Source organism: Schistocerca gregaria, chromosome 3, assembly GCF_023897955.1.
Source record: "Schistocerca gregaria isolate iqSchGreg1 chromosome 3, iqSchGreg1.2, whole genome shotgun sequence".
In the NCBI taxonomy this organism is placed as follows: Eukaryota; Metazoa; Arthropoda; class Insecta; order Orthoptera; family Acrididae; genus Schistocerca; species Schistocerca gregaria.
Window position 1 is genome coordinate 357,429,447 of NC_064922.1, and position 115,131 is coordinate 357,544,577.

Consider the following 115,131-nt stretch of genomic DNA (forward strand, 5'->3'; position numbering starts at 1 on the left):
CCGCCGGGATCAGCCGCACAGCCCATGACTGCAGCGCCTGAGACCGCTCTGCTAATCCTGCGCGGCGGCAGTGAGAAACCTTCATCCACCATTGCTGCAGAAATGCCATAAAAACACCCAAACGAACGTCGGCCCCAGATCCCAAGAAATAAGCCAACAGACGACAGGAGAACAAGTGGACATGAAAGCGTCTACAATTTTGTATGTTGGGTATGTTTGATGATACCGAAAATGATTTTATCCCTTCATTATTTTCGATCTGCCTATGTTTGTTTCAATAAAAATTCGTGATTACTCTTTACTTCGTTGACACTCCTGATTATGTGCTTACCCTAGCTTATCATCAGAAAAATGCTGTCAGTATGGCAATAACACTTGTCTCACAGAGACTTAAGCGTTTTTGTAGCAAAGACTCGCTGCAGAAATCTTCTAAGACACGATAGAAAACTGGCTGTCATAATGAAATAAATAGAGAGCAAAACCTGACATTTATTTAAGTTTTAACATGTGATTTCAGTAACATGACAAATTTAGCATCAGCATCACCTGTCAGCGCAAGATAGGCGGTGAAATTACAATAAATAAGAATATCTAAGATCGAGGCAGATGGGCTGTGAAGTATGCTGATGTAGTAGACCTTCAACTGTTGCGTTGAGAGTCATCCCCGTGAAAGCTGGTATTTACGATGCCCTTGTCGTTTTTCAATGAGAATCCGTTTTCTGGAACAGTAATAGGAAGGTATCTCAGTAAAGAAATTACTGTCTGTTGTTAAGTAAAAGATGATCGCAGTTAATTGGAGATATAGTGTTACAAGTGCGTTGCAACAGTGTTGTGGCATCCAACCTTTAAAGGAATAAATTAAATATACCCCTTAATCAATATCTTAGAGCCATCCTCTACATCTATTTATCTGGTTATTGATTTACTGTGCTAATCCACTTCATAAGTTAATTTATTTTAATTACGTTAATTGGCTGTCAAAGTTGCACTTAGAGCGACATTTGTAGTTACTATAAAATAAAAGATAAGATGCATGAGCTGTAGAAATACAATGAAAATATAATTCCTCTAATAATTATAAGTTGTATACGTGGAAGAACCCTGGAGATACTAAAGGTACCAGATAGATTATATAATGGTAAGACAGAGATTTAGGAACCAGGTTTTAAGTTGTAAGACATTTCCAGGGGCAGATGTGGACTCTGACCACAATCTATTGGTTATGACCTGTAGATTAAAACTGAAGAAACTGCAAAAATGTGAGAAATTAAGGAGATGGGACCTGGATAAACTGAAAGAACCAGAGGTTGTACAGAGTTTCAGAGAGAGCATAAGGGAACAATTGACAGGAATAGGGGAAAGAAATACAGTAGAAGAAGAATGGGTAGCTTTGAGGGATGTAGTAGTGAAGGCAGCAGAGGATAAAGTAGGTACAAAGACGAGGGCTGCTAGAAATCCTTGGGTAACAGAAGAAATATTGAATTTAATTGATGAAAGGAGAAAATATAAAAATGCAGTAAATGAAGCAGGCAAAAAGGAATACAAACGTCTCAAAAATGAGATCGACAGGAAGTGCAAAATGGCTAAACAGGGATGGCTAGAGGACAAATGTAAGGATGTAGAAGCTTATCTCACTAGGGGTAAGATAGATACTGCCTACAGGAAAATTAAAGAGACCTTTGGAGAGAAGAGAACCACGTGTATGAATATCAAGAGCTCAGATGGCAGCCCAGTTCTAAGCAAAGAAGGGAAGGCAGAAAGGTGGAAGGAGTATATAGAAGGCTTATACAAGGGCGATGTACTTGAGGACAATATTATGGAAATAGAAGAGGATGTAGATGAAGACGAAATGGGAGATACGATACTGCGCGAAGAGTTTGACAGAGCACTGAAAGACCTGAGTCGAAACAAGGCCCCGGGAGTAGACAACATTCCATTAGAACTAGTGACGGCCTTGGGAGAGCCAGTCATGACAAAACTCTACCAGCTGGTGAGCAAGATGTATGAGACAGGCGAAATACCCTCAGACTTCAAGAAGAATATAATAATTCCAATCCCAAAGAAAGCAGGTGCTGACAGATGTGAAAATTACCGATCTATCAGTTTAATAAGCCACGGCTGCAAAATACTAACGCGAATTCTTTACAGACGAATGGAAAAACTGGTAGATGCAGACCTCGGGGAGGATCAGTTTGGATTCCGTCGAAATGTTGGAACACGTGAGGCAATACTGACCTTACGACTTATCTTAGAAGAAAGATTAAGAAAAGGCAAACCTACGTTTCTAGCATTTGTAGACTTAGAGAAAGCTTTTGACAATGTTGACTGGAATACTCTTTTTCAAATTCTAAAGGTGGCAGGGGTAAAATACAGGGAGCGAAAGGCTATTTATAATTTGTACAGAAACCAGATGGCAGTCATAAGAGTCGAGGGGCATGAAAGGGAAGCAGTGGTTGGGAAAGGAGTGAGACAGGGTTGTAGCCTCTCCCCGATGTTATTCAATCTGTATATTGAGCAAGCAGTAAAGGAAACAAAAGAAAAATTTGGAGTAGGTATTAAAATTCATGGAGCCGAAGTCAAAACTTTGAGGTTCGCCGATGACATTGTAATTCTGTCAGAGACGGCAAAGGACTTGGAAGAGCAGTTGAACGGAATGGACAGTGTCTTGAAAGGAGGATATAAGATGAACATTAACAAAAGCAAAACGAGGATAATGGAATGCAGTCAAATTAAATCGGGTGACGCTGAGGGAATTAGATTAGGAAATGAGACACTTAAAGTAGTAAAGGAGTTTTGCTATTTAGGAAGTAAAATAACTGACGATGGTCGAAGTAGAGAGGATATAAAATGTAGACTGGCAATGGCAAGGAAAGCGTTTCTGAAGAAGAGAAATTTGTTAACATCGAATATAGATTTATGTATCAGGAAGTCGTTTCTGAAAGTATTTGTTTGGAGTGTAGCCATGTATGGAAGTGAAACATGGACGATAACTAGTTTGGACAAGAAGAGAATAGAAGCTTTCGAAATGTGGTGCTACAGAAGAATACTGAAGATAAGGTGGATAGATCACGTAACTAATGAGGAGGTATTGAATAGAATTGGGGAGAAGAGACGTTTGTGGCACAACTTGACTAGAAGAAGGGATCGGTTGGTAGGACATGTTTTGAGGCATCAAGGGATCACAAATTTAGCATTGGAGGGCAGCGTGGAGGGTAAAAATCGTAGAGGGAGACCGAGAGATGAGTACACTAAGCAGATTCAGAAGGATGTAGGTTGCAGTAGGTACTGGGAGATGAAGCAGCTTGCACAGGATAGAGTAGCATGGAGAGCTGCATCAAACCAGTCTCAGGACTGAAGACAACAACAACAACAATAATTATAAAATTTATCTTATTCTCGAGCACAGCTAAGTCGATTGTATAAATCCTTTACACAACATGCACAAAATAATTAATGTATTTTCATAACGCTTTAAGTTCGACAAGCAACAATCAGTATCATACAATGAAGGCTTTCACGACCGTGTGGTTCTAGGCGCTATAGTCTGGAACGGAGCGACCGCTACTGTCGCAGGTTCGAATCCTGCCTCGGGCATGGATGTGTGTGCTGTCCTTAGGTTAGTTAGGTTTAATTAGATCTAAGTTCTAGGCGGCTGATGACCTCAGAAGTCGCATAGTGCTCAGAGCCATTTGAACCATTTGAGCTTTCACGACCGGATGGTACTGTTGTTGATAATTATTCTGGGATATATGGCCGTGGTCCATGGAATACTTCTGTTCCTAACGTTTCGTCCAATACTACGTTCGATATCTTCGATTATGTGGATGACACGTTCGTTGTGTGGGAACGTAGCAGAGGGCCCTGAATGGGTTCCTGAACCACCTGAACAGCGCCCATCAAAGCATACAGTTCATGTTACAGCTACAACAGAATGGACGCATTCTGATAAAAAGAAAAGCAGATGATACTCTAGGTGATGCAGTCTACAGAAAGAAGACTCACACCGCCCTACATGCAAGGAACTGTCATCATCTGGGGAGCAGTACACTGTTCTAATAAGTGTAGTTCACAATGCACGTGCCATTTGTGACAAAAGACAGCCCCCAGCTGAGCTTCAATACCTTAAAGATGTGTTTCGCCGAAATGAGAACAGCTAATCGCAGGTTAGACGTATATTGAAGAAGACAAGTGGTACAGCCGTCAACAAAGAAAATAAAGAGAAAGATTAACACACCTCCTTTATATTGGGCCTCTACCAACCAAAATGATCTTGTCGGATCTGCAGTCAGATAATACAGACATTTGCGGTCCACATGGTCGCGTGTCTACTAATTTCGCTGGAACTGATTCGTACCGTGAACGGTGGTATCTTTTTGCGCCGTAGAAGAGCAGGAGGGCCTGAGCCAGAATTCGTTTTTGCTGACCCCTAACGCAAGTGAAGATACAGCGCTACAGTGGTGAAAACCGGACAAAAGCGATGAATCGCCATCGGGTACCCCTGTCAATACATTCTATAGTCCGGGTCAATGACTACCATGGAGCACTTTAGTCTTGGATAGCGGACGAAATACAGTAATAATATTGTATCTTTTTAAAATCCTTCCTATTTTTTACGATATGCACCCTGCCTATGGTAGGAAAGCCACAAATCTACATGTGTCATCTACTAGTTGCGACAAAGATCCAGACTCCAAAGCACAACAGATCTGTTTGTCTCTAGCCATTCTGCTTGAACGCTCTTTTGTCAAACTTCCTGCGCCTGGGATGGAATAGGTCCTTTTTACCACTGTGCGTTGGTACAATGGATGACAGCTTGTTTCACATAGATACTGATGCGAGTGCATAGGTTTTCGATAAACACTGTGTCACAGAGTACCATCTCCCTTTCTGTTGACCAATACGCCTGAAAACGAATATTTCCATCCGTTTCGAACTCAATGGCGAACTTGTTGCTGGGATGAACACAATTAAAATGATTCAGGCAATTTTTCAGACCGTCTGTTCCATATGGCCACACTATAAACGCATAATCGGCATACCTCCAGAAACATTTAGGATTCTGGTGGAAGTGCTGTTGGTCTTCTACGGCGTATAAAATGGTCGCCGTTCGTGGTATGAATCACTTCCGGCGAGATTAGCAAACACGCTTCTCACCTGAAGATGGTGACCAGATGGACCGAGGAAATATTGTGTCTAGATGATCGTATGATCAGGTTGCACACCCGACAAGAATGTCATCAAGTAATATGTCGGGGGCGTCTAGGTACTTACTGTTTTTTACCATCCTCCGGATATTCGTAGGCTGTTATGTGTCTAATGGAGACAACTGGGAGGCCTGTAACGATCGAAAATACGCAGCCGTTTCTACACAATTAATTTGGGCTCTAGATATCCATAACTAAATGAATTTCCCTGTTATCGTAGAACACGAAGAAGAAAACACCTATAAATGAAACTACCAGTGGAACTGTATTCTGTTCGCCGGCGAATGCACGATTTATCTGGCGCCTGATGATCGCCGTAGACGAGTGAGGCGGCGGGCAGGTGCCGTTGCAGGTCTCAGGCTTACAGACCCACATGTTCAGCAAGTAGATGGATCGGTTGTGTATTAGGTCAGTATAGTATACACACGTCAGACGCCTCTCCTCACTGTAGAGGATAATTATAAGTATGTGAGGTGTTGTGACATTCGACAATTCGGTGCCTGGTTTGTCTTCCAAGATGACAATGCACGAGCGCTCCTCGACCACCATGTGAACATATTCTTCTATGCCACAGGAATCCACCGAATAGAAGTGGTCGGCAAATGATCCCTAGTGAAGCTTTCAGCATGTAGTCATAGGAGCTCTCCTATACATGGAAAAACCTCAGGGGGCCAGCCAGCAAAGAGTGGAACAGAGCAGTAAGAAGGCCAGCACAGTTGTGCTCTGTCGGAGGCAGCAGAAAGCTGCCGCAGCCCTCACCTGTGGGTGGCACGTTCCAAGGCTGTTCCTCAGAGGTGGTGAAGACGGCGTAGAGGACGTAGCCCGCTACCAACACCGCCGCCGCCATGTAGAACACCATGTTCCACGTCGCCCGTGTCGGCTGTTGACATACGAGAAGAACGTAAACACGGGTCCCCAGTAGCGACCAATCATCAATGTCAGGATTGCAAAACAAATTTGTCATGCTTCTAATTAAACATATAGAAATGCTGATATAAAAATTAGCGTATTTCATAAGCTTCGAAAATTTGATGTTATGCACTTTCTTCACAGCAAAAGATTTCGACTTCATTCCGTTACTAAAGCTTGTCCACTTTGGACATGTCCGACAAAGCAGACATGAGTCAAGATGATGTGGCCGCTGTATAAATTGCATATGCAGGAGAGGAATGGAAAGTAAAGGGAAAAGGTGGGTGGGAAACTAGTGGTATTCAGTCACACAGGATATTGTGGAAATGCAGTGGCGAAAGTCGAAAATTTGTGCCCAACAGTGACTCGAACCCGGATATATTGCTTTCATGAGCAGTTGCCTTAACTGGTTCGGTCATCCAGACACGGTCCCTGATCGAACCAAATTTCCAACTTATCCCAAGCTTGCAATTCAGTGTCCCTATTCGCAAATTATTGATTCCCGTAGGAATTTGGGAAGGGGACGGTGGGAAATGTGACTTTCAGTCATACAGAGTATCGCGGAAATGCAATGATAAAAACTTGCATAGACCAAGTGCAGAAGTAAAAAAGTAAATAATTACATTCTTTCAGTAGCTAGCAGTAATTGAGACTGCCTATTTGTTCTTGTGCTTACCTGCTTAGCGTATTATATTAGCCAACAAGTATTTTCTGCAGTTATAAGCTTGGTCAGGTTATGTGACGTCTCCTGGCAAGTCATTTACAAAATCGGTAGAATATAAAAAAATACTAAAAATGAACATTTTTCTGTATTATTATTATTATTATTATTTCATTACTGTATGAATGGTTGTAGATTATGTATAAAAGGAAATAATTTTTTCATTGTTTATGTTTGTGCAATATTTATGTATCTATATTTCACAAATAACGTCTGTGGTCGGCGAATGTATGTATAAAAGCAGATAATGAAAAATAATTACAAAGATGCTTATTAAATTGCCTATAAATAGTGCAGGTTAAAACATTACTCTCTCTGTCTTCTTGTAGCCGTTAAGGTTGTCAGAGCCTGTGACGCTCGCTTGAATGCTTAGATAGCCTTCGTTTGTCATTTGATCGAGAAAGATGTCATTCGAGGTTGATATTTGTAAAAGGTGTGTACTTTCAATTTATGTTGATTTTATGAATATAGAAACTGTTAAAATTATTACCTGTAATAATTTATTGCTAGCTTGCCCAAGATTTCGTTCCACATTCTTAGCCGTTTTCAGTATATTAGGAATTTTTTATGACACAGAGCCGTGCGGTGATTGTGGAACCGCTGCCGCGGCAAATTCAAATTAAATTGAATGAAAGCAGTTTTCCCGCAATATAGCGGGTAGGTAACTGTACATTAAAATTATCTCTTTCAGGTTCCTGGAGACTTCAGAGGGGAACTGTGGTTTTATTATGTCATTTTCAGGTTGACATGGGCAGCTGCTATTATGTTATCAGTTTCGTAAATAATTCATGAGTGATAAAGCTTTACTTGTGTGTGATCAAAGACTGCTGTGCAAAACCTGTTCTGGCTGATAACATAATAATTAAATTTCATTTTTTTTTGTTTCATGCTTTCATGTTAGTCGCGGCAGTTAGTAGTCTTCATATATTTAAAAAAATCCACTGCAGAGTTTACATTTAGTGAATATAACATAGTGTAACTTCCGTACAGGCAATAAGAGTAATCTTCTGTGCATTCAAGAGATGAAAGTAGCGAAGGGCATTTTTTTTCATAATTAGTTACAGTAATGATACCGTGTTCCATATCTAACAAGCCAGATCAGTGTTATGTAAAAATAGTTTGAAAATTAAAGAGCGTACGTCTACAGCAGGAAATCTTTCAGTGTTGTGCGTATCTCCTCATAATAGGTCAAGGTGCATAAAGTTAAAATATTTTCAACTGCAAAAACTAATAGTGAAAATCGTCGTGCTCACAACAATAAACAATATAAAATTATTTAAAATATTATGCCATATAAACTGCATATAAAGTAAAAAGGGTATGCGGTGGGGATTACGCGACAGTTGTATTGCTACATCACCAAATTTAGGCCTAAACAGGAAGCTAAATTGCCTGTTTTGGATGTTATTTTTTAACCGCATATGCTTAGCCATGTAAAGAGCATTAGGGCACTTAATTCTAGAGTTCACAGTTCCGCTAATTTTGATGGATATATATGTGTGTGTTCGTGTGTGAAAAATATCATTCCGATACTTGACGTAAATGTTGCTTTGTTTGTGATGACGCCGTATTATTTTAGACATTTTAGACTTCGAAAGAAGATTGTGTCACTTGACAAGCATCACTGAACAATTTAGAAGTAGAAAATATTTAATCAGCCCTTTCAAGCACATAATTGAAGAGCTAGTCATTGAAATTTATGAATTTCTGTGATAACCGGAAGTTTTATAAACGAAATATATTATTGTTTCAGTCATTTTTGTTTGTACTTCTAAAAAGAATTCTGGGACATATTTGTATACATATAAGAACTGCATAACCCGTGTATGTGTTGTTGTCTAATTGATATGAAAGTCCACAAAAACAGCTTCTGTTTGAAGCAAAGCATAAATTAACAGCACACTGCTCACTCATATATATAGTAAGTGCGATTTTCAAGATGCTTTGAAGCGCAATGAACGCATTCACACATTTTTTCCTCACTACTGATTTTATCATTCAGTTGTCTGGACTCTTTGTATTACACGTTTGTGATCTTTTAAGGTTTTTACAGCTGTCGATAAATTCCTTTCACGACTTGAATAATTATCAGTTAGACTTCTTTGCAACGTATTGTCTAAACTCTAAAGATGATAATGTTATTTCAATCCTTCTTCTGCTGCCAATTTTGGTCGTATTACATACGCATTTTTTCCCACTGATATCAAGAAGAGCGAAGAATTCTCAGATAATACTTAATTTTTGCCTTTCTGTCAATCTCGTAAGTCACTTTCTTCCGATCCATAAGATTCACCCCACCAATTCACTTGTTGTACTTTCTTATCATGAAGGGAGACTGATCTTTTCAGAAGACCCAGACTTGAGAATTACAATTAGTCAGTAGATAAACTGGCTTGTTATATATCCTCTTCAAGCTTGTCAGTCCAATGCTACTAAAACAGTATGGACTACATATTTTCATTTAAATGTTAAAAAATACCTACATAAACACCACATCCAAGTTCGGGTATAAATTTTGTCCTTTGTAGAACTGCTGACTCACTGAGGCCTACTTCAGAGCCTCACATTTTTTCTGCCAGTGTATAAATCAAACTCACGCAGATTGTTCCTGAATCTCATCTGCACCATACTTCGAAATTCCATTTGATTGGCTTTTTCAGGATTATCTATGACAGCAGGTTCACTTGTATTTTCCTTACATCCTTCTAGAAACATTTTATCGTCTACATCTAGTAACAGATTATCTTCATCACCACATAGATAATCCGTTCCTAAATCACACCTGCAGCAACTTTGAAACACCATTTGATTGGCTTTTTCAGGACCTTGTATGACATGATCATCACTTCCACATTCTATATCTCCTTCCAGAAAAATTTTATCCTATTCATCCAATAACAGTTTATTATCGCCATCACTATTGAAAACTTCCAAAATTTACATAACACTGTCATCAAAGATAAAGAAACCTCTTTTCCTGGAGCACATGAACTAAAAGAAGCTCGAAATTATACATGGTTTTTTTGCTTATATAAATAAAAGTGAAGGTAATATATTAACACACAGAAAATATTCCCTTTTTATGTTTGTATGCTGTGGTTTTCATAACATCCGGCGAAATTTTTAACTTAAAATTTAAATCTACATCCAAATCATCTAGTTCCTTCTCCCACCAGTAACCTGATAAATGCAAGGAAATTTTGTTCTGAAATTCTAATACATATTTTTTTTTTCCTTTAACCTATCACTTGCATGGCCTTCACAGTTAACTCAGTTCCTTATTGCAATTCTTATATGTAAAAGCATTTGTGAATTTTAAGTTTCCTCTTGATTTCCCGCATACACTGTTGTTAGTGCAGTACACGTCTTCTTGGATGTAAGTCACCAAATATTCTGTCCAAAGTTTTTACAGAATTTCTTTATAGAAGTTTACAATTTTAGTAAATGAGTGGTTGTTAACCGTTTTTAATCCGCCAATTTTAAACTCTGCCAACCACTTTTCTATTGCTAGATGCACAGTATTCAGTCCACCACATTTAGCTTCAATGAAACCCTCTTTTTAAGCAGATCCAAATGGGTCAGGCGCTTTATAAACAGAGTGTTTGTGTTACCTTTAATTAAATAAACTTTCCTAAATCTATCATTTTTTCCAGTACTCCACTGCTATTTATAGCAAATGATAATATCGTAAGTGCTCCTCTTGTCAGCAGATTTTGGCATACACTGTGTTTAAAGAAAATTATATACCTTGACTGCACCTCTGCAATGGCTTCTCTTACTTTCCAATAACAGATCTTGTTTTTCCACTGTGGTAACTGTCTTCGCCACGTACTCCAGTTTTCGTTATTCCAGGTAGACCTCTCCATACACATAACAAACAAACTGTACCTGAAGGTATAATTTCTGTAATAGGCCATGGCTTAAGTTTCTGTGATACATTTTTTCCTTTTCTTAAGCTCTGTGGATAATCGTTATTCACAGGAACCAGTCCTAATTCGGCAAAATCTATATTTGATGGTATTTTGCAGAACAATGACCTAGACTGAGAAAAGTATGTTTCTCTAGCCTTAATGTAGCACTTTTGTATAACAAAAAAACAATCGCTCAATAGGTGACGTTAGAGTCGATGTATGGAGCTGCTGTACCTGCTAAGAGCCACCTGTCAATATACACACATCAGAAAAAAGGTTTGCATCACCTCGGTTCCGAGAGTTCCGGGACCTGTACAGAAAACTGGAACAGAGATCAACATAAACATCATTTTCGCTCTTTCTATTGCTCATGAAAACCACACATTGCATATTGTACCACCATACAGTGAGACCTTCAGAGGTGGTGGCACAGATTGCTGAACACATCGGTACCTCTAATATCCAGTAGCAAGTCCTCTTGCATTGATGCATGCCTGTGTTCGTCGTGGCATACTATTCACAAGTTCATCAAGGCACTGTTGGTCTAGGATGTTCCACTCCTCATGGCGATTCGCTGTAGATCCCACAGAGTCGTTGGTGGGTAACGTCGTCCATAAACAGCCGTTTTCAATCTATCTTAGGCATGTACGATAAGGGTTCATGCTGGCCACTCTAGTTGAGCGATGTCGTTATCCTGAAGGAAGTTATTCACAAGATGTGCACCATGGGGGTGCGAACTGTCGTCCATGAAGACGAATGCCTTGCCAATATACTGCCGATATGGTTGCACTATCGGTCAGAGGATGGTATTCACGTATCGTACAGCCGTTACGGCGCCTTCCATGACCACCAACGGCGTACGTCGGCCCCACATAATGCCACCCCAAAACGGCAGGGAACCTCTACCTTGCTGTACTCTCTGGACAGTGTGACTAAGGCGTTCAGCCTCACCGGGTTGCCTCCAAACACGTCTCCGACGATTGTCTGGTTGAAGGCATAACCGACACTCATCGGTGAAGAACACGTGATGCCAATCCTGAGCGGTCCATTCGGCATGTTGTTGGGCTCGTCTCTACCGCTCTGCATGGTGTCGTGGTTGCAAAGATGGACCTCGCCATGGACGTCTGGGGTGAAATTGCGCATCATGGAGCCTAATGCGCACTGTTTGAATCGTTACACGACGTCCTGACGCTGCACGAAAAGCATTATTCAACATGGTGGTGTTGCTGTCAGGGTTCCTTCGAGCCACAATCCATAAATAATGGTCATCCACTGCAGTAGTAGCCCTTGGGCGGCCTGAGCGAGGCATGTCTTCGACGTTCCTGTCTCTCTCGATCTCCTCCATATCCAAACAACATCGCTTTGGTTCACTCCGATACACCTGGACACTTAGCTTGTTGAAAGCCCTTCCTGGCACAAAGTGACAATGCGGACGTGATCGAACCGCGGAATTGACCGTCTATGCATGGTTGAAGTACAGACAACACGAGCCGTTTACCTCCTTCCTGGTGGAATGACTGGAACCGATCGGCTGTCTGACCCCCTCCGTGTAACAGGTGCTGCTTATGCATGGTTGTTTACATCTTTGGGCCGGTTTAGTGACTGTGTCTGTGATAAAATATCCACAGTCAACGTCTATCTACAGAAGTTCTGGAAACCGGGGTTTTGCAAAACTTTTTATGATGTGTGTATGATCACTGTTATTCCAGATATGATTTCAGAAATTATTAACTCATTTTTAATACTTTTATCGTCCCTGTTGGAACAAACTGCAGAGCACTGTAAAATAGAACACAACATTTATTCTGTAAGCTGTTCAATAATTTATACCACATAGAAGTGATTGGGATAGAGTACAGTGAAGCACATTGTAAATACTGCCTGTTAGCATTTCATACACTGAAACAGACGACTACAGGTTCAGACACACCACCGATTCTGTAGCTGTTAGCTGTAGCTTCCAGTCTTGTAATACCACGTTCGTTGCCAAAGGGAAATGTAAGACTTCTTCATAGTCGCATACCTGGACACTTTATAAAATCAAGAAGGTGATTACCGATGTCTTTGTTTATGCCTGGGCTTGTGAATTGACAAATAATTTTCTTATTTTTCTTCACTCTAGAACTGGAGCTCATGCATGTTAAACAGTGTATTCCAACTGTCTTATCCGAGGTGGCGCAGTGGTTAGCACACTGGACTCGCATTCGGGAGGACGACGGTTCAATCCCGTCTCCGGCCATCCTGATTTAGGTTTTCCGTGATTTCCCTAAATCGCTTCAGGCAAATGCCGGGATGGTTCCTTTGAAAGGGCACGGCCGATTTCCTTCCCAATCCTTCCCTAACCCGAGCTTACGCTCCGTCTCTAATGACCTCGTTGTCGACGGGACGTTGAACACTAACCACCACCACCACCACCAACTGTCTTATCATTATTTGTAACCACTTTATTTCCTTGGTAATCTTCTTGAACCCAGAAGTCATGGTTTGAGGTTAAGTAGTTAAGCTAAACTCAGCCCAAACAGGCCATGAAGGCCTAATGGTACCGACCGGCCGCTGTGTCATCCTCATCCCACAGGGGTCACTGGATCGGATAGGGAGGGGCACGTGTTCAGCACACTGCTCTCCCGGCCATATATCAGTTTACGTGACCACAGCCGCTACTTCTCAATCAAGTAGCTCCTCAGTTTGCCTGACAAGGGTCGAGTGCTTCCCACTGCAGAGCAGACGATCACCATTCCAAGAGCTAGCCCAGTCTGACAGCACTAAACTTTGGTGATCTGACGGGAACTGGCGTTACCACTGCGGCAAGGCCGTTGGCTGATGTTACGTAGTTGCATATCTTTATTAAATCGTGTTACATGACTGAATGGTTGTCGCAGAAGTGCGAAGTAGCTGAAACAATATATATGATCCAGTGGACAACACCGGAAGTTCCTTGAAGCGTGTGGTTGACTTGCAGTTTTCTATAAAGAGATAACAATGTCACACTGAATGTAAGTAAATGTAGTGTAATCTTCATAAGTAGGCCAAGAAATCCAGTACTGTATGATTAAATGGCGATGAAAAATCTATATAAACACTATCAACCGTAAAATACCAGGAAGTACCATCTGTACTGATCTAAAGTGAAATCCCCACATAAAACACAAACTGGGGAAAAGCTGATGACAGGTTAAGCTGCATTGGAGGAATCTTAAAGAAATGTAATCAGTCCACGAAAGAAGGGGCTTGCAAAACATTTGCCTGACAGTTTTTTGAGGTTTGTTCGTGAGTCTTGGGCCCTTACCAAGTTATATTAATAGAAGAGCTAGACCAGATCCAAGACGGTGAAGCACGCACTTGGTAAACAAACTCCAGTGGTAGATGCTACAAGAGGGGTCGTGTGCCCCACGGAGAGGTTTATTGTGGTAAATAAGAGGAAATATGTTCTAGAAAGAGTCAGGCGACATTTACTTCCTCCCAAACATATCTTGCAAAATGGCCACAACAAGAAAATCTGAAGAATTAGAGCTAATGTGAGGGTTTACCGACAATCCACTTCCCTCACACCGTTTTTGAATGGAAATGGGGCAGAAATTAAATGACAGAGGTAGAAGAAGTTCCAACTTTGCAACAAGATGTAAGTAATGTATTTGTTTATAAAATAAAAATTTTCCCTACTGGAAGTCACGATTTTGTTTTTAAACTATGGACTGCATAGCACAGACAGGTGCACGATGTTTCTCTACTGCCGATCACGATTTTATTTTGTAAATATGAACTATGCAGCAATGGCAAATGCATTATTTCTTTTTAATAATACGTCAGTGTAATCATCTTTCCTTGCAAAGGGTAACTATTAGGTGTCCAGACAGTATACGCATAATGTTGCTCGCACATCCCATTACAAGAAGCTAAGACCGAAGCAAGTTTGTACATGTGCACCGCCCAAGTGAGAGAGACATATGCAACCTCTAGCCAAAACCTGATGTCAAAGTCAGCCATATCCACTATTTCACTCTCGAATGGCAGATGGAAAAAATGAACAATTCAAGAATTAAACACCGAGCCTTTCTGTGTTCTTATAGTAGCTCTGCACTGTGTGCTGCCACCTCCTTAGAAGACGTTGTTATACAAAATCCTGCTGCTCTGTGTGTGTACTACTAGGCAATGTATAATTATTATTAACTTATGTTACTATAAAATTCACTGTTGGCAAAAGGATATGCTCTTAATGGAACTGAAGATATCCGAGTTACACATCTTATCTCATCTGGAAAGTCGCTGCTGGTGTCAGCCAGTGGATACAATAAAAATTATAATATTATTACAGCTGAATAATCTGTCTGCATCTGTGCATAAAAAAACTGGACAAGTGCGGGTAGGACTAGCACTGTGAGTGATCTACACAAACTTAATTATGTATATAGATAACAATAACCATCATTTCTTGTGGCTCAATGGCCTAGTGCAAGTCTTTTCTATTAGGCGCCGCTTCAGCGACTTACGTGTTCCTAAACTATCACAGTTTCCCAATCGGGGAAACGGAACCTACAGTTTAGCGTAGAACCCGAACCACATGTTGTTCCTGGCGAGTCATCACATCGTTGATAGGTGAAGGCTAGGCTTAAACGATCCAAAAATCTGTGATCCGAACGGGACTCTATCTCGTAACCTATCAATTTCAAGGCACATACTTTTGTGGTAGACCATCAGGTCCAACATTTATAATTTCTGATGAGAGAGTTTGCAAGTCTCAAAATATGTGACATATATGGCGGTATCTTTGGATTTCATTGACTTACAAGTGTAAATTTTTCACACCACCAGGGGACTGTAGATCCCAGTACACAACATAAGTTTTAACTTGTTACCTATATACGTTACTGGAAAAAAGTGGTCTTAACAGAAAGACAGACAGATGGACAGCAAAGTGAGACTATAAGGATTCCTTATTTATTTTGTCTACTGCAGCGTACTGGAAAACAAACTGTGTAGTTAAGAAATTGTTTCTGTCCGCAAATTATGCGGAATGCATAGAAAAAAATGTGATAATAAGGTAAGAGCAATCCAAGGGACCTCACTCTGAAAAGGATTTTCCATATAATCACAGATAGAAATGTCCCATTGCGGAAGGGCGGCTATTAAGTGGCCAACAATCATTTATGGCAAACCTAGGACTTTTCCAGACATGCACCAATAATTTCTTTAACAATATCAACTTTGTGGCAATTAATGGCACTGCAGTACTTGTACCATGATTTGACAGTAAATAATGTATGACGTCGCTTCTAATTGAACCAACTGTGGATAGTAATGTATAGGTTTCTAGGTTTTACTGTTCATCTTAAATAAGGACCTTGAGCCAATTTAACTACTAACTGCACTCTTCAGTATAACAGGAGAAAGGTAGATTAAATGCCTGCATTTTCGTACGTTCGTCACTGACTGACTGCCATACCGTAGCCAGAACGTTGCATTTTCGAACTACGGCAATTTGGCAAATATTGCTCAAATGCACATTCCTTAAACTGCCCTAACATAATTTTCAGTTTCTTTCCCGAAGGCAGTACACTGTGAGCCAGGTGCTACGCCATTTCTACGAGGGACGGTCAAAAAGTAATGCCTCCCATTTTTTTTCTACTTAAAAAAATTAAGTTAAGTGAAAAATTTGAATTTGGCGCCATTCCTCAAACCTTCTTCTGCAATCCACTGCAGTAGTAACTTTCTGTGTCAACAGGTGGCAGCACAGCAGAAGTTTGTAAGCTGGCCGACATCGATGTTCGTTTGAGACAGCGTTGTGTGATTGAATTCTTGAATGCAGAAGGTGAAACGCCCATACGCATTCATGAAAGACTGAAGAAGGTGTATGGTGTTGTGACAGTGGATGTCAGCACTGTTAGACGATGGGTTCGTCGTTGTAAGGAAGCTGAAGGGCAAACACCGTTGACTTACGAAAAGCGGAGCGGCAGGCCGGTGAGTGGAGTGACTCCACACAACATTCAGCAAGTTGATGACATCATTCGTGGTGACCGTCGGGTGACTGCAGATGAAGTGTGTCGCATTATTTCTCTTAGTAAAGGCAGTGTGATCACGATTATTAAACAATTGGGGTACTCAAAAGTTTGTGCACGGTGGGTTCCAAGAATGTTAACCGATCAGATTTTTTGGAGCAGGGATGCACAATAAATTCTGTTCAATTCGTCACAGCCCTCAAAAAACTTAAAGCACGTCTTCAGCGAGTTCGCCCAACAAAATCAATGGCAGATGTTCTTCTTTTGCATGACAATGCAAGACCACACACCAGTCGTCACACCTCTGACGAGATTGTCAAAATTGGATGTGAAGTTTTGCCTCATCCCCCATACAGCCCTGACCTGGCACCATCAGACTTCCATCTGTTCGGGCCACTAAAAGAAGCTCATCGTGGGATTCATTTTGAAGATGAGGAGGCCGTCAAAACATCCGTGCGTCAATGGCTTAGGAAGCAGAGCTGTGATTTTTACCGTGCTGGGATACATGCCCTTGTTCAAAGATGGACCAAAACTGTAGAGATGGGCGGAGATTACATTGAAAAATGACAAAATGATCCTCAATGTTGTGGTTTTCAACCTATGTAATTGCATTTAAATTTCCTGACAATTAAACGTAAAAAAAAATAGGAGGCATTACTTTTTGACTGACCCTCGTACTTAACACAAGTGATGGTGACGTGACATACATTTGCATTTGTGACGGCTCCAACGATGTATGGGACGATGATGCCCGACATGTTGGCGAAGGTGTTGACGAAGCCGACAATGGTGCCAGCGTAGTTGGGCGCTATGGCCTGCATGTTCATGTAGACGCCGGTGCAGTGGGAGGCCATGCAGAAGCCGCTCAGCGCCAGCATCGCCACGATGGCGGCCGAGTCGCAGCCAACCAGCGCCACCACCACCAGCGCCACCGCGGGAACCAACAGACCTGCGTGCAAGAGGGCGCTGTAGCCGGCTCCGCTCTTCTGCCAGCTGTGAGACACAGCATGCAGCGTCGCAGTACAAGTGAACTGGCTGTAAGAATGATTACTTAATTTTACACTGTAGATGGTCCCTTCATAGTTACTTCCTTCACCGCTTCCAACTGCTAAATTATAAACTTTTCTACCCAAAAAATGTAGCCTTCGATGTAAAAAGGTACAAGCCTATCCTGACATAGCCAGTGCACAGTAGAACTGTCATACTAAATCTTCTTTCGCCAAACACAACGTTTGTTTTTCTTTACCCAAGCAAGTTTCGACACCTATGCATCATCTTGATTGATGATGATGAAGTTCCATACTCCGTGACAGAGTGTAGGGGAACGATGCGGGAGACCCGAACCGCCGTACTAGGCAAGGTCCTAGTGGAGGTGGTTTGCCATTGCCTTCCTCCAACTGTAATGTGGATGAATTGTGATGATGAATACGGCACAACACCACCCAGTCATCTCGAGGCAAGGGGAAATCCCTGACCCCGCCGGGAATCGAACCCAGGACCCCGTGCTCGGAAAGCGAGAACACTACCGCGAGACCACAAGCAGCGGACCATCTTGATTAGAGCCTGTTTTATTTCTGTAAGATACTAGATTGTTACGTAAGTTCGCAGCGTTTCTCCATAAGTTTAATAACCCGCAGACCAGTACTGTAAAATAGCTCAGTACGTTACCCCAGTATCTGTTTGTCCATCACTCGTTTTAAGAACTTAGGAAAACGATTAGATATTCATCAACCGTTAAGCTAAGTGTAAAAGCTAATCAACAGCGTATTTAATCACTCTGAAGATACTTCCTAAAGCTTCTGCAACCTAGACTCTGTAGGAATAAATCCGAATGAAGATCTTACTCTGAGGCTAAAACATTCTGTACTACTGGAAGAATTTCACACATCTTACGCCCTAGAAGGCCAGCGACGCATTTTTCGCCTGCTGCGGCAGCAAATACCCTTCGTACCTAACAATATTCCTGATTCTTTTAATACACTGGTTTTGTATCACTGGAAAGAAGATCTGAGAAGAACAGTATCAAGAACTGACATACTTGTAAAAAAATTTCTGGTTATTTCCAAAGAACTATTACTGGTGAAACCGACATTTCGGCAGCGGTTACAGTTGCCTTCTTCTGGGTCTCCCAGTAGCAGAAAAAAACTGTTACTGGTGAAACCAACGTTCTGGCCACACTTTCTATGATCTTCTTCTAGGTCTGCCGGTAGACACTGATGGGTACTGTAACCGTGACCGAAACGTAATAGGTTTTTAACAATTGACGTGGTACCATACCCATAATACTGTTATGTCAGCTGTCTCGGGCCTATGCAATTAGAGTATCAAGTGAGTCTACGAAGTGCACGTGTTAGACAACATTAGAAAGAGCACGGAGAAATGGTCTCACCTCAGCAACCAGAAGGTATCTTTTCTATGCCCCACAACTTGCAGACAAAGGACAGATAGGAAAGTGTTAAATGGTGCATTGTTTTCGACGGACCTTCACACGAAGAGAATGACCCCTCATTCAGTGATGTATTTGAGATTGACGTTAATCTCCCAACAGAAATACAATACTAATGAGATTTCGTCTACACTCTAAAGTATTTCTCTGGTATCGTATCATTAATACTGGCAGAGAATAATTTATCATTACTACAGAAAGTACCATTTATCGAGTCCAGCTATTTCCTTTTGGACGCATCTGTAGCCCTTTCTTCTCTCTGCCACTCAGGGAAACCCGTCATATGCCGCTCAGAGTTTCCGAAAGATTGAAACACTTGGCTGCAAAAAGTGAAGGCGTGAATACTGTTGTTATTTACTGCTACCTCACGCCCTTTCTGTCTATGGCGAAATAGGTAACAAGTTCTTCGAAGGTCACGGGAATATAAACAGGAGAAGTTTGAGACGGGGTTCCCGGACGGTGATCCTCGCCACTGCTGTTGGACGAGCTATCACCAGGTCTGTGCAGATGGTCATATCTTGATAAATCAGGGAGGGAAGGAAAATTATATCTGATCCATGTTTGCATTCTTTCACATGCATTAAGGTTAGTGTTGGTGGAGAAAGTGGCGCATGTTACGTATTCCTCTGTGTTATATTCCAACATATACTATGATGTGAAACATATATATGAGTAATTGCCGGCCAGTGTGGTCGAGCGGTTCTTGGCGCTTCAGTCTGGAACCGCGCGACCGCTACGGTCGCAGGTTCGAATCCTGCCTCGTGTATGGATGTGTGTGATATCCTTAAGTTCGTTAGGTTTAAGTAGTTGTAAGTTCTAGTGGACTGATGACCTCAGATGTTAAGTCCCATAGTGATCAGAGCCATTTGAACCTTTTTTTGTGCTACACAATGCTCTTTACCATTGATTTGTTATTAACAAGACACATACCAGGGCAAACTGAAAGGATCATTGATTGGCTTCGGTGTAATAACGTCGATATAAGTGATGATCTTAAAGAGGTGGAGCTTATGGAAAAAATATCTCTCCACAAGGCACAATCGACGAACTGGCATGCAGTCGTTAGGCTACAGCCTTACACTGCCATTTCAACCCAACAGAGTTGACATAGGCCCAAATTAAAGGTTGCTTTCCCAGGAATAATAATAAATCTACCCTTTCTGCAGTCTAAGCACTCACAAGAGAAGCTGACAGGAGCGTCGCCACTGATAACTGGAAGACAGCCGTCAAGCGTACGCAGAAAATCATGGAAAGAGCATGGCAGAACGGAGCTCTTATGGAAATTTCACGGGAGGAGATGATTATTTAAGTAAATGACATCAGTGATAGTGACAGCTATAGCGACACTTCAAGAATCCTTCATAGCGATGAAAGTGATATCAGTGGAGATTTTCCATTATCCTAGTAGAAATGGAGCACAGGCGGATCCAGTTACATGTCTGGCGTGCGCAGTTATCTAAGCACATACGTATTAAAATCATGTCTTCGTTAGTTTTGAAATTTTAATAAGAAGGCCTTAACAGCAACTAATTCCAGAGGAAGTTCATATCAGGAGCTTAGTATTTATAACACAAAATAAATGTTACTGTTTACAATATAACTGCTGCAATACAGATACCCTGTTATTTGTATCGCTTTTCATCGTACTATACAATAGAGGTTGGCCTGTTCAAAGCACGTTTTCCCACCGTCATAAATAAACTTAATCTTATTTTCCGTTATGTTAGAATTAAGTAGGCGAATCAGAAAAAATAATAACAGTTACATTACAAACCTGCAACGATGATTTTCCCTTGTCGAAACGGTACAGGCGCCCGATTGGTAATTGACGCGAGAGCGGACCGTTGTGCGTCACTTTTAAGTCAAATTATTTCGCATTAGAGATCTCCGACGGAGTTCTGGTTTCGAATTTATGATTATATGATGTATTCTTAAGAGTTCATTCGCATAAAGTGTTCGCCTAATTTCAATAAAGAAAAGATTTCCGCATGTCTTGAGAAAACTGTCCTTATATCGCCTTTGTTGCGCAATTAAACTAAAATCAAAACTATTGTAACGTTTCCAGAACATATTGATGCAGTTTCCATACTCATAAAGTGAACAGTTTGCCTGACAGCCCGAGTGAATGAAATGTAAGACTACGCATGTGTTCCGTGCGGTACGTGGCAAATCTGTTCGGCGTCTCCACGTGCTCTTGCCGAAGTGTCAATCCTAAAGCAATTTTGGACAGACTATAGCCGTAAGGGGAACACTTTTCAGACTTTCGCATTACAATAGAAGGTTCATTAAATTTTCTTATTCCGTTTTTAATTATAGAACTCAATTGATGTTCGTTGCGGTCTTTTCCTGAAACTTCAAAAATTACTCTGAAAAAGTAAGGTTTTTCAAAACGTGAAAAACTGTTCCAAAATACATCATAGTGATGTGTCTAGGAACAAATACTCTCGATAAAAATTAATAGTGTTGCATTTAAGAAAACCTTGTAAATACTGCACTTAATAGCCTATGTTTTCGTCAATAGTGTACTACACAGAAATAACTAGTAAGTTAAATCGGATTAATAAGAAGTATTCCCATCAAGCTAATAAGGAGTGTTATAAAAAGCCATTTACAGGTTAGAAACATTTTGAAATAGAAGCTATTGGAAACTAACACAAATTTCAATCTTCAAGACAGTGAAAGCTGTTAACACTACAATAACAGTTTATTTGCAAATGTCGCGTGTTCCATAGTGGAGCACTTTATGCAACTAGTTTTAAAAATATACAGAATTGTACGCACCATAAAACTCTGTAACAAATAGCTTTAATTTATTATATAGCACTTAAATATGTGGAACTAGTAATATTTACAAATACTACATGTCCCACAACAAAATAAAACAAAAAAAAACGTAGAAAATGCCGGGTACTGCTTATGTGTCCAGTGCGCATTTCTTCATGTTATAGTAAAAATCAGTCACTAGAGCGAAACACCGACAAGGAAGCATCATGTGTTCCTAGGTATAATATCCTCAAGGTGCAAAACTCTGTCCTACTGTTATTCCAAGTGGTCATGTACGCAGATCATCCTTCCGCTTCTATTGTTATTATTTTTATCTTTCCTGTCTCAGACGTTATGTTTGGTTAAAAATGGAAAGTGACGCGGACCTTGATCAAGCGTGACTTCCTTTTAACTGTAGGGTATATGTTACATTGCGTTTAGGAACTTTCGGGTAACTGAACATGTATCAATAATTACAGATTTCTGTAATTAAATAAATAAGTTTGGATGTAGCTGTTTTGCGTTAATGTACTGGAGGATATTGTGTGGTATGATTCCTGTAGTTGATAGTATAATCGGTATGATGTCAACTTTATTCTGATGCCACATGTCCTTGACTTCCTCAGCCAGTTGGATGAATTTTTCAATTTTTTCTCGTGTTTTCTTCTGTATATTTGTTGTATTGGGTATGGATATTTCGATTAGTTGTGTTAATTTCTTCTTTTTATTGGTGAGTATGATGTCAGGTTTGTTATGTGGTGTTGTTTTATCTGTTATAATGGTTCTGTTCCAGTATAATTTGTATTCATCATTCTCCAGTACAGTTGTGGTGCATACTTGTATGTGGGAACATGTTGTTTTATTGGTTCAAAAATGGTTCAAATGGCTCTGAGCACTACGGGTCTCAACGTCTTAGGTCATAAGTCCCCTAGAACTTAGAACTACTTAAACCTAATTAACCGAAGGACATCACACACACCCATGCCCGAGGCAGGATTCGAACCTGCGACCGTAGCAGCCCCGCGGTTCCGGACTGCAGCGCCAGAACCGCACGGCCACCGCGGCCGGCCGTGTTGTTTTATTAGTTTATGTTATATGGCAAGTTGTTGATGTATTATTTTTGCTACATTGTCATGTCTTCTGGGGTATTCTGTATTTGCTAGTATTGTACATCCGCTTGTGATGTGATCTACTGTTTCTATTTGTTGCTTGCAAAGTCTGCATTGATCTGTTGTGGTATTGGGATCTTTAATAAAATGCTTGCTGTAATATCTGGTGTTTATTGTTTGATCCTGTATTGCAACCATAAATCCTTCCGGCTCACTGTATATATTGCCTTTTCTTAGCCATTGTAGCATTGTTATTGTTATTTTTATTATTATTAATAGTATTATAATCATAAACATAGTTAATTAAAAATGGGATGCAAAAGGATTTCTTTCTTTAGAGCCGTAATCCAATGTAAGAAACGCCCTAAGGCCTTAATCTAACGAAATTAAGTAAATCAGTAGCCACTATGTGCCCTCAGTCGGTTACCGAAAGACAGTTTGAAACCCAGGAATTCCCGAGAGCATTGTGGACAGTAAAATAATGAATAAAAATATAATTATTCAGGGGTGCTCCACTACACAGCGTCACTTTCGGTAAAAAGGGAAATTAGATAAAAAATTCCAGTAAAAAGGCTCTAAGCACAAAGATACAATTCATAAACTTACCTATTCCGTTTATGATACGGAATCCACACATTTTTGACACGTAGTCCTTCCGGAAAATAAGGTCAATCAACCAGCCAAACAGCAAATTACCAGCTGCGCCAGTGATGTGAGGAACAGAAGACAGGATACCATTCTGTGCGAAATATAAGGACCATTTTTACAATGCGCTAGGGGCTATAAACAATTAGATTAGTCCCAATGGTTGTCGCATCTATGAGTATTTATCTACAATACAGACACTCCACGACTTTAATGGAAGCTAAGTCTGAAAATGAGCTACCAGAGGTCGAAATACTTCGTTAACTAATAAAATTGTCAGTGGATGATATATGACATTAAAATACTTAAATGAAATTTCTTTACTCCAAAATATCACGTACATTATTGACAGTTTCATTCTGGATATAAAATCATATATTTTCTGTGAAATCTAAGAGACTGTTTTATATAAGAAGTGAGTAAATTACTCAAAATTAGGGACTTAATCTTGGCGACGAAGTGTTGTATATCTGCAGATCAATAAATTTTGATGTATAGAAAATCTGTTTTCCAAACAGTTATCATCATTATCTCCTCTTCTATAGTACAAAAGGATCAGAAACTATAGCTCCGTATTAAATCCATGAAATCAGGTTTAATTGTCCGAAAAAAGCTACAGTCCTATGGGTAAGATTGTAACATTTTTTCTTTTGGCTGCATTAAGTCCTATGGTAAGCACGTGATAATGGACTGTATGTTCTGAAACCAGTTACTTAACATCATATGAAACAATAAAAACAGCTGTCTGGAAAACAGGTTTTCAACATATTCATATTTAACATTTGTTCATGTTGTGGGCTTCCTGGAAGCGGATACAGACAAAATAAAGCGACTGACGGAAAGCATATTGAAGCAAGCAGACCTAAACTTTACATTATATTCCCGAATTTCAGACCCGATGTGTGCATATTATGTTATCTTTGTCTGAGCAATGCGGTACAGTAGTAAGCACCTTGAATTTGTGTTCTAGACTGAAATCTCCAGCTGACTTTCCTGATTTCAGTTTTCAACTCTACGCGAGGGCTCTGCTTCTAAATAACGCCAATGTTGCTTCCCTCACACGAATGCAATAACGGAGAAAACGTTGTTCTTCGCGACGTAGGGGCAGCGCTGATTTCAATAAAATTTATGTAACGGATACTCTACAACCAGCTTAGGCCTTGACACATCAGGAATTCACAAGCTTTAATACAAGACACCATGAACACTTGTAAGACTTTAGACTAAAAAACTCAAGTGAATCTGCAGTCATCACTTGCGTGAATCAACATGGATACTCTGTTTCTAACGATAGTTTACAGATATTACGTACCAGTACCGAAGCCAGGAGACCTCCTAGACGAAAAAGGAACACACATTCACACCCTCAGCTCGCCGCCATACATTCTAAATGAGCAGCTGGAGCGAACTAATTCCTTTGGCTGTTCGCACAAATTAAAGACAAATTGGGCCCCTCCCCCCCCCCCCCCTCCAGCTAAAAATCTGAACAGGAGTATCTTTATAGCAATAGAAGAACGCGTGCAAAACGTAATATCCTAACAACTACTACAGAAGATAAGGAACAGAGATCAAAATCAATCCACTAAGCGCTAAATAGACACTCAGATTAACCTAATAACAACTTTTTTAATTTTTAGCTTTTCTTAAAACATGCTATAAATATAAGAGCTGCGTTTACACAGCTACTAATCGAAAATATGAAATGGTCCACCTTAAAGGCGATACTTAAGGAATGTATTTCACGAACACTGGAGCGTGATTCGTGTACCGGTATTACACAAGACAATCGCAGGGGGATGCATCGATTATGAGCTGACGTTGTGAGTCGGTATTTCCGGACAGCTGGCCGTTTTTTAAGTGGAGCTGCGTCCGAGTGAGACAGGACCAAATTTCTACCAGGGGTGGTCGGCATTGCTTATGTTCAGAATTAAAGTAATTAAAATCTTCAGCGATCTTTGAGCAGTAGATGGAGTGCCCCAAATAATGCCTGACAACAAAGTGTTCCACAGCAGGGGAATCTCCAAATCGCCTCGCTCCAACAGCGCCCTGAGAAATTTTTTGTGGTATCTTCTCATGTTTGATAGGACAGATTAGAACTGTTCGTCCTGCTGCTTCGATTATTTATTAATGAATACAGTTACACTTATTTCAGGCCATCTGTTCGCACGCTCATTGAGACGTTCAGATGCAAAACAAAGGTTTCTTCTTTAAATATTGCAGAATAATACTTACACTGAACAGCCAAGACATCGTTACCAGTGCCCCCCGCGACGTTGTGTGCTGCCTGGTGACGATGCGGGCACGTGACGCAGTAGCAAAAGTACACTACTGGCCATTAAAATTGCTACACCACGAAGATGACGTGCTACCTCCGCGAAATTTAACCAACAGGAATAAGATGCTGAGATATGCAAATGATTAGCTTTTCAGAGTATTCACACAAGGTTGGCGCCGGTGGCGACACCTACGACGTGCTGACATGAGGAAAGTTTACATGAGGAAAGTTTCCAAAAGATTACTCATACACAGACAGCAGTTGAAGGGCGTTGCCTGGTGAAACGTTGTTGCGATGCCTCGTGTAAGGAGGAGAAATGCGTACCATCACGTTTCCGATTGTAGCCTATCGCGATTGCGGTTTATCGTATCACGACATTGCTGCTCGCGTTGGTCGAGATCCAATGACTGTTAGCAGAATATGCAATCGGTGCGTTCAGGAGAGAAATACGAAACGCCGTGCTGGATCCCAACGGCCTCGTATCACTAGCAGTCGAGACGACAGGCATCTTATCTGCATGGCTGTAACGGATCGTGCAGCCACGTCTCGATCCCTGAGTCAACAGATGGGGACATTTGCAAGACAACAACCATCTGCACGAACAGTTCGACGACGTTTGCAGCAGCATGGACTATCAGCTCGGAGACCATGGCTGCGGTTATCCTTGACACTGCATCACACAGGAGCGCCTGCGATGGTATACTCAACGACGAACCTTGGTGCACGAATGGCGAAACGTTATTTTTTCGGATGAATCCAGGTTCTGTTTACAGCATCATGATGGTCGCATCCGTGTTTGGCGACATCGCGGTGAACGCACATTGGAAGCCTGTATTCGTCATTGCCATACCAGCGTATCAACCGGCGTGATGGTATGGGGTGCCATTGGTTACACGTGTCGGTCACCTCTTGTTCGCATTCACGGCACTTTGAACAGTGGAAGTTACATTTCAGACGTGTTACGACCCGTGGCTCCACCCTTCATTCGATACCCGCGAAAGCCTACATTTCAGCAAGATAATGCACGTCCGCATGTTGCAGGTCCTGTACGGGCTTTTCTGGATACAGAAAATGTTCGACTGCTGCCCTGGACAGCACATTCTCCAGATCTCTCACCAACTGAAAACGTCTGGTCAATGGCGCCCGAGCAACTGGCTCGTCACAATACGCCAGTCACTACCCCTGATGAACTGCATGGGCAGCTGCATGTGCAGCTGTACACGCCATCCAAGCTCTGTTTGACTCAATGCCCAGGCGTATCAAGGCCGTTATTACGGCCAGAGGTGGTTGTTCTGGGTACTGATTTCTCAGGATCAATGCACCGAAATCGCGTGAAAATGTAATCACATGTCAGTTCCAGTATAACATTTTTTTCCAATGAATACCCGTTTATCACCTGCATTTCTTCTTGGTGTAGCAATTTTAATGGCCAGTAGTGTATGTAAGCGGAGCAGACACGGACGGGGGATCACCCTAGCGAAGATTAGGTGCTGCAGATGGGTATATCCGTTGAGATAAGCGACTGAGACAAGGGGCAGATTTTAAGCAGAGACTGTGAATGAGCATCTCGAAAACGACGAATCTGGTCTAATGTTCACGCTCTTCTGTCGTCAGCATCCACGGAAACGGGTAGAAGAATAGTGAAACTACTGCTACTCGATAATTGTTGGACATCCACAAGTCTTCATAGAATGTTGGGTTCGGAGGCTTGTCTGCTCTGTAAAGTTGGATAGATGGTCATCTTTGGCATCTCTGCAGGAAGAGCACAACTCTGGTGCACGCACAAGTGTTTTGGAGCACACCGTTCATCGTACATTGTTGAAAATGGGGTTCCGCAGCAGACCACCTCTACGTGTTCACGCGTTAACCCAACAACATCGTGAATTACGATTGCATTCGGCACGGACCATCGGGATACGACCGTCGATGGTCGTCTCTGCAAACACCGTCATCGAAGTGAACGGTGGCTCTAAACGTGCAGTCCGCCATCATGGACGCAGGATGATGGGAGCGGACTTATGCTATGGGAGACATTCTCCTGCATGGGACCGGTGGAAGTAATCGAAGACACGCTGACAGTTGCGAACCATTTTCATGCTTGATATCTTTCCCCACGGCGATGTAATTTGTCACGGAGCCAGAACAGTGCTATAGTGGTTTGAGCAGTATTATAGCGAACTTCGACGACCAAATTCGCCTGATGTAAATGCCAAGGAAATCACCTGGGTCGCTAGCGGGCACCATCGCCGCTTACGCAAATCAGCGGCCTGTTATTTACGCGAATTACATTACCAGTGCATAGACGTCTAATGCCACATACGTCCAAAAATCGGCCGCAGCTCGTGGTCGTGCGGTAGCGTTCTCGTTTCTCACGCCCGGGTTCCCGGGTTCGATTCCCGGCGTGGTCAGGGATTTTCTTTGCCTCGTGATGACTGGGTGTTGTGTGATGTCCTTAGGTTAGTTAGGTTTAGGTAGTTCTAAGTTCTCGGAGACTGATGACCATAGATGTTAAGTCCCATAATGCTCAGAACCATTTGAACCTGCAAAAAACAGCCAACAAAAAGTCGGATTCCTGATACGCAGAACCTGCGGCGTTTTTCGTTTCGAAGACGGACAAACAAGCTGTTAAGCAGGTGGTCATAATGTTTTCGCTCGTCTATGTATTTTGACGATATCTCTTTCAGAATCTGCAAACCCCATGTCGTGCTGGTCTGTGACTCTTGTCAGACACTTTTGACTGTCTTCTCCATTGTGCATCACCGTCCTGCTCTACAGGCGGGACTAGCTGAAGTTTCTTCTGCACACAAAACTGTTTCGGAAGGCTCAGCGACAACGCCCTCTCTAGTAATGTGATGCAAACTGTCTCCAGCGCTGCTACATGCATACAAACCACGAAGTGTAGAATTTACGATACTTAGACCCGATTTGGCCCCCCTGACTTCCAGCCGTTTGAACATGTAAGGCAACTGGTACCTTAAAAAGTTTTGTAATCTTTCGGAACCCCATTCGTGGATTGAATATATTCATTGAAGTATCTTTGAACAGTGTACATTGATTTATAAACTGACAACGTCTAAAAATGTCACTGTCAAGAAGAGATCATTCGCTGTCCAATGACTGATCATAGTTTCGCTAGAGATGTAAGAAGAGAAACTAATGAATTCGACAAGGACAGAATGTTAACAAAAAAGAATCGGTCACCAGCAGCTGTAATATGAACCAATGTGGATGTATAGTGAGGTGACAAAAGTCATGGGAAACCTCCTAATATCAAGTCGGACCTCCTTTTCCCGGAGTAGTGCAGCAGCTCGACGTGACTTGGATTCAAAAAGAAGCAGGAATTCCTCTGCAGAAATACTGAGCCATGTTGCGATTAGAGCCGTCTATAATTGCAAAAGTGCTGCCGGTGCGGGATTTTGTGCACGAACTGAACTCCTGATTACGTCTCATAAGTTTTCGATGGGATTCACGTCGGGCTATCTGGGTGGGCAAACCATTCGCTCGAACTATCCGGAATGTTCTTCAAACCAGTCGACAACAACTGTGACCCTGTGACAATGCGCACTGTCATCTATAAAATGCCATCACGAAGTCCATGAACGGAGGAAAATGGTCTCCAAGCAGCCGAACATAACCGTTTCCAGTGATCGGTTCAGTTGGACCAGACGACCCAGTCCATTCCAAGTAAACACAGCGCACAACATTATGAAACCACCATTGGCCCGTAGTGTGCCTTATTGTCAACCTGGGTTCATACCTTCGTTGGCTCGGCGCCGCACTCGAACTCTGCCATCAGCTCTTACCAACTGATATCTGGACTCATCTGACCAGGTCACAGTTTTCCTGCCGTCAAGAGTCCAAGAGAGGTGTTGCAGGCGATTCTGTGCTGTTAGCGAAGGCACTCGCGTCGGTCATCTGCTGCCAGAGCCCATTAACACCAAATTTCACTGTGCTGTCCTAGTCCACCCCCGGTAGCTGAGTGCCGCCGGCACGGTAGCTCAGCGTGTTCGGTCAGAGACCAGGCTGGTCTCTGTAATAAAAAAAAAACTGAGTGAAAGGATAAACAACGAACTTCATTGGATGCGTTGTGACGTCCGCTACGACCAAATACACCGAACAACAACGGAAAAAAAGGTGGTCAGCGCGACAGAATGTCAATCCTAAGGACCCAGGTTAGATTCCTGGCTGGCTCGGAGGTGTTGTGTTCTCCTAATCATTATCATTTCATCCCCATCGACGCGCAAGTCGCCGAAGTGGCGTCAAATCGTAAGACTTGCACCCGGCGAACGGTCTACCCGATAGGATTCCCTAGTCACACGACATTTACATTTTACCCCACTATCCCAATGGATACGTTCACCCTAGGTCTCACATTGATTTCTACGGTTATTTCAAGCAGTGTGGCTTGTCTGTTAACACTGACAACTCTAAGCAAACGCCATTGCTCTAGGTCGTTAAGTGAAGGCCATGGACCACAGCGTTGCCTGCGGTGAAAGGTAGTGCCTGAAATTTGGTATTCTCACCGCTCTTTTGACGTGGATTTCGGAATACGTAATTTCCGCAATCACTGCCTTTTTATACCTAGTGTCCTCACTATACCGCCGCTATCTGTGTACGTTCATATCGCTACCCCACAACTATTGTTACCTCAGCGTATGTGTCACTGAGAGTGTGTTTACGCTAAGAACATTGGTAGAAGTTTCCCATACTTACACTTTCCACATCAAAGTGCAAGATGTCGGCGATATAGAGCGGCAGCGAAGAGAGAAATAGGTAGAAGGTACAGTCGTAAGTTACGAAGTACGCTACCACCGCCCAGATAGCTGGCGTCGACAGCAAGCTTCTCCAGGGCACGGGCAGCTTTTGCTGCAACATCAGAAACATAGTGCACACGTTACTCCTCCTGACCATACTACATTGCTCAAGCACTACTGCACGAACAGCTTGCTAAACCAAACGAGCAGTGAAATGATAATCAAGAGAGAAATTATGACCCTGTCTCTATGAACTGGTGCAAGGCAGTGATATTGTGGAATTAAGTGTCCAGTAATCACCTAATGATCATCATTATAAAGCAGTTCAAATCACATATGCAGCGCGAAAGGAATCAAACTATCACGCAGGCAACAAATAAAACAGTATACTACTAAAAGGAAAAATGTGTTTTTGATTAACGTTTTCTTTTTTATTATTTGTGTGCTGAACCACCCGCTTTGCCGATACAATGTTTTTGTTGTTGTTTAGTTAGATTCACAAGCTATACGGCCGGAGGTATAGCCTGTGGAACTTTGCATTCCTTGTCGATTTTTGACAGTGATAATTCTGTAAAATTGACGCTAAGTTGATGGCACAGAAGTCCAAAGACAGTCAACGATACTACTGAATGGAACAGGATCCCAAATTAGTACCAATGAGCGAAGCCAGAATCGTCTTACAGAATAAACCCATTTTTAAATCATTTTCAGATACACTAAAACGCGATAACAGTTGCATTCTAGCAACGATGTTATGAAGGGTTCAGTGCCGAGACACGAACTGCCGACGCTACCAGCGGAGGGCCAGTTTACTCCTCGTCACTGTGGTCTAGGGATAATTTCATTAACTCCGACACGGGTAACGAGTTGGATCCCAGCGCTGTTTAATTTTGAAGGAAACACCCTCGTTCTTTCAATGGCCTTGTCAAAGACAGTGGATGAAAGGACAAAGATTCATGGGACGTTCTAGACCTTGGGATGGGAAACTGCCTTAAAAGAACAACGGCATCAGGATGAAGAAGACAGTGGAAATCACTGCGATAAAGGTACTTCATGTGTATCCGCTGGACATGTGGCGTGTAATTGATGATTTCTCCTTTGGTAAATGATTCTGGACTAGTACTCCATCCGAATTTCCTAGAGAGGACTGCAAAGGGAGAGAAAAAGAATAAACAACCAACGAAAGAGTAACATACTACGAGAGAGAGTGTGCAATGTTAGAAGTTTCGATGTGGAAGATAAGTTACAAAATCTACAAATGGAAATGCAAGGGTTCAACCTACATACAGTGTGGTCAATAATGTGAAACGAAAAAATGATCAGAATTTTTGTTCAGACGAATGTAGCATAGTCTCAACAGCAACAGAAAATGGTATAATACGAATAGGATGCGTTATGGATAGGATGGTGGCGCAGAGAATGAGTTACTGTAAACATTTCAGTTTTTGGATTCAGAATCGACAGCAAATCACTGCCAATACCAATAGTTCAGATATACATGCCGACGCCACAAGCAGGAAATGAAGATGTAGAGAAAACATATGAGGACACTTAAAGGCTAATTCAGCGTACAAAGAGAGATAAAAATCTAATAATCATGAGCGACTGGCGTACTGTGGTAAGGAGAGGAATAGGAGACAGATATATGGAAATATGGGCTCAGTAGTAATTTTACGGAATAGATTTTTCCTAAAACTGCTCAATAACCAAAATAATAACCCATTATTCGTATTAGATTGCCAAATCAACCCAAATTACTAGCGATGCATGAAAATGTGGATGTAACTGAAACTAACGCCAGTTATCGCCAATCTAATAAGTACTTATCCATTTCACTTCTTTATAGTGAAATATATGTATAATGTCTCTCTGTAAGCTGCTTCCGGCTGCTGACTGTGAGGGCCTGAGAAGTGTAGGTGAGTCACGAAACAGATCCTCTCTGAAAAGCAGAGTCCTGGTGCCAGAGACGGTGCCTCGCGTTTCGGTAAGTACCTTACGGAGTGCTGGAGGCGGCTTTCGGAAAGCTATAAACTTCCATTTTCAGAAGCAGCGTAAAGAATGGTTCCAATGGCTCTGAACACTATGGGACTTAACGTCTGAGGTCATCAGTCCCCCACTTAAACCTAACTAACCTAAGGACATCACACACACCCATGCCCGAGGCAGGATTCGAACCTCCGACCGTAGCGGTCGCGCGGTTCCAGACTGTAGCGCCTAGAACCACTCGGCCACCCCGGCCGACCGTAAAAAATGCTTTCCAAAAAAAAATAGAGATCTGCAGGAGGATGGGAAAACACGAGGCACTCAGAGCAACAAAAACATGTTGGACTCAAAGGAGACCGGCAGTAGTCGATGGTTAAATTTTGTAAGCGGGTTCATTTCCGGACTGGTTCACCAAAAGTATTCTCGTAGTGGGGATGAAGGCTCTCGAGTGCATATGTGCAGCACTATCCTCGTAGTGGGAGAGATTTCCTGCTCTCTACCCACTCTAAAAGGGAAATGTGAATCACTGGTTAATCACAGCCGATTATTTATGAGAAGGGAGATGGTTGCTATTGTCATAAATTTTTCATTGGTCGGTACTTGCAAGGTCCACAGCAACTGGTGCTGGCAGAACCAATCTCATTTTGAGGAGAGTTGATATTCGTACAAACTTCATCTTGGATCTCTGGAGGGGAACTTCATCTTGGACTGTCAGAGGAAGAGATGTCTTCGCGTTAGAACTGCAGAGAGGGGAGGGTTCATCCTAGAGCTGATCATAGATGCCGGAGCTGGACTTATAATCTCAACTACCACAGCAACCGTTCTCTGCATCTGAGTTTGAGAACTATGGTATGGATGAACTGCATGTCTATGCTTTGTAGCGAGGGAACCGCGAAGTCGTTTGATTCGAGTTAGTCTTGTTTTTCTAAATTAATTCATGCAGTCAGTTAGTTGAACTCAACATGCAGTCAGGCAAGGGATCAGGGGCTTATACGTATTTTGCTGAGACCTTTCCTTGCTCTGTTTACTAATTCAGCATTCATTGGGTGTTTATGTGAACATAGCTGATTGTAACAGTTCCTTTCCAATCCCACCTCCCTGTGCCAAGGGATAACCGTGTATATAATTCTTTTCTCATTATATCTATCTGAGCTGGGTTACCCACATTTCATGTCTATTTGGGCCACCCCTGTTTAAATTCCGATGTTCATTAGTTTCCATTGCGAGACTTTTTTCGTAGTATTCCACATGATGTTACGGAGAGTGGACTTTTCTTTGTAATTTTCACTGGGTTCAGATCTAGTTAATATTTCAAGAGTATGCTAAATGCTCAACAGTAGTCTGACAGCAGTACTTAGAGAGGAGGCAGATTTATTGAATAAGCAATAAACTTCAGATGGTAATGGCAAGCACACCATTAAATAAGTGGTCGAATAGTTGGAAAAGGCCAAAGGACATGAAAATATTCCAGCTGGATTACCTCACGGTCAGACAAACATTCTGAAATCTGATATCGTAATGTATACTAAGACAAGATATAAACTCGGATCAAAATTTAAAATTGATGAAGAGTATCCTGAGGTTTAATAGAATCGTCCCGAAGAATTAGTGCGAAAAAAGGTATTGGAACTACTGAAGAATTAAGATATGCGTCTGAGGTTCCTTAAGGTGGTAGATACTGGGATAATGAAACAACAATACGCAGTTGAAGAAGAATGGGCATAATTAAAAAGGACAGTCACAGAAGTTGAACAAACAACTGTAGGTATGAGGCAGGGAACTGGGAAGAAACCTTGGCTAACCGAATAATCGCCGGCCTCTGTGGCCGAGCGGTTCTAGGCGCTTCAGTCCGAAACACGCTGCTGCTACAGTCGCAGGTTCGAATCCTGCCTCGGGCATGGATGTGTGTGATGTCCTTAGGTTAGTTAGGTTTAAGTAGTTCTAAGTCCCATAGTGTTAAGAACCATTTGAACCAACAGAAAAATTTCAGTTGACCGATGAGAGACGGGGTACAAAAATGTTCAGGAAGGACATAAACACAAGATATAACACACGTAGGAATTAAATCACTGAAGAGCCAAAGAAACTGGTACACTTGCCTAACATCGAGCAGGGCCCCCACAAGCATGCAGAAGTGCCACAACATGACGTGCCGTGGTCTCAACTAATGTCTGAAGTAGTGCCGGATCGAATTAACATCATGAATCCTGCAGGACTGTTCGTAAATCCGTAAGAGTATGAGGGGGTTAAGATCTCTTCTGAACAGCACGTTGCAAGGCGTCCCACGTATGCTCAATAATGTTCCTGTGTAGGGAGTTTGGTGGCCAGCGGAATTGTTTTAACTAAGAAGAGTGTTCCTGCAGCCACTCTGTAGCAATTCTGGACGTGTGAGGTGCCGCATTCTGCTGCTGGAATTTCCCAAGGACAATGGACATGAATGGATACAAGTGATCAGATAGGATGCTTACGTACGTGTCACCTGTCAGAGCCGTATCTAAACCTATCAGGAGCCCATATCAATCCAACTGCACACGCTCCACACCATTACAGAGCCTCCACCAGCTTGATCAGTTCCCTGCTGACGTGGTGGGTCCATGGATTCATGAGGCTGTCTTCATATCCGTACACTCCCATCCGCTCGATACAATTTGAAACGAAACTCGTCAGACCGGGCAACATGTCTCCAGTCATCAACAGTCCAATGTCCGGTTTGACGGGCCCAGGCGAGACGTGAAACTTTGTGTTGTGCAGTCATATAAGGTACACGAGTGGGCCTCCGGCTCCGAAGAATGAAGTCAACGTTTTGCTCAATATCACCTTCCTGAATTAGAAGGTGATTTACACGGATGGATCTAGGGCGAAAAGTAGGATGTGCAATACACAACCTTGGAGAAAATTATCAAGACCCATATTCCCCACCTAAGAAGGCAACAATCTCAATTAGGAAAGCAGTAAAATATGGTAGATCTTACGCAAGGAGCAATATGGCGTTGTTAACTGTTTCCCAAATCATTCTGAAGTACCTCAAATAACCAAACTGGAATAAAAGTATGTCGCCCATAATTATAGACATTATCAAACAAGTCGGTACAAGTAGGCAAGCAGGACTAGTAGCAAATTTATTTTGCATTCTTGGAAACAGTGACAATTATCATAGTGAAATAGTAGACATCTTAGCGAAGCGAGCACTGAACTTAGGCGAACTCTTAAATGATGGTCTTCCTTACCAAGTTTAATCAACGAAAAGAGATAAACAACTGGCAGACCCAATCAGATTCGCCCAATATTTCAAAATGAATTCGTTATGGCCAGCTGCAACCTGAAGGAGCATTGTCTCCACGGATTACCGAGTAGAATAGAATCAAACGATTCATAACAGTAATTTTGCGCACGCTTTTAAATTGTGTCAAATTTCCATCCCACCTGTTACGAATAGGACTGAAGGAATCTCCATTATGTGGTTTATGCAGTGAAGAAGGAGACATGTACCATCTACGATTCTCGTGTACCAGACACAAGACACAGAAAAAAAATCTTTTAACCGAGCATTAGTTAAAGCAAAGGTTCCCCTTCCGACACCGGTTGTAGTGTTGCTGTCGATTCAAAAGTGTGAACTGTTATTAAATGTAATGTTCAGCCAGTTAAATATGTATGACTCAATATATAGATATACCGTGTACATGATATTTTGTATGATGCTACAATATGTGTTTCTGTATTGTTAACGTATAATTACTTTGTAAGTAGTTTCTAGTGGTGTCAGGTATCAATCATTTATTCGTACCCTAATTTCTTTTTATATACCAGTTAAGGAAGTGCAGAGTAGAATACCATTAATAATGATACAGTACAATGTAAATATGATGAACAGCTATTTGTCGATGTCCAAACGCCAATAAAGAAAGAAATGCTAGATCAAACATAGTTTTTAATTTAGGGAAGAAATTTTGAGAATTACGTTTGGAGCATAACATGGACTTGAGAAAACCGGAAACAATAAAAGCGTTTGATTTGTAATGCTACAGGATACTGAAAACTATGTGAACTGTTCAGAAATGGTAAGGTTGTCGCCAGCGTCACAGAGGCAAGGAATGTATAGAAAACATCGAGCAGAAGAAGGTACAAGATAACTGGACATGTATTAAGTCCTCAGGGAATAATTTTCGTTCTGATAGAAGCAGCCGTAAAGGCCAAACCTTGTAGGGGACGACCGAAATTGGAACATTTCCATCAAATAATTGAGAATGTTTGGTGTAAGTGTTACCCTGAGATGAAGAGGTTGACACGGGAGAGGAAGTCAGGATGGGTAGCGTGCAACCACTCGGGAGGCTGATGAAATACAAAAAAAAAAGAGGGAACTGTACCTTTGCACTCGATTGTATAGTGGCCTCGATGTATCGACGCTCATCCGGGTCGATGTTCTTGTGCTGTGCTGGCGAATCGGAAGCCAGCAGCCACCATGGCAGACACCATAGTAGTCCGACACCGCCAAACACATAGAAGGTCAGAGGCCATCGTAACGACGTCGCGCATAGAGCGCCTGTTGCTGCCATTGATAACACCGTACCGACGTACTGCCCTGCAGGAAGATCAAGTAAACCTAGCATGCTTTTAATTACAATCTCGTGCAGGAGAAAATCGAGCATTCATGTATCGCTATTATGTTCACAGAGTGTACTGCAATGTATACAGTCGATTCTAGTGGCCAATATGTCATATTCCAAACATCCTTTTTTATTCGGTATTCTATGAAACGCGTCTGACATGACTGCAATTACGAAAAGTCTTTCATAGAGTTTTTTATAGAATGTGTCTTCCACGAATCATGAATCTCGTAGAGGTGGGGTGACTTTGGTGCCTCAACGATACAGATACGTGTACAGAGGTGTAACTACAACCGAGGATTATCTATGGAGGGGATGGACTAACATATCATTCCTGAAGAGGGCAAGTAGCCTTTTCGGTAGCTACAGAGGCAACTGTCTGGATGATTGACTGAGATGACCTTCTAACATCAGATACAATGGCCTTGATACGCTGTAGCAAATGGGTGAAAGCAAGGGGAAACTACAGCTGTTATTTTTTCCGAGGGCATAAAGTTGTACTAAAGTGAAATGCTTGTGGAATCCTCTTGGGTAAAATGTACCGGAGATAAAATAACCCCCATTTGAATCTCTGAGCTTGGACTACTAAGGTGGATGTCATCAGGAACAACATAACTGGCACTCTATGGGTCAGAGCGTGGAATGTCAGATCCCTTAATCACTTAGGTAGGCTAGAGAATTTAAAAAGAGAAATGGATAGACTGAATTTGGATATAGTGAGAATTAGGGAGGTTCGATGGCAGGATGAGCAGAACTTCTGGTAGGTTGAGTACATGATTATAAATACAAAGCCACATCAGGTTAATGCAGTAGTAGGTTTTACAGTAATAAAGAAAATAGGAAAGCTGATAAACTACTAAGAACAGCATAATGAACGCATTTTCCTAGCCACGATAGACACAAAGTCAACTCTTATCATAGAGGATGAAGAGACTGAAAGAACATACGAAGAGATGGAAGTAATTATTTAGATAGTTAAGGGAGAGGGACACTGAACTGTGTTGGGGGACTGGAGTTCGTTAGCAAGAAAAGGAAGAAAAAGAAAAATATTAGGAGAACATGGACTGGAAGAAAGTGATGATAGAGGACTCCACCTGGAATAATTTTTCACAGCGCATAATTTAATCTTTGTCAGTGCTTGATATAGAAATAGTGGAAAAGACGTGGACGAACAAGAAAGTTTCCAGTAGATCGCTTAATGGTAAGACAGAGATTTCGAGACCAGATTTTAAACTGCAGAACTTATGCAAAGGTATATGAGGACACCCCTAACAATTTATTTGGTATGATTTGCACATTAAAACTGAAGGTATTGCGGAATGATAGAAAATTAAGGAAATGGGACTCAGATGAGTCAAAAGAACCAGAGGTTGCTGAAAGTTTCAAAGGGAGAATTAGGCACCGACTGACTGAATGAGAAGTAAGGAATACAATGGAAGACAAATAAGTAATAAGAGATGCAATAGAAAACAAGTGGGTGGCTTTGAGAGGTGAGCTCAAGGCAGCAGAGGTTCAACAGGCAAAAATACAGAGCCCAAAGGAAATTCTTGATTAACGCACGAATTATGAGATCAAAATGACTAAAGGATAAAGTATAAAAGTACAGCAAATGAAGCAATCAAAATGGAATACAGACGTCTAAAAACTGAGACTGGCAGGAAGTGCAAAATCGAAAAACCATAATTGCTAGACTTGATATGAAAGAATGGTAGAAGCATCCATCACTAGAGGAAAGATAGATGCCTCCAGCAGGAAAATTAAAGGGACATTCGGAGAAAAAAAGACGCAGCTGAATGAGTATCAGAGGGTGAGATGACAAGGCAGTGTTAAGCAAAGAAGGGAAAGCTGAAAGGTGGAAGGAATATATTGAACCGCTATATGGAACATAAAGGCAACATCATAGAAACGAAAGAGGAAGTAAATGAAGATGAGTTGGGAGATAAGATACTTTGAGAAGAATTTGACCGAACACTGACAGTCACGTCCAAATAAGTCCCTTGGATTAGACAATACTCATCAGAATTAATGAGATTCTTGGGAGAGCTAGCCTTGAGAAAACTGTTCCACCCAATGTGCAAGAAATATGACATATGCAAAATTCCCACAGACTTCAACAAGAAAGTAGTAATTCCAGTACTAAAAAAAGATAGGAAAAGGTAGGTATGAATATTACAGAACTATCAATATAATAAGGTATGGCTGCAAAATATTAGAGAAGAACTTGTATAGAAAGCAGACTGCATTTGTATGAGTCCAGGGGCACTAAAGGCAGCGCTTATTTTATAATCAAGTAGCTTTACATTACATTTTAATTTCTTTTATTTATTTCGTGTCTTAATACAAGTGGATTGTGATGCAATGAGTTGTACGAATTTGTTATTTTCCTTTGAATGTAATTGTATGTAACTTTTGTGTACTCTGACGCTTTGGTCCAGTAGGGAAAATTTACTCTGTTATAAATTTAGTAATGCGGTGGTAACAACTGATATGAAGTAGTCGAAGTTTGCGCTAAGAAGTGTTGAGGTGTACGGAAGTCCTTTGTCGAGATTACACTGTACTAGCATAAAAATCTGCCATATTTCCTAAGAAGAAGTGTTTTCCTTGGCGAATTGACTGGTTGGAGTAATGTGAAAAAGAGAACGTTACGTTTTGAAAAATAGAGAGCCTTGGTCGAGACTCAGAAGCGAATGGTCAGACGGACTTAGTTACAGAATTAACTGGTGATGATTTTTGTGTCCAGGAAGATTACACGGCCTTCGTTGAGATGGAAATAGCGGAAGCAGTAGTAACGTACGCAAGCGAGTAGAACGTAGAACTTTCAAGAAAAAGATTGCTACAACGTTGTTACATTAGCCCATCAAAATCTTCGAGAAGAATCCTGGTAGTGACAATCGAAGCAGAAGGGGTATAGCGAGATGGGAAGGTTTAGAAGAGAGAAGAAAGGCAAGAACCAAGATTTACGAGACTGGAGGTTTTTCAAGATTCAGTACCGTAGGCAATGGGATGCCAAAGCTAACAATACACCGAGAGTCGTAGAACTAGCAGCAGTTTCCTCAAGAGAAAGCACTATACCGAACAGTTTTCCATATTATTTTGGATAGAAGAGAGACTCTGAATTTCGCCCGATCTGTGGGCTGTGTTATGAGAAGTGACTGTTAACAATCTGTGTATGTACTGAAGTGTATGAAAAAGAAGGCGTCGATCAAGAACAATGAACGTTATTAAGGTAACTTGAGTGGTGGTGGAAAGAATTCAGTCTGACCAAATAAGGATAAGGACACACCAGTGACGAATTTTTCAGAATGCGAGAGGAGAGGGGGAGGGAGGGGGGGTGGCGAAGACTTCTGCTGCTACATTTGATGTGAGGCATTTATGCTGCAAGGTCGCCCAAAATTCAGGTAGTGAGCGTAAGAAAACGATAATACGGTCACTGCTAAAAGACTCCTGAGGTCCACTAAGCTGTATTTAGCCTTCCGACAAACATTGGCCACTCTAAGGTATGGTGTTGCCCATGTACACAGTATGAAAGCCACAAATCACTCAGTACAAGAACATTGACTGTGAACTTCCTCACAATGAATTTGTCTAACATAGCCAAGTAAAGGTCTCTCTACCAACGCTCCCTTTGTCTCAAAATTATAACTAAGACCTAGGAAAGACACCCTGATATTACTATTAATAGATTATACATAATTGTGTTTCTAGTCTTAGAATTTGTGTGTGGTGTAAAATGTCAACGGTTTGGGTGGAAACACTTCATGGAAAGAGAAAATTTCCAAAGAATAAGCGTGATAAATCTAGCTATGGCCTAACTAGATACGTTTTATGAAAACAAAAAGGTTATATCTGATCTAAATTCATGCATCTACTAAAATTATATGGTTATTTTCAATGATTGTAAATTTAGTAATGTATTACATTTATGAATCACAAAAATTGTATTTAACGTAAATTAGATTCTCAACATGAGCTGTATGACAAATCCATCACCATATAAATAAGCTTCCCAAAACAGACGTTAAAAAATGTATCACTATATAATTATAGTAAGATAGTATTAAGCCAACTAAAGCATTACATCAACTTGGGGCAAACATTAACTGGTCCTTCCTAATCGTGTGTCAGAAAGCAGCGCAAATGTACACAAATGTTCTAAGCACTTGTTACTTATTGTGGCGCTGTGAAAAATGTGGTATAAATCGAAAACGCAATTATGGACTGTCATCTTTGATGAAAACTCGCCTAAAATGCGATGTCCGAATGGTGTAACAAGAACCTGAAAAAGTGTTTCATATAACCACAGCCTTACGAGCCTAAACGTTCTTTTGAAGAACATCATCTCCATCAGGCAGTTACTTCAAAATGGTACTTTTTTAAGCACTTCTAGCTAGTTTCGTGCATTCCCCATTCTCAAATGCGTAGTAAATACGGATACACCACCCTAGTAAGGATTAAAAATCAGATATCACAAGTCAAGAAAAGTTACTCATAGCATGGTCGTCAATGTATGTACACGACCTCGGAACATATTTCAACAAACCATACTTACACCAGTTGTTTGCAGTTCCGCCATATGTCTGCAATCAAATACAATTAATGCCATCTACACATACGCTTCTGTGGTTTTTGAGGCGTAACTCTTACGTTTTGACCAAGGGCTAAGGGCAAAGGAAACTGAAAATTTCATGCTATTTGACTAACTGCCGTGAGTCCCATATACATAAAAAATACTAAGGAAGTCTAAGTTACTAAGCAAAGTTTATTTCTCCACTGCAAAGGAAAATAACCTCCTTAAAAGTGGAGGCTGTAAGTATATAAGCTTAATGCAAATCTAATTAATTTATGGTTCTGACAAGCAAACGTAATACACAATTGCAGCGACTACACGCAAACGTTGTCTGTAAAATAATGCCCGGAAGAAAAACTGAGCAAATTTAGTGCGTAGCGCTATAATGTTTAATCAGTATAATTAAAATAACAATAGGACAACGAGTTCAGTATAATTATCGGTTCTACCGACAAACAGTGTTGTCTTTACGGAACAGAAGAGTCGATACCATTTAGAGCAACTAAGTCACAAGGCTTACAAATTTCGCAGCTTACCTAGAAAAATTATAGAGAACTTGCTTCTTTCGTGGTCTGGCGCCCACCTGCAGATAAGAGTTTGTATCGTTGGTATTATTCCACCCTAGAACAGAGAGAAACTATTAACTTCACTTGTAAGTCATAATGCTAATTCTGGATTATACGTCACTGATTCCCGGCTGTAACTGAACTCTCTGTTGCTTTATGTAAGGTCGCTTACGAAACATCTCTTCTGAAACTTACTGTGCGCACCAGTGCATCTAATCAAATTACAATTTAGAGAAAAAAATTAAACATATTGAAGCTTACAAAAGTAACTATAAATTATGGCGTCGCATTTGGACGGGAATTACCTTTTGCTGAAGGTGTGCAGTTGTGGACTTTTAATCAGTATTTTTTTTGTTGAGCCACAATTTACAGTAACAGAGCAGACATGAATAAACCAAACACTTGCGCTTAACCTCTTGCAGTAATTTACTTCAGATAACTAATAACATAACTAAAAACCAAACAATTATTCGCTCCATGGTAATTAAATAATCTGATCTCCACATTGGGCAACAACAATATACAAAAAAACCTTATCATAACATGCAGGTACACATTCTACAAACAGCTGTAAAATAACATTACTTCTGCACATAACTGGCTTTACAAGAGGACGCCAAAACAAAACAGCAACAAGTGGTATATCTGTGGAGATTCTGGAACATTATCACTGACATTGACCGTGAAGATATCAAGTCATCAACATGGAGGATTGCGGAAAATTTAAAATTCCAAGATGTCAGATGCCGGGAAACATAAAAATGAAAGATGGAGAATGGCGAGAAACTTAAAAATCAGAGATACTGCTGACAGAAAAGTTAGAAATGTGTTAGATGTTGAATGGTAAGAAATTTAAAAAACAAAGGTAGTGTGGAACATTTTTTATTGAAATGAAATAGCAAATGGCACCAGAGAATATTTTTTGCCAAAATCTTCCATTTTCAAAACTATCTAATTCTTTATTTTTGCCTCATTTTTAAAAGTATCCAGACATACTACAGTAATTCCACAATCATCTCCAAATGGCATGTTCAAAAGCACTAGATTATTTATCAGTCAAGTTTCGTAAATACAAAGACATTGTATTCCACCTGTGTATTTCAGCTTTCTCTGTTCTCATACTCCACTTTACTATCTCATCATCAGTAAAGCTCATGTCTCCCCTTCAATGCTCCACTAATATTTATGTTAAATGCTATACCACCTCATCGGCAGTAGATTACACCTCTCTGTTTAGATTCAATATTGTTGGTCTAATCTTCTGTAAATTGCATCTCTAGACATAAAATTTATTGTAAAAAAAGATTACACTAAGGTTGAGTGTGCAAATTAACGTACACTGTAGCTATGACATGGAAGAATCAGAGTTTAAATAGTACAATTATTTTACTTTCATATTTTTACATTTTTCACACACATCTTTACATACAACATTCAGCTGAGCCTATTGCACACACTTTAACTATGACACGTCATATTCAGAGTTTAAATTGTTGAATCCTTTACGTTTTTCTCACACATTCACTTTCTGTGAAATTAAAATGCGTTTTTCTGGCTTACTTATATTTGCAAATATTTTAAGTTACATAAATTTTAGATTTATCAAAAAGTATACATCATACTTGAACTCAAGGTAACAAGAACATATTCTCCTGGCAATTGCGAGTTCAGTCAACATGTAGTAGATCAGAAAGAAATTCATGTCAGTTACAAAGACGAAATATAGCTAAAATTTGCAAAAATAATTTGCAATAAATCTGCAATTTACATTTTTATACACAGTAAAATCTATCATTATCATATCATTTTTCATGCGATTGTCTGACCTCAAGCAAATGCATTCACCTAATCAGATGTATGAAATTCTTACCATCTTTTGCCAAAATTTTGAATTTATAGTGTGTTATGGTCGAAACTGAGTGTAAACTTGAATTATATACTGCACAATGGATGCTCCTTGATCATTTAACATACATCCCTCACAGTCATCAGTGCTAAGATCTTTTGATAAAGAGTGTTTCACACTTTCACTCTACACATGTTGTGTGTAAGTACTGAGAATGTTCATCTTTGCTCTCAGTCCTATGAAGTCAGCAATACTCTGTTCTGTCAATCCATCTTTCAGTAAACTCATTTTCATTTTATTGACACATGGAATGCTATAAACGTTATATCAGAATAAGCCAAAATGCCGAACAACCTATGCACATCACTTTTAATACAGTCGTAAGTATTTCAAACCGTTACAGACTATATAAGGCTACAACCACCTGTGTAAGACATTTTTGCATGTTTTGGCTCAAGGTTTTTCAGAATATAACCAGGACGATAAGCTACATGTAGCGTCTTGGAAATATCTAAAATATCCATTCCTTGAGCTACAGGTTTATCACAAACAGTGTTAAACCCACTTAATTCAATTTTTATTAAAAACAAATCTCCACTTGAATTCGGCTTTGCAGTCAGAGTAGTTACTCTATATCTACCATCCCAGCTCATTACTAGCTTCAGACCACACATTTTTCTCGCGTTTGTTTAGTTCTGCCAAAAATACAATTATTTATGAGGCTGAAGAATTTTTTCGAAACCGTTCTTTGCGTTATGCATTTCTCAGCACTAATACCCACATACGTTTTCATCCAAGTAGCATGACAGAATTACAATAACTGGTAAATGTAGCTTGGAATAATATCACTTTCCAGTCACTACTTTGAATTCTAAATTGAATCACATAATTTTTCTTATCGTTTAATATAGAAATGAGCTTCTTGGGAACGCCTGATTGTTGAAGCTAGGTGATGATAAAATTTTCTCTGTACATAATGACAGATCAGAATCAAGTTCATGTAAACTTTCTGTATATTCAACATTCTCTTCTAAAAATGTAGCCCATATCTGAATCATCAGATGTGTTCACAACATTAAAACCGTCAATAGGCATCAGTGCAAATTCAGGGATTGGTGGGTATAACTATATGGGTAAGCTATACAAACTGTTACATTGAGGTGTATAATATAAAACATACACTCCTGGAAATTGAAATAAGAACACCGTGAATTCATTGTCCCAGGAAGGGGAAACTTTATTGACACATTCCTGGGGTCAGATACATCACATGATCACACTGACAGAACCACAGGCACATAGACACAGGCAACAGAGCATGCACAATGTCGGCACTAGTACAGTGTATTTCCACCTTTCGCAGCAATGCAGGCTGCTATTCTCCCATGGAGACGATCGTAGAGATGCTGTATGTAGTCCTGTGGAACGGCATGCCATGCCATTTCCACCTGGCGCCTCAGTTGGACCAGCGTTCGTGCTGGAAGTGCAGACCGCGTGAGACGACGCTTCATCCAGTCCCAAGAATGCTCAAAGGGGGACAGATCCGGAGATCTTGCTGGCCAGGGTAGTTGGCTTACACCTTCTAGAGCACGTTGGGTGGCACGTGATACATGGGGACGTGCATTGTCCTGTTGGAACAGCAAGTTCCCTTGCCGGTCTAGGAATGGTAGAACGATGGGTTCGATGACGGTTTGGATGTACCGTGCACTATTCAGTGTCCCCTCGACGATCACCAGAGGTGTACGGCCAGTGTAGGAGATCGCTCCCCACACCACGATGTCGGGTGTTGGCCCTGTGTGCCTCGGTCGTATGCAGTCCTGATTGTGGCGCTCACCTGCAAGGCGCCAAACACGCATATGGCCATCATTGGCACCAAGGCAGAAGCGACTCTCGTCGCTGAAGACGACACGTCTCCATTCGTCCCTCCATTCACGCCTGTCGCGACACCACTGGAGGCGGGCTGCACGATGTTGGGGCGTGAGCGGAAGACGGCCTAACGGTGTGCGGGACCGTAGCCTAACTTCATGGAGACGGTTTCGAATGGTCCTCGCCGATACCCCAGGAGCAACAGTGTCCCTAATTTGCTGGGAAGTGGCGGTGCGGTCCCCTACGGCACTGCGTAGGATCCTACGGTCTTGGCGTGCATCCGTGCGTCGCTGCGGTCCTGTCCCAGGTCGACGGGCACGTGCACCTTCCGCCGACCACTGGCGACAACATCGATGTACTGTGGAGACCTCACGCCCCACGTGTTGAGCAATTCGGCGGTACGTCCACCCGGCCTCCCGCATGCCCACTATACGCCCTCGCTCAAAGTCCGTCAACTGCACATACAGTTCATGTCCACGCTGTCGCAGCATGCTACCAGTGTTAAAGACTGCGATGGAGCTCCGTATGCCACGGCAAACTGGCTGACACTGACGGCGGCGGTGCACAAATGCTGCGCAGCTAGCGCCATTCGACGGCCAACACCGCGGTTCCTGGTGTGTCCACTGTGCCGTGCGTGTGATCATTGCTTGTACAGCCCTCTCGCAGTGTCCGGAGCAAGTATGGTGGGTCTGACACACCGGTATCAATGTGTTCTTTTTTCCATTTCCAGGAGTGTATCTATACTTTCATTATAGTAAGCTATAAACCTATTGTGTTGAGCTGTATGTCGAAGTGCTAAGTGTGCAGTGAGAGTGAGCAATACCATCTCTGATACCACACTCAACAGATTGCAATTACACAGTGTCAACGATACACTGAGGTGACAAAAGTCATTTGATAATACCCAGTAACTGGTTACAGTTTCACTGTAACATGTAGGGGAAAATGTTACAGTTTTGGTGTAAGGTGGTTGGTAAATTTGTTTCAGCTTTGTTGTAACATGGATCAATTTGTTAATTTCACTGTAACATGCGATATTTGTCACAGTTTTGCTGTGACATGTAGGTCAATCTTTTACTGGTTTGCTGTAAAATGTGTGGATATTTATTATAATTTTGCTGTAACATGGGTCTGTTTGTTACATTTTTGCTGCACCATGGAGGAAAATTTGTTACAATTTTGCTGTAGTATGTTGACACTTTATTACAATTTTGCTATAATATGTTAACAGTTTGTTACAATTCTGCTGTAAAATATGTTGTTTGTTACAATTTTTGCTATAAAAGAATAACTTGTTACAATTTTGACGTGATACAGTGATGCATAGAGGAATTTGTTAAAATTTTGCAATATAACGGTGACGTATGGAAGTGAAGTGACATGTGGCTGCACTCTGTGACAGCATAAGTTAATATAATCAGCAGATGACAGGCCTTTAGTACCGCAAGTTAAAATCTCAGCATTATGCCTCTTGATTTTAGAATGCTGCTGAAGTTTCATTTGCCATTGCAAATACTATGGAAATGTGTGGATGAAGCCGGAATAACTGATCGATTCTATAAGATTTTTTCCGTGTTTGTATATCGACTAAATGCTTGTTCATAGAACTGACAGTAGAAATCTATACGCTTGAGGTGGAGTGAGGCCACATGAAGCAAAGAGCAAGGGATGTAAAACAATCTTCTGTGAAGGATTTCAGTACTGGTGATTACAGGCTATGTGAATTTGGAAGTTAGAGTAACTGCGCAGAATGTAATTCAATCAAAGCAGTGTGTAGTTCCTACAGTTAAACAGCACAAGTTAGCTTTACCTGCACAAGATGATAAATGGTATATACTTCTGGATAAGGTGAATATATTAGACATCTGAAAAATGATGGTGACTGGTTTTATTGTGAGGCTGAGTGAATCCCATTCCAGACAGCCCTACCTCAGATCAATGTGAGGATGTATCAGGAATCGAACTCAGATCCTTCCACACCAAAATCAGTGCCACTAACCGTTTTACTATTATGGTGGTTGATTTTATTGTGAATATGTTAAAATGAAACTGAAACGCGATGATGACTGATTTTATTATGCATTTTTGGCAAAATGTAAAAACATTAGATGTGATTATATTTTACATGTGTTGAAAATGCAAAAATATTGAATATAGGAACTCTGTACAGTTTAAGCTCCGAATATGCCGCATTCTTGCTACAGAGTAAGCAATAAGCTGTCCTGAATGGTGTATGTAAATACACACCTACAACCAAGCGTGCATCTAACTGTCTTCGGATTGTAATCTTCTTTGCCTCTAGAATACTTTTGTATTGTGTATGTGAGAAAAATGTGAAACATTTAATGTTAAAAACATTGAACATTTTAAAGTTTGAATACTTCTTGTCATCGCCAGATTGTAAGTAAATGCGTCCATCTAGCTTTCTGTGGAATGTTAACCTTTTAATATCAAATTTTACATCAAGAGTATTATTGTTTGAGCTTTTCTCCTTCTCATAAACTCTGTAATACATTACAAAGAAGCAGACTAAGTTCACTGATGAGTTGGTACATTATTTGGCAGATGTGCAACGTATGTATGTGTGTATGTGTGTATGTATGTGTGTGTGTGTGTGTGTGTGTGTGTGTGTGTGTACTTACGTAATTTACGATAAATAATCTTATACTTTTGAACATAGTGCCCAGTTCAGGTGAAAACAAGAAAAAGCTTTTGGATACATTGTAATATAATTGGATACTTTTTAATATGGTGTAAATATTGAAAACGATAATATTTTTGAACATGGCGGACTTCGACAAAAAAAAAATGCTTTGCTGTCACTGGCTGTTTCATTCTGATTTTTAAATTTCTTGTTCCCACCATTTCGAATATTTTTAAATTTCCTAGTGGAACTTTCCTTAACTTTTCTTCTCATTTCTAAAATATTGCCATCTGTCACTATAACGATGTTATTTATAGAAGGCCAGTGACTCCACATGATGTCATCAAGGTTCAGTGTTGGTCAAAGCTGTTCAGATGCCCCATAGATATACTACTGCCAACTTAAGCACGTGAAGACTTCTTGTAAATATTCAATATGCTCCTCACAACTCTTCCTTCAGTCACTAAATCGTGAAGATATAATGATATACAAATGTAAACCTGATATCGGAAAATATTATATCCACTAGTGGAGACAACATTGCCACATGCATTGTGAGCCTGAAGGGCAAGCAATTAATTTCCAAAAGGTACCAGTCCTTAGCAAATGCCTAACCCCTCAGCTGAAATAATCTGACTGTACAGCTAATTGAGATCTAAGATTGTCTATATTTGGGCACATGCAAACGATCTAAAATACGTTTGCAAATCCAGCAGTGTTATGGATAAGGGAACTACCTTCTTATTTAGTTCTCTACAATCCACTATCATGCTGGGTTTACCTGACAGTTTTGACACTGAGAACATGGGTGGAGAATGTAGTGACTTAGACTGACGAATGACCCCTTGCTCTAACATTTCCTCCACTAGCCCATTTTAATTCATTCAAAAGGAACAGCAGCAAACGATATGGCATCATATCAGACAACTCAGTTCGATATTTAATCAGACTGGTGGGTCTCAGCTTGTTCACCAGAACATCCTTAAATTGTGCACACAACTGATTTATCTCTTTTCTCTCGCTCAAGTGCAAGTGTTCCAAATGAACTATGACATCCTAACCTCGCTTCTGTTGTATTGTGACTATAGAAACGTAAGAGTGCTGACAGAAGGAGATTCTCACAGAATTGGAAGGTGAAATAGTCAGGACCCAAATTAGGAACAATTTCCATCGCCCTAAGGATATCTGACCCCAAAATCAAGTCTGTGGAAAGTTCTTCCGCCATCCTCAACTTCATTTTCCGCGTAAATCACGAATCCTCAGTTCCTCATATATCTGTCCTAGCATATGCACTGAACTCGAAATATCAGTAACTTAAGACATATCCTAACTAAACCTGGTGATCTGTATGCTGCACTTTAGGGTAAGGAACCAACTTTCTCCCAACATAATAACTTAGTTATCTGTATCTAGAAGGACACACGATGGCTCACTGTTAATCTTACAAGATATAAATGTGGTCACATTTCACTGTCAGAAAAACGTCGCCCTAATACCACACTGTGCAACGATAGAACTAACACCACCAACTGTAAACCTGGGAATCTGTCATCTGCTCATGGTAGAATCTTTATTTCCTTGTGTGCAGTCGCATCTAAAATGGCCTGTAGTGCCGCATTGGAAACACTCATTCGACCTTGTCTCTTAATTCCGTGGAACATTCCCTCCATATTTAGCGGCTTCCTCTCTTCTACATCCATTGGAAGACATGTCTGAAACCGTCAATATTGCATGCTAATTTCTCTAAATCATTGAATGTTTGACGGGACGAGGCAAGCATTATGCACTACCGACCTGTAGGTTCGATTCTTTTTACTATATTTGCTACGATTTCCGCCTTAGTATCTAGAAGACAAAACGCATGAATGGCTGTCCCTACTGCATTCATTAGTTGTCGAACTGTTCCCTTATCCCCTGTTCGCCCCCGTAATGAAGTCGACTAATTTTCTTATGGCTCTAAATGGCATTACTCCCTTACACAACTCTTCATGGAAGCTTGCCACCATTTCCTTTCCAATAATATCAGCCGCTACTCTTTGCTCTAAACAGCCCATGGTATGTGGTTACAACATTTGCAGCATTTCAACAAAAAAATGGCTCTAAGCACTATGGGACTTAACATCTGAGGTCATCAGTCCCCTAGACTTAGAACTACTTAAACCTAACTAGCCTAGGGACATCACACACATCTGTGCCCGATGCAGGATTCGAACCTGAGACCATAGAAGCAGCACGGTTCCGGACTGAAGCGCCTAGAAACGATGGGCCACAGCGGCCGGCAGCATTTCAATATCAATCAACCCCCAACTCCTGTTTTTGCTCATTTAAGGCTATCAAGTTATATATAAACTTCACTATTCTCGGTATCGAATCTACAAATAATTCACAGTTGTTCATTATACCTACTAGTTGTTGTGACATTCTACCCAACTGTTTACTCCTCCTGTTTCTAACTCTGGTACGTCTAGCTCCTCTGCCTGATAAATATCGTTCCCCTGTATTATATTCATTCTACTGCTCTGCAAGGCTGTAATTGACAACGTACCACTTGTAATAACATCTACCTACGCCACTTTACCTTTCATTTTATCTATGACGTCCTTGCTTACTGCCCCTTTAGTTAAAAATATTAAATAATTTACCCTGCGTAGTCTTAACCTATAATCTACATAAGTAAAAACAAGAGGGCGCCTCGCACACGAAAAATTTCAGCAGCAACTCTGCTTCGGTCAACGCCAACCGAGCACTCGTATTTATTTCATTAGTCATGTCTAGGTGCTCCCCCCATGACAACTGTAACGACCTTCCTCATTACCTAGCGAAGCTGTTGGTTTGACTGGGCCACAGTGCTCGCATGGGGCCTCTCTAGAATGACTGCCTCATAGGCCATCCCATCTTTACGCAGCCAAAAGGCACTTGCCACATCCCTAACGACCACAGCTGAAACATGACAAAGGAGTGAAAGACACAGTTTCCAGAGATTACTGTACTAAGGCACCATGCCAGCAAAATACATTACTTCGCTTGGCAATCAAATTATTGCTCAGGATTTGGAGTTTGGCTGGAGATTGTGCAAGTTGCTTTTTTTAAACAACAGTTTACAATACTATAGCACACGTGAATACAGGAAACACTTGTGCTCAACGTCTTGCAATAATTAACTCAGGTAACAAATGGGTAACAAAAAAAATTATGCCCGACAGTAATACAATAATCAGAGTGGACAACAATGATGTAAAGTATAAATCTATCAAAAGATACAGGTACACATTACATACATAATACAATATTGCTTCTGTCCGCAGATGACTTTGCAAAAGAGAGCCAAAATAAAATAGCAACATCTACATCTACACCATTACTGTGCAATTCATAATTAAGTGGCTGGCAGCGGATTCATCGAACCACCTTCAAGCTATTTCTCAAACGTTTCACTCTCGGTCGGCAGCGGGGAAAAAAGAACACTTAACATCTGTCTGGGTGAGCTCTGATTTCTCTTGTTTTATTACGATGATCATTTCTCCCTATGTATCTGGGTGCCAACAAAATATTCTCGCAACCGGAGGAGAAAGTTGGTGATTTAAATTTCACAAGAAGAACTAAGAGTGCTACTGAAATTGTCTCCTAAGTCACTTAAGCAGAACATCAGAGGGCCTATAACACTTCCCTGTGAAACGTCATATATTACTTCTTTTGTACTCGTTACTATCCGTCAATTGCTAGGGACTGTGACCACTCACGAATCCAGTCGCACAACTGAGGCGATACTCCATTAGAAGTCACTTGCTGTGGAACGATATCAAAAGTCTTCTAGGACAGTAAAAATATGGAATCAATCTGACATCCCCTGTCGACAGCACTCATTACTCCGTGAGATTAAAGAGCAATGTGCGTTTCACAAGAGCGATATTTTCTGAATCTGTGTTGGCTGTTCGTCAACAAATCGTTTTCTTCGAAGTAATTTACGATGTTCGAATAGAGTATGGGTTGCAAAATCCTACTGCAAATCGTCGATAGTGATATGGGTCTGTAATACAGCGTATTACGTCTGTTTCCTTCCTACATCCTTCCGCAGTAAGCAGAATGGCTCATTAGAATGATCTACAGTCCACTACTAACTCCACCTGCACCGATCCCAGACAGACAAAGACAGAGTAACACAATCTACACTGATACACAACTTATTACAAAATCTACTTGAACAATGGATAAACAGGTAAAAGGCATCATGGCTTATCGCTAATACAGAATGATCTCACAATGGCCTTCCCTGTTTTCCAATTCAAAATAATAATCGTACGCTCAGATAGCACCACGGCCAGGTCACATAAATACACTTAAATACAGGCATGGCACTATGAAATTATCCATGTCCTTGCTGTACTACTTCACAACAACAGACAATACCAGGCTGATTTCATCGATCCAGCCACAAACCACCGCACTCTATTTTGGTGGGTCAGAACTCTAACAACTACCGGTGCTCACCAACTGCAATTAAGACACACCCTAGAACACACGGCACTTCAAGCTCAGCACTTTACTGTCAAGCGAAAACTCTCCACCCTCTTTCCTCCCTGTCTGTGAGTTCCCATCTGCAATCTGGACTCTGAAACAAACACGCCATCTGTTATGATAGCTCGCCATATCCTCATTACATTTGACCTCACCTCGTGCTGACAGTTGCAGTCCACTGATGTTGCTTGCACACTGCCATTGGAACTACAGCACTACATTCTACATCTACATTTATACTCCGCGAGCCACCCAACGGTGTGTGGCGGAGGGCACTTTACGTGCCACTGTCATTACCTCCCTTTCCTGTTCCAGTCGCGTATGGTTCGCGAGAAGAACGACTGTCTGAAAGCCTCCGGGCGCGCTCTAATCTCTCTAATTTTACATTCTTGATCTCCTCGGGAGGTATAAGTAGGGGGAAGCAATATATTCGATACCTCATCCAGAAACGCACCCTCTCGAAACCTGGCGAGCAAGCTACACCGCGATGCAGAGCGCCTCTCTTGCAGAGTCTGCCACTTGAGTTTGTTAAACATCTCCGTAACGCTATCACGGTTACCTGTGACGAAACGCGCCGCTCTTCTTTGGATCTTCTCTATCTCCCCCGTCAACCCGATCTGGTACAGATCCCACACTGATAAGCAACTTAACTTCCCTCCAGACATTTACACACTATGGCCGAAAAAAAAAACTCTGATCAAGAAGGAATTATCTGAATGGGATGGAAATCGGCAGATGTGATGTACAGGCACAGAAAAAAAAATATGATTAAAATTTCGGAAACATTGATGATTTATTCAGGAGAAAGAGCTTCACAAATTGAGCAAGTCAGTAACGCTTTGGTCCACCTCTGGCCCTTTTGGAAGCAATTATTCGTCTTGGTATTGATTGACAGAGTTTTTGGATGTCCTCGCCGGCCGCGGTGGTCTCGCTGTTCTCGGCGCGCAGTCCGGAACCGTGCGACTGCTACGGTCGCAGGTTCGAATCCTGCCTCGGGCATGGATGTGTGTGATGTCCTTAGGTTAGTTAGGTCTAAGTAGTTCTAAGTTCTAGGGGACTAATGACCACAGCAGTTGAGTCGCATAGTGCTCAAAGCCATTTGAACCATTTTTATTTTATTTTATTTTTTTTTTTTTCCTCCTTAGAGACATCGTGCCAAATTCTGTGCGGTCTGGGGCGCCATTCTTTTACATAGCAGGACCCGTTTGGATGTAATCCGCTAGACCCTTCCAGCACAGCGGTACGTCGACGATATTCTACGGTCGTTTTGTTTCCCTCCATGGCAAACCATCCTTGGCTTATATTTGAGCAAGGTAATGTCTGCCAGCAAACGGAGAGGATTTCTACAGCTTGTCTTCGTGCTTGCTAGACCCTACCTTGGCCAACAAGGTTATCGGATCTAAATTGAATTAAATTGAATTGAACTGAATTTTATTTGATCCTGTAAGATTACATTGTGTACAGTAAATGTACGTGTAATATGGAACATGGCAAAGTAATAATATTCATTATCACTTATTTTTCTACCTCTTTAACTTACATTTTTACATCATTGAAAATGAATAACAATATATACAAATTTAATTGCACAAGTATTCTGAACACTGTAAAACTCTTTTTCAAAGAGATAGTCTTTAAGTTTCTTTGGAAAGTCATTGTCAAGTACACTATCTTGCAGGTTTTTAGGCAGACTTCTTAGCAGTCTGACACCAGAGTACTGGGCTTCTTTTTCTAGCTTTGCCAATCGGTGGGGTATGCTTTGTACTTCATCCTTCATTATTGTATTGTGGGTGTGTACACTAGCATTTATAATCCAGTCATGACTACCTTTTGTGATGTACATTATTGTTTTGTGTATATACAACGATGAAAAGTTTAGATACCTAACTTCTTGAAACCGTTTTTGCTTTTTTTTGTAATTTGAACACTCGTTTTGTCTCTTGTTTGTTTGCGTTGCCCCACACAGTCACTCCATAGTGTAAGTATGGTTCGAAAAGTCTATGATACGCTGTACACACAATGTTCTTATCTGAATACTGTGATAGCTGCATCATTAAGAATATGAGAGAGGTCAGTTTCTCACATTATTAATATGGGTTTTTTTTCCATTTCAGTTCATTATCCAAAAAAAATACCTCAGAATCTAGCAGATTCTACTTCTTCTAGCCTTGTTCCATCAATATCTAAATCCATGTCTACAGCCTTCTCCTTCTTTTTAAACACTGTATATATAGTCTTTTGTAGATTTACAACCAGTTCATTTTCCAACAGGCATTGAGCTGTTACATTTGCAGATATGTATGCTCTTCTCTCAAGCTGTTGCATATTTTGGTCACTATTTAGTATTGTCGTATCATCAGCATACAATATTCTCTTTTCTTCCTCCTCAACACCTATATCATTAACAAACACATTAAATAACAATGGCCCCATTACCGAGCCCTGCAGTACTCCATATTTGATGGGTTTGGTTTCTGATTGGTATGAGTTCCCTAATGATACATACTGCTTGCGGTTGCACAAGTATGATTTTATCCATTCATCTGGTTGCCCTCGAATGCCATAGTTGCCTAATTTTTGTATCAGCATTTCATGGCCAATGATGTCTCCCCAACTATGAACGTTTGGAACATTAGGGGCAGAGCCGTCCTATGACCTCGGAATTTTGAATTTCTAATGCACCAGTTGGACAGAAATTGGCACGATATCCTACAGTATCAGTCAGTGCGAAGGCGAATAACTACTTGTATAACGTCCAGAGGTGGAGCCACATGTTATTGACTTGCGAAGCTTTTTCTGTTGAATAAGTCATCCAATTTTTCTGAAACTGAAATCATTTATTTGTACGTTTACGACACATCTACTTATTTCCATCCCATCCGGATAATTCCTTCACGGAACCCAAGTAGGTTTTTTTTCTTAGAATGTATTTCGCTTATTTACAGCATAGGAATATAATGTAACGAAAAAAAATATTACAACGCTTTAGCTGTATAGACGGAACAGATCATTACGATTAAATTATGTGAAATGAAAGAGTTTGCAACTAACCTATGGTTTTACATGGGGAAGGAGGGTGTTGTTTAGTGTATGAAAATGCCTGAATGAGATTTTTACTCTGCAGCAGAGTGTGCGCTGATATGAAACTTCCTGGCAGATTAAAACTGTGTGCCGTACCGAGACTCGAACAGCCAAGAAGTTCCACATCAGTGCACACTCCGCTGCACAATGAAAAATCTCATTCTGGAAACATCCCCCAGGCTGTGGCTACGCCATGTCTCCGCAATATCCTTTCTTTCAGGAGTGCTAGGTCTGCAAAGTTCGTAGGAGAGCTTCTGTAAAGTTTGGAAGGTAGGAGACGAGGTACTGGCAGAAGTATAGCTGTGAGGACGGGGCGTGAGTTGTGCTTGGGTAGCTCAGTTGGTAGAGCACTTGCCCGCGAAAGGCTAAGGTCCCGAGTTCGAGTCTCAGTCCGGCACACAGTTTTAATCTGCCAGAGAGTTTTATGAAAGTGCCAGTTGCTGCTCGTTGTGTCATGAGTAGCCTGGGGTGCTTTCATAAAAGCACATGACGATGTAAAAAAGTACCTGCACCAGTCCCTGTGCGACTCTGTTGGCAAACAGGACGTAGTCACCAGCCCACGCTGAAGCCGGAGAGAGAACGGAGAGCAGAGACGAAACGAAGACGCTGACTGCGAACACTACCTTTCCTCCAAAGTAATCGGCTAGCATGCCGCCAGGAACGTGTCCGATAACGTAGCCGTAGTAGAAGGCAGCCAAGAGCTCGCCCTGCTTCTGCTTGTCCCACGTGAAGTCGCCATCCTGCAAACAAACCAACACGGTTAAAAAGTTACGTTTGTAACACTCGCCTCCTCTTCCCTTTAGCTATACCTTCCAACTTGACAAGCATATGATGAATGGGTGGAGAGGGTGTGTGAGAGCACTGGATGCGAAACTCAATATGTAAAGGGAGGTGACAATATAAAACCATGGGGGATTCGAACGAGAGAGTTGAAATACATAACGAGTTCTGCAATAAATAACAGTTGGTAATAGTGAATAGACTGTCCAAGATTCAAAAGAGGAGGAGGCACACTTGGGGAAGACCTAGAAGCGTGGGAAAATACCAGCTTAATCATGTCATGACGGAACAGAGATTCCTAAACCAGATGCTGGATTGTAAGGTATACTATAAGCAGGTAATACTCAGATTACAATTCAGATGTGACAGAGACGAGACGGAGGTTTGAGAGAATCGCCAAGAAGTATATCACTGCGCGAGGAGGTGGGATAATGAATTGTTGCGAGATGAAGATGAACGTTTGAATTTTTTCTGTATACCAGGCGCGGCTCGTATTCTCCACATGATTTTAAATTATGACAGTCACCTTTTTTTAGAGCTGTTGATACACTCTTAGAGTGATGTTTTTCAATAATATAGCAGCTAGCGTTAAGGATGCGCGTTGAAACGTCAGTTAGCTCCACGGAGCCGAGGTATGGGGAATGGCTTCTGTAAAGTACAGTTCCTACTTACTTAAAAAAAAAAAATCAACCATCTGAACCTAAGGAGTGCTACGAATCTGCACATGATTTTCTCATTCCACTGCTTACAACGAAGGGAAATCAACAGAATGGCTGAATCATTACTCACGTATCCCCATATCTTTATCTCACTATGCTTTGATGCATTCATAGACATTTAACAACTTAACAGCTCACTCGACCAAATTTCTGACAACAATGATATGAATAAGGATGGAAAAGATGACACTCAGTTTGGTTTTAGGAAAGGCAAAGGCACCAGAGAGGTAGCTCTGACATTGCCAGAATGGAGCCGAGACACCTCAGCGTAATAAGATTTGTCGACTAAGAAAAAGCAGCGTTATTGAAAAGTAACACCTCTCTAAATTTACTAGCTTATATTTGCCTGGCATAAACACAAATATTATCAAGCAGATTTTTAATGCTTTCTAAAGGTCTAATTAGTGCACATTCTCCATCCAAGAAGTTCCGAGACCGATTTTCTTCCTGGCGTATGAGCGACGTCAGCGCAATATCTAAACAACGTCGTTTTACTTAGCCCCTCTGTGATCGGTAGAAGTCTTCAAATAGTTCAAATGGTTCTATGCACTATGGGACTTAACTGCTGTGGCCATCAGTCCCCTAGAACTTAGAACTACTTAAGCCTAACTAACCTAAGGACATCACGCGACGCGACCGATTTCAGCACAAATACATAAGCCGGATACGGATCGCATCCACTCGGCGGGTTAACGAGGGGTCGGTGTCCCAGTTAGCCTGCATGTAGCTTTCCGACGCTTCCCCACATTCCCCTAACTGAATACTGCGGCGTTTCGTATGATCTGCCTCGGATACACGCCACACAAATATTCCAAGCACTTTCTCATAGTTGTGCACAGAAGATTAGACACACTGCTTCTGTCCTGGGAGGTGAAAAGGAAATTGACGACTTTAGCTGTTGAGTCTACTCAAACATTTACTCAACATCAGCGGGCCAGCGTAGTGTGATCAGTGTTGTTGTATTACAAAAAGCAATGGAGCATCAAGTGTTCAAGATAATCTTTTGAGGAGGAAAAAATGTTTGGAAAGTTTTTCCCAGACACCTTAATTCCGAGCAAAAATAATGACGGCCGGCCGCGGTGGCCGAGCGTTTCTAGGCGCTTCAGTTTGGAGCCGCGCGACTGCTACCGTTGCAGATTCGAATCCAGCCTCGGGCATGGATGTGTGTGATGTCCTTAGGTTAGTTAGGTTTAAGTAGTTCTAAGTTCTAGGGGAGTGATGACCTCAGATGTTAAATCCCGTAGTGCTCAAAGTCATTTCAACCATTTGTTGAAAAATATTGACGCCTGCCGTGACATGTTCGAAATTCAAAACGCGGGCAGTTCTTCTTTAGAAAAAAAGCATCACTGGTGATGAGCCTTTTTAGTCAGCAATGTGCTGCAATGAAACAACAAAGTACAGAAATCCAGGTGAAGGGTCAACACTTTGACCATACAACAAACATTCAAGCCAACGTCATGCACAAATTGAACAAAATCCCAAAGAATGATTTATAGCAGCATTCATGAACAATGTCAGGACCATGTTTGAAAACTGTTTTCCTCTACAAGTTACTCAAATTAAACAGAAGTCTGTAATAAAAACATTGATCGTACAAGGAATAAAGATTTCCTGTAAGACAAAAAGGAAAATGTATCTGTCGACCAAGAATAGCTCCAATACTGATGATTTAGCTAAATACAAGGAATACTGTAATATATTTAAAAAAAGTAATTCAGATATCTAAACAAATGCACTACGAGAAGAAGATAGCAATGTCAGGGAACATAATAAAAACAATATGGGATATGGTGAAAGAGGAGACTGGTAGAACCAGAAAGGAACAGGAGCAAAGAGCACTAAGGGTAGATGACACATTAGTAACCGATGGGCATATGTGAGAATCTATTTAACAAGTACTTTACATCCATTACTGATAGAATGGGATTGTCAGGATCAGAAAATAATACCCTTGAATATCTGAAAGTAGGCTTTAAAAATAGCTTCAGGTACATGAATATGTCACTCACTTCACCAAAAGAAATAACTTCCATAATAAAATCTTTAAAACAAAGCCTTTTAGTGGTTACGATGAAATATCAACAAAGTCAATTAAGGCATGTTCTTGTGAGTTTAGTACAATTCTAAGTTACTTGTGTAACCAGTCAATTATAACTGGGACATTTCCTGACTGGCTAAAATACGTAGATGTTAAGCATCTGTTCAAGAAAGGGGATAAAGAAATACCATCAAACTACAGACCGATTTCTCTTTTGCCAGCATTCTAAAAATTTTTTTAGAAAAAGTAATGTAAAGGCAGCTTCTCAACCATCTGACCACAAATAACATATTATCAAGAACACAGTTTGGATTTCTAAAGGGTTCTGATATCGAAAAGGCTTTTTATACCTACAGTGAAAATGTACTTAATTTATTAAATAACAAGTTACAAGCAGCAGGTATTTTCTGTGATTTGTCAAAGGCATTCGATTGTGTGAACCACAACATCCTTTTAAATAAATTAGAATTCTATGGTGTCACGGGCAGTGCTGCAAAATGGTTCAAGTCATACCTCGCTAACAGGAAACAAAGGGTGTCAGTGCAAGGGACTAATGAATTAAGTAATTAGTCGTCATCAGAATTGGAAGTAATTACATGTGGTGCCCCACAAGGATCCATCTTAGGGCCATTGCTTTTTCTTGTGTACATTAATGATCTCTAATCAGTTACACTGCCAGAAGCAGAGTTCGTTTTGTTTGCAGATGACACAAGTATTGCAATAAATAGTATGTCGAGTGTAGTTCTAAAAGATCTGCTAATGATATTTTCATGGATATTAATAAATGGTTTAAAGCCAACTCACTGACATTAAACTTCGAAAAGACTCATATATGCAGTTCAGAACCTATAAGAGGTTTCCTCCCAGCACATGCATAAAGTATGAAGAAGAACAGATAGAAGAGATTGACAGTCTTAAATTCCTGGGATTGCGACTTGATAATGAATTCGGTTGGGAGAAGCACACCACAGAACTGCAGAAACGCTTTAACAAATCTGTATTTGCAATTTGAGTGTTAGCAGACGTAGGCGACATAAAAATGAAAAAGTTTGCATACGTGGCCAACTTTCATTCCATAATGTCATATGGTATAATATTTTGGGATAACTCTTCAAGTCAAACAAAAGTTTTCAGAGTCTAAAAGCGTGTGATACGTATTATTTGTGGAGTAAATTCACGAACGTCCTGTAGAAACCTCTTCAAAGAACTGGATATACTATACTGGATTTACTCCTTAATGAAATTTGTCCTAAATAATTTATCTCTTTTTCCAACAAACAGCTCAGTTCGTAAATACAATACCAGGAAAAAAAATGATCTGCACAAGGACTTAAAAGCACTTACTTTAGTTAATTAGGGTCCACTACTCAGGAACACTCATCTTCAATAGTTTGCCACCAAACATAAAAAATTTAGCTACAAATAAAGATCAGTTTAAAAGGAGCCTGAAAGAGTTACTAGTGGCCAACTCCTTCTACTCCATTGACGAATTTCTTAATACACTCCTGGAAATGGAAAAAAGAACACATTGACACCGGTGTGTCAGACCCACCATACTTGCTCCGGACACTGCGAGAGGGCTGTACAAGCAATGATCACACCCACGGCACAGCGGACACACCGGGAACCGCGGTGTTGGCCGTCGAATGGCGCTAGCTGCGCAGCATTAGTGCACCGCCGCCGTCAGTGTCAGCCAGTTTGCCGTGGCATACGGGGCTCCATTGAAGTCTTTAACACTGGTAGCATGCCGCGACAGCGTGAACGTGAACCGTATGTGCAGTTGACGGACTTTGAGCGAGGGCGTATAGTAGGCATGCGGGAGGCCGGGTGGACTTACCGCCCAATTGCTCAACACGTGGGGCGTGAGGTCTCCACAGTACATCGATGTTGTCGCCAGTGGTCGGCGGAAGGTGCACGTGCCCGTCGACCTGGGACCGGACCGCAGCGACGCACGGATGCACGCCAAGACCGTAGGATCCTACGCAGTGCCATAGGGGACCGCACCGCCACTTCCCAGTAAATTAGGGACACTGTTGCTCCTGGGGTATCGGCGAGGACCATTCGCAACCGTCTCCATGAAGCTGGGCTACGGTCCCGCACACGGTTAGGCCGTCTTCCGCTCACGCCCCAACATCGTGCAGCCCGCCTCCAGTGGTGTCGCGACAGGCGTGAATGGAGGGACGAATGGAGACGTGTCGTCTTCAGCGATGAGAGTCGCTTCTGCCTTGGTGCCAATGATGGTCGTATGCGTGTTTGGCGCCGTGCAGGTGAGCGCCACAATCAGGACTGCATACGACCGAGGCACACAGGGCCAACACCCGGCATCATGGTGTGGGGAGCGATCTCCTACACTGGCCGTACACCTCTGGTGATCGTCGAGGGGACACTGAATAGTGCACGGTACATCCAAACCGTCATCGAACCCATCGTTCTACCATTCCTAGACCGGCAAGGGAACTTGCTGTTCCAACAGGACAATGCACGTCCGCATGTATCCCGTGCCACCCAACGTGCTCTAGAAGGTGTAAGTCAACTACCCTGGCCAGCAAGATCTCCGGATCTGTCCCCCATTGAGCATGTTTGGGACTGGATGAAGCGTCGTCTCACGCGGTCTGCACGTCCAGCACGAACGCTGCTCCAACTGAGGCGCCAGGTGGAAATGGCATGGCAAGCCGTTCCACAGGACTACATCGAGCATCTCTACGATCGTCTCTATGGGAGAATAGCAGCCTGCATTGCTGCGAAAGGTGGATATACACTGTACTAGTGCCGACATTGTGCATGCTCTGTTGCCTGTGTCTATGTGCCTGTGGTTCTGTCAGTGTGATCATGTGATGTATCTGACCCCAGGAATGTGTCAATAAAGTTTCCCCTTCCTGGGACAATGAATTCACGGTGTTCTTATTTCAATTTCCAGGAGTGTAGAAACAAATGATGTTTTGTATATATTCATACTATTAGTATTGTTATTTCATCTTTAAAAAAAAAAAAAAAAAAGACATGTTCCACATCCACGAGGATCTCCTCAACACGGATCTATGAAACGAAAAACTAATCTAATATGCGTTGTTCTCAAGTGGGTTATTCGGAGGTCCTATAAGTCGCGAACTGGAAAAGACAATGAAAATCTGACGACGCACAGATGTGTTACGCATTGCGTCTAGTATGCCCATCGGTCGCGTCACGTCGCTCTTTTCATTTCTCAGCGCACAGTGAGCACGTAAGGATACCTAGAACAATAGTGTCTCCGGTCATGTATGGGTTCCTTGGCGTGAGATTTCACCTGATTTCGTTCATGCAGCCCACATAACGTAACTATTATTCATTTCTTCCTTCACAATGATTCTTGTCTGCACACTACATAGGCAATGAGGATGCCCCTGCAGCGTTTTCGATGGGAAGGTTTTGATCACCCACCATACAGCCGGATTTGGCTCTCTCTGACGTTCATCTCTGCTCATACGAACCGATGGCTGTGAAGTCAACGTTTTGGCACAGCCAACGAATTGCAGATGAAAGTAGGGAATTGGCGGACAGCACAGGTGGCTGCCTTCTATGACGATGGTACTGGAAAGTTGGTACAACGCTAAGACAAATGTCTAAGTCGGAGCGGCGACCATATCGAGAAGTAGCTGGAAGATGTAGTAAATTGTTGCAAATAAAACATTTTGGATTTTCACTGTGGTTCCTATTTCGCAACCGATCGACCTTACTTTCCGAACAGGCCTCGGAGAACACCTCAAGCGTTTGAAGCTACCATCTTATCTTTTCTCTGGTTTTTTATTAATCCAGTCTCGAAACTTATTGGACTGATGAAGTATACCTCGGCTCGTTCCACACCCCTGCAGGTTCTTCCACATATGATCGACAGAACATGATGACTGAATTAATTGCTTAAGGGACAATAATGAAGTTGCCGAGATCTTATCAAATAAAGCAAGTAAATTAGTAGAAGACAGTAACTTGTTAAATACTTGTGTGCCAGTACCAAGGCTCCTACAACCAGTATTAGGAAAACTTCTAAAATCATTTCATAAGGCTACTTACATTCGCAGCCTCTGACGGTAAAACAAGACAAAGTTTTCACTGTAGGAGAGACTCACTCACTTTGCGACCACCTGGACCCCTGACCGCCAGCTCCCCCGGACAGGCGTCAGGGTCGAAGAAGAGGAGGGCGCTGCCGTTGGATTCCCGCTCTCGCACGGCCGTCCCGTTGACCATGTCCACGATGGCCACCGACAGGTTGACGCGCGTTGTCAGGCTGGAGGTCAACCCCAGCAGGCACAGCAGCGCCATCGTGTAGCGCGTCTTCCACAGGCCTGGGCACACAGGCACGCCGTCGCCCAAATCACCTCTGTCGATTGTTCAAACATCACATGACTCTCTCGTCAAAAGGGCAAGAATTTAATAACTGTGTAATAGAGTTTTACTGAAGTCAAGGTGTCCCATACGTCTACGAAAAACAATAAAAATTATAACAACACAATCATGTGACACCATCCACTTTACATGACACCAATCACATTCAATCTCCTCCCTGTTTGTTGTCACTGGAGGCCAACCTTCTGTTTCCTACTTTCCAGCTGTGAAGTGAATCATTGTTGAACTTTCCTCTAATCACATAACGATCCAAATTAAGCAAAAATCAGCATTAATGACATTGGCTGCCAATGGGCATTGATTTAAATCAACGGGGAAAGTTGAACATTTGAGCTGGACCGGATTCGAAGAAAGATCTCCTGCTTACTAGGCAGATGCGCCGACCACTGCACCATCCCGAAACAGTTGTCATCGCAACTGCATGGATTACCCTAGCACGCCTCATATCGACTTATCCACAAACTGCTGATGTATTGCCCCGTGCCCACAACTCGGTGGGGACGATCAACTGAGTGAGGATGCACACCCCACACTAACTCTTACATGGATCATCGAGATGTTGCGAGTAATGAGAGTAATGGGCAAACGGCACTACATCAATTGTGTGTGTGTAAGTTGACAATTTGGGTCTGCCGGGAGGCGTACTAGGGTAGACAGTGCGTTTACAATGACTAATGTGTCCAGATGGTATAGTGGTAGCACAGCTACGTAATAAACAGAAGACCCGCGTTTTAAACGACATCATCATCATCATTTAAGACTGATTATGCCTTTCAGCGTTCAGTCTGGATCATAGCTCCCTTATAAAATTCCTCCATGATCCCCTATTCAGTGCTAACATTAGTGCCTCTTCTGATGTTAAACCTATTACTTCAAAATCATTCTTACCCGAATCCAGGTACCTTCTCCTTGGTCTGCCCCGACTCCTCCTACCCTCTACTGCTGAACCCACGAGTCTCTTGGGTAACCTTGCTTCTCCCGTGCGTGTAACATGACCCCACCATCTAAGCCTGTTCGCCCTGACTGCTACATCTATAGAGTTCATTCCCAGTTTTTCTTTGATTTCCTCATTGTGGACACCCTCCTGCCATTGTTCCCATCTGCTAGTACCTGCAATCATCCTAGATACTTTCATATCCGTAACCTCAACCTTGTTGATAAGGTAACCTGAATCCACCCAGCTTTCGCTCCCATACAACAAAGTTGGTCGAAAGATTGAACGGTGCACAGATAACTTAGTCTTGGTACTGACTTCCCTCTTGCAGAAGAGAGTAGATCGTAGCTGAGCGCTCACTGCATTTTAAACGAAGTTTGGCAAAAATTTCCAACTTTTCTCATTGATTTAAATCATTGCCCACTGGCAGCTAATGTCATTAATTCCTTTGTGTTTTGTTCCATAATAGCTGCAGGATCAAAGTGGCCCCTGATCTTTCGGACATGTTCAGAAAAAAAGACATATTATATATACATTCCTGGAAATGGAAAAAAGAACACATTGACACCGGTGTCTCAGACCCACCATACTTGCTCCGGACACTGCGAGAGGGCTGTACAAGCAATGATCACACGCACGGCACAGCGGACACACCAGGAACCGCGGTGTTGGCCGTCGAATGGCGCTAGCTGCGCAGCATTTGTGCACCGCCGCCGTCAGTGTCAGCCAGTTTGCCGTGGCATACGGAGCTCCATCGCAGTCTTTAACACTGGTAGCATGCCGCGACAGCGTGGACGTGAACCGTATGTGCAGTTGACGGACTTTGAGCGAGGGCGTATAGTGGGCATGCGGGAGGCCGGGTGGACGTACCGCCGAATTGCTCAACACGTGGGGCGTGAGGTCTCCACAGAACATCGATGTTGTCGCCAGTGGTCGGCGGAAGGTGCACGTGCCCGTCGACCTGGAACCGGACCGCAGCGACGCACAGATGCACGCCAAGACCGTAGGATCCTACGCAGTGCCGTAGGGGACCGCACCGCCACTTCCCAGCAAATTAGGGACACTGTTGCTCCTGGGGTATCGGCGAGGACCATTCGCAACCGTCTCCATGAAGCTGGGCTACGGTCCCGCACACCGTTAGGCCGTCTTCCGCTCACGCCCCAACATCGTGCAGCCCGCCTCCAGTGGTGTCGCGACAGGCGTGAATGGAGGAACGAATGGAGACGTGTCGTCTTCAGCGATGAGAGTAGCTTCTGCCTTGGTGCCAATGATGGTCGTATGCGTGTTTGGCGCCGTGCAGATGAGCGCCACAATCAGGACTGCATACGACCGAGGCACACAGGGCCAACACCCGGCATCATGGTGTGGGGAGCGATCTCCTACACTGACCGCACACCTCTGGTGATCGTCGAGGGGACACTGAATAGTGCACGTTACATCCAAACCGTCATCGAACCCATCGTTCTATCATTCCTAGACCGGCAAGGGAACTTGCTGTTCCAACAGGACAATGCACGTCCGCATGAATCCCGTGCCACCCAACGTGCTCTAGAAGGTGTAAGTCAACTACCCTGGCCAGCAAGATCTCCGGATCTGTCCCCCATTGAGCATGTTTGGGACTGGATGAAGCGTCGTCTCACGCGGTCTGCACGTCCAGCACGAACGCTGCTCCAACTGAGGCGCCAGGTGGAAATGGCATGGCAAGCCGTTCCACAGGACTACATCGAGCATCTCTACGATCGTCTCTATGGGAGAATAGCAGCCTGCATTGCTGCGAAAGGTGGACATACACTGTACTAGTGCTGACATTATGCATGCTCTGTTGCCTGTGTCTGTGTGCCTGTGGTTCTGTCAGTGTGATCATGTGATGTATCTGACCCCAGGAATATGTCAATAAAGTTTCCCCTTCCTGGGACAATGAATTCACGGTGTTCTTATTTCAATTTCCAGGAGTGTAATATTAAGGAAAAGCACTACATATTCCACACAATCATTTTGTTTTCAGAAAGTTCAGGAGAAGGAAAAAAGATTAGTTAAAAACGACTGAACACAAGAGATGTAAGAACACTATGTATTTGACGACGCTTACTGCCAGTTCTCATTGATCTGAGATGGTTACACGCATCATTTCTCTCTGATAGTAAATAATGGCTGATTTGCTGGAAACAAACACATCACTCAGATGTCACCAAAGAGTGCCTAATAACTTTACGCCATGTAAAGACACATTCTAATATCTATACATAAAAAGCCATCTCCCGACTGACTGACTCAGCCACCGACTCATCATCGCCCAGCCGAAACCACTAAGCACAGAAGTTTGAAATTTGGAGAGGTCTTGATCTTATACTGCAGACGTTGTTTAAGAAGAGATTTTTCGAAATTCCACCCCTAATGGGGTGAAATAGAGGATGAAAGTTTTTTGAAGACACACCACCATTAAGACAATTTTGAAGGTATACCTACGAGAATCGATATTTGGGCTCTCGGCCAGAAATAGATAAATACGAGGCTCAGCATTTTTTTGAAATTTGTCCCCTATGGGGTAAAATAGTGGATGAAATTTTTCTGAAAATAAATCGTTATCAAAGAACTATTAAAGTGCTATTAAAGATAGATCTTTTAAAATCGGTATTTGACGTCTCACTTAGAAATAAAAAAATACGTGTTTCACAGTTTTAGGAAATTCAGCCCCTATGGGGTGAAATAGGGGATGAAAATATTTACAGAATTATTTCATGAAGCAAACATTTTTGAAGATAAATCTATCAAAATTTGTATTCGGATTTTCTGTTAGAAGTAAAAAATACATATTACACTGTTTTGGATACTCAACCGCTTAGGGGTGAAGTAAGGGGAGGGGTATTACATTTTTTATGAAAATTTTTCATTGTGAAAGCATTGCTAGAGCTATGTCTATGACAACCAGTATTTGGCTTCTCTCTCTTTTTTTCATTTTTTTAATTCAATCTCTAAGGGACTGAAAAGGACTGATTCACTGAATCATCATCGCCCAGACCAAACTGCTAAGGATAGAAACTTGAAATTTGGAAAGGCTATGTATCTTATATTGTAAGCATCGTAAGAAGGGACCGTTCGTAACTTGACATTCGGCTTTCGGTATTTAGCATGAAAAGTTTAGAAAGTCTGCAATTTGTGAACAACTTAAAATTTCGAATAAAGAAAAACATAAAAAAAATCTGTGCAGACCATACTGGCTACACGAGCTAAACAGAGAGCACTAAGCTATTAAAGTTATAAAAAGGCAACACGTGTCGATCAAGCAGTAAAAAAAAAAAAAAATATTTATGCAGCATCAACAGGTTGCCGCATTTGAATTTTGAAGAGTTTGCATAAAATGACATGGCAAGTGTCGTTGGTATCTCTTTATTACAAGGGCTATTGTCGTCAAATAGATACCATAGAAAAAATCAAAACTGTGTTTTATTTGCAACATTTAGCTACATCTTCCAACTATGTCCCTACCAAGTGGTGTGTAAGACTTTGTACACAACGCTAAGCGGAGGTGGGCTACAGAGTATTGCGGCAACTGTTGTTGTAGGAAAGCTGGGCAGAAGCAGAAATGCTTAGCGAACAAGTTAACGCACTAAACAGAAGATTTACTTAACTTGTAATTTTCTAAGCGTACGAAAACTCATTTCAAAAAACTCAGTAAGAAATAGAGTCCAGGTCTCAATGTGAACAAGGATGTGGCTCTCTATATTGAAGCACTATTAATGGTGTCAGAGCCCCGACCAGGCGGCGCCTGCGTAGTATAAAGTAGCGAAGAGGTTCCAAGTGCGAGTGTCCATGTGGTTGTCACCGGCCACCTATATTGCGGCGGCAGGCGGCGCTCATGGTATATACCTGCTGAAGGCGCGGTTCAGCGGGTGCACGCCGTTGGGTCCGCCAGATCTGTACAACTGCTAGCGGCATCTGACTGAAACTTCCAATTCCGTTGCCAACTTTATGATGCCCGTGGGTGGTGTCGATTCGTTATACCGCACATGGTCGTCACTCCGGCTTAGACTTTTGGTGACAGCATGGTATCAACTTTCCAAAACCCTCGTCACAGAAGGCTGCTGCCTGTTCCCTAGACTGGTCTGCAACTTGTTGTCTGTGCAAGAATGTTGTCCACATTGCCAACGGTTCATGTGTAAATCTTCAAATGTGTGTGAATTTCTAAGGGATTAAACTGCTGAGGTCATCGGACCCTGGCTTACACACTACTTAAACGAACTTATGCTAAGAACAACACTCACAGCCCTGTCCGAGAAAGGACTCGAATGTCTGGCGGGAAGGTCCGCGCAATCCGTGACATGGCGCCCTAAACCGCGAGGCCACTCCGCGCGCCGGTTCATGTGAGTGAAGAAATGAGAATCAGAAGCAGCCAAGTCCGGACTGTATGGTGGATGGTAAAACCCGTCCCAGCGAAAATGCCGCAGGAAGGTCTTCGTTGCACCTGCGCTATTTGGCTGAAAGTGTCATGAAGAATTTGAATGTAGACCGAGGTGTTACATTTTCTGCGAATTCTATTATTTACATAAAGTTATGACTTATAAATTGGGTTTTACCGTTACTTACTGTTACTGCCTTTTATACTATCTATTACACTTTATATTCTATTTTGCTGTAAATATTGCGTAGAGGCTTTAAGAAAGTGGACATATTTATGGAATCTGCTACAAAAAAAAAGGATCTGAGCACTATGGGACTTCACTTCTGAAGTCATCAGTACTCTAGAACTTAAAACTACTTAAACCTAACTAACCTAAGGACATCACACACATCCACGCCTGAGGCAGGATTCGAACGTGCGACCTTAGCGGTCGCGCGGTTCCAGATTGTAGCGCCTAGAACCGCTCGGCCACCCCGGCCGGAGGAATCTGCTACAATTATTATATACAGGAGGAATGTTTGAAAAAATTAACTGCTCACTATTTAGTTTGTAAATCAGAAGGTTTCCCTTTTTTGTGGTGTACAAAAATTTTCGTCTCCCCTTTAAATCCATTGTATACATGGTGGTTCATTGATCGTGACCGGGCCAAATACCTCACGAAGAAACTATAAAGAACGAAACTTGTCGAGCTTGAATGGGGAAATCAGATGGCATTATGGTTGTCCCGCTGGATGGTGCTGCCATAGGTCAAACGGATATCAACTGCGTTTCTTTTTTTTTTTAAGTAGGAACCCCCATTTTTATTACATATTCGTGTAGTACGTAAATAAATACGAATGTTTTAGTTGGATCACTTTTTCGCCTTGTGATAGATGGCGCTCTAATAGTCACAAACATATGGCTCACAATTTTAGACGAACAGTTGGTAACACGTACGTTTTTTAAATTAAAATACAGAACGTAGGTACCTTTGAGCATTTTATTTCGGTTGTTCCAATGTGATACATGTACCTTCGTGAACTTATCACTTCTGAGAACGCATGCTGTTACAGCGTGATTACCTTTAAATACCACATTAATGCAATAAATGCCCAAAATGGTGTCCGTCAACCTCAATGCATTTGGCAATACGTGTAACGACATTCCTCTCAACAGTGAGTAGTTCACCTTCCGTAATGTTCGCACAAGCATTGAAAATGCGCTGACGCATGTTGTCAGGCGTTGTCGGTGGATCACGATAGGAAATATCCTTCAACTCTCCCCACAGAAAGAAATCCGGTGACGTCAGATCCGGTGAACGTGCGGGCCATGGTATGGTGCTTCGACGACCAATCCACCTGTCATGAAATATGCTATTCAATACCGCTTCAACGGCACGCGGGCTATTTGCTGGACATCCATCATGTTGGAAGTACATCGCAATTCTGTCATGCAGTGAAACATCTTGTAGCAAGACCGGTAGAGAATTACGAAGGAAATCAGCATACATTGCACCATTTAGATTTCCGTGGATAAAATGGGGACCAATCATCCGTTCTCCCATAACGCCACACCATTCAGTAACCCGCCAACGTCGCTGATGTGCCACTTGTCGCAGCCATCGTGGATTTTCCGTTACCGCTGTTGGTGAATGACGCTTCGTCGCTAAATAGAACGCGTGCAAAAAATCTGTCATCGTCCCGTAATTTCTCTTGTGCCCAGTGGAAGAACTGTACATGAAGTTCAAAATCGTCGTCATGAAATTGCTGGTCCATAGAAATACGGTACGGATGCAATCGATGTTGATTTAGCATTCCCAACACCGACGTTCTTGAGGTTCCAGATTCTCGCGCAATTTATCTGTTGCTGATGTGCGGATTAGCCGCGACAGCAGCTAAAACACCTACTTGGGCATCATCATTTGTTGCAGGTCGTGGTTGACGTTTCACATGTGGCTGAACACTTCCTGTTACCTTAAATAATGTAACTATCCGGCGAACAGTCCGAACACTTGGAAGATGTCGCCCAGGATTTCGAGCAGCATACATAGCACACGCCCGTTGGGCATTTTGATCACAATAGCCATACATCACACGATGTCGACCTTTTCCGCAATTGGTAGACGGTCCATTTTAACACGGGTAATGTATCACGAAGCAAATACCGCCCGCACTGGCAGACTGTTCGTGATATCACGTACTTATACGTTTGTGACTATTACAGAGCCATCAATCACAAAGCGAAAAAGTGGTCCAATTAAATCATTCATATTTCTTTACGTACTACACGAATATGTAATTAAAAATGGGGGCTCCTATTTTAAAAAAACGATATCCGTTTGACCTATGGCAGCGCCATCTAGCGGGCCAATCATAGCCCATCTGGTGTCCCCCTTCAAGCTAAACGAGTTTCGTTCTTCGAAGTTTTTTCGTTTGATACTTATTTCGTAAGATATTTGGCCCGGTCACTATCAATGGACCACCCTGCATATATGAAAATAGTAACTGTTCTCGAAAGAACAAGTACCACTGATGACCGTGCAACTTCTCTAGAATAAGTGATAATTAATTGCAACCCTCAGATGCCGACAGGTGGGATCTCCTGCTTACATGGCAAACGCTCTGTCCATCTCAGCCACCGAGGACCCACTTTCTCAACCGTCCGGAATCTACATACGTAATGCACCTAATAGATATTTGCCCATCCACTCATTACTCGCGCACACTGCGGTTAATGGTCAACCAGCCGTTGACCTTCGTCTGTGCGAACGCGGACAGGTTTCCCGAACTCTTACTGGAATAGTCACACATTTAGTTACGGTATTTCTTCTGCAAAGCCAAGATCTTTCTTTTTTTGCACTTTATTTCTGCATCATTGAGTTGGGGAAATCATTAGCTACTGTAAGTCCCTTAATGATGCCTAATTTCTTCTCCGTGCCTATTTTATTCAACGGAATTTTGTTTGCTCTGTGTACCGTACAACTTTCTTGTATATGTCTTGGTGATATGATGTGGCAGAAATTGTGGTGCTGGAAGTTATCTCTTTCTATAAATCTTGAAACTGTACCTTTCGTATTTAATTAGGTAAGCAATAATATCAGCGAAAGTGTTAAGCGTAGAACAGATGATAACTTTCAACTAAAAATTACAAGTTTTTAAACCACCATAGAATGTCAAAACTCTTTTCAGAAATCCTGTAACTGCTGCAGAAAGAAAAACACTGCCTCACAAAATCTACGAAGCACCCAGATGATATGGTCAGATGCCAGCGTAACTTCGTACACGTGCAGACCACTGGCGGGTATACAAAAGATTAGAGTTACAATTTCTGTGACAGGCAGAACGGCCACCAGGGTGCATTAATGTTTTCGTGTTTAGTGTCGTTAATAGGCTTCATGGAATACACATTGAAGTGATAAAAGTCATGGAGTGGCAATGCGCACAGATAAAGATGGCTGCAGCATAGTGAACGCAAGGTATAATAGGGCAGCACATTGGCGGAGCTGTCATTTCAACTCAGGTGATTCATATGAGCAGGTTCCCGACGTGATTCTCGCCACTCTACGGCGATTAAAAGACTCTGAACGCGGAAATCGTTAGGGAATTCAGTATTCTGATATCCACAGTGTCAAGAGTATGCCGAAAATACCATACGTCAGGCCATACCTCTCACAACGGTCAAAGCAGTTGCCGACGTCCTTCACCTAACGACAGACAGCAGCGGCGTTTGCGTAGAGATGTCAGTGCTAACACGCAAGTAACACTGCTTGACATAACAGCAGAGATCAGTGTGGGACGTACGATGAACGTATCCTTTAGGACAGTGCAGCGAAGTTTAGCGTTAATGGATTATGGCAGCAGACGACCGACGCGGATGCCTTTTCTAACAAAACGACACCGCCTACAGCGCCTTTACTGGTCTCGTGACTACACTCCTGGAAATTGAAATAAGAACACCGTGAATTCATTGTCCCAGCAAGGGGAAACTTTATTGACACATTCCTGGGGTCAGATACATCACATGATCACACTGACAGAACCACAGGCACACAGACACAGGCAACAGAGCATGCACAATGTCCGCACTAGTACAGTGTATATCCACCTTTCGCAGCAATGCAGGCTGCTATTCTCCCATGGAGGCGATCGTAGAGATGCTGGATGTAGTCCTGTGGAACGGCTTGCCATGCCATTTCCACCTGGCGCCTCAGTTGGACCAGCGTTCGTGCTGGACGTGCAGACCGCGTGAGACGACGCTTCATCAAGTCCCAAACATGCTCAATGGGGGACAGATCCGGAGATCTTGCTGGCCAGGGTAGTTGACTTACACCTTCTAGAGCACGTTGGGTGGCACGGGATACATGCGGACGTGCATTGTCCTGTTGGAACAGCAAGTTCCCTTGCCGGTCTAGGAATGGTAGAACGATGGGTTCGATGACGGTTTGGATGTACCGTGCACTATTCAGTGTCCCCTCGACGATCACCAGAGGTGTACGGCCAGTGTAGGAGATCGCTCCCCACACCATGATGCCGGGTGTTGGCCCTGTGTGCCTCGGTCGTATGCAGTCCTGATTGTGGCGCTCACCTGCACGGCGCCAAACACGCATACGACCATCATTGGCACCAAGGCAGAAGCGACTCTCATCGCTGAAGACGACACGTCTCCGTTCGTCCCTCCATTCACGCCTGTCGCGACACCACTGGAGGCGGGCTGCACGATGTTGGGGCGTGAGCGGAAGACGGCCTAACGGTGTGCGGGACCGTAGCCCAGCTTCATGGAGACGGTTGCGAATGGTCCTCGCCGATACCCCAGGAGCAACAGTGTCCCTAATTTGCTGGGAAGTGGCGGTGCGGTCCCCTACGGCACTGCGTAGGATCCTACGGTCTTGGCGTGCATCCGTGCGTCTCTGCGGTCCGGTCCCAGGTCGACGGGCACGTGCACCTTCCGCCGACCACTGGCGACAACATCGATGTACTGTGGAGACCTCACGCCCCACGTGTTGAGCAATTCGGCGGTACATCCACCCGGCCTCCCGCATGCCCACTATACGCCCTCGCTCAAAGTCCGTCAACTGCACATACGGTTCACGTCCACGCTGTCGCGGCATGCTACCAGTGTTAAAGACTGCGATGGAGCTCCGTATGCCACGGCAAACTGGCTGACACTTACGGCGGCGGTGCACAAATGCTGCGCAGCTAGCGCCATTCGACGGGCAACACCGCGGTTCCTGGTGTGCCCGCTGTGCCGTGCGTGTGATCATTGCTTGTACAGCCCTCTCGCAGTGTCCGGAGCAAGTATGGTGGTTCTGACACACCGATGTCAATGTGTTCTTTTTCCATTTCCAGGAGTGTATATCGATTAGACCCTAGACGACCTGAAAACCGATTTCAGTTGGTAAGAGGTGATGATAGGGTTCAAGTGTGGCGCAGACCGCATGACGCCATGGACCCAAATTGTCAACAAGGCATTGTGCAAGCTGGTGGTAGCGCCATGATGGTGTGGGCTGTGCTTACAGGGGTGCACCGGCTCCTGGTTATGTTCGGCTACGTGGAGACCATTTGCAGCCATTCATGTACTTCACGTTCCCAAATAACGATTTTTGATAACATTGGCCACGTCACCAGCCCACAATTGCTCACGATTGCTCTGGAGAACATCCTGGACAGTTCGAGCGTATGATTTGGCCACCGAGATCGCCCGACATTAATCCCATCGAAAATTTATGGGACATAATCTGGAGGTCAGTTCGTGCACAAAATCTGCACCCATAAGACTTCGCAATTATGGACGGCTGTAGGGGCAGCTGAGTTCAGTATTTCTGCAGGAGACTTCCAATGACCTGTTGAGTCCATGTGGCGTCGAGCTGGTGCACTGTTCCCGGGAAAAATGGGTCCGACACGAGATTAGCAGGTATACTTTTATCACCTCAATGTATAAGGGCTATGAACAGCATCAAACGTTGAATGGCCCTGTGAAGGCTATGGATATGCCGTGTGCTCGTGTGAGATAGCATTATCATCAAATGAAACATTTTAAAAGGGGCTTCATTGTGAGTCTCCGCTTCTCAGTCGAATCGTTCAATATCCAGTTCCATGGGGCATTCGGTTGTGAAAGTGGCCCGATGATATACTGCGCAGGAATGTTAGGGAAGGCATACCTGTAGCCAAGGTTCCGAGCAACCACGTCTGATCCATTAGGGACGATCGCCTTACTCTGCACCAAGCACATCACACTCATTCACATCTACACCTGTCGCCCGAGAAAAAGTAGTGGACTCCCTGCAACGTTCTGCGTCATCCCGGACCACTGATTGAAGATAGCAGCAGCGGGACCAGTCAATTTTTATGCCGTGAGAGTCTGCCATTAGCGCCCTAATACAAGTGGCTGTGTTTGCAGAGGTGCTGTCACTGGGAAGCAAGGACTGCTCACGCATGACGTCGCATTGTGTCCAGCGATAAAACACAGGTTTCCACTATCGCAGATGATCATCATCGGCGACTATGACAGCGTCCTGGAGAGACGCCTCAGTCTTCCAGTGTTTTGGAAATGTGCAGCGGTGTTACTCTTGGAGTCATGGTGTTGGGAGCCGTTGGGTATGACTTGAGGTCACGACCGGCAGCAACTGAGAGAACTATAAAGGCACAACGGTACATTGCGGACATTCTGCACTCTTATGCGATAGCATCATGGTGCCATTCCTCAACAGGATAGTGCTCATCTACACACGGAACGTTTCTCTATGAACTGAGTTGTGTTGAGATACTTCTTTCACCAGCAAGATCCCCAGATCTTTTCGCGAAGAGAAACGTATGTGTCTACGTCAGACATGAACTGCGTCCCAATGCCAGCATCTTTAATGTGAATCATCAGTTCGAACAGATGTGGGCTAGCTTGGCTCAGGCAAGTATACAACGGCTTTATGACACTCTTTGCAACAGAATTAGTGCATGCATCCAGGCCAGAGAGGGTATAACGCCATAATAAGTGGTCTCATACTGCCAAGTTCATTGTAAACTTGACTCGATTTTGTTATCACCGAAACAACATAACGTACCTTCGCAGTCCATGAAGTTTCATCTCCTTCCCCCCTTTTAGGCGCTTTAATGCAGTAGCCGATGTACTCGGGTTGGAACTTTAATAGTGGCAACTATTTATTTACGGCTTGTACAAAATAGACACGTGTTTCAAAGTTTTACTGACCACCAGCATTGTGTATAACCCGTTGCCAGCTATGTGGAAGTCGTAGGATACTCTCAGCAGCGCCAGTTGTGTTGACAGTTCCAGTAGCGCGGTTTATTGCCCGGCGAATTTGTAGCAGCTCTGAAGCGAACGCCGTGAAGTGTTTCCTTCAGTTTAGAAATCGAGTTGAACTCACGAGGGGTTAAGTCAGGGGAGTGCAGTAGGTGGTACAGCACTTAGCAGCCCCATCAGTGAAACAACCCCCATCAGTATCAGCTTGCACTCGCCGGTCGATGTGGCCGAGCGGTTCTAGGCGCTACAGTCCGGAACCGCGCGACCGCTACGGTTCAGGTTCGAATCCTGCCTCGGGCATGGATGTGTGTGATGTCCTTAGGTTAGTTTGGTTTAAGTAGTCTAAGTTCTAGGGGACTGATGACCTCAGAAGTTACGTCCCACAGTGCTCAGAGCCGTTTGAACCATTTTTTCAGCTTGCACTGTACGTGCTTGATGGTTCAAATGGCTCTGAGCACTATGGGACTCAACTGCTGTGGTCATCAGTCCCCTAGAACTTAGAACTACTTAAACCTAACTAACCTAAGGACATCACACAAATCCATGCCCAAGGCATGTACGTGCTTGAGCATTGTCCTGCAAAATGATGGTCAGGTCCTGCAGAAAGTGTCATAACTTCTGTCTCTAGGCTGGTCGTATGTTGTGTTCCAAAAATGAACAGCATAGAGAGAGAAGTGATGACACTTTCTGCAGGACCTGACCATCATTTTGCAGGACAATGCTCGAGCACGAAGAGTGCAAGCTGTTCCTGATTTGTTTCACTGATGGGGCTGCTAAGTGCTATACCACCTACTGCACTCCCCTGACTTAAGCCCTCGTGACTTCAGCTCGGTTTCAAAACTGAAGGAAACACTTCACGGCATTCGCTTCAGAGCTGCTACAAATTCGCCGGGCACTAAACCGCGGCGCTGAACTGTCAACACAACTGGCGCTGCTGAGAGTATCCTACGACTTCCACATAGCTGGCAACGGGTTATACACAATGCTGGTGGTCAGTAAAACATTGAAACACGTGTCTATTTTGTACGAGCTGTAAATAAATAGTTGCTACTACTAAAGTTCCAACCCTCGTGTACGGGATGCGCTGATAGGGTCAGTATCTTCTTCTTGCTCTTAAACCTCAAGTGAACATCTTTTATGGGAAGAAGCGCTCGTAATTTCAGAAAACGGTGCATTTCTCGCAACTTTTGTAAAAATGTTGACATTCCGGAGAACAAATGTATCTAGTTGACTAGGCAAGCGTTTTTGCGTTTTAAAATTTTGTATCAAGTTCAATACTCTCACTTGAAACTGATGAATGCATCCTCCCAGAACTCCTTCGTTCAAGACTTAATGCTTCTTAAAATGGCATGTATAGATTATCATCTGATTCCTTTTTTAGATATTCTAGATTTACACAGTAACACTGTAGACAATACGGTTAAGTAAGAAAGACGATTTCTTCCTACCTTCTTGCATTTTTCATGTAACACTAGACTAACTGTATTGGAGATTATTGTAACGAAAAGCAATGCCTATCACAATTTGACGAAAACAGAAGCTTTCAAAAGAATATTATTGAGTCTGAATGATGAAAAGGCGACAGAGCTTTATATGGTACACTGAACCTAATCATTAGACGATGTTAATAAATATGCAGCTAAGCAATGTGTCCTTTTTCCCGTGCCTATGAACTCAGATTCTTCGTTTAAGAGCTGTACGTACTTGAGCTGTACATACCTCTCTCTAAGCATTCGTTGTTGCATTGCTATCTTCGTGTATGTCTGTAGTCTTGCCCCACAGCACACGCCTTTACTGCGTCGCAGTAATTCATCTGTGTTGTTTTCAACGTCCAACTTTCCACAAAAGCACTGTACACATTAAGAGAACTCAAATAGTGGCTCAGTGAGTTACCCGACAGTTGCCAGCCGTCTGGCTTTCGCCGCATTGTTTGAAGTTCTCCACTGCCTCACATAAGCCTATTACACTACACCGTGACACGGCAGTTCTGCCTAACGGCGCCCGTCTCTAAAGTGGCAATGCACAGCGAAGTAATTACGATATCCAGGCGGCAGTTGCTCTGTTCCGGATCTTGCCGTAAGGGAACCCACGACAAAGCTGTAGGCTACCTATAAAACACTGTCCGAACAGGCGTTGAAGGCCCAATGGTATCGACCGGCCGCCGTGTCATCCTCAGCCCGTGGGCGTCACCGATTGCGGATACGGAGGGGCATGTGGTCAATATCCAAGTGCAGCCAAGTGGCTACCTACAAGTCGGCCACTTCCCAGGCGGCGGCAACCGGGTCATGTACCTCCCCATATGTGTCTTCATAACCATTTGTAGCTATAATTCGCTTAAAATAAGTTGCGACTTTTGACAGTTGAGAACGGGGCGAGTGGAGGGAAGCGTATTTGCCAGCGTGTTCTGAGCGCGTCAGCAGGTGGCCACAGTATAATGCCAGAGCTACTCGGCGTGGAACCTGGCAGGCTCGCTTGACTGCGTAAACAGTAAGCCGGTCGATCTGCGATCTTTCTCAGACGATTAAAAAAAAAACTGGTAATACATTCTCGTTCTCGGCCATCTTACAGTTTAATTCGTCAGCTTCATGATGATCCGCCTTTCACTTCGTTAACGATCCTAGTTATTGTGGTATTAAGCTACTGCACGAAATTCTTTGCTTGCAACGAAAAATAGATGTCCCTATGAATTTGTGTTTGGTGCGTGTTAAGTTACATGTTGTCTCGTTAAATGCAGACAGTATATTGAATTATTCTTTAAACTTGGAATAACTTCGCTGTCTGTTTCCAATATCGAGAAAATGGAATATATTAAAGCTCTCCCATCATGAACTCATGCGTTAATAATAATGAAAAACTGGAATGAAACGTTCATAAATTCCTCGTATCTCATAATTGGTTTGATATACCGAAGGAAGGTTTTGGCAAATGATAGCGTCCAAAGACGAGAGTGTTGTGCCATATGATTAATACGCGAAACTTCCATATCTGCCGCTGTTTTCAAGCGACTACAGAAGAGAAACGAGAACTGCTGTGGGTTTTGTAACAATGTAAATGAAGAAGTTACACGTCTATTTTTATACTGAGAAAGGGTCATTTCATAAACTACCGACTTGAATTGCGTGTGTGTGTGTGTGAGTTTGAGGTTTAAAGGCGCTAAATAGCATGGTCATCAGCGCCCAAACTTCAATTGCACTCCCTAATTAGTTTAGTTACACACTATTTCAGGACTCTCCGGAATTTCAGCTGCATTAGAATATTAGTGAGATGACTATTTCCAAACAAAAGAAGCAGATTTTAACATGGCAACAAGACAAGTTACGCACTTCTCAAAACTCGTCACAGTACTTCAGGAATCAATGTCTCCTCAACTACCTTATTGGTATGGCTGACAATCCAAGACCAGACCTGTCGTGCAACATTTGGAGTGGCTTCTTTTGTCAGCATTTCAGTCTCGGTGACCGTAAACTTCTTGTTGTATTTTGCCACATTACTTTTCACTTAGACCCGTATATTGTCAGTCGGATTTAAACGAACGTGATACGAAGAAAGCGTGATTAAACTATGGCCGTTACCATTAGCCAGTTCGTCGACCTGGGAGCATGAAGTTTCGGCTTGTACTACAACACTACAAGTTTCATTAAATTCGCCTTATACCTGCTAGGTTCAACTTTATACCACGGAACATTTTTTGCATCCAGAGGAAACTGACCACTTTTCTCCACTGCATTTTTGGAGCTTTATGCGTCCACTACTATTGTTGAATTCCGAGGAATGTTTTGCTGCAGAACGTTCTCTTCCCAGTCGGTGAACATTTTCTTGGACGACACCTTTATTGCAAATCTCGTATTCAGGTACTGCACTGTTATTATTAATTCAAGTCCAACACAAAACATTTGTTCACAATACCGAGGACTACAGAACACTTCAAAGCCAGAAGAAACGGCTTTAAACGAGAGCTGACGATGGATCTGATGCGTGAAACCACGTGGTACTGTTTACTCATAATGTGGCAACTTGGGCACTTTACCAGCCGAACCGCTGGTGGCGTAGTAGGGAAAGCCGGCTCGCCATTGGTTTACCTGGGCAATGGCGTCACGCCCCCCTCTATTCAGCCAAACGTCAAAAGCCGCAACTAATTTTAAACACACTGTATTTGCAGTTCATAGCTGTTGTCCTGCTTCCTTCTGAATACGTGTTTCAAGTTCGGAGCCACATGGTATCATTCTTACTTCACGAAATATCGTTACAGAAACTCTACGGTCTTTTTTTCCACAAGAACCGCAAATGAAAAACTTCTCGTATAAAGAAACAATATCGAGACTCGAGGCCAGAAATGAAAACACAGCTACGTTCGCCCCAAGATACTTAACAATTTCTGCCTTTTCAGGGGTGTTAAGTCTGATGAAGGATTTAGTGGCGCACTTTCGTTATCAGTGTGATAAGATACCACCTCCTGCTGGGACGCAAGATGTACTACTGTGTTGTCTTCCAGAAAATTCACGCTGCTTACAGCCCAGATATTCAGCAGTCTTCCTTCTATTCGCTCAACGCCTTAGTCCTGGCTCTGTGACACCCTTTAAGGTCAGTGTACCACATTTCTGAGAGTGGCGTCTCCGTGCTCGCCATTTAGAAGAAAGCAAGGTGATACACTGAGTGAAATACTGACACATGTTCAGGAGGTGGGTGTAACCACCGTCCGATCATCTGATTTAGACGTTCCGTATTTCGCTTAATAGCTAGAGCTGAATGCTGGGTTGGTTTCTTCAACAAGGTCACGGCCGATTCTCTGTCTCTGACGATGACGCTATTAATCAAACGTGAAACGCTAAGATTCCTCCCCGCTTAACGGCTGCATGAGAACTTACCACTGCTGTCCTGAGGTGTCGCCATGGCTGCTGTTCCCTTGTGCCCTTGCGCTGCTCCTCTGCAGGGAGCTGATGTGCTGGAGCCGACGGCGCCGTTGACTCAACAAGACAGCGACCTCCTGAAGGCTGTTTTTATCTGCACACTCACCTGATCCTGCGGTGCAAGCAAGTAGGGTGGGGAGGTGCACATGCATTCTGACACCAACGTCACTTATCTCGAAAACCACACGTCATTCTGAGCGAGGGTAAAATCTGAACCCTGCTGTTTGCTATGTCGGTCTGTTCAGTTCAGAACCACGCAGGAAACGACATTCGTTTTGCTGCTAAAAAGACTGACTCTTTATCCGTATGACGCTTTTCAAAATGTGTGGATAAAATTCCTGAGTCAAAGTGGCCCGTGAGTGAGCTGAAACCAGTTATCAATAAAGGAATTTTTTCGGTCTCGACTTAGGATTTTTAGCGACACATTTTAACGTAACAGATCGCCTTTCTCCCTATTCACAATGTCAAATAATAACGACCCAATGTAAGTCGCTCTTCAACGGCCGGAATACTGAATTCGGTCTTTCGAAGTAGTTTCACCGCGGAAGATAGTAATACGATCGATCCTTTCAAAGACTGTTCGAACTTCGAAATGGTAGATATTAAGGTAATTTATCGCGGAACAGATAAATCAACTACAATTGCTTTGTAGTGAAAAGACATCAGAACCAGATGAGATACTTGTAAGACTCTACCGAGGTTACACAAAAGAGCTTGCTCCCGTTCTAGCAGTAGCTTATCATAGGTCACTGGAGCAACGAAGGAACCTAGCGATTGGAAAAAGCGCTGGTCACTCCTGTTTTCAAGATGAGTTGTAGAACAGATGCACATACCTTACTGGCCATTAAAATTGCTACACCAAGAAGAAAGGCAGATGATAAACGGGTATTCATTGGACAAATATATTATATTAGAACTGACATGTGAGTACATTTCACGCAACTTGGGTGAATAGATCCTGAGAAATCAGTACCCAGAACAACCAACTCTGGCCGTAATAATGGCCTTGATGCACCTGGGCATTGAGTCAAACAGAGCTTGGATGGCGTGTACAGGTACAGCTGTCGATGCAGCTTCAACACGATACCACAGTTCATCAAGAGTAGTGACTGGCGTATTGTGACGAGCCAGTTGCTCGGCCATCATTGACCAGATGTTTTCAATTGGTGAGAGATCTGGAGAATGTGCTGGCCAGGGCAGCAGTCGAACATTTTCTGTATCCAGAAAGGCCCGTGCAGGCCCTGCAACATCCGGTCGTGGATTATCCTGCTGAAATGTAGGGTTTCGTAGGGATCGAATGAAGGGTAGAGCCACGGGTGGTAACACTTCTGAAATGTAACGTCCACTGTTCAAAGTGCCGTCAATGCGAACAAGAGGTGACCGAGACGTGTAACCAATGGCACCCCATACCATCACGCTGGATGATACGCCGGTAAGGCGATGACTAATACACGCTTCCAATGTGCGTTCACCACGATGTCGCCAAACACGGATGCGACCATTATGATGTTGTAAACAGAACCTGCATTCATCCGAAATAATGACGTTTTGCCATTCAAAAATGGTTCAACATCTCTGAGCACTATGGGACTTAACTTCTGAGGTCATCAGTCCCCTAGAACTACTGCAACCTAACTAACCTAAGGACAGCACGTACATCCATGCCCGAGGCAGGATTCGAACCTGCGACTGTAGTTGTCGCCCGGTTCCAGATTGTAGCACCTAGAACCGCTCGGCCACCCCGGCCGGGGTTTTGCCATTCGTGCACCCAGGTTCGTTGTTGAGTACACCATCACAGGTGCTCCTGTCTGTGATGCAACGTCAAGAGTAACCGCAGCCATGGTCTCCGAGCTGATAGTCCATTCTGTACAAACGTCGTCCAACTATTCGTGCAGATTGTTATTGTCTTGCAAAAGTCCCCATCTGCTGACTCATGGATCGAGACGTGGCTGCACGATCAGTTACAGCCATGCGGATAAGATGCCTGTCATCTCGAGTGCTAGTGATACGAGGCCTTTGAGATCCAGCACGGCGTTCCGTATTACCTTCCTGAACCCACCGATTCCATATTCTGCTAACAGTCATTGGATCTCGACCATCGCGAGCAGCAATGTCACGATACGATAAACCGCAATCGCGATAGGCTACAATCCGACCTTTATCAAAGTCGGAAACATGATGGTACCCATTTCTCCTCCTTACACGAGGCATCACAACAACGTTTCACCAGGCAACGCCGGTCAATTGCTGTTTGTGTATGAGAAATCGGTTCGAAATTTTCCTCATGTCAGCACGTTGTAGGTGTCGCCACCGGCGCCAACCTTGTGTGAATGCTCTGAAAAGCTAATCATTTGCATATCACAGCATCTTCTTCCTGTCAGGTAAACTTCGCATCTGTAGCACGTCATATTCGTGGTGTAGCAATTTTAATGGCCAATAGTGTAGTTTCACCGCGGAAGATCGTAATACGATCCCTCCTTTCAAAGACTGTTCGAAATTCAAAACGGTGGATATTAAGGTAACTTGTCGCATAACAAACAAAGCAACTACACAGGAGTAAGTCTCTACAGAGGTTACACAAAAGAGGTTGCTCCCTTTCTAGCAGTAGCTTATAGTAAGTCACCTGGAGCAACGAAGGAACCTAGCGACTGGAAAAGGCGCTGGTCACTCCTGTTTTCAAGATGGGTTAGCGTTAGAGGAACACAATTATAGACCTATATCGTTGACCTCAATTTAATGTAGAATTATGGAACATGTTATATGTTCAATAATTATGATGTTTTTGGAGAATGAAAGTATCCTCCATAAAAATCAACATGGATTCCGCGAACAGAGATCTTGCGAAACTCAATTCGCCCTGTTCCTCCACGATATCCATAGCGCTGTAGACAACGGCGCTCTGGTTGATGCCATGTTGCTTGAATTCAGGAAGACCTTTGACACTGTCCCCCACTGCAGTTTATAAAATAAAAATAATAATACCTAAACGATATCGGACCACATTTCCAACTTGATTCAAGAATTCCTCGTAGATAAAACTCAACATGTTGTTCTCAACGGAAGAAAATCGACAAAAAAATGGCTCTGAGCACTATGGGACTTAACATCTGTGGTCATCAGTCGCCTAGAACTTAGAACTACTTAAACCTAACTAACCTAAGGACATCACACACATCCATGCCCGAGGCACGATTCGAACCTGCGACCGTAGCAGTCGCGCGGTTCTGGACTGAGCGCCCAGAACCGCTAGACCACCGCGGCCGGCGAAAATCGACAGATGTAAAGGGAATTTCCGGAGTACCCCCAGAGACGCTTGTTAGGACCATCACTGTTTACAGTGTATATAAATAATGTAGTAGAATGATCCGGAAGCTCTTTAGGGCTGTTCGCAGGTCATGCAGTTGTCTATAAGAAGAAAGCAACGCCCGAAGACAGTAAAGATTTTCTTCACAAAGTTTTGATGAATTGTGCACGGGCTGGCAGTTGATATTGAATGTAAATAAATGTAATACATTGCGCATACATAGAGCAACAAATCCACTACTGTGAAACTGCAATATTACGACAAACTGCTGGAAACAGTAACTACCGTTGAATACACTCTAAGGCAAAAAGAAACACTTAACAAGAATGAATTATCCGAATGAGACGAAAATCGACAGATCAGACGTACATGTAGAAACAAATAATTAAAATTTCAGAAGAACTGGACGATTTATTCACCAGAAAGATCTTCACAAATTGAGCAAGTCAATAACACGTTGCCCACATCTGGCCATTATGCAAGCACTTTTTCGCTTGGCATTGATTTATACTGTTATTTGATGTCCTCCTCAGGGATAGCGAGTCAGTCTTGTCCAATTTGAGCGTTAGATCGTCAAAATCCCAAGCTGGCCACCCACAATGCTCCAAACGTTTCTCATTCTGTGAGAGATCCGATGAGCTTGCTGGCCAAGATGTCTTGTTGAAATGTAAGTCCAGGATGGCTTGCCATGAAGGGAAGAAAACGGGGCATAGAATATTTTTTTATTTATTTATTTAACCTGGCAAGATTAGGGCCTGATGGCCCTCCCTTGCGTCTAACCAGGCATTCTACTTATTTTACTTTCATATGTTTTAGTAGGCATGTTAAACTACATCTAGTACAAAAATGAAATAAACAATTACAAAGGCACACTTGGAAAAATACATACATGTACAGTTTATATTTGTAGATGATAAATACTGCTATAATTACACATTATGAAAGAGACAGATTTTAGAGAGGAGTGCTAGGAGCAGGAAGTATGAGGGAGACTGATGGTGAAGGGAGGAGAAGAATAGAGACATGGTGAAACATAATTAAGCAAATATAAAGGAAAAGAAGATTGCGTGGCTGATAGAGATAAATGAAGAGGAAGAAGAGAAAGGAGCAAGATAGGAGACACTAGCTTTGCCGTTTGAGGGGAGGATCGGCCATGTACATTAATTTTGTAAAAAAAGTTATGAGGATGATAGTAGGAAATGGCTCAACTTCTTCTTAAAAACAGCAGGGGATTGAATTTTGTGCAAGATAAGGGGCAGTTTGTTCCAGAGGCGGACAGCAGCAACTGAGAAGGGGTTTGCAAAACTTTTTGTTTTGTGAGCGGGCACAGTTAAGGATGCCAAATAACAGTGACCGCCGACCGCCGTGGCCACGTGGTTATAGGCGCTGCAGTCGGGAACCGCGCGACTGCTACAGTAGCAGGTTCGAATCCTGCCTCGGGCACGGATGTGTGTGACGTCCTTAGGTTAGTTAGGTTTAAGTAGTTCTAAGTTCTATGGGATTGATGACCTCAGATGTTAAGTCCCATAGTGCTCAGAACCATTTGAACCATTTTTTTAAGAGTAACCTCATGTTTCGATTATGATGGAGAAAAGCGTCAATGCTTTTCATGTTTATAATTAAAGGAGATAATTGCTTTTAAAATCAGTCATTAGTTTATTGCAATATATGAAGTGTGATGGAAGTGAATTATTGTGTCATTAAGCGTCGGTAAAGGGCTATGATTCTTCTCTTCGCAAACTTGTCGCACTTTGTGTGTGAAAGGAATTCTTCTGATGTGTTCCTAGCTGGGAAGCCCGGCTACACAGGTAGTGGCCCACGGGCGAGCGGCGGTCGCGCGCCCATGTCGGCACGCTTCACAGAGGGCAGGCCCCCAGAGGATTAGCGACAGGCGAAGACGCTGCATACATCAACACGCTGCCAAGGGAAGCCGTGGACATTCGCACGTGTGCCCGAGGCAGCGGAAACTATAAACTTTAGAGCGAGAAACAGCTTTGCCACGATTCTAGGTAACACAGACAGAGCGGCGAGTTGAATAGCAACAGCACGACTTGGTGTCCAAGAATCTCAAGTGGTCCGGGGAATTTTGGCCGTTTCCCGCGAGCAGAACACCTGAGAATGTAACGGAAATACGCAAAGGGAGAAGTCTTGGTTTATTTGTATACTCTGTCTCACACAGAGTATGCCTCTCTTTTCCTCGCGGAATGCGACGGCAAGGAGGGAGGAAATTTTGAAAGGGACTTCTTCATTGACAAGAATCTAACTTTGGCTTTGAAAAATAGTACGAGCTACGTAATTTGCGGAAGGGCGGAGACAAGACGCTGGAGGGGAGCGGCTCTCTCTCTCCAGGTGCGAGGAGCGCACTAGTATTTGTCATTCCGAATATTGCATCTGAGGAGGGAGGAGTTCACTCTTGACTACTTCCGATAAATCGCAAGGATTCTCTTATCGCTTGTCATGAGACGATGCACTTTGCATTCGTCGCAAACAGAGTAGAGTACAAAGTTTGTTAGATCCAAGTAGACGAGCTTCACTCACTGTGCGCGTTATCAAGAGCTTAACTCAGGATCACCTTTTTTTTTATTTACTACATGTCCGATGAGGGTAGTACTGTTAGAATAGTTTTGAGCTTTGTTTAATGCAGTTTCACCTAGGTTTGCACTTGCAGATGGACGCATACCGTCGTTCAGTATTGATAACTTCCAGTAGCAGGTTTCGGCCACTATTTTCAGCGTAGGGTGGTTAGACGTAATCAACTAGGTCGCCAGCAGTGTCTTGATGCAGCCGCACACAATCAGCCAACTCCACCGCCACGCCGACCACGCTATGGACGTGGTAATACAGAAAACGCCCGCCTTCCTAGCTGCACATTCTTCTTTCGCTTTCTTCAATTTCTTTGCAATGTGTTAGATGCCCATAAAGACGCAAGGCACAGTATTCACCGTTTGCCCGCTAAGAGAGTCATATGTTCAGCTGTTTTTTCTTTTTGTTCCTTCCTCATTTATTACACCAGGTCAACCCGTCTCGTGTAATTTATTCATATGTTAAACTAGAATGAAGTCATACAATGCTCATCTTAAAAGACAAATACCAGGGCAGGCACCTTATGTAATTCACTTGTTGTGAACTCTTGGTGCCAATTCAATTCTATTCTGCAGTATCCGGCGGCCCAAATTTTTTTATTTTTGTTTATCATTATTTGAATAATTTTTGAGTGAATATTTAATGAATTTATGAATTTGATAATATTTCAATAATTATTGCATATGCAGTTTAATGCAGTTTCACTGAATAAACCACTTATCTGTTGAACAGCACTCCTTGCATTTCATTTAACGACCTAAATTAAATTCACACCTCTTTGTCCCTCCCACACAAGGTATCTTTCAATGGCATGAAAGGTGCTTAACCTCTGAAGCAAGGTACTGGTGTGCTTGCGCGACGAGGAGTCGGTGAAGTAGACATGGAGTGTGGTAGTCGCGCAATTTGTCCGGCCGCAGCCACCCTAGTTGGGAGTATGAAGCACTAACATGATCATATCGGCGAATGTTGCAGGTGTAACACATACAGGCATTCATGGTTAGTTCTAACCGTCTTTTGTTTTCACTACTCATGCCTTGTTGAATTACGTCACAATAGTGAGTGTTCGGTAGAATATCGACGATACTGTCGACGAGCTACTGTATTGTAAGTGTGCAGCGGATGACAAGGGAAGGGGTCGACCTATGAAAAGAAAGGGCACCCCAGGCCATCACTCCCGGCTGTCTGGCTGTATAGGGGGTGACGGTCAGGCTGGTATCCCACCACCGCTCGGGGCGGCTCCAGATACGTCTGCGCAGCGGGACTCAAGGTATTTCTACTCCAATCAGTGAGATTCCAGACATGTCTGGAAACACCCAGGACAGAGATGAGATTCCAGACATGTCTGGAAACACCCAGGACAGAGATGAGATACCAACCTGACTGTTGCCCACTGGGACGCGCATTTGCATCCTAGCATTACACAGAAAACAACAGGGCCACAATAACAAACATACACAGCTTGTGTTAAACAATTTTATTTACCTTACACAATTTAATACAACCAGACAGCTCGGTGTTTAACAACCTTACCACAATTGCAATAAAACTTCTCTCAAACACCTATGAACGTTTACTTAACCAGTGTATAAACATTAATTAAAATCGCTCCTGGCACAAACATTTAATAAAACTAACTTGCCAAACTGAAACGGATAAGACTAGGCTATACAATGACTACTCTTTGCAATAACATTTCATACCAAAGGAATAACGTGAATAAATATTACAAAACCCAAGGAATTAGAAGGTAACTTCTAAAATCTTAACGCTCCCTACTGAAGGCAGCCAATGCCCCAACTTCTGACTAAAGAATAATCAAGTAGGTGCCAGTACGGATAAACACTAATCAAAAAAGCAATTAATTAAATAGACCCTTGGCATTTAAAGATTGCTTTCTAACATACACACATAAAACCTTGCTTTACAAAAATTTAAACCTTTACATCTCACACTCAAGGTACAAATGACAACATTCTGAGTAATAAAAGAAGGACAATTAACCAAGCGCAGCCTTAATGAATCTGATCGGGCACTAATGACAGAGCGGCACTCAATATTACAAGATCGATGTCATACTTCAGGTCCGAAGTACATTCGCCAGAGTGGCATAGGAACGGGCTACCAAGCTTAATGACCTTACGGAGCCAGAAACAAAGGGTGGAGCAATACTCAATTTAAAGACGTGACCGCGGAAGAGGGCCTCCACATGGAGCCGGTCAAACGAATCTTAGTTTGCTGGCAACGGCCAAGACGTCAAGCCCCGATGCCACACTCCACTTTGTCCGACGAAATGCACTGCGCTCCACGAAACTGAAACATAAATCAATCACAACAGCAGACTTGTATTTAGACATTAATACTACAAGAAACATAATACCATAACATTTAAAACAGGAAAGCTCACCTCAAAAATGTTTTTAGCTCAGCAACTTAAAGCATTCATTTAAACATCGTAACACCACGCGATACTAACAGCTGAGTTTATTTTGAAGACGGAGCCAAGCAGAACTATATTTTCATGAAACATTACGTGATTTTACGAGACAGCATGGTCTTTCATTACTCGTCACTAATGTGTAGATGCTTGTATTTAAAAACCACGGTTAGTACCATCATAAACATACAATCACTAAATAATCTTGTTTACATATATCTGCAGATACTTTATCAAGTAGCAAGAAACCGAGGTGGAATGCCTAAGGCCCGTTACCATGGCATGTATGACTTAACTTGCCATGACACACTCGAGACCAAACTCATAGATACTAGCAGGGGGGGCGGTTAACCCAGGCAACACTCCGGCAAGCTCTTCTTCTCAACGTTCACTGCGTGGTGTACTCAACGACGAACCTGGATGCACGTACGGCAAATGTCATTTTTTCGGATAAATCCAGGTTCTGTTTACAGCATCATGATGGTCCCATCCATGTTTGGCGACATTGGAAGCGTGTATTCGTCATGGCCATACTGGCGTATCACCCGGCATGATGGTATGGGGTGCCATTGGTTACATGTCCCGGTCACCTCTTGTTCGCATTGACGGCACTTTGAATAGTGGACGTTACATTTCAGATGTGATACGACCCATGGCTCTACCCTTCATTCGATCCCTGCGGAAACCTACATTTCAACAGGATAATGCACGACCGCATGTGCAGGTCTTGCACGGGCCTTTCTGGATACAGGAAATGTTCGACTGCTGCCCTGCATTCACATTCTCCAGATCTCTCACCAATTGAAAACGTCTGGTCAATGGTGGCCGAGCAACTGGCTCGTCACAATATGCCAGTCATTGCTCGTGATGAACTGTGGTATCGTGTTGAAGCTACATGGGCAGCTGTACCTGTACATGCCATCCAAGCTGTGTTTGACTCCATGCCCAGGCGTATTAAGGCCGTTATTACGGCCAGAGGTGGTTGTTCTGGGTACTGATTTCTCAGATCTATGCACCCAAATTGCGTGAAATGTACTCACATGTCAGTTCTAATATAATATATAATGTCAGGTCTAGTATAACATATTTGTCCAATGAATACCAGTTTATCATCTACATTTCTTCTTGGTGTAGCAGTTTTAATGGTCAATAGTGTAGCAGGACACACAATGAACAATTCACTCGCGGCCGGGCAAAGGAAAATCAAAAGCAAAGATGACACTAGCGGGACGGAAAGTACTGGCTCCAGCTGCGCGACGTATCACCTATGATACGGCCCGTCACCTGGGGTTGATGGTCTGCGGGGGTGCAATTTATTTTCATAGCAGAAAACCTTTGGTTGCCATCCGCGGAACTCGTCAACGATGTTATACCCCCCGCTTTGTTGACCTTCATGGCAGGTCATCCTATTATTTCAGCAAGATAATGCCCGTCCACACACCGCAGGAGTTTATAACGCTTGTCTTGGTATCTGCCAAACCCTAGCCGGGCCAGCAAAGTCGTCGGATCTCTCCCCAATTGAGAATGTCTGGAGTATAATGGTCAAGCCCCTTCAATGAGCTCTGGGTTTTGACGATCTAATTTGCCAGCTGGACAGAATTTGGCACGATATACCTCAGGAGGACACCCGACTCTTATCAATCAGTGCCGAGTCATTGGTTGCATAAGGGCCAAAGGCGGCCACCATGTTATAGACTTGCTCAATTTTTCATACTCTATTTGACTAAAACATCCATTTTTTCTGAAATTGTAATCATTTGTTTGTCTGTCCATGTACACCGCATCTACCGATTTCCGCCCCATTCATATAATTCGTTCGTGGTACGCCGTTTCATCATTTTTGTATCTTTTGTGTCTTTTGTATAAATAATATCTGTGTAATTAGAACGACATTTTACCTGTTTTTGTGCAATTCACTTGTCACCTGACGATGGCCGAAGAAGCAGAAAGTCAGTTCGTGACCAGATAAGTACAGCTCTGTAGAACATCAGGAAGAGTTTCTTGTATGTTGTTATTACTATTATTATTATTATTATTATTATTATTATTATTATTATTATTATTATTAAGAAACATTCCATTCGTAATGGTTTGTATCAAAATATTTTGATTAAATGTTCAAACTTTTCATCAAGAGATTTTCCGAAAAAAAACAACATTTTCTCAATGATTTTAAGTCGTTCTAGGAAGACAGTCCCTTCTCAATATTTGCGAAATAATCTGAAAGCCAAACAGTACTCCACATATGTTAGTCACAGTCATGCACGTAGACCTATACACCAATGAACCCCAAAGCTGTGAAAGTCTTGTCAATAGCCACAATACTTCATAATCATTTAAATGTAACTGCTAAATACTTCTACATCACAAAATCATAAACATTGTTAAGCTGCTGCATAGTTCCGAGCAATATGCTTAAATTTCTTTTGAAGTTCATCCTGGCAAAATCAACACTGAGGATACTAGCTCGGACCTGGTATTCCAATTGGACTGTCAGCAAGCGGTACTGCCGATTTAGTGGATGGCACGGCACCAGTCGAACATTACCGCGCAACGTCAAAACGAGGAAAGCAGAAGCGCGAAGGCCACAATGCTCATAACGAGGTGGTATGAGGGAATACTATGTAACTGCAGCGCCAGAGTGTCACTGCATTAGCCAAACATTGCAGAGAGACCTGAGCTCGCCAACCCAGAATAATTAATAAATTGCCACACCGAGGAAAGTAGCACTGACGAGACTAATACACGACAGCAAATGCGCATGTACACCCAGAGCCACCTTGTCATAGGCGCTGGTTCGCGTCTATAAATAGTAACACTTTCGGAGCTCAAAGGCACAGCCAGTCGTGCCACCATTCTGTCCTTTCAATAGAACCAAAATTTTTCACCCAATTTAACGCAAATAGAAATGGCATACCGCTGTGTAATATTAAGCAGTTCCATTTCCGTGACGAGAGACAAACGCGTGTTAACTTATTACAGCACAACTCACTACTGAGCAGTTGCATCGATGTGCAGCTTGGACAAGAAGCAGCTTATAGACCAAAGTCAAACATATTGTGCCTAAGCAAGCCTACAGGGTTGCCACATCTTGCAAAGAGAACCAGTCTTATTACTTTATTGTCGCACCTTGTATGTTGTTGTTGTCTTCAGTCCTGAGACTGGTTTGATGCAGCTCTCCATGCCACTCTATCCTGTGCAAGCTTCTTCATCTCCCAGTACCTACTGCAACCTACATCTTTCTGAATCTGCTTAGTGTATTCATCTCTTGGTCTCCCTCTACGATTTTTACCCTCCACGCTGCCCTCCAATACTAAATTGGTGATCCCTTGATGCCTCAGAACATGTCCTACCAACCGATCCCTTCTTCTAGTCAAGTTGTGCCACAAACTTATCTTCTCCCCAATCCTATTCAATACTTCCTCATTAGTTATGTGATCTACCCATCTAATCTTCAGCATTATTCTGTAGCACCACATTTCGAAAGCTGCTATTCTCTTCTTGTCCAAACTATTTAGCGTCCATGTTTCACTTCCATACATGGCTACACTCCATACGAACACTTTCAGAAAAGACTTCCTGCCACTTAAATCTATATTCAATGTTAACAAATTTCTCTTCTTCAGAAACGCTTTGCTTGCCATTGCCAGTCTACATTTTATATCCTCTCTACTCCGACCATCATCAGTTACTTTGCTCCCCAAATAGCAAAACTCCTTTACTACTTTAAGTGTCTCCTTTCCTAATCTAATTCCCTCAGCCTCACCCGACTTAATTCGACTACATTCCATTATCCTCGTTTTGCTTTTGTTGATGTTCATCTTATATACTCCTCTCATGACACTGTCCATTCCATTCAACTGCTCTTCCAAGTCCTTTGCTGTCTCTGACAGAATTACAATATCATCGGCGAACCTCAAAGTTTTTATTTCTTCTCCATGGATTTTAATACCTACTCCGAATTTTTCTTTTGTTTCCTTTACTGCCTGCTCAATATACAGATTGAATAACGTCGTAGAGAGGCTACAACCCTGTCTTACTCCCTTCCCAACCACTGCTTCCCTTTCATGTCCCTCGACTCTTATAACTGCCATCTGGTTTCTGTACAAATTGTAAATAGCCTTTCACTCCCTGTATTTTACCCCTGCACCTAAAGGTGGCACCTTGTATATCCTTGAGTAATCATTTAAAGTCAGTTCTTGAAACTTTGTTAGTAGACTTTCTCGGGACAGTTCGCCCAGTACCTCTGTTTCACTCTCCCACGAATTAAACAAACCTGTGACCATTCGTACTGCCCTTCTCTGTATACGTTCAATATCCCATCTTGATCCTATTTGGTATAAGTCCCATATTATTGAGCAATATTCTAGGCTAGGTCGCACGAGTGATTTTCAGCAATCTCTTTTTAGAATGATTGCAGTTCCACAGTATTCTACCAATAAACCAAATTTACTACCTCCTTTACCAATGACTGAACCCATGTGGTCATTCCATTTCATATCCAAAAATGGTTCAAATGTCTCTGAGCACTATGGGACTTAAATTCTGAGGTCATCAGTCTCCTAGAACTTAGAACTACTTAAACCTAAATAACCTAAGGACATCACACACATCCATGCCCGAGGCAGGATTCGAACCTGCGACCGTAGCGGTCGCGCGGTTCCAGACTGTAACGCCTAGAACCGCTCGACTACCCCGGCCGGCATTTCATATCCCTTCAAAGTGTTACACCCAGGTATTTCAACGAGTTGGTCGATTCCAATAGTGACTCATTGATATTATGCTCATAGGATATTCCATTTTTTTCTTCGTTTTGTGAAGTACAAAATTTTACATTTCTGAACATTTAGAGCAAGTTGCCAATTTATACACCACGTTGAAACCTTCTGAAGATCTCACTCAATATTTATGCAACTTCTCACGGATAGTACTTCATTATAGAGAACTGCATCTTCTGCGAAAAACCTGATTTTACTATTCATATTGTCTTTGAAGTCATTAACATACAATATCAACAGCAAGTGTCCCAACACACTTGCCTGGCGCACACCCGAAGTTACTTACACATCTGACGACGACTCTCCATCGAAGATGACATTCTGTATGTTCCCTACCAAAAAGTCCTGGATCCAATTATAAATTTCAGTTGGTACACCACATGATTGTACTTTTGACAATAAGCGTAGGCGTGGCACAAAGTTAAATGATTTCCGGAAATCAAGAAACACTACATCTACCTGGTTGCCTTGATCCTTGATTCGAGAAAAATCGGAAGAGTTTTCTAGTAACGGAATAAAAAAACTTGTTACCCGTTGAGATAAATGTGTTTGTCTTAACGGTGGCTGTTTTAAAAAATAAGTGTACAATTTTGAAGCTCAATATTTGCACTTTAATGTACTTTTTGCCCGATCTTCCTAATTGCTTTTGTTCATGTTCTACAAGCATGTGTGCGTTACTTTTTCAGTCTACCATCGTAGATTGCTGTTTCTCGGATTAACGACAATATCTTACCATTCTGTACATACTCAAGATACCAAATAATCCCCTGGAAAATTAAATGTATGGAGAAAAAAAAACAGTGAACTTACATTGAATGTCTGACAGTTTTTCAGAGACGGCAGCGAATAGGTGTTATGTAGTAAATTGGTGAATTACCCAGGAATTGTTATGACGTACTCTGAACGTCTTTCTTTTACTTCTTTCGTGAGCAAATTAACGCAGTTTCCTTTTTCCTCATATTTCTTTGTGACGTAGTGGTGACATAATACTGCATCGAGATCAGGCTCCAAGGCTTCATACATACAAGATGCATGGTATTTGCCACCCGCGTGGGCTATAAAAGCGTATCCGTGTACTCAACTGTTAGCTTATGTTCTTTGTAGGTCTTTGCACTAAATTTTATCTCGGTCCATATTTCTTTGTGACGTGGATGATCTGTCATCTTTTTATGACCTTTATGGGATAGAAGGAATGTAGTCAGGCAAGGTGTTGGTTCTTCTGAAAACAGATATAACAGACCGGAGAACAATAGTACTACGACAAATGTGTGTAGGGGGGATTTCAAGCAGATAACAAGGTCGAAATGGCACTGAACCCAGAGTACGTTATGTTTATGAAATGAAACGTCGTGTCAGGTAGACCAGTCACCTGGTGCAAGTCTTTTTAAATGACGCCACTTCAGCGACTTGCGTGTTGATGAGGATAAAACGACATTGAGGACAATACAACACCCAGTCCCCGAGTGGAGAAAATCTCCGACCTAGCCGGGAATCAAGCCCTGGCCCCTCGCATGGCATTCTGCCGTGCAGATCACTCAACTGTCGAGGCGGACTGTTTATGTTTACAAAAATACGTAATTAATGACAAAATCTTATACGCTGAAATGTTAATGCTTATGAAATAAAAACTTTTTATCGAATCAGAAGGCAACAATGCGCAGGTTTTTCATCCCATCGGAAAAACAGGCACTGTCAAACTCTGCAGAATACACGGCGACTGTAAGTATCACTTCCTCATGTGATAAAAATTTCTTCCCAGCAAGCCAAAGTTTCAGATTAGCGAAAAGGAATAAGTCACTTGGGGCTATGTTTGGAGAATGGGGTGGATGAGGTACAAATTCAAAATCCAATTCATGCACTTTCGCCATTGCTATCGCTGATGCTCGGGATTGTGCATTATCTTAGTGAAAGAGCACTTTTTGCTTGCAACCTTGGTCTTTTTACAGCCATCGAAAGCTCCAAACGATCCAAAAATGTGGCAAAAAGAAAACACTTTAATACCTGAGTAGGTGGTTCCATGTGCAGTGTACTCCTACGTATCAAGGAGAGTCCTCTAATTCCCCAACCGATAGTGCATGTCAAGAAATCTGTAGCCAAGGCCGTCACAGAATCGACAAAGCCTTTGGCTGAGATCCTCCACTCGGCTCCAAATCGAAGGATCTCGATCAACCCTTGGAACAATGATGCAAATTGCAAACTCTGCTTGTACCCCGTGCATGAGGCCAGCAGCCTATTTCACATCCACTAGACGCCTGTATGAACTGGGGATCGCCTCAGAACCCTTGCGAGAGACGTCGTTGGCGCCGATGTGAGCTAGAACTTGCATACGATTTCACCCTACATACTTGATATCTGCAGGCAAGACCCCCCCCACATCTCAGATAAGGCCCCTGGCGAATATACCGAGTGCACACTGGATTTCTTTCCAGCCCTGAAAGCTGTCTTGCTAAGGGGCCCCATAACACGCCTAACATTGGAGCTCCTGATAACTAGCAAGTGCTTGCCCATGAATGCCTGTTTGGACCCTGCTGAAGGAACGGCTACAAGTTCACTTACAGGGCGAATAGGCGAGGCCAGACGCCCAGCCTCCACATCAGCCTTTCGACTCGAATGTCGCGAACGCATTACCATCCTCCACTCAACCGGCTATGAGGGCAGAACCACCGCGTTGGGTACACTAGGAGGTGCCTCGGCAGCAGAGCACGCGGGCGAAACAAGCGACAGCTGAGGTGTCCCATGCGCCACTATTGCACCTGAGGCAGCAGCCTCAAGACAGCTTACCGTGCCGGCCGCTGGTGGCCGAGCGGTTGTGGCGCTACAGTCTGGAACCGCGCGACAGCTACGGTTGCAGGTTCGAATCCTGCCTCGAGCATGGATGTGTGTGTTGTCCTTAGGTTAGTTAGGTTTAAGTAGTTCTAAGTTCTAGGGGACTTATGACCTCAGCAGTTGAGTCCCATAGTGCTCAGAGCCATTTGAACCATTTTTGAACAGCTTACCGTAGCGAAAACAATATGCAACTGTTCGCAAAATGCGAGCAGCTCCTCCTGCGACCAAACACACATTCTACCCATACTAGCAAGAGCAACTGAAGAAGTAAATTCTAAAAGCTGACAGATGCCCTGATATGCATCTTGTTACCATCCTGACATGTCACTAAAGCACGCTGATAGCTTGATGAACTGTGGGCTGACTGTTCAGAAGAAATGCAAACTGAGCTACCGACTGCCTGAATTTACACCTAAAAAAATGTAGATGAAATTTAAGCAATATATACCACTAAGAAAACAAAAACTAATTACGTACTTTGTGCTGCTGCTGCTTCCGGCGGCTCCTCGCTGCTCTACGACTGGAGCGCAACTGGCTGTTTACTATTTTCAACGGTCACAAAATTCAGAATGAATCAGACGACTGTGAAGTTTATGTCAGTGTGAAACTATTCATTCATTAAATTAAGTTCACGTGACACAAACATTCGCAAAAACGCAAACTGCTGGAAAACTGCCAGTAAACCCCTGATTCCTTAAAGAATCGAACTCCCATTATAAAACAGCCAGACGTCTGATTACAAATGAGTTAATATATTAAATATTTGTAAGAGAGAAAACATTTTAGAAACATTTGAAATTTAGTTCGTTGGAAGTCACTAAGTGCTCTTATTATGAAACACTGGACAGATATAAACTGAGTGATTTGCGTTGCATTTTAAGCAAATGCTAGTCTATCGCGCATCTCAATCTTTACGACGTAATATATCCTGAACTTCGTGTCATACAATGATAAATTTTGCAGCTGCATTCCATGAATGTATAATAAAGGGAGAAGGCGCTATAGGCTTGCTCTGTGCATAGCTTTCAAGGCAGCGCCGTCATATTAGATGTCCCAAAACATTGTTCTTAATGTCCGGGTGCGTGCACCACATTTTTTTGAAAAGAAAATTTTACAGGACAAAACACCGTCAGGAAGGCATTTTCATAACCTTTTCTGATCTTAAATAAGTATTTGATCCAGTAATAAGACGTTTTTGTATCGTTAACGTAACTTTAGTTTTGTTATATGTTTCGAATACCAAGAAGAAAAATATGAGATAATAGAAGGCAGTTTTTGTAATCCAGCATTTTCCTTAATACGGACTAACGAAATAGGTTTCTCTGGCTTCTTCCCGAAAATTCTGAGAACGTATTTTGCTAGGTTTGGTTGTTTGCCAGAGAGCTTTTCGAGCTGAACTGATAGGAAATGTGAAGTCAAATGACAAAAATAAAACGCTTCAATAAAAGGAAACAATGAAACCTAAATTTATACGAGTATATGCTGAAAAGTAATGCCTCCAAATTTTTATGTGAAAAGTGTTAAAGCATTTTAATAAAGCAAGCGGTATTAACATTCTACATCTTCATATCTACATATTTTCAGCCTTCTGCCACTAGAGGGTTCCGAGTTGTGGTGTGTAACATTGCGGTGTCTATTGTCGGTATGAGAGAAAACAGTGTGCAGTAAATGGGTTTCGAGTTCAAAGAGTTCATCCACATATGAAGCACCTCTCTTTCAGCATGACAATGCCAGACCACACACGAGAGTTGCAGCATCTGCTACAAGGCAATGGCTTGGGTTCACTGCCATCGGTCATCCTCCTTACAGTCCCGACTTGGCACCAGCCGATTTTCATCTGTTTCCAAAACTTAAAGAAAATTTTCGAGGACTTCACTTTGATAGTGATGAAACAGCGCGAGACTGTGGCTCTGTCAAAAAATTCAAACATTCTGCAGTGATGATATCAACAAACTGGTCTCTCGTTGAGACAAATGTGTTCATCGCCAGGGAAATTATGTTGAGAAATAAATACGTAAACATGAATAATAAAGATATTTCTTTTATTTGGAAAGCCTTAAGAGTTTTCGCGTAAAGATTTCGGAGGCATTACTTCTCAGCACGTATAAAAGAAAATATCGCTTGAACGAGTCCACTTACGAATTAAATGCGATTCCTTTACGCCTTAGACTATAATCAGAATGTTTAATACAAACACAAATTCCGCAGGCTAGCATTTCTTTTTATCAAAGCATCACCACAAGAAGTAAACTTCTGGGGCACCTAACATGGGGGACATCCACTTTGAGTTTTTTGACTTCATGACAGCTCTGATTATTATAGCTCAATGGTACATTCAGTGGTACATGTGAATAATGTCTACAAACTTCGTTGCAAACAGAGTTGGTGATAACGAAGTAATCAATTAAAACATCATGCCTAATGATGTCTTTTTACTGCACGAAGGGCGGAAACATCATTTTGTTGGGAGTTTTTTAATTGATTGTGAAATTTTGGAAGTCTCTGCGTACATCCATTCTCAAATACTGGGTGAACAAATTTTGGGGATTTGGGTGCCATCTGTTACATTGCCTCAAGGCAATTTCTAACTTTAATACAAGGTTATCATAAATGATTGAAGTGATTCCATAAATTCACTGTAGCTACATTAATTGACTTAGTATCACAAAGCTCAACACCCACATAGAAAACTGAAATATGTTTGTATTGTTGCAGCTGCACTTCAGATTTCTGCCATGAGAGTGGAGCAGTGAGCAGTTAGGCAAGATAGTTACAAGTGTGGAGAAAGCATGTGTTGACCTCAAAAAGCCTTCACATTAGTCTGCCGTAACAGTGCAATGGCACTACAGAACGAAGTTCGACAAAGATCCACCAACTGCTCACTCCATTCCGTGGTGGTATGTGCAGTTCAAAGCTTGTGGATCCCTCTGCAAGGGGAAATCAACAGGTTGGCCTGCAGTGAGTGACGAAACGTTTGACTGAGTGCAGGCAACTTTCGCAGATAGCCCACAGAACTCGACAAACAGACCAAGCAGAGAGCTAAAGATACCACAACCGACTTGAATTGGCCTGACACATGCGCAACATTTCTGCTGCTGCTCTATTAGCGGCCTCGTTGAATGGGTGTGAGCAGTCACAGAACCCAGTGGGTGGCGACCTTTTTCATGTTCGAAATGTCGTGCAAGAAGTTGAAAAATGATCCATTACTAATTTCCGCTTCTTCTACTGTCGACGTGATTGTGATACACCACCCGATTTCTTAACGGCGATTGGTCTTCGCTATTCAAACTTGTTTGACCACACAGTGTCGTATAATGGTGTATAGTTGCTCTATGCTTCAGTATGGATTGTTTATGTTATACCCCTTCGAAAGTAGTAAATGGAATAGCATATGATTCTCCAGTTCATCAGTAGGATGTGCTATTTTGTTTTGAGTCATCTGGCAACATACTACTGTGGTGCTGTGGTGTGGAGACTCAGTGTGTACTAGGACTATTAACAAGTACCCGCAAGCAAACAAAAAATTAAGTATGTAACTTTATTTTTTGGGATAATACTTGAAACCTTATGAATAATCATTGTAAATGTTGTATATGAACTAAGTATGTTCTAAACAAAATAAAAAGATGCACCATGAAGGAATTACCTGAATGGGATGGAAATTGGTAGATGTGATGTAGGTGTAACCACAAAGAAATGATTACAATTTCAAGAAAGCTGTACGATTTATTCCAGAGAATGAGTTTCACAAATTGAGAAAGTCAATAACGTGTTGGTCCACCTTCGGCCCTTATGGAAGCAATTACTCACAATGGCATTGATTGACAGAGTTCTTGGATGTTCAACTGGTGTATTAGATTGTCAAAAATCCCAAGCTGGTTGGAGGGCCCTGGCCGTAATGCTCCAAACGTTCTCAATTGCAGAGAGATCCAGCGACTTTGCTACCAAAGGTAGGGTTTAACAAGCATGAAGACTAGCAGTAGGCACACTTGCTGTGTTTGGCTGTGCATTGTCTTGCTGGAGTGCAAGTATAGGATAACCTACCATGAAGGACAATAAAACAGAGCATAGAATATCATCGAAATACCACTGTGCTGTAAGGGTGCTGCAGATGACAGCCAATGGGTCCTGCCATGAAAAGAAAAGGCACCATAGACCGTCACTCCTCGTTGTTAGGCTATGTGGTGGGCAACAATTAAGTTGGTATCCATCACTGTCCACGTTCTCTCCAGACATGTCTTCACTGGCCATCAAGTCCAATTCAAAGTGGGATATCTGGTGAAAAAATATAAATCGTTTTATTATTTTTGTTTTGTTGTCTATTTTTCAATAGGTTCTTTTAATTATTAGTCCAAATTTTGTCAATGAACACAGTTCTACTCCAGTCATTGAGAGTCCAGGCCAAATGTGGCTGACACTATTGCAAATGGGCTGGTTTGTATACGGAGGACAACGGCAGTCACTGCCAGGGGCGATTTGAGTTCAACCCCCTTTCTATGAGCTGCCTATTAATGGTCCCTGTAGTCACTGAAACACCACTCGCACGTTGGATCGATGATAATGATGAATCTGAGACTCTGACTGGCTCTCTGACCTCTCAGTCTTCACGTTCTGTCATCTCTCTAAGTTGACCATTTCCTTCTTCACACTTTGTCTGACCATGGTTCACCCATTCCTGTCAACATTGTCGAATAATGGCATTGCTCCTATTCAAATGTCTATCAATTTCCCCATTATTTCACCCACATTCTCTGAGCGCGACTACACGTCCTCTCTCTAATACTGTCTGTAAGGCATAGCTACTGTCCAAGTACACAGAACAAAATTTGCAGACTTTATGCTCTGGTACTGATATGTCCCCTGTTCACTAACCTGGCCAGCTGCGTGGTGAAATCGCTCTGCATCATCACACATTCATCCATCGGCTGCCAGACTTTACAGTTGTGCGTTTTTCACTGATTCCTGTATCAGTATCAATGTGTCACCCACTTGCATAACTCCTTCACAGTGCAACGTTTTTTTGCCTTAGAGTGTATTGCTGCTACTGTTTGTGCTACAATTTCTGGTGCTTGTGCTGGTGGTGGTGGTGGTGGTGGTGGTGGTGGTGGTGGTGGTGGTGGTGGTGGTTGTTCTCCAGGTAGTGGCTCCTGATGGTGGCTGCTATCTGCTCTACACCTGGAGCACAACAGTAGTTGATTTTTTCAGCCACAGCTAATAGTCCATCACTTCCAGCCATCCTTCATCCCAGCATTACATGACATGTGATCAACAGGAAGAGCAGAGCATGTAAGGGAGGAACACTGAGTCACAGGACTTTGATTACTGGTGCATACTTCCTTGGCTGCCACATCCGCTAATTCATTTAGCAGAATTCTCATATAGTGATATCCAGCACAGCACCACCTTCTTTCCCAGCCTTTGTCTATGGAGGAGTTATGGCTGTTCAGGTTTTGCTTATATGTTTCGTATAGGTGTTCCATGGGTTTAAGAGCACATTGGGAGTCAAAGCAGATAAGGAATTTCTCAGCATATGTCCCACCCGCTCCTGAGCAATCAAGATGCATCCAATTCTACGTCAAATACAGTAAAGTTGTGATGTAAATGAATCCTGGAAACCACACAGTATCCAAGATACTCATCCTACATAAACACACCTCTGCGTACTGCCATATAATTGTGGTGCCAATGTAAAATATCATTAATTATTGAGTTAAACATATACCCTGTCGTATTTCAATAACTTAAAATTACTCTGGGACTCTTCGATAAATGGGGTGACAATCTACTATAGCCATGAGAATTGTCAAATGCCATTCCACTAGCCCATGCTTTGTATGACTCCCAAATGGTCTCATTGCTGGGAATGATTTATGGAAATTGCTTCCACAGCTTAGGGAGAAACAGTTTGATACACCAGCATTTCTGAAACAGTGGAGAACCTAGATGCCTCATGCACCACACTGTTCCCATAACAAAGCCTACTATGTAGTGTGAGCTAACATCCCACAGATGTTTGGGCTAACATGCAGTTCCCCTTCATCGAAATGTTTTGGCTCAAACTTGTCTAGGGATTGCCGTGTTACACACCCTAAATTAGACACTGTGACCCTTTGGTTAAATTGTCTGTCTGATGGCAAGTTTGTGTAATACAAAGTTAACACAACATATGTTGTTGTTGTGGTCTCCAGTCCTGAAACTGGTTTGATGCAGCTCTCCATGCTACTCTATCCTGTGCAAGGTTTTTCATCTCCCAGTACCTACAGCAACCTACCTCCTTCTGAATCTGCTTAGTGTATTCATCTCTTGGTCTCCCTCTACGGCTTTTACCCTCCACGCTGCCTCCAGTACTAAATTGGTGGTCCCTTGATGCCTCAGAACATGTCCTACCAACCGATCCCTTCTTCTAGTCAAGTTGTGCCACAAACTTATCTTCTCCCCAATCCTATGCAATACTTCCTCATTAGTTATATGATCTACCCATCTAACCTTCAGCATTCTTCTGTAGCACCACATTTCAAAAGCTTCTATTCTCTTCTTGTCCAAACTATTTATCGTCCATGTTTCACTTCCATACATGGCTACACTCCATACAAATACTTTCAGAAAAGACTTCCTGAACTTACATCTATACATGATGTTAACAAATTTCTCTTCTTCAGAAATGCTTTCCTTGCCCTTGCCAGTCTACATTTTATATCCTCTTTAATTCAACCATCATCAGTTATTTTGCTCCCCCAATTAGCAAAGCTCCTTTACTTCTTTAAGTGTCTCATTTCCTAATCTAATTCCCTCAGCATCACCCGACTTAATTCGACTACATTCCATTATCCTCGTTTTGCTTTTGTTGATGTTCATCTCATACAGTCCTCCCAAGACACTGTTCATTCCATTCAACTGCTCTTCCAAGTCCTTTGCTGTCTCTGACAGAATTACAATGTCATCGGCGAACCTCAAAGTTTTTATTTCTTCTCCACGGATTTTAATACCTACTCCAAACTTTCCTTATGTTTCCTTCACTGCTTGCTCAATATACAGATTGAATAGCATCGGGGAGAGGCTACAACCCTGTCTTACTCCCTTCCCAACAACTGCTTCCCTTTCACGTCCCTCGACTCTTATAACTGCCATCTGGTCTCTGTACAAATTGTAAATAGCCTTTCGCTCCCTGTATTTTACCCCTGCCACCTTCAGAATTTGAAAGAGAGTATTCCAGTCAACATTGTCAAAAGCTTTCTCTAAGTCTACAAATGCTAGAAACGTAGGTTTGCCTTTCCTTAATCTTTCTTCTAAGATAAGTCGTAAGGTCAGTATTGCCTCACATGTTCCAGTATTTCTACAGAATCCAAACTGATCTTCCCCGAGGTCGGCTTCTACTAGTTTTTCCATTCGTCTGTAAAGAATTCGTGTTAGTATTTTGCAGCTGTGGCTTATTAAACTGATTGTTCGGTAATTTTCACATCTGTCAACACCTGCTTTCTTTGGGATTGGAATTATTATATTCTTCTTGAAATCTGAGGGTACTTCACCTGTTTCATACATCTTGCTCACCAGATGGTAGAGTTTTGTCAGGACTGCCTCTCCCAAGGCCGTTAGTAGTTCCAATGGAATGTTGTCTACTCCGGGGGCATTGTCTCGACTCAGGTCTTTCAGTGCTCTGTCAAACTCTTCACGCAGTATCGTATCTCCCATTTCATCTTCATCTACATCCTCTTCCATTTCCATAATATTGTCCTCAAGTACATCGCCCTTGTATAGATCCTCTATATACTCCTTCCACCTTTCAGCTTTCCCTTCTTTGCTTAGAACTGGGTTTCCATCTGATCGCTTGATGTTCATACAAGTGGTTCTCTTATCTCCAAAGGTGTGTTTAATTTTCCTGTAGGCAGTATCTATCTTACCCCTAGTGAGATAAGTCTTTACATCCTTACATTTGTCCCCTAGCCATCCCTGCTTAGCCATTTTGCACTTTCTGTCGATCTCATTTTTGAGACGTTTGTGTTCCTTTTTGCCTGCTTCATTTATTGCATTTTTATATTTTCTCCTTTCATCAATTAAATTCAATATTTCTTGTTACCCAAGGATTTCTACTAGTCCTCGTATTTTTACCTACTTGATCCTCTGCTGCCTTCACTACTTCATCCCTCAAAGCTACCCATTCTTCTTCTACTGTGTTTTTTCCCCCATTCCTCTCAATTGTTCCCTTATGCTCTCCCTGAAACTCTGTACAACCTCTGGTTCTTTCAGTTTATCCCACTATATCTAACTTTAACCTATCAAATATTCTTTTAAAATTTTCTACCCTGCCTGGCCGATTAAGGGATCTGACATAACATGCTCCGATCCCTAGAACGCCAGTTTTCTTTCTCCTGATAACGACATCCTCTTGAGTAGTCCCCGCCCGGACTATTTTACCTATGGAATATTTTACCCAAGAGGACGCCATCATCATTTCATCATACAGTAAAGCTGCATGCCCTCGGGAAAAATTACGGCCTTAGTTTCCCCTTGCTTTCAGCCGTTCACAGTACCAGCACAGCAAGGCCAGTTTGGTTATTGTTACAAGGCCAGATCAGTCAATCATCCAGACTGTTGCCCTTGCAACTACTGAAAAGGCTGCTGCCCCTCTTCAGGAACCACACGTTTGTCTGGCCTCTCAACAGATACCCCTCCGTTGTGGTTGTACCTGCGCTGCGACTATCTGGATCGCTGAGGCACGCAAGCCTCCCCACCAATGGCAAGGTCCATGGTTCATGGGGGGAAGACACTACATATAATAACAGTAATAATAATATCAGGAACAGTAATAATAATATCAGGAACAGTAATAATAATATCGGGAACTAAATTAATGACCCATAAATGATGTAGGTCACATAGTTGTGATTTGGTTAGAATAATGGTTATTCAGAAAGCAGACTAATAGCAAAAGTGATCATATTTAGGGTTACTCTTACACTCGAGTGCACAAGCATTTGACATAGTTTGATCATTCACAATCTCATCGCAAAATACAAGTTACAGAAAAGTTAAGAGTTCACACCAGGCCTGCTCACCGCTCAGAGACTAAGCCGCACGATACCACACAATGAGAAATTTTCTAAGTCGTTTAACTTCCTAGCTGCCTAAAGACTAACTGTCCGCTTTCAGGTCTCAGTCCGAACTGTACCCTTTGGTGTCTCCATCCGAACAGTCTGCTTTTGCACCTGCCCCAGCACTGTCCCTCTGCCCATCCCCGGCCATGTTTCCGGTGTGTCGCCCAACTGACTAGCACAGTTCCCTTTCCTTAAGCTGTCCATCTGATTGGCTACAGCTTATTCTACATTATTTTACATTTTAACATATTTAAATAATCAAAGCTTGACCACTTTCATGTTCTAAATAAAGTAACAATAACATCTGTTACATAATAAATGTTAAATTCTTTTACATAAAACCAATACAATTTCCTTCTTAGCTTTGAATGCCATGGCCAGTAGCCTTGCACAATGTGTTTTCTGATAAATAAATCAGGTACAAAAGTAGCTATTATGCATTAAACTTTACAACAAATATTCTATTACCTAATGATTCAATAAGGCGTCATGCCATCATCTTTTAATGTGTTTTGTGAGGAGGAAATGATGATCTGATGCTTAACTAAAATACTTATAATTTAAATTTACTATTTCTTTTAAACAAATAAAGTTACAGAGTTTATATTTACAGCATTTATCATTTTAATGATGTGGTTCTATATGAAATGTTGATCACTAAGATCGACCAAAGTGTTCAGATTTTGCATTCAGGTCTTTGTTACAAAACTTGTTAATTTCACTTTAACAGTAAATCCTAAACTATTATAGATATGATCAATATTCAAGTTTTATTGGGATCACCATGAAATTTTATGAAGGATGGTAGATTAAGGTTACTATGGCTTCTTTCCCTGCACTACTACAGAATTAATTAGGTTCCATAAATGTTTCCCTTTATGGACGATCTTAGGTCTGCCATATTTAACACTGCTACACCTCCCAGGCCACAGACGCCTTCTATTGGGTTTCCCTATGACATAGATTCTTATCTGTCTCACTCAAACACTACAGCGCTTAGGCCTCAATAGACAACAGACACCTGTGAGTTTCCCCATCTCTATATTTAAATGAGAGTGCAATGCACGTTAACTGACATTAGCCATCTCCAGCAGAGTCAGGTTGTCAATTATGAATCAATACCTACTGAATACATGCTGCTAACAGCTAATGATCTCCCTGGTCTCTAGGTTTGAGACCAAGCACCAGCTAACTGTATGCTCCATGGACTTTCCACAAATAATTGAGGAAACACTTTGATAACTACTGGGGCATATTTGGTCCCTTTCTAGTTTGAGGAGGAGGATCAAAACTGTCTCCATTGGAAATTTGTTCGATTGTCATACTCTATTAAAAATTCCAAGAAGAATTTCGTTTTATTTCCCTCCAAGTTGCCACCGGTTGTTGTTAATTTCATCATGAACATGTGCACTATCACTAGTCTCAAATAGTACTAAACCTACCTCCCACTTATAGAAGAGGCAGTTACTGCAATTGAAATTTAACCCATCCCTTTTCTTCACCCTGTAGGGTGACAGGATACCAGATTCAGCTTGGCAGTAGCAGCAGTCTAGGCAAACAGTGGTACCATTTTGTGTAATTTGGAGAAACTCCTCCTTCATTACATCTGCCAGAGATGACCTACCATACTTTATAAAAATCTGGTTCACACAATTAAGACAATGTATTCTTGATATGATCTCTTTTAACAGTCCTTATAATACAGCATAATTTGATTGTTCCTACCTGAAAGACTAAAAGATTGCACATAGTAGATCAACAACTGCACAAAACGATTCAAGCGATTCACCCGATGCTGATTACTGATGGGCACTCCTCATTTCATCAAGGTAAATCCACTTATTTAAATGTCTTGAAGACTTGCAATGAGTGCATTGACAGTTTGATAGATCAGTATCCTAAACTGGTCCACCTGTTCCTGGATGGTCTCAATGTTCAAAAAGAGCCACCTGGCTCTACTGCGTCCTGTTAGCATTGCTGAGAATCCTCTTTGGTGTCTTACTTTCAGGAATTGCTTGGTCTGTCAGCTGTATCCAGACGATGAAATGGTGACTGAAGTGCAAATTATTGACCATTTCCTGCTGAGTAGTGTATGTGAGGACAGGAGGGCATATTGAAAAGTTATTGGTTTAGAATGATCCTGCACTGAAATATATGCTCTGTTCTGTGTTAAGAAGCATAATTCTTCTGAGGGTTTGAGGCTCTCAAGAACTCAGCTTCTCAGGACAGGTAATGGTGGAATCCTATAGCATATTACAAACATTAAAGATCCCACATAGGAGGAATGGACTGGAGAGCTGTGCAGTAAGGTCCCTGAGAGCCAGTTGAGCTAAATATTCATTAGAAGGCAGATATAGGAAGCTGAATGGCCTGTCATGGCCATTCTATGGAGGTCTGAACTGGAATATGCTTTATTACAGCGGGCACAGCATCACATCATAAGTATGGCACATGAAGTGTTGCAGCAACCGCTTGCTAGTTGATGTTGATGAGGAGAGGCAAGGAGTGGAATTTGTCACAGACCAATATGCCCATGCTATCTTTATTTCTCATGACAGTGAGGTTGTTACTTTTGAGGGGGCTGTATTCCCTAGCAATAGGTATACCAGTAACTTTGAATGTATCTCTTAGAGACATAGGCATGAAAACATTCCCTGTACTAATAGTTTCCATTCTTTTACCTCTGTCTTGCACCCATTCAGATTCCACTGAAGTGCAGTTTATCTGTAAGACTTCCCTATATCAGTCTTTTTTTTCTTGCTGCCAATATTACAGATATATGTAAATCGGGGCATTTGATAAAGAATTGGTTGGTTCTTTCCAGTATCCTTCGATTTCCAATACTTCTGTGAGTGGGTCCTCCACAGATTTCTATGTAAAACAACTATGTGATGGGGTGATAATTTTCAGCTTGCCCTCCACTGTTTTTGTTTATTCACATGTTGTTTATCTTTTGAGGACTGTACTGCTCTGGACAAGTGTTTTGGGATGTTGCTTACTGTACTCCATGCCACAGTTTTACGTGGTGCACCTTGCTTTGAAGTGTTCTTGGTACTTTTCATGACTGACTTGATTGTTATTGGAGCAAAATTATTAATTGCTCTGCAACTACACTTGAAGGGACATGTGTCTGTGTCTGAGTAGACATATCAAGTTCTGCAATTGAAATCATAGCCACTGTGGTGAAGGATCTCATAAATGGAGGTGGCTGAATTGATTTGCTTGATGTATTCATTTCAGTGTAAGGCATCTATTTGGTGACTAATCTCGTGCATCCTTATTCCCTCTTATAATATTTTGAAATTTCATTTCCATGTAATGTGCTCTTCCAAGCAACTGATGAATGATTCTAGAACTGAGCACATTACTAACACTTCCTGAGTTGCCTTGCAACATCCACAACACATTTATTTTACAGAAAGTCCTTCTGCCTTCTGCAACCCTTGCTTCTACATCTATTTTGCATCTTCCTTATTTAACTATTCTAATTCCCTGATAGCAAAATTCATTTGCTTCTTCCAGAATCTCTTATCCATGTTTCAGATTTTGCCATCCAACATGTGCACCTGCTGCATGCATCATTGCTTTATGTAAGTGCATATATTTCTGTGGCCAGAGTTAACACAAAGATTCTCTGGCAGTAGACCTGTGTCACACAGTAAAATAACTGTCACTAGATGATGAAATGATAAATAATCATAGCGAGAAACACAGCACTCTAGCGTTTAAAAACTGTAGAATTCAGAACAGTCTTAGACTGCAATGTGTTTTATTTATTTTATGACCAGTTTTGATCTATGTGATCATCATCAGATATGTCTGTCTTTCTAAACTAGTAAATAAAACATAAAAAATTGTACCCAAAGGAGGCACAATCAAAATATATAAAAACATAATGAAACCAAGATAAACACAAATTACCTACAGTGTACAGTCACCACCAGTAAGTTACTAGTTTAGAAAACATACATACCTGATGATGATCACACAAATCAAAACCAGTCATAAAACAAAGGAAAAATATTTTGGGGTCAAAGACTGTAGTGAAGTCTAAAAATTTTGTCACTTTATGGGCGTTTATATTCATTGCATTTGCTTTCTTTTTGTTTATCTACAATGAATGCTATCAATTTGGTTTTCTGTTCATAACAAACAACTTCCACTTCAAAAAATTTGTATACTATCATTGTTGCAGTTTCACTATGTTGTACACTCCTGGAAATGGAAAAAAGAACACATTGACACCGGTGTGTCAGACCCACCATACTTGCTCCGGACACTGCGAGAGGGCTGTACAAGCAATGATCACACGCACGGCACAGTGGACACACCAGGAACCGCGGTGTTGGCCGTCGAATGGCGCTAGCTGCGCAGCATTTGTGCACCGCCGCCGTCAGTGTCAGCCTGTTTGCCGTGGCATACGGAGCTCCATCGCAGTCTTTAACACTGGTAGCATGCCGCGACAGCGTGGACGTGAACCGTATGTGCAGTTGACGGACTTTGAGTGAGGGCGTATAGTGGGCATGCGGGAGGCCGGGTGGATGTTCCGCCGAATTGCTCAACACGTGGGGCATGAGGTCTCCACAGTACATCGATGTTGTCGCCAGTGGTCGGCGGAAGGTGCACGTGCCCGTCGACCTGGGACCGGACCGCAGCGACGCACGGATGCACGCCAAGACTGTAGGATCCTGCGCAGTGCCGTAGGGGACCGCACCGTCACTTCCCAGCAAATTAGGGACACTGTTGCTCCTGGGGTATCGGCGAGGACCATTCGCAACCGTCTCCATGAAGCTGGGCTACGGTCCCGCACACCGTTTGGCCGTCTTCCGCTCACGCCCCAACATCGTGCAGCCCGCCTCCAGTGGTGTCGCGACAGGTGTGAATGGAGGGACGAATGGAGACGTGTCGTCTTTAGCGATGAGAGTCGCTTCTGCCTTGGTGCCAATGATGGCTGTATGCGTGTTTGGCGCCGTGCAGGTGAGCGCCACAATCAGGACTGCATACGACCAAGGCACACAGGGCCAACACCCGGCATCATGGTGTGGGTAGCGATCTCCTACACTGGCCGTACACCTCTGGTGATCGTCGAGGGGACACTGAATAGTGCACGGTACATCCAAACCGTCATCAAACCCATCGTTCTACCATTCCTAGACCGGCAAGGGAACTTGCTGTTCCAACAGGACAATGCACGTCCGCATGTAATCCGTGCCATCCAACGTGCTCTAGAAGGTGTAAGTCAACTACCCTGGCCAGCAAGATCTCCGGATCTGTCCCCCATTGAGCATGTTTCGGACTGGATGAAGCGTCGTCTCACGCGGTCTGCACGTCCAGCACGAACGCTGGTCCAACTGAGGCGCAAGGTGGAAATGGCATGGCAAGCCGTTCCACAGGACTACATCCAGCATCTCTACGATCGTCTCCATGGGAGAATAGCAGCCTGCATTGCTGCGAAAGGTGGATATACACTGTACTAGTGCCGACATTGTGCATGCTCTGTTGCCTGTGTCTATGTGCCTGTGGTTCTGTCAGTGTGATCATGTGATGTATCTGACCCCAGGAATGTGTCAATAAAGTTTCCCCTTCCTGGAACAATGAATTCACGGTTTTCTTATTTCAATTTCCAGGAGTGTATTAGAATGACCAAGGTACCATTTCTTACCCATTTCACACCTTTCAATGTTGCAACTACACTCTAAAACGAAACAAAATAAAAGAAAATGCACTTAAAAGGAATTAACTGAATGGGATGAGAATCAGTATGTGATGTATGTGTACAGACAAACGATTACAATTTCAGAAAGAAATGGGATGGTTTATTCAAAAGAAAGAGGGTCAAAACTTAGCAAATTATTAATGTGTTAGTCTCACTCTGGTCCTTATGGAAGCAGTTATTTGGCTTGACATTGATTGATAGAGTTATTCAATGTCATCTTGAGGGATATCATGTCAAATTCTGTCCAGATGGCGTGTTAGATCACCAAACTCACAAGACTGTTGGAGGGTTCTGAATTGGGGAGAGACCCAGTGACCTTGCTGGCCAAGGTAAGGTTTGGCAAGCATGAAGACAAGCAGTAAGAACTCTCCCCCTGTGCGAGTAGGCATTATGTTACTGAAAAGGATGCCTATGATGACTTTCTATCAAGGGCAACAAAACAGGGCACAGAATGTCACTGACGTACCACTGTGCTGTAGATGGACTATGGATGATGTCCAAAGGGGTGCTGCTATGAAAAGAAATGGCACTACAGACCATCACTCTGGGTTATCAGGCCATAGGTTGGGATACAGTCAGGCTGATATCCCACCACTGACCAGCGCATCTCTAGACACATCTTTGCTGGTCATTAGGGCTCACTTGGATGCGGGACTCATAACTGAAGACAACTGTACTCCAGTCAGCGAGGTTCCAGGCTGAAGATGTGGTTGCTGATGCCCTGGAGAGTAGTGGGACACCAACCTGATTGCCGCCTGCCATTTGGTCTACCAACCAATAGTGATTGTCTGGGATGCCATTTCTTCTCATAGCAGTCCCCCTTTGGTGGTAATCCATGGCACACTTATAGCACAGTGGTACATCAATGATATTGTATGCCTCGTTCTGTGCCCTTCATGACAAGCCATTCTGGGCTTATATTTTGGTAAGATAGTTCCCACATGCACATGGCAATAGTTTCTACTGCTTGTCTTTGTGCTTGCCAAACGCTACTTTGACAAACAAGGTCACCAGATCTATCTCCAATTGAATGCATGTGTAACATTATGGGTAGGGCCCTCCAAATAACTCAGGTTTATTACCATCTAATGCGCCAATTGGGCAGAATTTGCCACCCCTCAGGAGCACATCCAACAACTCAATCGACCCATATCAAACCAAATAACTGCCAGCATATGAGCCAGGGGTGGACCAAAGCATTATTGACTTGCTCAACTTGTGAAGTTCTTTCTCTTGAATAAATCATTTATATTTTCAAAAGTTTCAATCACTTCTTTGTCTGTACACATTAATCACATTTACCAGTTTCCATTTCCTTTGGATAATTCCTTCACAGTACGTCATACTCGTTTTCTTAAAGTGTATCTGTTCCAATGCTTTTTGAATATACTATAGACAGATAAATTCAAATGTGCTTTCCACTCACTCTTTTTGTTATAATAAACAGGGGTTGTATAAAGGGACATATACTGAAAGCCGGTTTTTAATTTTTAAAAAATTCATGGTATCAGAAGAGGTCTCAAATGGACTGGCTAGTGTACTCTGTAAATGTTTTGTAAAAACCCCCAGGATATGGAAGATCTACATTCTCTGTTATACTCACAATGTTCCACCAATATTCCAGATTATGGTCACCATAGCAGGTGCACAATTAATGAGGACTGGTGATGCTGACCTGCCCCGAATTCAGAAAAACCCAGTTACTAGATCTGAAGCGTGTGCCATAATGCATCTCTGAGGATCTGCTCTGCTCTTCCTTCTAACCTTGATTCCACGGTCCTAATATCTTCATAGCACGAGTTATATTTTATATTGGTTGGTTGGTTGATTGATTTGGGGGAGGGGACCAAACGGTGAGGTCATCAGTCCCATCGCATTAGAGAAGGAAGTCAGCCATGCCCTTTCACAGGAATCATCCCAGCAATTGCCTGAAGCAATTTAAGCGATTTAGAGAAATCATGGAAAACCTAAATCAGGATGACTGGATACTGGTTTGAACCATTGTTCTCCCAAATGTGGGTTCAGTGCACTAACCACTTCACCATCTTGCTCGATGGGATTTTATGTGCTTGGTATATTAGAACCCAGATTGTTTGTCACAGGGGAAGTAACTCCATGCTATAATTTGATCATGTAATCTCTACTTTTCTTGCCTCTTATAATACTATTATACTTTTATCTTATTGTGTTGTAAAAAATGACTTTTGTGCATCTTTAAATAGATACTGTGCACAAAACCACAGTTAATCTGCACTAAGCAATCATCAGGTAATGTTCATGAAGTGAATCTGCGTCCTAAATTCATTATATAAAGTTCCATGTCAGTCAGTCTAAGTGGCACATTCACTGAGTTTGATTCAGTCAAGACAGTTTACATCCAGCTTTCATCATGTAAAATTTCATGTCAGTACTATCTCTAGCGCAAAGTATAGGTTTCTTGAATTTATCATCACCTACCTAATTAATTTGTTGGATGATAGTGATTGTATGTGAATGAAGTATTTTTATTTATCCAGCACCTGTTGATCATCACGGAGGCAGTCAGGTATGGAGTACCATGATTTCAGGAGAGAGCTGGATCACTCATGTTTTGGGCTAGTACCATCAAT

At 42.4% G+C, this 115,131-nt stretch overlaps 1 protein-coding gene across 1 annotated transcript; it reads right to left on the reverse strand.

Moving 5' to 3' along the window:
* Positions 1 to 469: 469 nt before the first annotated feature.
* On the reverse strand, positions 470 to 81,845 carry LOC126354040 (sialin-like). The gene is made up of 10 exons (XM_050003384.1): positions 81,748 to 81,845; positions 64,047 to 64,258; positions 56,909 to 57,142; positions 42,421 to 42,505; positions 37,078 to 37,292; positions 30,690 to 30,842; positions 23,663 to 23,795; positions 17,446 to 17,687; positions 5,964 to 6,084; positions 470 to 719 (listed from the first exon to the last, which is right to left on the reverse strand). The coding sequence occupies exons 1-10, from the start codon at positions 81,770 to 81,772 to the stop codon at positions 640 to 642; spliced, it is 1,500 nt and encodes a 499-aa protein (XP_049859341.1). The 5' UTR covers positions 81,773 to 81,845; the 3' UTR covers positions 470 to 639.
* Between the last annotated feature and the right edge of the window lie 33,286 nt (positions 81,846 to 115,131).

Excerpts from the sequence above, each read along its gene's own strand:
- LOC126354040 (XM_050003384.1), bottom strand. The coding sequence starts at position 81,772 with ATGGCGACACCTCAGGACAGCAGTG. Across the intron at positions 57,143-64,046 it reads GGGGTCCAGGTGGTCGCAAA|GATGGCGACTTCACGTGGGA; the intron begins GTGAGTGAGTCT and ends GTTTGTTTGCAG. Across the intron at positions 17,688-23,662 it reads CCGTATCATAAACGGAATAG|GTCTGTTGGTTCCCGCGGTG; the intron begins GTAAGTTTATGA and ends TCTTGCACGCAG.